General features: G+C 39.1%; 3 protein-coding genes across 5 annotated transcripts; all 3 read right to left on the bottom strand.

Moving 5' to 3' along the window:
* Positions 1-7,377: 7,377 nt before the first annotated feature.
* Positions 7,378-39,976, bottom strand: DCUN1D4 (defective in cullin neddylation 1 domain containing 4; the record flags this gene model as incomplete). Of its 3 annotated transcripts, none has more annotated exons than XM_079534627.1 (12): positions 7,378-7,433; positions 7,544-7,646; positions 8,089-8,193; positions 10,137-10,245; positions 11,122-11,213; positions 12,740-12,810; positions 15,048-15,139; positions 22,583-22,697; positions 24,038-24,067; positions 29,961-30,000; positions 30,820-30,890; positions 39,952-39,976. In XM_079534627.1, 12 exons carry the CDS (start codon positions 39,974-39,976, stop codon positions 7,378-7,380), a joined length of 909 nt encoding a protein of 302 aa, XP_079390753.1. The 3 variants fall into 3 exon arrangements, with proteins under 3 accessions (XP_079390753.1, XP_079390752.1, XP_079390754.1); XM_079534626.1 differs by lacking the exon at positions 39,952-39,976 and adding an exon at positions 39,525-39,657; XM_079534628.1 differs by lacking the exon at positions 24,038-24,067.
* Positions 39,977-46,172: 6,196 nt separating this feature from the next.
* CWH43 (cell wall biogenesis 43 C-terminal homolog) lies at positions 46,173-69,359 on the bottom strand (the record flags this gene model as incomplete). The annotated part of the gene is made up of 16 exons (XM_079534224.1): positions 46,173-46,263; positions 47,751-47,906; positions 48,964-49,025; positions 49,606-49,750; positions 51,250-51,399; positions 52,776-52,911; positions 53,940-54,045; positions 54,704-54,783; positions 56,007-56,132; positions 59,759-60,013; positions 61,561-61,649; positions 62,983-63,184; positions 64,401-64,555; positions 64,713-64,833; positions 68,389-68,580; positions 69,317-69,359. The coding sequence occupies 16 exons, from the start codon at positions 69,357-69,359 to the stop codon at positions 46,173-46,175; spliced, it is 2,109 nt and encodes a 702-aa protein (XP_079390350.1).
* A 20,856-nt stretch (positions 69,360-90,215) lies between these two features.
* LOC306946183 (OCIA domain-containing protein 1-like) lies at positions 90,216-102,831 on the bottom strand (the record flags this gene model as incomplete). The annotated part of the gene is made up of 8 exons (XM_079535156.1): positions 90,216-90,253; positions 92,702-92,851; positions 94,197-94,402; positions 96,544-96,673; positions 99,699-99,746; positions 100,181-100,234; positions 101,972-102,056; positions 102,781-102,831. 8 exons carry the CDS (start codon positions 102,829-102,831, stop codon positions 90,216-90,218), a joined length of 762 nt encoding a protein of 253 aa, XP_079391282.1.
* Between the last annotated feature and the right edge of the window lie 41,348 nt (positions 102,832-144,179).

Below are 144,179 nucleotides of genomic sequence, written 5' to 3' on the forward strand. Positions count from 1 at the left end.
CTGAGGAGCAGCAAGTGTTCTAAGACTCCTTTTGTGCAATAAAGCTTCAGAAGATTACTTGCTGTTCTCATCAGATCCACAAAAAAAATACATTTGCTCCTTCAAGGAATTTTTAACACGTGCCAAATTATTTCCTTCTACTGTCACAATATTGTTGTGAAACTGTCTGAAACTTACCTTCAGATTTCTGCATAATCTTGCACCCTTGCTTTGCTACTGTTGAAACACAAACACTCCACTTCTCATTCTTAATACTTCCTCACATCATTAGCAACTGCTCTTAGAGATAATGCAAAACCTTTTACATTTTCTGTGGCTTCCAGCCAATGCTCTTCATATTTTGTGTCCTGTTCTCCATTCACCCTATTTCTCCAGGCCCTCCTCCAGGTACCCAAAGCTACAAACCTCCTGTTTCCTGAATCCCTTTGGGATTCTATTATCATTCACTTTTCTTTACAATTCAGCTGTTTTTTTTTGTTTGTTTGTTTGTTTGTTTTAATCAACTACATCTCGTTTGCACAGAAAACATCATTCATTTAATCACTGAGCATTTTCTAGAATACCTATTATTTTTTCCTCCATAGAAGTCATACTTCCTGAAAGGTATAACTCAATTGCTCTAGAGACATTGAAACTTCTATAGCTTCATCACTAACTTCAGGTAAAAAAAAAAACCAAAAACAAAACAAAAAAACCACCACCCACAATCTGAACAGATACTGTATGAATTCTCAAACAAAGATTGAAGGTCTGACAGCATGTTGGTAATGGTCTGGGCACACCTTTCTTATATGTGCTAAGCTCAAGGGTCGAAAAGACACTGTATCCCTCAGTCAATAAGTGCAGGAAAAAAACTTAAGTCTTACAAGTTGGTGGAGAAACTCAGAGTGAAACAAAACTTGGATTTTCAACTACTTGTTTACAACACAGTGATAGTTAACAAGTTGTCTGCCACAGGCACAAAGCATTTCAGTCTTTCTAGAGAACATTAATTACTGGGCTAGAAAACAAACCTCAAATACAAAGACATTCACATTTAATCTACATATGATTAACATCAGAAACTATTTGGACAGCAATATAGAAATTTTCATAATACAGAAGACTGTGACTCACCTAATCATAAATAAAAGGAGAAGACAACATTCTTACGAGTGCTGAAGGCGATTCCAGCTTTGATCATCAACTTGAATTTACTGAAAAACAGCTTCCCAAATATAGTCTCCACATGAGAATATTACTTAAAGACATTTACATTAAAATATTGTCAAAAACCTTCAGAGTGATAGCTTTAGTGCACAAAATTTAAAACAAAATCTTGAGAAATGTGTCCAAAATGTATATTTTATTCATTTTGTCAGGCTTTAAGAGACTGTTTCCCATTCAAAATTAGATACGGAACTCTGAAAGAAATATAAAACAGTAAGATTAACTAATGGTTCCTTTTAAAACTAAAGCCAAGAATGTGTAACATACATTTAGGCTGCAATTTTCATGTCCTAATGCTAACAACTTTTCTACTGCTCTGCTTAGATATTATCACTTCTGCTTTAAAAAGACCAATTCAAGAGCCCATTGTAAGCCAAATAATCAACAAAGTCTTCTAAAAGATAAGAGAAAGACATGTATTGAACTCACGAACACACTTCCAGAAATAAATACCACTACATTCAAATACTAGTAGACTGGTCTTCTCTTCCAGTGTTACATTTGAATAATACCTGGAGTTTTCTTTAGCATATGCTCCACATCACAGGAAGGATGAGGTTGGAAGGGACTTGTGGAGGCCATCTGGTCCAGTATCTCTCTACTCAAGCAGAGCAGGGTGCCCAGGCCCATGTCCAGGAGGCTTTTTTAGATCCCCAAGAGGAGATTCCAGTCTCCCTGGACAATCTCTTCCAGTGGTCCTTCACTTTCACAGCGTAGAAGTGCATCCCAATGTTTAGAGAGAATGTCCTGCGCTCCAGTTTTTGCCCATGGCCTCTTGACTTAGTGCTGGGCACCACTCAGGGCAGTCCAGCTCCCTCTTCTTTGCACCCTCTCCTCACATACTTGTACACACTGATGGGATTCCACACACACTAAATCTTCTCCTTTCCAGACTGTACAATCCCAGCTCTCAAAACTTTCCCTCATATGAGCGGCACTTCTTTCCCTTCATCAACTTTATGGCCCTCCACTGGACTCTGTCCAGGAGATCCATATCTCTCTGGTACTGAGGAGCCCAAATCTGGACAGAGCATTCCAGGTAAGGCCTCACCAGTGTTGAATAAAAGGGAAGGATCACCACGCTCAACCTGATGAAGACACTCCCCCTCATGTAGTCCAAACATTAATCTTCTCTACCACAAAAACACATTGCTGACATGGTTCAACCTGGCATCCCGCAGGACCTTCAAATTCCTTTCTGCAAAGCTGCTTCTCAGTCCTTGTATGGCACTTGGGATTATTCCTTCAAGGTGCAGGACTTTGCATTTCCCTTCACTGAACTTAATATGTTTCATCCCAGCCCATTTCTCCAGCCTGTCCAGATCCCTTTCAGCGACAGCACAAACCTTTGTTGTATCAGCCACTTGCTCAGGGTACGCTGTGCCCATCATCCAGGTCGTTAATGAGAATGCTCAAAAGGACTGAAGGCCAGCCCGGATCTGGGGTACAGCACTAGTTACAGTCCTCTAAATGGGCTCTGTGCCTCTGATCACAATCCTCTTAATGCAGCCTTCAGCCAGTTTCCAACCCATCACATCAGCTTCTCTAACAGGATCTAAGGGGAAGACGGTGTCAAAAGCCTATGTCAAAACAAGCAGGTAACAAAAATGCTACTAAGATTCCATCCTGTAAAATGACAGGCAATTTCAGCAGCTTCCTCTTTAAAAAAAAAAAAAAAAAAAAAAAAAAAGTACAACAGCACTGCTTTACTCACCCCATTTGAAACATACCTGTTTTCAAATGTTTCAAGTATTAATTTGCTGTAAGGTTGTGAATAAGAATCACAAGACTGTGTATATTCTCCTTCAACAGAATTTTGGAGCCCAAGGAAGTTCTGTGCTAGATGATAAAGGTTTCCAGTGGAGGAGAAGCATACTCACATTAGAGAATTTCTGAAGCATGAACCACAGAAAAATCTTAACTCAGTTTCTGAAACCAACACAAATACTCTTTATTTGTGGGATTCCATTTTACATCAACACCAGCAAAAGACCTAAAAATGAACTCGTTAGGTGGCATAACAGCATTTCCACCAGTTTGTAAGTCACAGGAGTTTAGCACACCTTATGCGTGTAATACCCAAATAACTAAGACATAAAGCATTCACAGTTACAGGTTAACTGCTGTTCCAACAGCAGCTTCATTAGGAACTACTTCGTGCCAACACACATACATACACACACACGCACATATATAGAGAGGGGAAAAAAATAAAACATATTTTGGTCTCAGTTACAGACAATGACCTATTTAGTTGGTGAGTGGGTTCTATACACTTACATAGCAATTAGAATGGGTAAAATATAAGGCTTATAAAGAGGTATTTTAGCACTTATAATTAAAAGCAGGGCACATGGTAACCTTTAAAGCTGTCTATATGAATTTCAAGAGCATTTAACAACTTGTTAGACTTGTGACTAAGGGTCAACAGAAATCCAGGAGAACTCTCACATAACCCATTTACATAATTCCATTTCTTTCCCTCCAGAAAATGTAATTCAGGAATATTAACCAAGTAACAATGAGATAAAATCAATTTTGATTGTGCAAACATTATTTGTGTTAAAATAAAATGTGTTTAATTGTGATAAAATGGGAGATGCCTCCAGTTCTCTATATGTCAGAAAAGGCCACATAAAGGTGACTAAAATATTTATTTTAGCTTAAAGACAGTCTTAAACAAGCTTTAACTGAAAGCTCAAATATATAAAGCATTTCAAGAAATTCCATCCTCCTCTACTTGCCTTTCTTGAAAACAAAACCTAACAACAACAACAAAAAATCAATAAGAATTAAAATTAGTATTTTAAGTTACAATATTTTTGCTGTATGATTAGATGTTCCTCAAATTAAATCTATGTATATTTGTTACTAATACTCTCTACAGCTATTTGGACAGTAAAGAGCTCTAAAAAGTTTGTTACCTATCAGCTCCTGTCTAATACTTAGTCTCTGGTTTCCTTTAATTAACTGTCTCTTCATTTTACATCTTCCAAGTACCAGGCATGAACTGCACATCAATCATCAAGTTTCTGCTACAAATGCAGTTATACTACATCAAAAGGATAAACACACGACCCGTGAACACATCTGCCAGAAAGACCTCCCAGTATTCATGAAATTAGGATATTCTGTATACTACTAAAGTGTGCATGAGGGGGGGGGAAAGAGGGCGGAGGGGAAGTACATCAACAGTATGATAATATTATGAACTGAAAGGGAAATACCAAACTCGTACTAAAAGCAAGGTAAATTGAGTGGCTCAGTTAAGCTTAAACAAACCCAGTTAAGTTTCTACAATTATTTAAATATGAGAGAATTCCTTCAAAATGCAAAACCTTGCAGTGTTAGGGTTCTCTGTGGGTCAGAAAATACAGCAAAAACAGAAGGATGGATAACAGGGATAGTTATTAGGCCTTCTTTTTTTTTTTTTTTTTTTTTTCCAGACCATTTCTTTCCATTCCTGTACATTTTGGTAAAGTTGCCAACAAGCTGTAATTGCATTGGTGGTTTACCTTACTTATGGTCATTATAAATCAGTCACTGAACACAAATTCATCTTGGCTGTGAATGGAAGACAAAATGGGCAATATCTAATCTGTTCCCAAACACATTCTTCCTTTCCATTGCTCCCAATTACTTTTATCCAAAGAGGAAAATGGAAAGTTTACTCACACAGAGTGAGCACTTTGACGTTTCTTTTTCTCTCTTTTCTTTGCTTTCAAACTTTGTATCCTGCAAAACATTACGTAAACCTTGAAAAAGAGCACCCAGTTAAGCTGAACAGATTTCTGCTGACCCTGTTATGTGAAAATTACACCTGTAACAGTAATAGATTAAGTGTCTTTGGCTCTTGCTTCCATTACTGGAAACCAAATTTTTGTGACATACAAAACTTTTAATGCAAACCTTGTATTTTAGCAGTATTCATGCTGATGTGTGCTAAATTCTATTGTCAGTAACTAGCCTAACATTTAAGAAAATTACAATATTTCACTTAAGATTTTAGCAAAGACAATGTAGCCTGATGTTACAAGTTATATTGCTTTCAAAGTTATTCTTTAAGAACTAAATCAGCAGTTCCACTGATATTTACTTATAGTTATTCTATGATAATATACACATTTACATCAGAAGTCTTATTAAAATGTGTAAGAGGCTTATTGTAAACATTAAATACCACACTTCACTGAATTAATTTCTTGTGCAAAATTGGCATCAAACACGGAATTAAGATTATGTGTATTAATAAGGAGAAAGCAACGACTATGTATGTTTCACCAATACTAACTTTAAAGGGTGCTATGTATTTATTTAGTGTCATGGAAATCCAAAGGTGACTATTTCATGGGAAATGGTAGTACTCTCTTCTTAGCTTCATGAAATTCCAGGTTTTGTATATGTATACATAGTGTATACTTATGCATATACAAATACACACAAACACACACGAACAATTTTTGTCTTTGGCAGCTTAGTCTGACAAACAAAAACCACCAACTAAACACAGATTTGACCACAATTAAACCACCCATACCAACAAGTACAACATCCCAGACCAGGGCAGTAAACCAATATGCTTCTGCAGAACTAATCCTGAAAGTAGCCGAGTTAGTGACAGTTGTTCCTGACTTTGGTGATATCAGAATGGGACAGCTGGAAATTTCACATTCAACCTAAAAACACACCCTTCCCCTCACATACCCTGGATTGCGTTCTGAGAAATATCTAAACTGCCAATGCCTCATTAAATATTTCTACAGAAAAGTAATGCTGTTCTTCGTTTTGAAGCGTCCACTGGCCCTTTTATGTTACATGTTCCATGAATTAGTATGGAACATTTTATTAAATGCTTAGAAAATGAAGTTTAATAGCACCGGATCCTTCAAGAACTGATCTATAAAAGTTAACGCTGACATTTTTTTAATAAAGAAGAGTAAGGCAAAGACAAGGCAACAAAAATATAGCAATTAAGCATCATCCCACTCACTCGGTCATTTTTGCCAAAGTAATCACTAGAACTGTCCCACACAGATAAAGAAATCAGAGAAGTAGGAAGTGGTCCCTAATAGAAAGTAGTCATTTAATACTGGTGTTTAACGTGCCCATTGCCTGCAATGGACATCCTGCTAGGGAATTCCAATCCCCTGCATGAAAGAAAAAGCAACATTCTGACGATACGTTTAATTACTCAGAAACATAAAGTTAGAGACCATGTGAAAGACCAACGTTACAAATCAGAAAAGAGAAATCTCTATTACCTATTTGCTAGAGGTGAGCAGATTTTATTCCCCAGACCACTATTTTTAGCGAGAACTTTCACTATATTGCAACAAAATCCAAACACTCTTGGTACAACAAAAAGTAAAAGGAGTATGCCAAAGGCAATTTACAAAAGTCTAAAACCCATTTTTTAAAAGGTACTTTAATTTGTTCAATTGTACCTGTAACGACTACTGCAGTTTTAACATTAAAAAGTCAGTACTTTTTCTTCAAATGGAAATAAACTGTGGCATGTACAACTACTACAGTGATTTAATATTTATATATGATTTTTGTTGTTGTTTTTAAGACATCAATGCTTCATTCCTATTAAGCAATAGGTCAAGTTTGGCGAATTTCCGTTAAGAAAGTCACTGCATGTCTTCTCCCCTCAGAAATTGGCATCTCAAATAGTAACATTAAAATTGACAATAGTTCTTCATCGTAACTATGTCCAAGCAGTCTGTCCATTTTCTGAAATGCTACATTTGAGACCAAAAGAAAAGCAAAATAACTAAAGTTTTCAACAAACATGTAAGTGATGACTAGAAATATGCCACAAAATTATTTTAACAATACATTTCTGCAGAAATAATCCCTAGTTGAAGCTTTTTTTTATACACATATACAAAATTTCGACAGCAATATACACATAATCACAGTGAAGACGCTGGCAAGTCCACCAATTTGTAGTGTAAATACAAAATGCAAAGCAGCCTTCAAAGAGAACAATGCTACACAGCAAGCATAGCTAGCTTGTTAAATGGCAAACACCAAAAGTTCCCTGCAAAAGGAACGCAGTGCAAGAAAAGCAGCATGCACTTTGATACAAATAGCAGTTTATGGCTAATGGTTGACATAACTGTGGTAACAGTGACTCTTGAGTGGCTGTGCATAGTTGAACTCCTACGTCATTTGTTTTCCTTTATACCATTCCACAAACTCATCCAACAATACTGGCCCTGTGGAGAGATCAAATAACTGCATTTTACAAAATTTCATAAAAGAGCACCAAATGACTAAGCTCAGAGAAATAAATTATTTTAAAACACCAACATATGGTAGTACTTACAGGCTCCATCTTCATCATAATTACTGAGGTCAAGGTTGATTGTTCTGCTGAATTCAAGAACGTTACACCATTGGTCCTTATTGATAACTTTGTATTTTGATTGCTGCTTGAGGGAAGAAACAGAAGTTACTGAAACGCATCTTCAACTCCTTCAAATTCAGTTTTCATGCAGGAAATTTAAGCCTTGGAATGAATTATCATTATTTGCATCTCATCTAAAATTAAATAGGATTAAAAAAGCCACTAAACCATCAAATTAGTATTGAATAATGTATGTTTCACTTTAAGCCACCATTTAGTGGACAAATGCATCAAAAAAGAACAGAAGTCAAGAAGTAATCAAAGAGATTTTATACTCTGTCTTGCACCAAATAAAGATCAACAGAATAGGGATTTGAAAAACAAAAAGAAAGAAATTATAACCAGTCACAAATGCCATTTTGGGAGTGTTAGTATAATTTAATTCAGAAAAAAAATCTATTCATTCCATATCTAAGTCAAATAGCGCCAGACAAGACAGACAAAGCCTGCTTCAACATCCTTACCTCTAGAAACTGATGAAATACTGGAAAAAGAGACCATGTTTTTCCTAAAAGAAGGCCTAACATACATTTGGCAGTATTTATGTCTAGGCTGCGCTGGTCCTTTTCCTGCATGAAATGGAAAAAAGCCAAAAGGAAAAAAAAAAAACCAACAAAAAAAAAACACCATAAAAAACATTTATTTACAGCAATATCAAACACTTTTTTTTTTTTTTTTTTTTTTTTTTTTTTAAATTAAAACCCAACATTCCTCAGAGCTAATGGCTTGCTGTAGAGGATGCCTTCCATAGCAGTGACAGTTATTCGAGAAAGTCTTACTGATGAGGCATGTATTTCTGTTTGTGACCTCCTAACTTTCTAGAAAAACAACAGCCATACCCATGTTTGTATGCATGCATCTGCACGGCCATAGGAGTCTTAAAGCAGCATCACTGCACATATTTCCTGAGGTTTTCTTACAACATGAACACGACACGACCTGTCAGAAGGTAACTAAGCAGCTATCAGTTAACAATGACTATGTGAAAATGATCAGAGGAGGTCCCTTGTTCTGTTATTCTACTGATCACATTAAATTCAGATTAAATGAATTCTCAAACAAGCACAGGTAACGCGATACTGTAACATATAGCAAATGGAGACTTCTCTCAAAACTGTTCCAGCTTTATGCCAATTTAGCAGCAGTTACATTCAGGCTTGCAGGGCCAGGATTTAATTTCTTGTTGTCTGTTCTTGCTTGTGTGTTATTTTGTTTTTTAAAGAAAAAACATCACCATCTGTATCTAGCAGACTAGAAGGAAATCTACCTGTATCTACCTGACTAGTAGGAAAGTTTTAGTAACTTGAAAACATGACTTTGGTACATCTCAGAAGTTCTGTTGATATGATTTGCAAGTTGCAATCTTATCAACTTGCAAATCTACAGTTTTGTGGTTTTTTGTTTTTTTTCAAAAGAAGTCAGAACATCTGACTGTGTTAGAAACCTTTCTTGAGAACACTGTTTGTCAGATCCATTTGCACCTCTTGAAAACCATCCACTGACCTCTTCAGAAGTGATTTGATGGCCTGTCATTTATTTTTGATAGGTCACCAGCTGGCACAGATTTGCTATTAGTAAAACTTTTTTTTTTTTTTTTTAAATCAATTCAGTATATTTCACCAGTATCTTGAACTTCCTTGGCAATGTTAAGTACTTCTAACCTCTGTATTTTATTTTCAGCAGAATTACCAGAATAAGCCTTCACACAACGTACTTGGTTCTGGCTGGGACAGAATTAATTTTCTCCACAGCAACTTGTCTGGTGATGTGTTCTGTGTCTTCAACCAAAATAAAGTTGATAATGCAGCAATGTTTTAGCCATTGCTAAACTGTGTTTGCATAACATCAAGTCCTTTGCTGTTTCTCCCTCTGCCCACCCAGTGAATAGACAGAAGATGAGGAAGAGCTTGGGCAGGCAGATGCAACCAGGCAGATGACCCAAATCAACCAAAGAGATCCTCCATGCCTTACAGCATCATGCTCAGCAACAAAAGCAAGAGAGCAGATTTAGGGAAGTTATTCATCTGTCTAGGTCTACCTGTGGAAGACAGTGAACAACTGTCTTTGCAGCACTTGCTTTTTTCCTTTTTTTTCTATTTCCACTTCTCCTTCACTTAATGAACACTTACTGCAGCTCACACATTTTGCTTGCTTTTACTCTTCCCTCTGCTGATATCAGGACATTGTTTCACGTTGTTTCATAAATGTTAAGAACATAACTGATGATCTTCCAAGACTTTTTAAAACCAATAGTTATATTATAATCACCTCTCAACATATTTATTATTTTTACCACTTGCAGAAAAGGCTGAAATGCCTTGCTGTTTTGAATGTTTATGCATAGAAAACTCAAACAGTAAGAAAAAAAAAGTGATTATAACACAAACATTTGTTAGAGAGAATCTTGATTGATATCTTAAGAGAAACATATTTACTCTTAAGCATTACCTATCAAATAAAGTTTAGTTTTATACATTACATTATATATTCTCATACATTCTCCAGTACTTACCCGTGCAAAGTCAAATGCATATCTATAAATAAGTTTAAAATTGGTAGGCTCATTTAATAAAGATCTCAAGCAATCCAGAGAATTTCTCAATTTTTCTGTAGTATCACATCTGAAAGAAAAGCAAAGAATGAATTCATAGTCTACATTCTTACACAGATGCCTGATGTTCTTAGAAAAAGAATCTTAACATATATCCCCAACACTGCATAAAATACAAAGGCATAAGTTTGCCTGCTTAAGATGCCTTGATTTAACCCAAGGACAAAACACGTAGATAAACTAGCAAAGTCTTATGCTTGTACTGTCATAAAAAATTGTTAGAAGCTGTAGAAAATGCACTTCCCATGAGATTAAACCACAAATTCGTCTACAAAAGGAAACCAACCAACAAACCACAGAAGGGAAACAATACTTCCATAGCTTCAGCAAAGCTATAGAACTTCCTAAAGTTTTGGTGATCTGTAAAGATAAGCCAAAACATAGTTCTTTCCCCCCAGCTCTATGAAACGTAGTTATTCAACTACTTCTATGTTAATTATGCCATAAGATAAGACCGCAACTGGAGAACGCAACTCCTAGAAAGAACACAAAAATGCAGTCACAAAAAACGTTTGCAATGTTTAGCATTTATTTTAAACTGAATATGCTCTAACAACATACCAATATCTAACACTCATACAATGACAGCAAAGCTCAGAAATAAATAGGTCCTACGCAGTGACAAAGACAGATGTCCTTGCAAATGTCTCTCATTGTATTTCTGTTTTCCTGAGGCTGCAGACATTTTAAAAGTATGTCAAGCAAGCAGCAGCCAGGTTTCAAGTTATCTTTGAATGAGCCATATCACCAGAATCAGTGACAAAGTGACACTGCTTCTGCTCTAAAGTAGAGCACTCTGTTTTAAGTTATGATTAAAACATCAAAGTGCATTTTTTCTACAACAACCTGTATTTACTATTAGAAAGAGTTTTTTCAAAGCACTTACTGTAATGATGTCATTCCTTTTAACCATTCTTGTAATGTAAAGTAGCCCATGTTTTGTGCATCCAACTTCCATGCTAATACAAGCATTACTACCTATTTCAGAGGAAAAAATAGGAAAGCTGAAGAGAATCAACAAAACTATGTGCATATTTTTCAGTTGCTGTTTAGTAGGCTACAAGTACTTTACTCAAATAAACAAAACATTCAGAACTTTGCTATTGGGCAGCTATTTAAATCTGAATACAAAAAACCTGCACATGATTCAAACCATAAGATTCCAGCACGAAGATAGAAAGTCAGTTAGGTTAGTCACATTACTTCAAGGGAGCATGCACAGAATGTCACAGTAGTAAGCTAGTGTGCATTGCAACCATGAGGAAGATGAGCCAGCACAGGCTACAGAAAATGTTTCCCAAATTTATTAAATCTAAGCACTAACTTGAGACAAGTTACGTTTGTTAAATTCATCTAGGTGAGCATCCATTGCAATCCATAAGCTTTATGAAATTCAATTGTTCTAAACGTGATAATGATCCCATATGAATCCAGCTACCACAAGGTACTGTCAACTCCACCTAATTCTGCAAGTCTGAACTGAGGTATAATTCAAGTAGATGTTAAGCACACTGAATGAACTAACATTAGCACATATCAATCCACAGGCTGATTCATAATTGCTTCAATTCTGCCCCAAAGGAAACAGAATCCTTTTAATATCTCACATAGAACACAGAAGCAATGAAGAAGCAATAAATTTGGAAAAGTGATATTGGAAGATTACTGTCATATTCAGGATACTTAAGATATATGCATGGAAAAAGTGGCAGGCAACTATTCCTGCAGACTAGGAAAAAAAAGTGTAATCAAGCAATTTCAATTTGCAACTCTGGCTAATACTAGTGCAGCTCTATACTGTTAATGCAAAGTCAGGATATTTACTTATATAACTGAAATGTGTCTATCAATCTTGAGGGTTTACCACACTAATAAATTCCAAGGGTAGCAAATTTCATCTTATATTACCAGCAAAACATTCAACTTAAATCTCATTTTAACCAATGAGAGATGATTTACAAATCTTGCAAAAGATGGGACTTGCACAAATGTTTTTAAAAGTATATATTAGACACCAGAAAAAAAGCTGCAAAAGGTATAGCTATTTGTTTCCTAAAATTCCCTCTCTCCTTCATGTATATATAAACATAAAAATAAAATTTCACCTTACTTGGGTTTTGAAACAGCATAATGGGATTGCTAATACAGCTCACAATATTCAAACCACCTTTCTCCCATAGAAAACATTAGCTGGTAGTTGTGTCAAATCTCCAGTGCAGTCTCTTCCTAAACTTTTATTTCTTTCTTTTGGTAGGAGGAGTAAGGGAAAAAATGGGGGGGAAGGTGTGGCAAAGGCAAACTGAGCTTTTAGTCAACTTAACAATTCTAGTTTCAGAACAAAGGCAAGTTGGCTCCAAATGAGCACTTAAACATCTCTGGTTTATATTTCTTTTTCTCCCAAAAATTCTATTTGAATTTCTTTTATTCTTGATGGAAAACAGGAGAAGTAAAGTTCATCAACATCATAATACACTATGCATCTTCTGAATGGACTTCAAACTTACGTTTTCTGGTTCAACTCCAATGTCCTCACAAAATTTCTCCATACCTTCTGGCCCTACAATGTCATCAGTGCCTGCAAAGAAAATGCACTTTACATATCTCTGAGAATTATAATGGACTGATCTTTAGAGCATAAGAGAAATTTAATCACAGTGATCACAATCTGAACTTTCATAAACTCTAGGTAGGTTTATTTGGCATGCAGTAAGTATTTCCCCACTTACACTCAGACGTGGATACACATGTATCTTTATCTCACCTTTGGAAACAAAGACAGAAAAACTATAGAACAAATTTTCACACTTGCTAACATCTTTTATTCCACCCAGTTACCAAGACAATCTTACAGCAGTACATGAATAAGATCTTTAACAATACAGACTAGCAGAACAACCAGGTAATATCAGCATGGTTAAATGAGTGAACAATGATTACTGAAATGATTACTGAAACTCATTTCTTAGCTTGAATCTCTACTGTTATCATAGCATTGTATCACATAAGATTGCGGTATCTAGATATCTATGACACAAGAGACTGTCATTCCCAGAATCTTACTCTACTGTTTCATTCACACACTAACTCTATAAAACGTTATCTACCAAAAAGACTCTGAAATGTCATGTTCCTATTTATCTCTATGGCAGTAATACTACAGCTGCACATTACGTGAATTTTAGTTACTGCAGGGGGAAATGAAAATATGAATTACACATAGCTATACCTTTGCTGACTTAAAATGAAAAAAGGTTCAAAAACAGATGTCATTAAAATACTCTATTTTTTAGATGTTTGTAGCATCTACATTACATTGAAAAAAGTTGTAGGCATAATTGTACTGCTTTTTTTTTTTTTTTAATATACTATATATTTGGACTATTTTTTTTAGAATTATTTCATTCACATTAAGAAGGGCTTACTTTGGGAAGAAAAGCATTAGAGGTTGACACCCGTACTTCTATTCAATACAAACAGTACAAGAAAGAGGTATGAAAAGGAAAATAATTCTAAGTTTTACTATGAGGCCACCTACTATTCTAGAAATAACAAGGTTTTATTAAATATTTTCCCATCTTCCTATGACATCCTCCCATTCACACTTCTGACTGTAATCAAACTCCTTCAAAATAAAATTAATTCTGTAATAAAGACACACTAGAGAAAAAAAACAACAAATCCAGTGCTGTCTGCAGATGTAAAGGAGAAGACTTTAAGAAGAGAGCACAGAGAGATTATAACTAAAAAAAAAAAAACTTTCATTTTTTACAGTGTTATTCAGTACAATAAACAAGATCATACTCTCCACTTTTCTGTTATAGCTTGGTGTATGCAGGCAATGGAAAAATCAAAAGATCTTTCATAAACATCCTTCCTTTCATCCCTTCTCTTCACCAAAGTCGTGATAAAAATGAGTTATTCCTGTTGCTAGAGTAAAAAAAATAAATAAATCAAGATGATCAGAAAGGTGCAGAATCTAACAGGCAAGGTTTGGCTTGAAATTGTCTGAATCTCCTTTCACAGACTGCCACAGACATGTGAGATCTCAAACTACTTAACTTTGTTAGAAGAAGAAAAATGATTCATTACATCAAATTAAGTCATTCTTCATTACACATGAGGAAAGACAAAAAACAACAAACTGTGAGCAATGTTATCCAAAACAACAGCAGAAAACTGTAAGATGACCTTGTATCCTTTGTCAAACACCTATTTCATTTCCTTTTGGTCTTCTTTACAGTCATGAGATTTTTTTTTCCCCCATACTTGAAGTTCTCCCCGTCAGAAAAGCACGTGTAAAAACAATGAAAACAAATCATGACCGATGACTTCACTCACTGTTAATGGATGAGCTGTTGTGACAATTGATCATAATCAATAACCCTACAATACCTGAAGGAAGTTCTCATACATTAAAGCAATAATAAGTAATTCAGTTGACCCTCTTTGTACCTTCTAATGGAAAACTATTCAAAGACTGTTACAGGACACTTGTGTTTATTTGTCTCTATACTAGAAACCAGAACCACCAGGTTTAGCAGCAACAGTTAATATTACTACCTCTGCTACCTTTTTATTTAGTCTGGTTATTTTTACATTACAAACGTACCTTCCCTAGGAAGTTTTTGCACTATTCAGTGTTAACACGGCAGGTGGAGTGACTTATAGAGACAGAGAGGCAACATTTTGTACAGAAGTACAATTTTAAATATAGATTAGAATAGTTAAGTATGCTCATTCATCCAGCTCACTTAATGCAGTTAAGTTTATAGGTTAAATTTTATTGAGAGGAAACTTGCATTTCACACTTACCTGCATATTCATAGAACCATTCTAAGCATCTTTTACTCGAAAAGACTTCCTCTTCTGCTTTTATTCTAGTTGAATCATATTTTCTATACATTCTTTAAAAAAATAAATAAATAAATAAATAAAAAATTAGTACTGCAAAGTTTAAAAAGCAACAGTTTAGTCAACAATCATTGTAAGCATGAACCATCCTAACCACAAAAATAGCCTGGTCCAGATTCAACCCCGAATATCATATATGCAATATATGCAAGTCCAAATAAGACTTGTGCATACTACTAGCTACCATATTCAACTGACAGGCTGCAATTTGGTTGTGGGTCTAAACCCACAGTAACTCCATGTTATTGTTAACTGTAGTCCTACCTGTTATTTATTAACTATGGAGAACTGAACACTCTTTTTGCCTCTTCAAAAATTCTAGAAAAGGCGTAAAGAGCAAAACAGGCATAACCCATAGTAACATTACTCTACAGGCAGTAAGTTGGTAACAAGATAAAACAAAGCAAAAAAAAAAAAAAAAATCAAACAACAGAGAGAGGTCACAGGTCCTCACTGACAGTAATTCAAAGAACCCCATTCATCATAGGCTGTATCAACAGTTATCTGAAAATTTAAATCAGTAGTGCTTCCTTCCTCACAGAGATGACCGACAAGGTAATGTACCCCTCAGACAAACCTAAAGAATTTTAACTGCTTTCAAGAAATAACACTGAAACACCAGCCTCCTGAATTGAGTATCTGAATCATATAAAACATACACAATGTGTGACAGAAATTACTCGATCCTCTTTAAGCTTTTCCGGATCAGAAAACACCACTTTGTGGGAGACTGTTAAAGAGACAGACTCAGCAATGCAAGTAGTTGTTCAATGCTGCACAGTCTGATCCATTTCCATCACTCTACAATAGCTTAGGCTAAAAGATGGAAAAGAGCTGAGGAGCAAAGATGAGAGAAGCAAGCCATGAACAGTTCTGTAAGTGCTCCGAACATGCAGCCTTTCCTCTCAAAGTATCAAACCTTGCTGGGGCAGACAACCAAGCTGCTAACTGGTTTCATGATCATTCTGAAACAACTTCGTGAAATTAAATGGATTTGATTTCATCACCATTTTGTCTTTCCAGCCAGACATGTACAAGATCTCTCTACTTATACAATTGAAGTACAATCATTTTCTGCTAGCAGCATTTTCCACCTAGTTGTATGTTTCTATCCAGTAAAAGGTACATATCGCACTGACAGTAGCACAAAGAACTATTTTATGTTTATTGTCATCATTTTTTTTTTAAAGCAACTATTAGAAAAGTAATAATGGTCACAAGAAAATTATAACCTACTAATTAGAAGAAAAATATAAAGGAAGATTTTTAGAAATTTCAAGATTGAAAGAAAAATCTACATTGCACTAAAACATGCTGACCTTCAAGAAACAAAAACTCGGCAGACAAATGAGCCATGCATCTCAAAAACACATATTGATATACTCAAGACTCAGTTTACTCTTTATTTGATTTTGGAAACACTTCTTCCTAGTTGAATTACATAATATGCATAACCTTTATTGCAGTTGCAAAAGAACAGGATGACTTTGCTGCCCAATAAGGAATCAACCAAGCCAGAAGGTATTAGGTCAGATAAAGACAAAGCTGTAAGACATCGCCTACCTTGAACTCTCCCCACCTACTTTTCTTCTTTTTTTTTTTTTTTTTGGAAGCAGTCTGAAAAAAAAGCGTTCTCATAGTTGCAGAATTAACTATGATTAGGAATGACTCATCCAACATGTTTCAGGATATTCTGAATTCAGAGGAAGCAGAAAAAGAAAGCATAGAGGAAAAGAAAGGCATTCTGCTACACTGACAAAAGTTTAATTATTCAATATCCCCTTATTTTTGATGCAAATATGACAAAACTCTAACTGTAATACAAAATTGAAAATTGATAGTAGCAGGAGTTTAAACATGGAAAGCTAGTGTAGCTCCCTAAGATAGAATGATACTCACTGCAAGACTGGGGCTGATAAGAAAGTGCCTCCCCTGATTCCTCATTTAACTTATCTACACAGTGGCTATCAGTAAGTGAACAGTGGGTCTGGGAAGGACCCCTCAAGAAACATATACATTGACAGAGCTCTTGATCATCTGAGTATTACAGAAAAAGAATTCCTGCTTTTTCAATTGGCAGAATTAAATACTGTAGCCTGAACCAAGATACCAGTGATGACAGGCAGAGTAAGAGGAACAGAAAATCGAAACATAACAAAATACCTCTTTTTATCCATTCACTGTATCTACATTTAGCAAGTTTTCATACAACTGACGTGGATTTGCTGTGTTTAAAGCTAAAGTCACTGTTTAGGAACTGAAGGAAACAATGACAATAGTAAGTTCACATGTCCAACATGTGACCAGATAACTCCATACCTGGCCAGTGGAGTCTGACTTCTCAGAACCCAGAACTGATCAGATATCTCAAGCTATGATGCTAATAAACTACTTCATAAAATTCAAAAATTAGAAAGGATATCATCTTGGGCTGCTCTCATCTCTGCTGTAAACTACAACCATGCAACAAAGGTGGCTGGATGAATTCCACGTCATTCTCTCAGTCTAAGGGAAGTAACAACACAGCATATATTTTATAAGACATGGATCATTTGAGAAGGAAAATGACAGAAGCAAGCACACCAAAGCAAACCTGACATTAGTTAGCTCTCACATATAGAAATGAAGCTCATCCTCACACCACCTACTGTAAATAGCAAATGGGTTTCTCCTTCAAGTCTAGACAAATCAGCTATTTCTATTAGAGAATCCTAATCCCTAAAGTGCATTGGGAAGTGAGATGAGAGCAAGTCGCAAACAAGTAACTGGGTAAGTATCTGAGATCACAGCCCAGGACAGTTCTGTTCAATGTCACTGCAAGCTCAACCTGGTAGCACTGGGTAAGGGTGGTTCCAGAGACTGTGCTCTCTGAACTAACATCAATAAAGATTTACGTGCAAAGAGGAAAACCACAAACCACCAGAAAAGTCTGGCACTGATTTTGGATAACAGAATATTTATTCTGTCTTCAGAATTTCTCTGCACACACTATAAGACGATGTGTTTTGTGCTAAGGATGGTGCCCATTGCTACACAAATGAATACAAACTGCCAGAGCGCACAGGTTGGATGCCTGAGAACTCTTTGAGAACCGAACATCTACCAAACAGGTCTTCGGTTTACTCAAGTCCTCGATGGCTACAGTTTTCTCACAATGCCAAGCATCAGTACCTTAGAACAGATATACAGCAACTACACCAACTACATCACAGATTAGCAATTTGCTTATGCACTGATGGTCCATAAGAGAAACCTATACAATTTCAGGCACACATCAGAAGCAAAAGAACACACACATATTCACTCAGACTTCCAATTTTAGCAATTGCCTCATATGTAACGTAGTAAACCACGTTTAGAAAAAAAAAATGTTTTACTATTAACAAGGTGTGACAAAGACTGTCCAGAGCAACACTCAGGATAAATTCACTTGACAGATAATTCTTTCCTATCAATGTGCCATATTCCTCCCTAAATAAAAGGTTCACAGTTATCTCTTAAAACTTAAACTAACATTTTAAATTTAACAAAATTCACTTAAGGGATCGTATAAGTGCATATACCCTGACAGTCACACATCTAGTTTCTGCACAACTATTAAGTCCAGCTCAATGAAAAGGTACAGAAACAGAGAAAATGAGACCCATGCCTATTTGAAAAGCTCTACTTCAAGGAATAAAATCTAGACACCTATGATAATTGGCAACACAAGCTGCCTGCCTGCAGTAGAATAAAGAAGCCTATCAACACTACTGATTTTGAAAACTTCCAGGGTTATACCCTCCTGTCTTACTTTCCCACATTAGTAGTACAGCACTGACTGTGTTTTAAAAATTTAAGTTTTTTTCACTACAGAGTATAGAGCTTGCAACTCAAGTAATAAATCTGCTTTTCATATCATCATTTCCTTATGTGGTCCACACACAGCTTTCAGGGAAGCAGGTGTATTTCCCCAGTTTTCAACAGTCTAAGGTCCAAATATACATTACTGTCAGTTTTTTCCCTCAGCATGATTCTGGAGAAAAGAGTAGAAATATTTTTAAATGAGACTATCAGAAAGAAGACATTATGTTACATATCTGTTTTTTCCTATGGAGCAGACATTCTTTGCTTAGAGACTGCATAACAGATATGCAGATAGACAGCAGGGACTAAACTCTTACCTAGCAACCATCTTTACATGAAACATTTAACCCTCTGTAAGACCCTTAACATTATGATGAAAGAGCAGCATGCAGAACACATATTTTTAAATCCAAATTGAGAATACTCTGGAGTGTGAGAATTCGAAGTCCAATATGGTCAAGACTGCCAAACAGAGAAGGAAATAAAATGCCTTCAAGTCATTATGTTCTGATAGGTGTGCACTGAAAGGTCTACTTCCCAATACAATTCTCTAAAATGGGATAAATCTTACTGCAATCCAGAGATGAACACACTGAATTATTTTCACTGCTCATCTTCCAGCAAAAAAAACAATTCCTCCCACTAAAAAATCACATTCATGTTTCAAGGTGAAATTATGAATAATAACTAACAGAATTCAAGATCTTATTGTGTAAGGATGGGATGCTAAAGAAAGAAAGAATCTTTGTTTTCCATAGTTAGTCTACACATGAAATCAGTTCTCCAAATAACCACAATAACATCTGGATTTGTTTCTATAAATGCTTTACTTCAAAAGGCATCATCATCATTCCACTGGTTATTCCAAAATGAGGGCGTATCCCTAAAAAAGTGAAAATAGAAATGAAACCAAAAGTGAAAGCTATTATGAGTTCCCTGGTACCACATTTGTTTAGAGTTTATGAAGATAAGAGCCTTTCAAAATCTTTTTTCAGTACAGAGCCCTGCTGCAATAAGCTTTCTGCAAAGAATATGCATCTCGAAAGTATTCCTATTAGAACTCCTATAACTGAAGGAAATACAGAAACACAAAAAGTGAAGATTGAAAAGATCATCCAATTAAACTATTCATGTAAGGATTATATATGTATGCTTGTGTGTGTGTAGAAAAATCAGGGGAAGCTATCAACATTTGGTTTTTGCTTTGCTGACACCCTTAACAATGACAATCCATTGGTAATCTTCAGAGTACCATCCAACATTTTCACACTGAAAGCAAATGGGAGATGAGCAATTACTGAATTCATTAACATTCCTCTACAACATACAAAACTTAGATAATTCCAAAAACATTTCAAGCAACAAATGCTCTCTCTGATAGGAAATATCATTTCTCCTGTAGATAATACATTTTGTTTTTCATGAAAAGTAGACATTCAGGAAGACCCTGACTACCTTTTTTCACTTAACAGTACATATTCCATATAGGCTGATGTCCCCTGAAAGCTTATCCTGAGTTATCAGTACGAAGTTTCAAGCAAGTCTGCATCTAAAAAGAGAGCAATGGTAAAGAAGCAGACCTAGAAGCCCCTTAATCTATATACACTGGCATTAAACTACCTGCACAATTTTTATCATATAAAGCATCCATACATTGTCAGAAGCAATAGCTTTAGAGATAACTAGGCTCACAAGAGCACACTGCTGCAGAAATTCCTAATTTCATACTGGTTTCTGTCTAACACACTGAAATGTCCAAACTTGGGGGGGGAAAAAAAAAAACAAAACAAAACAGGAGCTCTATCCAAAAAGCAGAGAAGAAATGACTTGCTCAAAAAACATTAAGCCAGATTTGAAGAAATACTCAAAAGAAAATACAGTTCTAAAATAGAGCTGGACATTCAGGAAATTAATTCATATTGCCAGGTCTGGTGAAACACAAGCTATTTTCTTGAAGATCAAAGCAAGAGAAAGGAAATAAAGGGAAGCTGAGGAAGCCCGAAAACCTTAGAAGTTAAGAAGGAAAACAAAAATTGGAACCACATCAGAGAAGGATATTCCCCTCTGGCCCACAGCTGACAGAATCTGGTTTCACCTGCGCTTCTAAAAGCAGGCAGAGGTTTTCCCCTGAAGTAAACTTTAGATGGCAGTAGAATGAAGACTAGATCCATTAGGTACAAACTGAAAGGCAGACGGAAAAAGCATTCGAATTACGCTTTCAAAAAGCTCTTAGTGATTACATGAACTACTAACAGAGTAAGAAATCAGCTTTTCATCATTTTCTTATATGAATTACACAGATCAGTATCTTCTACTACAGACAATCTTCCTAGGGGTGTTAAATTGTTTTGTTTTGCTGTCAGGGTCTTGCCAAATGGAGGTTATTTAAATTTTGTAAACATCTCTACTTAGATTCTAGAAACATTTAATTCTATTCTTACTTCTAATATTTCTCAAAAACCAGCAAAAAATATTAAGAACACGTAGTGTTTTTCTGCTCTTGCTAGTTTTACATACTCAAAGCAATGAAAGGGAGTTTTAAATCTTTCTTCTGCATCAGCAGATCACTTAATAAATTCCAGGGCAGTTACAGTTGTGCAACCCTATTGAGCACAATGGAGTTATAGAGGCATAACTAGAGTCTTAATTTGGCTGCTAGCATTTTTATTACTCACGCTAGTGAATTAAAAGGAAAGCATGCAGCCTCATTTTAGGTTGACAGGGGAAACGCATCTTTTCACCTTTCTGAAGGTGCATGTTACAGAAGCTTGAGTTTTCTGAGTCACCTGTAACACATGAATGTAATAAAGCTCGCGTTCTATTGGCAGATGCAGCCAAATATTCTGGTAGTACACAACACTTTCCAACACCAAGATACTGTTTAAGTATGCTATAGCCCTCTCCCTAGCATGTGATGGCACCTAATGTGCAGGAGTGCACAGTTTCCCACAAGTTATGATCTTATTTCACATAAGTAATTGCACAAAAGGAGCACACCCAGAGGATGCTGAAGGACTGAGGCTGACTGAACATTCACAGAAAATCTAGCATTTCCACAACAGTCAGCTATGCAGCACCTGTGCCAAAAGAGCACAATGATCCTCCACAGTTATAACCCGCATGCACTTCCATTGCTCAGAGGGAACAGCACTGCCTCAATCAGTGCTCCACTATTAACCTTGCCCGAGCAATATTCAACTTTCTCTTGCATCATCAGCATAAAACCACCAGCACAAAAGGGAAAGATTAGCAGAATTTCAGGTAAGACTGTGGCTGCAAATAGCCTACAACTACATTCACTTTTTTTACATATGAAGACATTACTGTATCTCTTACAAGCCTTTGAACAAGCAAGTACATCTATTTTGACACTGGCAAACAAGAACGTAAGTTCCCTACAAGCCTGTTATATGGCTAGAAAAAGGTGAGAAGCAAACTGAAACTAGATGTTCACATGAATCACAGGCAATGGTTCCACATCAAGAAACCAATCAAATTTGAATATCATTTCGATTAGTATTTAAAAATATGATCAAATCAGCCATTCATCTTTAGATATTCCAGTCTTAGCCCATGGTAAGATGACATACCCATCATGTCTACTTTTCTTAGCAGATAAATCATCTCCTGCTGCAGGTCTCCTCTTTTTCCTTGGAGGCATCACTTTACTAAAGCAGTCTGATGAACTGCAAGACCGGAGACTTCCTACAGAGGGAATTAAAAACACCAGTACAAGAGATGAAACTATTGCAGACCAGTCAAACTGTGTCCACTAATAGGCATATTACAAAGGAAAGGGAAGGGAGGAAGTTAGTGGATTTATAAATTAGAAAAAGCCCCCTTTCCAGAGCAAAATCTGTTTTCCATGGTATTTCTCTGACCAGATTTCAGTTAAAGTCAGTAGTACTATGCCAAAATATAAAATTACACCAATGCCACTTCAGCCTAACAAAAGGCATGAACTAAGTCTATCCTGACATATCTAAGTTTTCAGTCTGACTTTTTTAGTAATTAATTCAGATCAGAACTTCTGAGAGTTGTCCATTACTTTTTGAAATACAGATGAAACCCAAAGATTAGAGCAGCACAGCTCTAGAAAACAGAACCTTTTTATTTTTAATCCACACTTTTTTTGTGATACTGATAGCAAGGAAAGGAGGGCGTTTTTTTCCATTTATCTTCGATTTGTTGTAGGAGGTGAAGAAAGGGGATTCTTTTCAGGAGCTTTTTGTTGTTGTTGAGGTGGTTGTTTGAGTGGCTGCTTTATTTATTTATTTATTTATTTTCCTGTTTGTTTTTTTAGAGTGGTTTTTTTGTTTGTTTGTTTGTTTGTTTTTGCAAAGAGATGCTTAACAACCATTAGGAAAAAAATGAGTATCATTTTGCTCAAGTAGTTCTTTAACAGTGAAGTTCTGCAAGTAGAGAATGGCCAATTTAAAAAACTGGTGCTAGCTGCACACTCCTACTTGTTCCTTTTGCCAGTTCTGGAAACTCTTCAGTGTGCTAATCCAGCTCACCAAACCTGTAATTAAACTGAAGGGAAAAAAGAAAAAAACAATCCCCACATAAACCGTTCTGTATATTAGTACAGCAAGTTGTTTAAATATCTTTGCTGCCTCATGAAAGCAATAGGCTAAAAAGTCAGGCAAAATTTTGCCTTGCTTTCACATACTGAAGACCACATGGACACCAGAAAAAGGTATGTGTAGGAGCAGCTCAAAGAGCTAACAAAGCTCTAAATGTTATGCAGAGAAATTTTAGAAGGAAAAGAAGGGAGAGGTGAGGTATAAAATTCTGGAAACAAAGCGATGCCAAAGAAACTTGCAAGAAAATATGAAGACCTACAGCATGCCTGAGCTACCTTCTCTTAGCTTCAACAGCATCCAAGTTTAGCTCTGCTTTACTAACACGTTCACAAAATCTTTTATTTTAAATCACAGCACAGAATTAAGCAATAAAACTTGTACTACCATTCGACACCAGGGGAACAGACTGAAATCAGAGGCCCAATTCCCAACAAATACTAATGGCAATCTTATGCTTACCTATTCTTCGTATCTTTGAAAGTCTCTCTCCTGTTATAGGAGAAACACATGTAAGGAACCTTACAGCCTCACAGGCTTTGCTACATGTACTTTATTTTAAGCATGCACTGAAACTATTAGACATATAAAAGTAAGGATTTTTCTGACAGTAGGCAATATGGTCACACCAATTATCAACATTAACAATCTGGTTTCAGCTAACAAAGTTTTAAATTTAGCATGCCTTCTTTGGTCTTACCTTTACACTCACTTCCGTTAAGAAAATTTATCTCTCTAGTTCAAGAAATACTCTTTCCAATTTATATCCTCTTCCTATACTTTTTCCCCCCTCCTTCTCTCTTTCGTCTGCTAAGCTCCCCTCCCTGGACATACCTGCACTATCTTTTAATAAGAGAGCTTTAAGAGTACTGTGCATTTACAATATAATTTAACTAGTTATTAAAAAGAAATCCAGCACTGTACTCAAACTTCTACCATAACAAAATATAACAGCTACATGTATACAGTAGAATGTACTTCTAAAAGCATTACCCTGAATATATAATAAAAGGATATTAACAATCATCATATTCTCAAAAATAAGTATAGTTGAAACAGATAAGCCAGAGATCACCAAAATTTCACAGTACACCCAAAGTATTTTACTACCCAGGTTAAAGAAACTAATGAACCTCATCTTACGACTGCATTAGTTCCATCTTATTATACCTGCAAATTAACAGTACCACAAAATTCTATTCCCACAAATTACTCTAAGTATGATGTTTTATGGATTTTTAAATCAAGTTTCTAAACAGTGTTCTGATATTTGAAAACCTACACAAACTAAGGACATTTAAGATGACAGCCAACAGATTCAGAACTACAAACAAACTCAGACACAAACTTAATAAATCAAAGTGTGTGCTAACAAATAGATTATTTTGGAAGGTACGTATGTACTTGAGTACCTGAACACAACCCGCAGTCACCTCATTCCTTTGAAAACTATTTTTTTTTTGTATGCCTATTTAGAAACCTATTTATGATGCCATAGACACTGGATTCTAGTAAAACGTAACCCAAACTACCATACCAAACCCCCTAGAATTTGTCCAGTTTACTCCTGCTAATGCTTGTTATTTTACTGGGAAAAGAAATATGCAAGGCTACTGTGAAGAGAGATGCATAGCAGAAGATGAAAACAAATAAAAGTTATAGAATGGGAAAATCATTTTATCAGCTCTGCAACCCCAGACAAACCAAAAAATTTAATCCAAGAATTCCTGTTTGAAGTCTTAAAATGGTAACAAAATTCATCGCACCCCAATTTCTCCAACAACTCATACAAAAAACTTACACCCTTTCTTGGTTTGAATGTATCTAGTTGCAGTTATCAAACTGACAGAAAAGGAAAGAGAAGAGAGCTCAGAAATTGGTAAATGGCTATTAAATGCATATGCTCAACCCACACACAAAGACACAATGTGGACAAACATACTCTACTTGTTTTCAGAGATTAAACGTCTTAATAACTTACTTTTGGACTAAACCTTCAATATGTTTTAACTGTTGAATGATCTATAAACTACTGAAAACCACACTGCAAAAACATTACTTGAAAAATATTTACTTTTGTCACTAGAATTGGTGTATATTGAATTTGAAGGGTAGTTACAACTTTCTCGCAGTTAAAAAAGCAGGATATTTCTGTTACTTTCATCTAAAGTTAAAACCTATCCAAATGTAGCTTCATTTAAATTCTTTCAATTTCTTATTTTACAGCATAGATCACTAAGTAGCATTAATATTAACCTTTTCTATACAGACCTTACTGATATCTGGGTTTTCCCAACTAATTTTGCTTCTCACAGGTCTGATCATCTGCAAATGCACATGCAGCTCTCTCTGACTTCATGCAAAGTTTGACAGGAACTTTACTTACCAAGTGCAGCTTCTCTGATGTGAATGTGATTATCTTCAAAGTTTCTTACTCCTGGGTCTCAACTCAAGATTGGCAGAACCCTCCTAGTCCTCACTGTTTTTTTTGACACTTGAAGCTAGCATTTGCAAGGTAGAGCCTCCAAATGGCTGCTGAATAGGCCACCACCAGCCAAAAGCCTGCCGAGTATAAATGTTGTTTGCCAAATGTTCTATTCAGTACTTCCAAATTTGCAGGAAACAGTTACCAGAGATGCATCAACTCAAGAGCTAAAATTCACCCCAAGAAATATGAAACAGTATGTAAGATAAGCACCACAAGGGAGAGACACTCCTAGAATAACAACAAAACCAGAATAAACAAAAAAGAAAGAACAGTGGTCAATTAAAAAGAATACTGCAAGCTGTGTCCCTATAGAAAAGATTTAAAGACGCATCATTTCTCCTACTCTTTAGGTAATGACTGTGAACACTTCTGCTCTTCTGACAGAAGATGGATGTTTCAAAAGAAAAATAATTACAAATTGTGAACGCTGAACTGGAAAAGATAAAGCAACTCACTCAATGAAGCAACAAGAGCACCACAAACTCTGTTAATAATCATCATTTTTCAGATATGAGATGAGAAAAAAAACTAAGGTACTCATCAAACCACCAAACCATTTACTGTCTTCTTGTAAAACTAGGAAAAGAAGGAAAAAAAAAAAATAATCACCTCCTCTATCTTGAATTCCACAGTACAGAACTGCTTTGGTCTTACAAGGGGTTTCTTTCCTAAAGCAACCAAAAAAAAAAGGGCAGAAGCAAAATAATTTTCCCTCCATCCTCTTCCAAACTTCAAGAAAAGCAATGAAGCCTTTTTTTTAATTTTCTTTTATTTTTCCTGAAGTCATTACCTCTTTGTGTTAGAACAGTCAGGAGAAAGCAGGATATACACTTATACAGACATTTTAGTATGCATAAGTAAACAAGTCACAATTTAATAATCAAAGTAGGACTTTAATGTGAGCTATTGCTCAATTTATAGGTGGTTCAAAAATGACTAATATTAAATTCAGGAGTGAAATTTCCAAGTTAATACATATAAAAAGGAGGGGGAAAAAAAGAGCAAAGAGTTTAATGAATCCAACTGTCTGTGATTCTTACCCTTAGAAACAGCTGATAAGTTAAAGCCCCATGACACATTTACAGTCTACCTTATTTTTCAGATATATATAAACACACTCAATGCTAACACATTTTATGAGACTATAATTGTAACGTGTGATATGTTTTGGAATAAAGTTCTGGATAGTTCCCAAATCACTGAAGAAAATCTGAAAAACCCATCCTCCAGCTCTTAGATACTTAAGATACTCAGATACTTAAAAAAAAAAAAAAAAACAGTAATACTTAGAAAAGATAGAATTTGTCTAAAATAATTTCAGTGTCCGGCATATTTACATAGCTCAGAAATACCTGCTTTGAAAGAATATAGTAAGCATTAAAAGTTTATTATAAATAAAGGGTAACCTAAAATGGAAATCTCCATTTTCCAAGCAGCTTCAGAAGTCTCAACTCAATTTGGATATAAGTCACAGTTTAAGGTGACTTAATACATGACTCCACTGTAACAACATTAACCAGGATACACGTCAGAAAAATAACAGTAATCTCTAAGGATAAGACGTGCTTCAGAAGACTCAAAGTGTGAAAAATATCTCAAAAAGAAACCAAAACAAAACAAATCTCTAGATGAGTCTGATAACACTCAAAGAAACCTTAGCAACAGATTTATTAACATGACTGTCAGATGAGTTCTAGACGTAGAATCTCAAATAAACCCACAAGATCTATGCAGTTCTGTAAGCTGTGTAATATAATGAATAGGTCTTGACATTTCTTACTACCAGAGAACAGAAATTATGTAAAATTAAGCACAATGATATCAAATGATTTGGAAAAGATGGGTTTGATTTTTCCAGACTTAAGACTTTCCTGTACGACGTTTCACAAGTGTCAAGTCCCCCAACAAGTGGGAACACGAGACATGACTGCACTATATTCACAATGGCCAAAACAGCCCCCTGAACGTCTACTTGTCCTCACATGAGGAAGGCCAAGTATACTTTTCAACTGAACTCAAGGCTGGAAGTCATGCAAACATTGGGACTTCACCTTTTCGTGCAAAGGGATATAAAACAGGGCAGAAGCATAAGAAACACTAGAATGAAATCTGAATATAAGAATTTGCCAGTAGCAACTTCTACTTTCAGCTCTCATTTCATACTTTTTCCTGGTTTGAAAGGCTCTTTTACAGCTATTATGAAAAAAAAATATATTATTTACTGGGATTTTGTGTCCAAACTCATTCAATGAGTATTGCTTAAGCTTTTAAAACAGCTTAATTCAAACAAACACAAAGTAGGCAATAACAACAAGTGTCAGAATAAAGCAGTACATTAAAATCAACAACATACTTAAATATGTTCCCAAGGGGATAATGGGAATGCTAAGGCTGATTTCTTAACTGACCTTTTATGATGGTAGTGCTAAGCAAGAGAGGAGAAATTCTGAACACCTTAAGCAGCTACTTACTTTTATTGATTAGTAACAGAACTTGACTGCCTCAAAACCAATAGTTGATGCTTCAGAACAGTTTTGCAATCAAAAGTGAGAAAAGACTATAGAACACGTTTTCACGTGCAAAATAAGGATGCATACAGGTTTTGTTCAAGAAACTAGGTCACAAAGGGAAAAATTCCAAGTCTCCATTGGGAGAAAGAAGAGGACTTCAGTTCTAACAAATGGATGGTAACAGGTCTGCCAAAACTACTTGCATCTGACAACCTCTTCTGCAGAGCTTTTATACAACGAGCTAACTTCAGGTAAGAAATCACCAAGCCCACTGACAGAAAACATTTGATAGAAGCCTTCTGACAGGGTATGACAGTGCAACTACAAAACAAAATCAGTATGGAGGAGGTGACAAAAGGCACAGGTTAAGTTCGGTCAGATCCCATCCCAGTGCATTTTTTCTCATTGCTCTAAGCCAAGAGGGTGGTAGACTTACAAGTTTGCTCCAGAAATCTCCAGGAGAAGCAGACAGCTCTCCTCACTTTCTTAAGCGCTCAGGGTAACATCAGCACACATAGCTAGCACCTCAGGAGAAAGAACAACTTTGAGACACGAGAGGACAGATGTGGGCAGTTTTGAAGAACTGCTCTGCTTAATATCAGAGCTCGAAGCCAACAAGTTATTTTCCTTCCTCCTTAAGTTTCATGCTTGAAACACAGAAAGAAATGAAAAAAAAAGGAATCAAGGAACATGTCAGCTTTAAGGAACAAGCAGAAAAGGAGGTAGCACACATTAAAAGATATCAAGCCACAAAAAGCACAAATGCAGATGAATCAAGAATTGGCAGCAAGCTAATACTACACATGTGAGATGATGGCCTCAAAAACAACGACATTTTGTAGAGTGGAAAACAGACTGGGAACTAAGAAATTGCCCTTAGATATTTACTGAAAAACTACACAAGAAATAAGAACAAGTTCCATCCTACAAAATCACTTGAAAGAAACAAAGAGTTGGGTTGTTTGGAGCACAGCATTTAAACTCGGTCACAGGCAACACAATAGCCATGAGAGGCCTTGCTTTTGCTCTGTTCTCACTAATGCAACTTCAAGAGTCAAAACACTCTAAGAACATGGATATTCTGCTAGTCTGATGGGTTGAGTCCAAGGAGTGAGAGGAATTTGTCATAAGGTCTTCTTAAAGAACTTACACAAAGAAACTGTAAAATAACATACTGCTGAAACCTGCCAGTTCTTCTCAACTGGGGAATTTAAAAGCACAAACATTTTGAAGAAATCTTTAAAAAAAGAAAAACACGATTCTGTAGCTGCTTCCTAAAATTCCATCAGCTTCCTAAAATCTCAGTTTCCATAATGCTAGAGACACTTATTTCACGAATCAAGATTAAATTGTTGTGGTCTATTTCTACTGCATCCTTATTAAATACCTGTCTGGCAATCGTCTTGGCCAACGTCCTCCGTCAGATTCTGCAAGAGAATAGGAATGAATACAGTTTAATAAGATCATAATCTCCATTGTTCAGTAACCTTTTAACCTCTATTCCATATTAATATTCATTTTCACTACTTAAGGAACATTTAGCTGAAACTGCAGAGGCTTTTTGTTTTGGGTTTGTATTTACCAAAACAACTATACTTGTAAATGTATCTAAAAAGTTCAAGGATAATCTACAAGTAATTTGAAAAATATTTTTAAACACTTTTTTAAACTCAAAAAAACAAACAACATCTGAAGAGTAGAAGTAACCATGCATTGAATGGGCAATTTTGCAGGGCTTTTTTAAAAAAACTCCATGAATAAATGCCATATTAGAAAATCTGAATTTAGCCTTTACCACAGCAGTGGCACTGCTTACGGCTAAACATACACATGTCCAAAAAAAAAAAAAAAACCCAGTTAAAACTCAGCTGGATAACTTGGAAACAAGTTATCTGTTTTTTTCCCCTTAGGAAATGTCTTATCCACCACATTTGCAATGTACAAACGGAAGACATAAGTGTAAGAAGGATTGCCATCACCTGATCATCCAGGAAAACTTGTTTGGGGAAAAAACTTCAAATCCAGTGTTGCACTGAACGTGGCTAAAACTCCACTCTGAACCCTGGTGTATAACCTTTCAGCAGTATTTACTGTTTACTGCAGTTCCCAGATTCAAAACCCATAGCCTCTCAGCCAGACAAGCAGCGATAGTTCTTAGAAGTGCAATCACTAAAGGATTTCAACCACAAAAACATTCTGACCTATAGCCCTAGCAATTCCACCAAGAGAAAATGGCAAGTCATTACCAGCCTATTGAGAGTGTGGTAAATCTTGTGAATATTTGCCAGTGTTGATAGGTGAGAATTCAGCTGAAAATCTAGAGGGGAGAAAAAAAAGTTTTAAACTTCTTGGTTTCCAGCTGTAACAATCAAGATCTTCATAAATTCTAGTACTTCAATCAAACCGTGACCTGACTATAAAACAAAAGCCAACCCTTTTTCAGCACTGACATTTTCAACACATAATGGAAAACATTAAGTCAAATCTCCAGAAGAAATCCTATATATGCATTCTTCTTAAGGCATGGATGATATCCAGCAAAACAGAACTATAGCTAAATATGCAACTATATTAAATGTGATAAATTTAAATCATTTACAACTTTCATCCTCAAGATGAAGAATCGTTAATAGTTTCCATGTTACTCAGTCTTCCTCTGCCACCTACTCCAAAAGCAATTTAATTACCACCTAACATTCTAAAATGACCACTGAAAACACTGTTTTTTAAAAGATGATGAAACAAGAACTTGTCTTTATACTCATTTCCTTGTACAACGAAATTACTGGAACACACACAGCTGAAACATGACTTCTGCATAACGAACCACAAATCACTATACAGCAGTTATGACCAAAGCCAATAGAACCCAAAATGTGGAACTCTGACACTTCATGAAAGTAGCCCTAACATAGATATTGACTTTGCTTCCTTGTCTCACAAATGAACACTTGAGTTTGCCTCAGCTGACACAAACAGACAAGCTGGTCCTTCTCTGTTCCATTAAGTCACCTCTTTTTGCTAGAAACAAGTCCAGAATAAAACTAGGTAAGAAGTAATTCACCAAAAAGATCCATTTTGATCCAGTCAGAGAGCATGCAAACCAGCACGAGTCTCAGAAGCTGGGCACAGAGCAGTTGAGAGAGGTATAAGACATCAAACCACTACAGAATACTTCCATTTAAACCAAAAGCAAACTGGCAGCCCCACTGGAACTTGGGCAGAAGAGAACACTGACAACACAGAGACACATCCTATTTGGCAAGCAAAACACTGCAAGCAGAATGTAACTCTGCATGCCTGGTGTCACTGCTGTGTGCTAATGGCTGCAGTGCTTCTGCCAGCAAATGTGGCTTTCTCCAGTTCCTCCTAAAAGATACAAGTAAGGAAAAAATGTAATTCCCACATTTCATTTCAAGAAAACGCTCCCAAAATACACTGAAGATGACCCAGGATCTAAGGATGAACAATCTGCATTAAACAGCAGATCCTTGGGAGAGTGGAAATGACAAATTGAAAGAGCACACTTGCTGCACACATCAGTACAGAATTCTCTCAACATGCTGAATTAAAAGAGGTATTTCAAGGAATCACAGGTTCTATTTATTGTCTTATCTGGAGAGCCTCATTTCACCAATAATTGCTTATTTCTTACCCTCATTCCCCATCACAGCAACACAATTTCTGTAAGTCAGATACATCAGAGATGGAATTTCAAACTTCAGATATATTTATCTATACCAAGACAGAAAGTCTGTCTCCTCTTACTGGAGAGGAGCTGGGGGTGCAGAGGGGAAGACAGGTTGTTATTCTGAGAAGAGCAAGATTAAAATAAGGAAAGGTGTTTTTGCTAACTGCCAGCCCAGACGGTGCTCCTCAGAACACAAACATTACAGTTTCCCCTGTTGCATAGCTTAAGACCTACAGAGAATGCAGGTCTTCAGAGAAACCAGTGATATCTGGAGCCATCAAGCGTCTAATACTAAGCAAATATTTCTTCTAAATTAATACTAGGCAGTAATTTTAAATATTATCTACAACAACAATAGGAAAAAAAGTATTCTAGAAACTAGGATTAAGTCTACTAGGCACTGCCTTGGAAATAAAGCATTCCTAGGCACTTCAAAACACAGCATTCGCACCAGGACGTTTCACACATCCATTGGAAACAGTTTACAACTTTAAGCTGTTACTTCAGAAAACCTTACACAATTATGATGGTCTTGGAAGAGCTGCAGCAATATATTTTAGAGCTCTTACACGACAAGCATCACACCTTGGCTGTGCACAGACTGGTATATCCACATGAATACTAAGGCTTCTAGAACAAAACAGGAATCCAAAGTTTTGTCTCTCCACAGGCGACGCTTCCAAAGTGGGGCTGTGATCCAAAAGCAAAAATAAGCTGCTTTGTCAACTATTGGTATAGAAGCAAACATGAGTGGCAGCCAAAATAATTGGGAAATTTAATTACAGCACAAGTTCCCTTTTGAACTTGGTCGCAGTGTTTGTTGTATCCACACTGCAAAGAACAGGCACAAAACTATTCCACAATACTGAGAAGCTATACTTCAAAAAAGCTGCTTTTCAATGAACAGAATCTGAAAAATACTCCCTCTCACACTCTTGTGATACCACTCGGAAAGCCAGCAGAAGGCACAGACACACATTAAGCATTGCTGAGCAGCTAGCTGCAGCCGGGCACCTCAAGGCACTTCATCAGCTGCCCAGCCAGCTGCACCTCCAGGAGCTCCGCACCCAGCAGCAGCTGGTACAGGTTCCATGTGAAGGAAGTCGGCCTAGGTGAAGCCATTTGTCATCTGAACACAAGAGTTTCAATGCAGATCAACCAGCCTGGAATGATGAAAATGTAACGGCCTTCAGTTGTGGCAGGGGAGGTGCAGGTTGGACAGTAGGAAAAATTTGTTCTCGGGAAGAGTGGTGAGGCATTGGATGGGCTGCCCAGGGAGCTGGTGGAGTCACTGTCCCTACAGGTACTCAGGAACTGCACTGATGAGGGATGTGGTTAGTGGGCATGGGGTGATGGATCAATGGTTGGACTAGATGATCATAGTGGTATTTTGCAACCTTAACTATTCCAACCTTCTATGATTCTATTCTGCTTTTATTACTGCAATAAAAGAAAAGGAAAAACAACCTGGGATCAAGTGGAGAAAAGCTGCTTGTTTCAGGAATCCTGAAGAAAAGACATGCTATGTTACAAACCCTACACTTGCTTTTGTTACAGATGCCAGCCTACCTTTAGCAATGGACTGAAGCAATGGAAATCCCAAATGCTATTAAATAGTTTGACATAATCCACAACACAACAGCTAAGGAAAAAAAAAATCTGGATAAAATAATTGCAAATCCATCCAGAAAGGAAAGAAATGCCAGAACCAGCCTCATAAAATGGAACTTCACCCTTATCCACAGTTCAGCGTTAAGAACAAGCGCTAATGTCTGGGTTATTTAACTAGTCCCAGTCACATACAAATTAATTTTAGAAAACAAAAAGATTTAAAATAACTTTTAAAATACTTTAATATTAAAATTTACAAAATTTAGACCTGACAGTTATGGAGAGGCAAAGAAGAGAGCAACTGGTTGGGCATTTTTTTTATAAAAGTAGCTCGACATCCTTCATTGAGACAAATTTAAGAAATGCAATGAGACACAACATAGTTTATTTCCCCTTCCCCCCACCCCATTCCCCTCCAAAAAACCCTCAATATATATTTTAAATATAAGCAAATGACAGAAGTGAATGGAAGCTGCATATTTTCTACCTGAAATGTCAAATTCAAATCCATGAAATCACATTTTCAGAAAAAAAAAAAAAAAATATATATATATATATATATATATATATATATATATATATATAGTTTTTATCACAGGAAACCACGTACTGCCAAACTATTCAAATGAGACCACAAATGAATACCTAAAGAGTATTCTAACTCTGTGCCCACCCACACATGGCACTTACCTGCCTGACACCTGTAGCTTATTTCCTCCTGTTAAAATTATCACTTCAAAGCTCTGACAAACCACAGCCATTGGGTGCACCATCACCTACCATCAACCTGCACCAGCACAAGATCGGGCCAGGAGTAGGCTCCCAGGCTTCCATTAAAAGCTTCTAGATAATGTCAGCAAATAGGAAATCTCTATTAGCAGTAGGTCTCAATCTACCGGTCTGTCTAAAAATATCATGCCAGACAGATGTGACACATGAATGCTACAGATGCAACTCTGCGTTAAGAACTTCAGAGTGGAAGGAGTCATTGCAATTTTTATGACTGTAAAGTTCTATAAATGCTGTCATTTGGTAAAAGCTTCTCGGAAAACAATTAGACAGAAACACATACCGGGCAGACTCATGCCCTGAAAATTAGAATGGAATGTTTCAGCTTTTTTCTTTTATTATTTAATACAGTTTCTGGCTTCAAACAGCAGAAATGGAGAAAACTTGTAGCAATAGGAGAAATATTAGTCCAAAGTATCACCTCCCTAACTGATTTCGAATAAACCTTACTTATCCAATAAAAGAATCATGTAATCATTATGAACTACATCATAACACAATGTTATGCTCCCTGATCTGCTTACATAAGTATCCTAATGGCACAACAATTTATACTGACCAATGAGTTTAGACGTTCAGATCTGATGCCTACAATTGGTGGAAGCCTTCAGTACTTACAGAAAGTAGAATTTCTATATTCGAGTGTATAAAACAAATGAAAATGTCTTCATTTACAGGAAAACAACACACCTAAAGACAGAGATCCCCAAGTGCAGTACAATAAGCACACGGAGCAGCCAGGAACTGACACTGCATTCCTGTCCAAGGATGAATGAAGTCACTTTCCGAGCCCACGGCCGACTCGAGGCCGCCTTAAACAAAGCGACTCACTGGCACTTGGGTACAACAGGTGTTGGCTCTACAACTTTTACAAGAGGGTTACAGTACAGTTTTTGTTCTAAGACCTTTGCAAGATTGTTACACTTTTGTTTCACCGCTCTTTACCAATCAAAAAGTGAGAGAGAAGACACAACCTTACAGATCCCTACAGCCTTGTCACAAAGTCCACCACAGAAAGAAACATGGCACTTTATTCTCTCTCAGACTCTTCCTTGAGTACCACAGAATCATAGAAAGGCCTGGGTTGAAAAGGACCAAATGACCATCTAGTTTCAACCCCCTGCTATGTGCAGAGTCACCAACCACCAGACCAGGCTGCCCAGAGCCACATCCAGCCTGGCCTTGAATGCCTCCAGGGATGGGGCATCCACGATTCAGAAAGAGAGCTCAAGTGAGTTCCTACCTGGAGTGCAAGGGCTCCCAATTAAATGGAAGAGAAGCAGGCTGAGCCCTCCTGGCTGTTGTGCCATGCTGCAGGGCACAACCCCTGCGGGCACGTGTGCACCACAGCTCTGAACTCAACACCCAGCACTGCTGATGCCAGCACAGCATGAATACATGTGTGAAAGCTTGCACGTGTCTTCCAAACCCTACACCCTAAAACATCCTGAAGCAAGACAGTGGTTCACGTTATTAAAATAAAGCCCTGACAACAAAATGTGCCTGAAATGACAGCACACTGAACTTAAAGGGTACCATCTTAACACAAACCTTCGCCACAACATTTGGTATTACATCAGCAGTCACTCACAGTACTTGTAGCAAAGCACTGTGAAACTACTGCATGCTCTGCAGATACGGAAAGGGAAAAGCACTAATCTTTCCTTCATAGGAACCAATCCTTCTTTCACCCAGGTATGTAATAAGCACCCTGACCTGGAGGCTTGTTTACAGAAAGAGCTACTGAGGTTTAAAGTTCACTGAGAATTTCGGAGCAATTTAAGCAGCAGACATGTTACATAGCCATTCCTTTCCTCTGAATGTCCATTAATCTTTAATTTAATTAGAACAAATCAGAGCTACTCTATCATATACACTTTAAAATAAACTCTGTGCACCGGCTCATGTTTTGTTTTGGTTTTTAGCCAAAGATCTAACACTGTGTGCATTTATGGTGTAATACATCTGTTTCTGTTGCTGCAAATACCACAGCCTGCGTGCCCACTAAATGTGCCCGATAAGCATTCCTAGAGGAGATTCTTGTCAGGATATCATAGAAATGGAATGGCCAGGCACAGATGGAAAAGAATGAATAAAGCTGGGGGCAATTACATCTTTTTTAAACCTATTTCTAAAGCTTACATTATAAAATCAAACAGTATTTTAGTGGGCTCGTGCTCCTGACGTCATGAGCAGGACAGAGGAAATGCAGCTATGAGGCATTTAATACACAGCTAGCCTGCACACGTTTGCTGCAGTGTACTCATCCACTCTCTTACTCCAGCATCAAGTTCATTCCAAAATAAGTCAATGAGTTAACTTTGTATCACTGGATGCTATGGCCACAGCACAGACTGCCAGCACTGCTCCAAACTTCATGCCAGATTAGGTATCATTTGCCATCCTACAAAGGGTATAAAGCTAATAAAAACTTTGTGTCTTGTGCTCCAGCTAATTCAGCAGAAATGCAACCCTGGTATGCACTGCTAGGATGTCCGGCACGACACGGATCAGTACATCAGGATGAAACTGCAGCAGCCTACAAACAGCTACACCAGGCACAAGCACTGCTGTCCCAGCTGCTTGCTTCTCTCTTCTCTGCCAAAAGCTACAGATTCTATGGCTCTGCCAGCAGCACAGGTCATGGGCATGTTCCTTAATCCACTGCAGGTGAAAACCTACCATGTCGGTTGAGCCTATTTAAGGAACTGGCAAGAGTTAGCCCAGATACATTTGACTGATGGATTAGAGAGTGCTCCTCTGTAGCCCTGCACCAGCAGAGCCACAGAAGCTGTAAGCTTCAGCTATGAGCTGCAGCAATGTCTGTGCCCTCAAACACCTGCTACAAATGGCACTGGAACATGGCTCTAACAGCAGTGTATATTTTAAAATCAAATAAAAATCACTGCATGAACTGGATGTTTTTTGTTGCTTTTTCTTTTTTTTTTTTTTAATCTCTTTATGAGCCATAATGAGAAATTCTGTTTAATCTCAGATTTACATTTTTAAGAAAAATGTCTAAAATGGACAATACATGAAAAGCATTTATACGAGATCTGCAAGTAGGCAGTTTTAAAATAAGGCTTCTGCTTTAAGTCTTTGTGAGCAGCATTACTTCTTGCAGAAGGACACACATCCCCACTATTAAGGTGGGGATACCTAATACCTAAATTGAGCGCAAAAGGTGAGCATTTTCCTAAAATTTTTAACCCTATTTCCCAGCTCTTTGCTTTCCATAAAGCACATTATAGAAATCAAGCGTGATTTCCTCTTCTGCTTGAAGAGGCAAATACATGAACTGGAATGTAATGATGGGGGGGAACTATTTTCCCGATTCCAAAGCAAGGGGGAAAAAGTAAAGAAGATAAATTAACAACTCGCCTCAAGTTAGCACAAGTTACCCAGACAAAAACAAACCAAGTACTGAAATAATACGAATAAAATCCCATCCTGATACAAAATAATAAAGAGAAACACTGATAGGAAAGCTGTTTTTTTGCCTTACTCAGCTTATTGCCTTTCATTGACTTACTGCCTTGCAAATAGAAACCATCTTTGATCACACTGATTGGAGCTGCAAGAAGCTTTTAAGAGAAGAGGAGAAACGGAAAGTTGTGCTTCTCATGTAATGTGGAAAAAAATCACTCATAGAAAAATTGAGCAAAAATGTATTAACGGAATAGAGAGAATCAAAAAGACAACTCAACAGAAACATTAATTCTTGTTTCAAGCATTTCCACAGTGGAAAAAAAGCAAAAGAAAAGGAAAACAATAAATAAAAGAAAAAGAAGTATGAATCTACAGGTAATGATACAAGTTAATTTAGGAAAATTCCTATTGAAAATACCACATATACACATATAGGCACTTCAAGGCTTTGCCATATAATGTGGTGGAAGATGGAAATTGGTGCAAGGGACCTTTTGAAGGAGAAGACAGCAACAGCTGAAGCATGAGCAGCAGTACTCTGTGTGCTCTACGCAGAGAAATTAACAACCACAAATCACTGCACCACCTCCAGCACCCTCCGTTAGGGAGTGCTGGAGTAGCTGCAGCTGCAGCCCACAAGTGCGTAATACAGACCTGCATCTTCTGGTTTTTAGACAGAGGATACTGCAAAGGGAGCAAACAAAAGGCACTTTCTAGAAAAAATATCCTCCTATTTCCAATATAAGGTGGCTGCTTCTGCTTCAGTGGGAGCATTCGATACCACGACATAATGATAAACATAAAGGTAGACTAAACCAGGACTGCTAAAGACATTACATAACGTCACCGTGAACGGGCTCTGCACCTCCCTGCCCAGTTTCCCTCTCCGAGGAGCACCGAGGGCTCGGGGAGCCCAGGCCCGCTGACGCGCTGCCCCTCATAACGCCTGGCGCCCATTGCCCTGCCCCGCAGCGCGGCCCCCTCTTACCGCGCAGGGCCGCAGCCCCCGCTCGGAAAGCCCTGCAGCGGAGAGCGCCCCGGGGCCGTGACTCCCAACACCCCCCTCCCTCCCATGAGGCTGCACAGCACCGGGAGCACCTCGGGGAGCGCGGCGAGGGGCGCCATCCCACACACAGACGAGACCCTCCCAATGCCCCGCGCCGCCCCCAGCGCCACGACCGGGCCCGGCCCGGGGTCTCCGCTCGGCCCCGGGGCGGCGAAGCAGCTCGCTGGGGGCGGGGCTCAGCGCGCCGCGGTGGACGCCGGGAGTTGTAGTCCAAAGGCCCCCCCGCCCCCAGCCCGCCCGCGCGGAGCAGCGACGGAAGAGCCTCCACCTCCCACAATGCGCCGCCCGTTCCCCCCTCGCAGCCCGTTTCTCCCGCACCGGCCCGAAGGAAACGCTCCGCCCACAGCCCCCCTCCGCGCACGCACCTCTCCCGCGGGGCAGCACCGCCGCTGCCCGCCTACCCTCGTTCCCTTCTCCCCTTCGCGCCGCCGCTCCGCTCGGGCGGCCCGCGGCCCCCAGCCCGCCGTTCTCCCAGCCGGGCCGGGGAAACTGCGTCATAGCCTCCGAGAGCCGCACGGCGCCGCTCCTGCCGCCCCCACTGCCGCACGCCCCTCCCCGCCCGGCCCCTCCCGCCCGCCCGGAGCCTGCCGAGGGCCGTCCCCCGGCCCGCCGTCCCCGGCCTGCCCGTCGTCGTCCCCGCGCCCGCCGGCCCGGCGCCCTCCCATGCGAATGAGGCGCCGCTCGGCCGCGCCGCCCCAACCAGTTGCGGAGGAGACGAGCGGGCGGCAGGCCGGTCAGGCAGGGCCGCTGCAGAGCGGGCGAGGGAGCGCGGCGCGGCCCGCCGCTACTCACTGACAGCGCCGGCATCCGAGTGCATTTTCGTGCGGCGCACACACGGCCCTGCCCGGCCCGGCTCCCGCTGCCCCTCTCCCAATCACAGAGCCCAGGCACGGCCGCCCCCGCCCCGCCCACCGGCGGTATCCATTGGCTCGGGCTGCTCGGGGTTCTGCTCCCCTATTGCTTCAGGCTCCCGCCATTCTCCTTCTGCCTGCCCCGTACCGCCTTCCTCCCCGGCTCTCGCCCTCCCATTGGGTTTGCGGCCGAGCCAACCCCGCCTCCCTTTATTACGATTGGACGTTACTGCTGGCAATCTTTTCTGGTCTTGAAAGCGCGTGCAACGAACTCTACTTTGTGTCAGCCGCGCCTCCGATTGGCTGAGGAACAGAAGGGCCGCGCCCACGGCCCCGTGCGATTGGCTCAATAGGGTGGAGGGCAGGGCCTCTGGTGCGAGGGGCAGAGCTTCCTCGGGCACCGCTGGCGACGCTCTGCAGAGCCGTCGGGACTGGGAAGGTGGAGGGTTGCTCTCGTGGGTCGCTTTGGTCGCTGGGGGAGGCGGCTTCGGCGAACCGCAACCGCTTTCTCGATCCTTTCCTGCCGGTCCGAGTCCAGGCTCTGCGCCTTTCCGCCATGCCTTAGCTGCGGCGATTGAAAAGCGAGCGCACGTGGTGTGCGGCCCAAGAACCGCCGCGAGTCAGGGAGGATCCGGCTGGGATCCCGCTCCTCGGCGGGTGCTCTGCGCCTCTGAATGCCGTGCGCTCACCTACCCGCCTCTCCCCGCAGGAATGCCAGGGAGCAGCTCCGGGCGCTGAGCGGGAAGGCAGCCGGAGGGCGCTGTCGTTCAGAGCGAGCACCGCGCTTACGTCCATCCAGGGACGGCCCGGCTGCACTGCGCTGCTCTATATTGCAGCACTGCTGAAAGGAGAGTGCTGCGGCACGGCCTCGGCAGGGTAGTATAGAAACTACCCGCCCAGAAATATGCGTATGCTTCTGAAAGGTTAAGTTAAAAGAAAGTGAAGGGCTAACCTTAAGGTCGTTGTCACTTAGAGGCAGTGCGTTAGCACACAGCCTTCAGTTAATTGCTCACACACTGGGTTGTTTTTTTTTTAAAACGACCCTTAACGACTTGGTGAGGCAGTGAGACGCTCATGTCTTACCTTTCACTGAGTAGAAAAGAGATCTTGAAAGATCGCATACTAAGACCTGGAAACGTTTGAAATTTCAAGCAGTTAAAAACAAGAATTATTTCTTTAGACCCTCCTGCCCCTCTCTTAGCAATATTTTACAATATAAATATATTTTACATATAAAAAGAAATGTGTATGGTAGCTTAAAGCAGCCCAAAGCCATAAGCTTTGTATGTCATCCCAAAGGCTTTTACCCAGTAGGAGCACCGAGTTGTAATTCAGCTGATCTGTTCCAATTCTGGTCGGAGGAACAATTCCTTTAGGAGTACCCGTTTGTCACACTGAAGTACACAGACCACCATTGGTTCAGAATAAAACAACATTCTCTCTCATACATGCACACCAATCTTCTCTCAACTCTCATGCAGCTGTAAACTGATAAATAGCTAAAGGCATCTCATACAGAAAGACAAAGTTTCATCTGGGGACATTTTGACCCTAGAAAGATTCAGGGTTTTTTTTCCCCTACTTACGTTAGTCTAAAATAAAAGGTAGTATTTGGCTTTACAAATCTTTCCTTAGACTACAGCTTCCATCACTACTGCTATTCACAGCTGTAAAACAAACAGCATTAAAGTTCAAAATATTTTTGAATACGTGAATGCCCAAGTATAACCTCTGATCCATAAAACTAGATCTGCAAAGAAATCCATAGGGAAAAACAAAAGAGACATTGTTTTCCACTTCTGCCTGCCAAACAATGGAATGTACGCTGCAGCCAGAACAGGCCAGTCCCACAAGAACCACAGCCCATTATACCACATACCTTCACTCTAAACTCAAGAAGGTACAAACCTCCCCTTTGTTACCATGCGGTGTAAAAGCCTCCAGGCAGGGAGATATTACATCAGCAAGCCCTTATTTATTTCCAAGTCCAACTCATTTCTTTACGTCTGAGTTTACAAAACAGAAATACTTTACATAAAGCACACCAATTATTTCATGATTCATCCAGCATTATCCCAAGGACACAGACTGTTTAAATGAGTTCCTCTTAATTCTAATTCTTAATCCTCCCAGAATCTTTTGTGTCAATACAACCATTTGGACAGTTAGATACCTTGCAACTGCTAGATCAAAGAGCAAGACTGCCCCTGTCCCACAAAAAAAGGTAGTCTGGTTGTTTTGGTTTGTTTTTACCACCAGATCTTCAGTCTCATACAGCTCCCCATCCATGCATGCAAATGTTCCTATCAACACCCAAAAGAGAAATACTTAACCAAGAACTGGAGAGAGACAGGAAATGCATCTACCAATTGACATCCTGCTAGGTCAAACTTAAAACTGCATTCACTTTCAAATGCCTTCACAAAGAGAAAGTGCACTTTTTTTTTCCCCTGAGAAAGACTGTTATTTACCTTTCTATATTTGTGCTGCTTTTTTTTTTTTTTTTCCTTTTACAGTTTTCAATGGTAATCACATGAAAAAACACCATGGACTGTGAAAAACACTGACTAATGTGCAGAGAGAAAAAAGCAACTCAGTTTTCTTCTTTTCCAAGGGTTATCAAACTCAAACCTGCTCAAGTCACTGTCTCCCAAATACCTGCATTCACTTTACTTAGAAATAAACTTGAAGACTCATGTCAGGCACCACAATCACAAATCACTACATGTTTTTGAAGTCAGAGAGGGGAAGAGAACTGCATTGAAAATACAAACATTAACATAGCTGAACTTGCTAAATGTTAACAAAGCAAATTAAGTATCAGCAAATCACGTTACAGGGCATTGTAAGAGATGAGAAATTGTCAACCAAGAAACCCAGCAATCACAGTTCTAAATCATTCACAGATATGAAAAGGTAACTAATACCCAACTTAATACAGTAATGCTTCTGAAAAAAAAATTCACTTTCAAAACTGCAACAAAGCATTTTAACTGTGTGTTATTCTTGTACATACCATACTCTCAACAGGACACTACTGATCAGGGATAAAAGAGGACCTCAGGTGGCAGAAAGCAGCAGCTGCAGATTATATAACTGCTTTCAAGACGCTCCTCAAGTAACTCAGCCCACATTAAGGTACTATGTCCCATGAAATCATACTATGTTCCTTACTACTTACTTTATAGATGTATGATTTTGACCCTAAGGGCCCTCCTGTTACACCACGCAAACAAATGTGATATTCATTTCTTCAGGGCAGTTAGCACCTCATATTTAAATCCTTAAATTAGATTTCTAGTTTCCTTCAACTTCAGTTTGAGATTCTTAAAATGATCTACTTAACTAGTAATTAGAATGTTTAAGCAGCCAAGATTCAGAGAACAGCTCTGAATTTCTGCCTGAACCCTGGAGGTACCTCAAATCAACCAGCACCTCTGTCTGTGACCACAAAGGTCCCTTCCTTTAAGAGGCCTGAATGTTTTCTGCATCTGTTTCAGTGAGCTGCACCTGCCCACTATAGCAGAACCAAACTCATTTGTTTTACTAACAGCAAGTCCAGCTGAAAACTGAAGGGTGCTCACAACTTTGTTTTAGGAAGCTTGTAGCTGCAACGCCCCTGAAAATAAGAAATATAAATTTCAGATCCTTCCTAGCCCAAGAGGTCTGAGCTGATCGCCCAGGTCTCAGGGTGCTCTGTCACAATCCCTGGACTACTGCTTCTGAAGCTGAGCTTGCTTAACACACATTAACACCCAAGTCAAGGGCCCAAAGTGGAAACGTACGTAAGAGGAGTATGGAGCCTCCACCCTGCTGAAGAATCCAGTACAGTTCCACTCAGAATTTTCTCTCTCACACATTAGAGACCTTCTTTCTTATTGTGAGATATATATAGACTGTATATATAGACTGTTAGGCTTCTGACAAAATGCTTCTTCCTGTATATCCCTAGAAACTTTAACCTACACAGAATGTCAGGGAGGATGGAATTAGAAGTACTACCAAACACACTGTTTGGAAATCATAGAATGGCCTGGGTTGAAAAGGACCACAATGTCAATCTAGTTTCAGCCCCCCCTGCTACGTGCAGGGTCACCAACCACCAGACCAGGCTGCCCAGAGCCACATCCAGCCTGGCCTTGAATGCCTCCAGGGATGGGGCATCCACAGCCTCCTTGGACAACCTGCTCCCAGAGCTTTTGCTGACAGGAAAAAAAAAAATAAAATCAAGTATTTAGAAAATAAAACATGATTTTATACGCTATCTCTGAAGATACAGTTGAAGACACCCACATACATTTTATTTCGTAACATACTACGTTATGAAAGCTGAGCTGAAAAAGAGTATGATTAGAAAACAGCAAGATCAGTCACATGCCCCTGCAGCAGGACCTGTTCTAGCACATTTCTTTCATAGTTTGAAGCATTGATTGCAACTAAGAAACGTGTTCCACATTTTTCTAAACTAATCAGATGAAGGGGATTAGAACAACACAAGGTTTCAAGGACAAATCGAGTATAGCTTTAGCTTCCCAATTCTAAATGCAGAGTACAAGCACTACAGCTCATGGTCACTGTTTCTCTTTGTCATTCTGAGATAATAATCCAGCTGTTGATATATAACTGATACACATCACATTTGCATACAGCATGATATTTAGACATTGTGAGGTACGAAAGTACCAGCATTACATTACATAAACTGCTCAAAGGAACAGAGTATTTAAACCTGAGGTTTTATGCATGAAGATCTCTAATAGAGAAAATGTTTCTAAATCCCAAGAAAAGCCATTCAAGTACGTACACAGACTTTGACTGTTACACACAGAGATGACATATAGTCTGATCTGCTATGACAAGTCATGCTTTGGAGTCTGACTTTATGAAAAATGCCCTGATTCTGTTTTTAATAGTTAAAAAAAAAAAAAAAAAAAAGGAGTTTCAAGCTTTTATGAGTACTATTTCCTTCATCTCACATGAATAAACTCTTCATATTACAAGGTATCTGTAGAGTCAGACTGTGGAAAATAACAAGTAATGTGGCAAGCTAATGTTATGTTTTGTACAGGCTGTGGAAAGGCAAACCTGCGTCTGGACATGAGTCAGAGCTAGCATCAGAGCACACTGCAGAGAAGTGAGCATACTCTGTACTACTGTGCAATGTTGGTGCCAGTGCCTGATGAAGGCTGTGAGAAGAGACAGGCTGCTGACATTTGCAGATGAAAACTACTGTAAGCACAGGGAAAAGCAGTTGCAACACACTTTTCTCCCTTTACAGAAACTGCATTATGTTAAGCGTGATTTAAAAAAAAAAAAAAAAAAAAAAAAAAAAAAAAAAAAATCAAGAAAAACTTCCATGCTGTGTTCACATAAATGTCATGGAACAATAGCTATTCAGAGGTACCTCGTGCACTTTGTAAAAACACTGCAGCATCTAATATCTTGTTAAAGTCTGTAAGAATAACAGTTTTCATCAATACTGTATCAGCCATCTGGAAATTGTCTTAAAACTGCTTTTTTTTTTTTTAAAGAATATAATGTGGAATGAAAGAAGATGGAAGTGAAAAACATGCACACATTCAAATGCAGTTTTTGCATGTCTCCTAATTAAAAATAGTATCATTTCTGTTTTGGGGAAAAAAAAAAAAAAAGGGCAGCCAAGTTTGTTATCGTAATAGCAACAGAGTGCAGCATGTATCAATAGATTTTCTTCACTCCCACATTATTTTGCTTTGTCACCAAAAAAGTGTGAAAGTTTGCTGCAACTCTTTGCTTATGACTGTTCCAAGGAGCTATCAAGAGAGGAAAGGGGTCATATCTTAACACTGAAGAAAAGGATAGATCCATTAAACACTGAAACAGTACAACATATGATATGTTTAATAAAATTGAGTAAATTATTGCCAAAACAAGTTCCCATTTTTGCTTTCATGCATACAAAACAGATACCTGGCTCAAGAGGATTCCAGTTTATCAAAATATATGCAATTTCCCTCTCACAGCAATGTTAAATCAAAGAGTCACCAACTATTACACAGACGTTCACAGTGCTATACAGCATGGGACTCCTCATCCTTAAGCAGTGTATTCTTTGTGGCTGCCAGTTCAGTAGCAAACAACAAAACTTTCTTGTTGGTCCCCATGATACATTATTTTCTTACTCTAATTTGTTTGTTTAAAATATTTAGGGGTGCTCATATGAAAGTGATGAATACTCTCATCATAATTATGTCCATCTTTATAAGATCCAAACCTGAGAAAAATATTCCATAAGGCAAAAACATTACAACAAAATTTAATTCATGCAATTAAATCATACACTTCTATAGTATAGTTAATATTTCTTCTTAATGTTCTAGACAGTTGATTTCAGAAACAGGCCTCTATCCAGCTTACACATAAATCACAACTTAAGTCAGCTACTTACTTAGAGGTCTGTGAGGACGGAGACATTTAATTATACTGATTGGATTAATGCCATGGGCACTCTATAAATGGAACACCAACTGACCATGGTGAGAGATACTTTTATCCAGTAAAATCCTATGCTCTTTCCCACTGACTTCAGTTGGGATATTATTTCACTCTCCACTGTATGCAAATACTGAGCTCTACTGTTAATACCGCAGATCTCTCAAAAATTATGTCAAAACCTTTTCACATTCTGTTTAAGCCTCAAGATTTTGATTATTGCCTACGAGGCAGACAGATTTGAAAAAAAATATATATATAATGCTAAATAAAAGAAATAGTTGCAATACACTTCAAAAGAAGCGCAATTAATGGGAAAAAGTTAAACCAATTCCTAAATGCTATCGGTTTTTTTACTTTTTTTTTCCTGCTTATAGGCAGACGTGAAGGAACTAGACAAAAAAAAGTCTCAACTGAAATCAATATGAAAAGTCTGAAATCGTAGTTCTAACCTTGCGCAAGTTTCATCTAGGCAAATCTCTGCTTAGACAGGAAGCCAGTGATTGAGATATAAACAAAAAAAGTACACCTGCTTTAACTGTCGGTGTATATAAAATACGCATCTCCACATGTATTCTGTACTGTGTAAATTAGAAATAAGTTAACTTAGTAAGCTTGGCATTGCTGGAAGCTGTTCCTCTGTGGCAAGACATTTCTCAAACCTCATGATTCTCCACTGATACTCAGTCTAAAATAAACACCCTTCTCCATATTTCTCTTGGTCATGCAATGCCAAAAGAAAGAAAAAAAAAAAAAACAGCGATCAAGAAATAATTTCTCATGTTAAAGTCCTGTCCTTTTTACCTCATGACACATGTAACAAACTGCATCAGATATCCTCCTTGACATTTGCTCAAGTTACATAATGTATTTTAAAATACTTATACAAAGAGCATTTAACACAGATACTGTATTTTGTGTTCTATGTAACTGTGTGTTAAGATCCTGATACTCAGAGAGCTGAGAAACATAAGAGATTTGCCATCTATAAAATGAATTACCACATCACTTGGCAAACATCCTTATCAAATAATCTCAGAGGTTAATCATCTGGGTGAAATAACCATTACCTTCAATTTATGGTGCAACACGGCAGGCTGATTTTCCCAAAGCACATGCCAAGTCAGTGAAAAAAAGTGGAATCAGAATTCAGAATTTATTGCCTCTTTACCTTCTGCTTGATTTGGTACTGACCACCTTAAGAACTAGCTTTTTCATAGACATCGGGTATATCATCTCCTTAATTTTTTTATAAGATATGATACTGACCTGGGATTGAAACGGATGTCCTCAGGAACTTGGCTGGGATCAATGATAACTCTGTCATTGTCAACATAGTTATCTAAGTCATCTGGGATTCTAAATTTCGCCATTTGGACTTCTGAGTCACTTAAACCAGCATGAGATATGCGGGCATAGCCCAACCTATCAGACACAAGAAGAGTTAGCTTGAAGAAATAACTCAAGGCAGCTTCATCGCACTCTTAATTTATGTTCCTTTTTTTTTTTTTTTTTTCCCCCTCCCAGGAGATATTATTTAACCTACCAATACAGTTTTTCATTTCTGACTGTCACCTTAAAAATCTTGAAGTGCACTGTGAATATGAGCATCATTATTTGATGTCACAAGCAGAAAAAATGAGACATGAACCTATGCTTGACAACAAAAATAAATTAAGTTTCTAGATCTGGGATTTAAGTTTAAAGTTACAGTTTTAGCATATGCATACTGCTATAAGCTCACCAATGTCACTGAAGAGATTCTGAAATTCAAGAAAGGAACTCAGGTATCAGTGGCATGAATAACTAGAAAAATGAGATTGCAAATGGTGGGGTATTTTTACTCAGTACAGTTACTTATGACAGGTATCTAGTTTAGTGAGTATGCTTTTCTTACCACTGCAGAATTTGCAGTTATTTTGGAATAAGCTGAATTTCATTCTGGTACAAACATCAGCAAAGGAAAGATTTACGAGCAATTTGGTATTACAAAATATGGAGTGCATACATCCCAGGCGGAGGAAAGTACTTCAGTATGGGCTTTACACTGTTAAAATTTCCACTAAATCCAGCATAAAGCTTGGCTGGATTAGATCAGCATTTTATTTGAACATACCCTACAATCATAGCTCATAATTCATATTTTCTGTGTCACATACAAATTAGGGCTTAGCCTTCATATTTTAGAATGAAGCTGCAAAGCCAGAGCTTCGATCCTGGAAAAAGTGCTCTTATATTAACAAAACAGATTAAATCTGATGGTTTTTGACATAGAAGGATGAAACTCCTAACACTGCCTTTGCTAATTATATTTAGAAATACACCAATTCTTCTCAAGTTTGATGTTTCACATTACTTCATTGCATACTTAACTGCTCATACACATCTGTTAAGGAATGTAAGAATCTCACACAATTAGCTACAGAAAAGTGTAAAATCTTTTGTCACAAGTTGAATTTAATATACCTCTTCTTTAACATACCTTATTATTCCACGATACATAATATAGCTACACCACCTGTCACGATCTGTACTGTCAATATCCTATGGGCAAGAGAAAAAAAATTCAAACAAGGCAAACCTTCCTTATGGCTAGGCTTCAAATCAGTAACAGAACCAATGCAACCAGTGTATAAACCTGCTGCAGAGAAATGTTTTGCCTAACACAACTGCAAGGTAGAAAGGGGAAAACAAACACAGTGTCTTTTTGACAAAGTGCAAAACTTAAATTTAAAACAAAACAATCATATAATTTAACATTAGAAGGGGCCTGTGGAGCTCACTCACTTTCAACCCCATGCACAAAGTACTTATAAGTGTGTTGCTCAGTGATTCCACAGCCACGTTTTTAATATCTACGGGGATCACTCTGGGACTCTCAGACTTCAAAACCCTCATTGCAATTTGTTCTTCTGCTAACTATTTGGCATTTCCCTCGTGGCAACTGATGTACTCTGATTGCCTCATCCACTCCATCTACTCTACGCATTTCATTAGGTAGCTAAAGACTCTGAAAATGTACATCTCTCTTTGTATGTCTAAGTTACCCATTTACAATCCTGAATTTAATGTTTCAAATACTTATTATCTCTAACTGTTAAAGGAAGCACTGTTTTTACATTACCTGGACATTTCCATTTTCTATTAATTCAGTATAATCTCTGGATCCAGGAGCTGAAGTGATATATCCTAGAAATACAACTTGCTTAGAGCTTGTCTTCAACAACTTTGAAACAGCTATAGCCTGAAGTTTTCTGTCCAAGTCCTCTCTGAAAGAAGTAGAAAATAATTTAATATACATTCATTTTAGCTCAGATTCTTTCTGCTATATGACAGTAAAACAGAAATGAGGCTGACGCCTTTTTATTTATTTCTCAGCAAAATGGGCACTATGTTGAATAAAAGCCACATGGTAGTGGTAGACGTAATCAGGGTTCTCTGCCCAATTATTACATGAGCAACAAATTTCTAAACCAGAAGTTTTGGTTTTAATACCTATCTCATTACTAGGCGATGTGAGCATAATTGCCTCTGGTTATCTGAGGCTTTGTCTCTGCCTGCACTTGAAATTTAATTGCGCTACCACAGGCTGTCTGGTGTATAATAGGGACTTGACATGCCAACAAAACCTTTTACTCTTATGATGGACAAATCACAGCAAAAAGTAGTCTTAAAGTCTGGGTCACATGGTTTATGAAATGTGATTTAAGACCTATGTCATCCCATCCGCATTTACAACATTTGCCAAGTATTCTCCACCTTTTTAACAGATTTACGCAATAGTTCCAACATGACCAAAAGTAATAATGTAAGTACAGCCTGGTAAAATACTGCCTTGGAAAGCAGCCCTTGTCCTTGTAATAATATCCAAGGCACTTCTCTTCCACTGATTCTTCAAATTAATCACTTTAAACACTTGGTAAATTGGGCTACAGACCATTGATTTTAGAATTTGTAATCCCAAAATAAGATAGGAATTGAAATGCTGCTGTGCTTTCTGAATAGTAGTAATTCTGACTGGAGCAAATGCATTAGGGACAAGGAGCAGACAGAGAGAAGGTGAAGACTATTTGAATAGCAGCCTGACCTAGATATATGAAAAGTTGCCAGCTCACTCAACAGCTCCTTCTAGAAATACACTTCTCAAGAAGTTGGGTTCTTTTAAAGAACACCATTATAGAAATAGTCTTTAAAAATCCCTAGTTGTCCAGTCTCTTAGTTTGTGCCATCCTAATCAGCATTATTAGATTGAAAAAAGCAGCTGTGCCTGCCATTAATTATGAAATTCACTAATCTCAAAACACAATCTAATTTGTACTTGTTTCCCATGCGTCTCCCCCTATTTTCCTCTTCATCTTTATCTCAGGTCTCTGTGGGGAAGAGCTATTTTCTTCTACTTTCACAGTTTCTCAGAGAGGCAATCATCTGTGTGAGACACAGAACGGAATTTCTTTCCGGGATCAGTTTCTGACATACATGCTTAGTAAAAGGGAAATCCATAAACACACTTGCAGCGCAGCTTCTACAATGGGGAAAGGGAAGAAGCTCAATACAGGACAACGGGAGCTCCTACTGCTTTCTGAGCAGCTTCTTTGTATCGTATAGTCTGTATCCAATTCATAAATTCATGTTTTCAAAAATTAAAACAAATATTAAGGAAATAACAGAAACAATCTTAGATATTGCCACAAATAGAAAATGCAACTGCATAGAGCATCACAAAAATATCCCTCATTAATATTCACCACATTCAAAAAAGAATACACACTCTTCGTTTCCAAAGTGTGCAACAACAAAATCAACCAGTCTCCCCGTGAAGTTGACAGTCATGGAGATGGCAGGTGCAATCTCTCCCTCTGGAGAAGGGAGAAGGTGATGGGTAGATTTTACAATTGGATATCTTGACAGTGCCATAATCCTATAGGAAAAGATGGAAAGAGTTAAGCTTTCTAGTTTCCTTGCATTGCTAATCTGAACAAAGCAGATAAATGTGACCAGAAGTCTAATGGTCCCTAAACTCAAGCATCAGATCAGAATTTATACCATTTCTCGTGGATATTTCTGAACTTCCATGTCTGTAAAACACGACTTAAGCACGAGTCTAAAAATGCTTACTAAATTCATTCACAATCCAAAATTGGTAACAAAGGTATATGAGTAGTTTATAAATAATGCAGAAAGAAGAAGAAAAAGATATACATAAGCCCAGACATCTTTATAGATGAGCTGTGAATGGAGCAGAAAGGAACGCTGCTTTGGTATCTCAGAGGAACACATATTCAAGCCCAGACTGTCAACAACCCAAGGACATACATCCATCTACAAAAGAATGGTGGTCTTCTGATAGGTGTATTTATAACATAGATGAATTCTTACTTTGAAGCCCTTCAAAATTCACATTCCCAGGCAAAACAAAATAGTTTTATACTACCAGTAATTTAAAAGCATTTTATTGAAAGCAGAAGCAGGTGGAAATACATCTTTAAAGCAGGAGATTCCTTATTCTTTCAGCCTCTGATTAGAATCAACCTTAAAGCCATTCTGCATTAGGTTTTTCAAAATAGGCAATGAAGAAAATTTCAGAGTTACCTGTCTGTCCCATTTTGCATCATTTAAAGGTACAGGCTTTGAGAGAAAAAAAGTTTCTGAATTCCCTGCACATACAAAGAAACTTACATAACCTTTGCAACAACACTAGAAGTTCCATCTGCTATACAGATCCGTAAACCTCATTGAAACAGAAACTAACAAAAAACGCACACATCATAAGACACTATTTTTCAGACTGCAGAGATGTTCAAAGACATCCAACTGGTAACTGTTCAAGCATTAACATAAAAATAGACACAAAAAGTTCTGATCAAATACACACGTGCTCATTTCCCAACTATGCAACCCAACCTGAATTTAATAAACTCTGTGTTTCTAATTACAGTTACATTTTCCAATTACTATCGCATTTTTAAGTCTGAAATCTAAAGTTGTAAATGAGGAAGGCCGATATGATTATTTGAAATGTCATACTGCCAAATCTGTACATAAAGGTGCAGGATGCCATTCTCTGCATCACCAATACTGAAGTAGCTTGCAGGTACAGGCATCAAGAATGGGTTGCTGTTAATAAAGAGACAACTTCATCTGCATTGCATTGTACTGCTAGTGAATCAGCACATGCTCTTGAAGTCAAGCTCCAGCAAGCAACTGTTGTCATAATTATTCCAATTATTCTTTGTCTGTGTTTTGGTGGAGTATTTCCACTGATTTACTTTCCCCATGCACGTAAAGATGACTCACCCCCAAGTGTGATCCCTCGTACTTGGACCAAAATCTGTGTAAAATCCTAGTCTTTCTCCTAGCCACATTGTTGGGTCATTGTTCCCAATGAATGGTTTAGAGGCATCACTTTCCAGAACAGTGATAAAATCTGCACCTAAAATGGGAAAGAAAGAACTAGTAACTGTGATTTGTAAGCATGATTTATATGATTACAGAACATAGTTATTTTACTTTTGATTACACATGGATGGACACAAGTTCTTCAGGAGTCAATCAGGGCCAGTCCTACACTGGTAACCAACTGATGCCCAAACTTTTGGTCACCACAGGCTACAAAGCCTCTAATGGAGACATACTCATGCCTGGATGCCATAGCTCCTCCTTGCCACATGGGCAGACACACATTAGACTATGCTGTACACCTGGCCTGCGCATACGTAATGTGATGCATTTCAAAAGCACAAGGCATTCACTGTGTACACAGACAAATAACACAGCACCAAGCCTACTGCTTGCAACTTAATTAATGCGTACTTGCTACACAGTACATCTGCACTTACCTCATCTACCAAATCCAATTCCTCTCCAAAGGGTCTTACGCAAGAGGAAGCAGGCTGCTGCTGTCCAAATAATTCATTAGCCTACAGCAATTTCCATCTGCCAACAAGCATAGTGATAGAAAGGTTCCCAGTCCCATTTCCCACAGAAACCTCCCCTTTCCAGGGCACCACAGGCCTACTATATTAGCATGTTGAGGAGTATTTTTGTCACATAACAAGTCCTCCTGCAGTTTTGGCGACAACAAACAGGAAGAGCTACCTGGTTCCTAAGGGAAGTAGCCGCTAGGAAAGGCCCGCCCAAAGGAAGGTTATTTATTATTTCATTTATGCAAAGGCTTTTTCTATAGATAAGTGACTTGTCAGCAATACAAGAGAAAAAATGATATTGATGATCACAAACATTATTTCCTCCAAACAAAAACCCCTTTAATATCTAAGGAAAAATAACCATCTCTGCAAATGGATTTTTAACTGAAGTGATTGTACTGGAACAGCTCACAAATTCCAGAAAAGACAGTAGATCTTATGTTAAAGCAAGAAAAGACTTAGCAGACATTCCTGCTTCTCTCTCTTTCTCCATATGAAGCCTCTCAAATATAAATGAAGTGGGGAAAAAAGTTACCTGTCTGATTAAGTAAAGTAGCAGATCCCTCCAAATTGGACCACCCTTCATTGTCATATGCAAACCTAAAAGGCCAGATCATAGCAGAGAAATCTCTTTTTGGAACCTCAAAAACAAGATAGAAAAACAGTCACATTCTACATACTATACCTTTGCATTCAACATCAGATACACAGTGCTGTAAGAGACACCCAGTGGAGATAATTTAACCACTATGTTTTCCTAATAAAGCTATCAGAATCACAAAGCCTTTAGGTATGTTTAGAAGAATCTGCAGTATTATCTGGAGGCAAAAAGTCACTGTAGTTCAAATGAATTTGCAACAATTATAGTAAATACATGAATATGAAAAAGACAAAGAATATTTTTAATCTTTCTAAGAGTAACTAGCTGTTTTCTGTACTACACGTCTCAACAAGTTCTAAAAAGAAAGCCAACTGTATATGCACACACATACTTTCTACTCAGTTCTCATATTTTCTGCATCTTTTCCTGCTTTTGCCATCAGTGTTCTCCCTAGGACAAAATTCACCGACCAGAGAAACATGTCAAGAGCAAGTTTCAGATGGCTATGTCAGGATCAAAGAAAAAAGAAAGCAAGTTTAAGTCATAATTGCAACCATTTGCATCAGAAGTTTAAGTTTAGAGGAGTAATCAAGTCACAGATTTATATATGTACTGATATAAAGACTTAAGTCTGAGTTATCAGCTACACATTTCACTGTATATTTGAAAATGACCACTTTCATACACACACTACTCACCCCTCGGCCCAACTTCTTCTCATAAGTCCTATAACGTAGACCCAATCCTAGCAAACCAACACCAACAAACAGCCACAATACTTGAAACAGAAACACAGAAAAGCTGTTTTTAAAGCAGGAAATAATGCTACTGCAGTTAAACAGAATTGGGTGTACTGTCATTCTAAGGTCTGCTACACGTACATTGGGGAATTGACGTATTTATATTGCCACATTTGCCAGAAATAACACAATTTCAAAGCTGTGCATTTACTATCTGTATGCATACAGATACACTCCCATTCTCCAAAAGAAAACAGGCTGAGCAGACACATATACCAACACTCCTTGTAATATTCACGTTAAAAAAAATATACTTACTGAAGAATACATTACAACATATAAGTAAACATCATGTTTACTTCCTCTCCATGCTCCAGATACACATTTGTAGCATGCAATCTTTATTTTGTATTAACATAATGCGTGGAAGAAAACTTAGTTTACTTCTCAAGTCTCCAGATGTGAAAAAGATGTGATCCCTGCCTGACTTCAGAGTAGTCCTTGTTTAAGTTCACAAACTGACAGGTGCTTGGACTAGTACTGCAACTTCACAGAAGGCAATTTCAGAGCTCACATAGCCCCCCACATATCCACAATGAACACTTACAAGTTGTCAGGGTTTGGCACATTGTAATTTGATTATCAAATCCCTCTGTGGTTATTTTATTTATACAGTGGCATTCACAATCTACAATGACTTTGGTAATCAATTGCAAGTCCTTCCTCATCATACTCAGACTTGTATAATCTCTCATCTGATCCTGTAAGCATCTTTGCATCTTATGAAGTTGCTTAATATTTGCTAACATTAGGAGTACATTCTTTCTTCTGACATCATCTTCCACAATAAAATTTGTGTAAACCTTCCATAAATTTTTTCCAGAAAGCGTGCATGACAATAATTACATGCAATTAAATACATAGAGGCCTCCTTCTCATGTACCAAAATGAAACCACAAACGATACCAAATCCTTGTTTACATTTTCTCTTGTCCCCATTTGGTCATCATTTAATATATTTTAAGAGGTAGCATAGCCTCTCTCACCACCATGATCATAGAGAATCAGCTTCTAGGTTAGTATATACCTTAATCAAAACTGGAGCTAGGGCAATACTGGCAATACCAACTACAGGCCTGGCTCTAGAACTAGCACCAAAAAACACCTCTGAAACATCTGAGCAAAACACTGCACTACATTATGCTTTGTCCTCAGATAGCATCTTAGAGTCATAGAAGAGATGAAGTAAAATTATACTTACATAGTTTAATGTATTTTGTACTCATCTTAAAAAATGGCTTTTGGTTGCTTTTCACTTCAAACATGGAGTTCAGATCTTTCTTGGATCCTGTTAGAAAGTCTAGCCCAATGCATAACATAATAAACCCTGTAAAAATAGTTTATTAGCTTTTTTTGTAGAGCTCTAACTTATTAAAGATTGCTCATAAATGCATCATTAGTAAACTTCCAGCTACTGTGCAACATTCAAACGTACAAATCCAACAGCAAAGACAATTCAGTCAGAGCACAAACAGATAAATTCCATAGCAAATGCAGTGATGCAGGCAACATGAGATTAATTAAAGGAGACTATCCTACTTATCATTGTGAGAGTAGTCACCTTAACTCTGCCTGGAAGGTCTTGTAGGCATACTGCAAAGCAGTAATAGTTTTAATTTACATTGATGACACAGACATTGCTCCCTTTAAAATCAGTTTGTGACATTAAGCATGACACTGATAAGTATTTCAAAATAATTATTTCCAAACAGTAGTACTGCAGTGAGAATTCAAAGCCAAAAGATTATTTGAACACTGAATACACTTTCCACTGAAAAATAATGACAAAAAGATTGTGAAGCTCAAAACTATAATATTTGTTGGGTATTTTTCCAAATAAGTTGCAGCTAAGCTTTAATACATGCGAATCAGAGGGGTGAACAAACAAATGGGACCTGAGAGACAGACAGCATGCTGCAAACCTATTAAGCCTGCTGATAGTTAACTAAGAACAGACTTAAAGCTAACAAAAATACCTAGCCAAAGCCCCTTTCATATCATGAACTCTGTCTTCACTACAGTGAGCTCCAAAACACAGACCATTTTGGGGTTTTTCAGGAGGAGAGCAAGGGGGGCTGCTGACACTGATGCAGCTCAGAACTGTTCTTGTTCTTCCCTTGCAACCCACCAAGATCACAACATCACCAGATAACATTTTGGTCCCCAGCATTAGACTGCACTGGGTGCAAACTACAAGCTTCAGAGCCTGTCTCATTATTCACTATGGAAACACAGATATTTTAACTCAGCTGGTACTGGTGGGCACCACTGTGGAACATTCTATCAGTCAATGAAATACTTGTTCAAAGCCACATTTCCCCTTCCTCTGTTCATGAATCAGCAGGGATAAACAACATAAAACAATGAACAAACAGGGATGAACAAAATCAAAGGATTTTAATCCTTTGATCTGGGGCAAAGCAATTTCAACAGACCTCTCCACTTCTGTGTATCCTAACACCTACTTCCATAGCTCCCCAAGCACACTCAAGCCAAGATTGACCTTTGTAGCACTGCAGTACCATTGTAGGGTCAAAAAGGCTTGTACAGGGTGGATTCTGTATGCTAAATACTTCCAGGCTCCCACTGACAGCTACAACTCTCACATCAGCTCAGTGCTATCAAAGCTTACCAGAATTAACCTGAACAAGAACAATTAAGTTACATTACATATTACAGATTCTTAACATAGGAGCTTGATGAAAAATTACACTGTTGATTTTAGATGTCTGTTAAACTGCAAATGAAGTGCTTCGTCACCAAGATACAATTAACATGTTTCTATATAGGAACTCCAAGAGCAATTACTCAACAATAGTCCATAAACAGTGTAAGCAGACTGCAGTAGGATGAGAAGTAACTGCTGCAATATGTTTTCCTTTGGATAGGTAGAGCAGATTAAAATAACAAGCTCTTATCTCATCCCTTGGGAGCTTTAGTGTCCCATTATCTGCAAAGAAAATGTGGGAGCGTAATGAACAGGGTAAGAGTTCTGCTGGTGGAAGCACGTCTTCAATATCTTTGTGTCGTGGTTAATTAACTGCAGAATTCATGTTTTATTTCACAGTTATAGCTAAAGATAAAATAACTGTTACTCATAATTTTCTTATAGGTCCTACATGCTACATTAGGTGTAAAAGTTGGCAAACAAAGATGGGTGTAGTGTAATGCAGAAGTGGGTACACACAAAATCCTTCTCAAAGGGAGCATACTTCAAAGCCATTAAAATTGATGGGCAACCAGATATTTGACCCCCTAGCATTATGTTACATCACAGTGAAGTAGCACAGAAGTTTTGAATATAATAATCTTACTTTCATTGTCACTTCCCCCAGTGCTGTTCCCTACCCAAAACACGGCAAGAGAAAGGCAGGATATTGGACAGGAGGAGAAAGCAAGAAATAGCACTTGCACCTGAAAGAAACCAGAATAAAAAAAAAAGTAGTTTGCCAGAAAGCCAGGCTGTAAAGGAAGCACAGCAATAAATACATAGCCTCATAATATAACTTGTACGCCTTTGATAAGCAATAGCATCAGAAGGCCAAGAATTGCATTTTCACATTGAATAAGCTCATGTAGTGTTATCACCCGACACAGGTTAAGTTCACAACTTTGTTTTTGCCAGAGAGAAAGTTATGATCAGCTCTGTGTTTCTATTCAGTGATCCTGCTAGGTGAATCAATCACAAGAGTATTTCAAAGGAAGTGATAGAGAGGGATTTTATATAATAGCTTTCCTTTTCTCAAAGCATTATCCAAAAAAGCATTTAATACTTCCCCACCATGTGCTTTCTTCCAATAACTCCAAAAAATAAATCTAAATGTACTGAGGTAACAATTTCTGGAGGTCCACTGGATTGCTTACAGAACAAAGCCAACTACAGTAAATGTAATGGAACCCTCCTCAAAATATAACAAAGCAAAATCCTGAGTGATTGCTGAAATATGTAAAGCTCTATATACAAACTAAGAAACTAGACTGGAGGAAAGCGGCTGAAAGGCATTTCTGAAATTTGAAGCCACTGAAGCAACAAGTCAAGCATGGCATTCATTAATCCTTTTGAAGGACAACATAGGATAATGTGTCACATTTTCATATGCACCACACAATTAGCCCAAGTTAATGTTTAGCACTCCTTAAGTGTTATTAGTGAAATATACTATTGAAACACATTAATACCTACTAAGAAAATTATTTCAGAGACAAAACTAGAAAGGGCTGGTTTCATTTCCACCTCCTTACCTATCAAGGGATCATTTTGCTAAACCCTTTATATTTGCTCACCTCAATTCTTCCTCATTGGCAAATATCTGACAATTTCTTTTCTTCTCCCATCCCTCTTCTGTACGCATATTTCTGACACTGCAGGCTTATCAACATTCCTCCAAACATACTGGTATGTCCGCAAAACGTAAGGTACAATTATGTGGAAATGAAGCTCAGGTCTCAAGTGCAGACTAGCTAGATGAGCAGGATGCTGCACTTTGGTCCTCGGAGCAGAACTAAACCATGTGTTGAATTACGTTACAGTCCCGGAAAGACTTAATAGCCTTCCTATACCAAGTTCCCAGCAAGCACATTATTACCTGAGACACCAAAACACTATCAAAGATAGCTGGCACACAGATGCACTCATACTCTGGATAGCAGTGCAACCATATTTTTGGGATGCCTGATTAACAGCTTTCTTTCTCATGTACTTATTTATCAGGCTTATTTATCCACCTTTTCATTTTCTCTCAACTACATTCCATTTTCTGCCCACATTTTAAACTATGTCTGACAGTAAAGGTACAAGTAGATTTTTTCCATATTCCACTAACTTTCTCACTGGAACTCTTATCACAGAGCATTTGGAAAAAAAAAACCAAACCCTATACATTATGTATATTTTGACAATATGATTGAGGCTGAAACAAGCATATTAATATTTGTTCACAGTCATACATGTACCTAAAAGAAGATGGGAGCTTTCTCTAGCGTAAACTCCTCCAGGTACAAATTTATAAGCTGTACACCACACACAGAAGAATAATTCAAGAACATAGGTGAACATGGCTGTACTCATGGCTTTTCCAGGATGCAGACAGCCAACAAAGCGCCCAGCCAGTTGAGGCCACACACACATAGTAAAGACAGCAAGAATGTTGCCTGCCACAGCAGCACTCCAGGTGTGTAAGTAAAGGAGACCAGCTGAAGATGCTATGCCTGTGAAGAGACAGAAAAAAACAAGTCAGTCACAGTCAGCTGTTATCTGCCCTCTTCTTTAGAACATTCTCACCAGGAAGAAAGAAAAAAAGTCCTGGGAAATGTAACTGTGCTTTGCAGTCATGGTACCACTAGAAGGATGGTTACTGTCTAGTTTTCTCAACATCTCATTCTCTTACAGGTTGCTTATTGACTTGAAGGAGTGCAGCAAAAAGACTGCAGAGAGACAATCTAAAGAGCCAAATCCAAACTGCTTTTCTTACGCAAAGCTCTTCCAGCACAACAGTTATTATGCAGTTTATGCATAATAACAGATTATATAGTTTAAGATGCTTATAGCTCTGCTTGTTATATAATGCTTATCAACTTTGATGTGCTTACATAAAAAAAAAATCAAATCTCATACACTACAGTCTGAACACACATTTCTTAAAACTGACACCTGCACCAAGAGGTTAATTATTAGGGCAAATGACAGTTTGAGCATTGCCAACTCTTGTGCTTTTACTGAGACTGTCCTGGTATTTGTTATTTTCTTTTAGCTTCTGAAGAGTAGTTCTAGGAGTAACTCAGTTCACATAAAATTTCCTGTCTTCACAATTGTGAAGAGTAACTTGAAAGCATTGGCTCTTCAATGCTTCAAAAGAGAAGGTAAGAAAAAAGCAAAACAGTGTGCATGTCCTTTGATTTCCATATTTTGAGGTCCCAATTATTAAACATTTGTGGAAAGTGCTGCTTTCCTGATAAAAATGATCCACAAGCAACTAGCTAAGACCAAAAAGCAGCAGTTTTGGTTGTTTGTTTTTTTTGTTTTTTGTTTTTCGTTGGGTTTTTTTGTTTGTTTGTTTTTTAAACAGCATTTATGCCAGTCAATTTCTCTTAGATGTGTCTACAGCCTAAACCAAGCTGCACCTATCCATGCTGAGAAAGTATGGAAAAAACACCTCCTATGAGAAAATCACAGAACAATATTTGTCTCCTCTATGGCTTGCTCCATGGCTTTTATGGCACATCTATATAATTTCTCTCTGAAAATGGATGTGCAGATCCAGCACTCAGACCCCTTTTCCCAGCAGGCTCACTGTACACAGACTGATTCACAAACACATTGCCTCAGCAGAACTGCTTTTGCTTTCTTATTATTTTATTGCCAAGAAATCTTGGCAACTAAGGAAGCAAACCATAACCTTGCCTCTAGGTGAACTTCTCATCACATTACAAGTTACTGTGCCTCCTGCAGAATCCAAGGGCTTGTCACCTCAGCCTCATAACCCTAGCTGTAGCCTTGCACAATACAGATGATGAGAACCGAAATGCTGCTCACGGGAACAGAACTTCAACAAGGGATTCTTAAGAGAACAATGCTGCTCTGCAATTACTTGGAGATTTGGCCTGTAACCCTTAGTCAACTGGTTAGATATGCACATGCTGCAGCCAGTGATAAAGTAGCTCTGATTAACAATTCACTTTTCTCATAGGGGATGTAGAATCCAAAGGCATAACTAAAGGTAATAAAAACAAAAATTCTGCTCCAGACTTGCTCCTACCTATAAGAAACCAGGCAAAACTGGCAACAGAGGACCAACTCCAAAATGAAAGCATCAGTCCATGAGCCAGACCCAACAGAACTGTACCACTAATAAGAAAAAAGAAAAAAGGAAAAAGAAACCGTACATTACTTTAACTTTATTTTATAAACATCTGGCATTCAGAAATAAACTTTTAGACATAGAAGTAAGGGTTGTTGGTAGTATTTTATAATCCTTTAATTTTAAAGAGTGTTTGACTTCAGTGTAAAATATCTTTGTTTCACCCCCTGCTACACTCTCTCCTTTACCTGGTGTAAAAAACAACCAACATCCAGCTGCAAAAAACAGCTGTTCAACACAGTGTATAAAATGAGCTGCATTCAGCAGCACAAGCCTGTCACTGAAGCCATCCTAAAAAGAAGTATTCTGGTCACTTCAGAGAGGCTCCCCAGGGCAGTGGGCACAGCACCAAGCCTGAAGGAGTTCAAGCAGCATTTGAACAACTTTCAGACATAGGGTCTGAATTTTAGGTGGTCCCCATTTGGAGCCAGGCTCAGTGATCCTGGAAGGTTCCTTCCCACTCAGGATATTGCATGATTCAATGAAATTAAATAGGGACTGAGTAGCATCTAAAATTGCTAACAATCTTGAGTAACTCTAAGTGCTAATTCTAAATTATTAACTAACTCACCTACAGCTACACATAAGTGGCTATCAGTAACTAATCCACTCTCTTTCTAGATTTTGGAACTTAGGTGAGCAACTGACAGCATAAGACTAAATTCTTAACACCTAAAATTTCTACAGAAGCATATCCTGTAATATTGCACATAGATGCTTAATAATAAAAGAGGGAAAAAAAGCAAGCAGTTTCCAAAGTATACAATTTCTTATTACCTTCTTGATGAAATCAACTGCTAGATTCATTTACTGTCTTTTATAGATGCACCTCATTCACAAGCACTTCAACTTCAGTCCTAATGAGTAATTTTATGTATTATGTAATTATATATATATATATATATATATATGAGTAATGAGTAAGTAATTTTGCAGTCTGGCTGATGAGGTGTTATTATTATGGACATAAAAATCATTTTTTAACAGAAAAAAAAATAGGATTTATTTGTGCAGATGCAATGCTTGGAAATATGAGAAAACAAGTCAGTATCACTTGACCCCTATTCTTAAGCTCTCTGTGAGAAGTATCTTGTACCCAGTTTATTCTACACAAACATTTATACCATCAGCCTCTTTCTAGTAACCAAGCTCCATCCAATAACATACTAAGTAATGTAACATGTCTGTTCCTTTCCTTTTGGGAGAAATAAGTGAAGTTGAACAAATGTTTCAATTTTCACGGTGACACTGGTTTTCGATTATTGTTTTCAATTATTTGAACAAAACAGAATAAGAAACCAACCAACCACAGGCACTCACCCATACGGATTAGGATCTGGACCTGTATGTGGATGTCCACTTACTGCCCATCTAGAAATTAGCGAGACCTCCCCAAATATCCAAACGGTGAGGAACATGAGGCTGCCAAAAGCAACTCCTGACAAAAGCCAATTAGGCTGTGAGACTGTCTCCTTAACTGTGTTACCGGTAGTGTTTGCTCTTCGCTTCCTCTCGCCTTCAACTAGAATAAGAATAGGAATATAACGGAGCAACGTGTCAAACAGGAACAAAAAGGGTTATTAAGAAACAGCCAAGATCACAAAGCTACCAGAACAAGTTAAACAGCCACAAAAGCTAACTTGTTTGATTGCTCGTGAAAACTGATAAGACAAAAATCTCTAGTAAGATTCCTAGGTCTACCAGGAAAAGCCATTGGTCTTAAACGTACAAAAATGGCAACCTGCCCATATGATTATTCTTCATCTTATTGGAATGTAAAACATTGAAGAGTCTTTGAAAATCAGCAGAAAAGTTATTGGAATTTGTTCAGAGGATTCTGTTCTCTGAAACTCTAAACTCTGATAAGAACACAACCTGACACTTCCAAAGAAGCCAGAAAAACTCTCTTCCTTCTCCTTTTTCCTCACTTATTTGAGGAGAAAGGAGTGCCTTTAATTGCATTGACACACTGCTTTGTCACATAGGAGAAAAGTAGACTCCATTCCTCATTTCCTACAGTAGATTCCCTTTTAAATTATTATGAAAGTCAAGGCTTAGCTTAAGCCAGAAAGCACAACACAAACACACAGTGCCAACTTATACCCACGTACACATAGACAAGGTTTTATCTTTCAATTAATTCATTCATGTTATACTGAGAAGGAAGGAACTTCTCAGAATTTAACATGAGCTGCCCTAGCTAACCAAGCCAGCCTCATTGTCTTTGGTGATACTCCCTTCACACTTTTAAAGCATGATTACCATTTGCCAGCACCAACTGCCATGCACTCCACCCAGATGCTGCAACAACTTGTATGAATTCTGACTAACACAATTTGCCCGTTATTCCAACTCTTTTTGTCTGCTTTGCCACATCAGCTGTCCCTTAGCTTTATCTCATTTCCCTTCTCTGTCAAAAAAAATTGTACTGACAGAAAGAACTGAAAGAGCAGATTGAATTAGGAAAATAACAGTAACACCACAGATGTTTTCTGCTGCGGGAAGGATAACCCATTCTGGTTTTAGTGAGCTATGTTATTTCTTTATTTTACTGCTGCATTATTGATACTGCAATTAGTTAGCATGTCTAACTTATTACAGCTTGCAGGGTTTGAAACACAGATTCTGTCTTGTTTTGAGAAAATGAAAGTACCCCATGGTTTGTAAAGTCTGTAATACTTAGACAGGTATACCTTACGACACCTTCATAACTGCTTTCTTTGTTATAATGTGTTTACCTGAATAAATTCGCTCCACTGCTGCTACAAAACCAATTGTCAGCATGACAGTATTGGCAGCTTGTGAGCTCCACACTGGGTTCAGTGATGTATACCAGATTCGAAGAATGAGGAGCATCATCTTGCCTAGAATGAAGCCCCATATCCTGATGAACCTGCAAGAATCATTTTAGATCACTAACACATTTGAAAAGGGGAAAAAAAAACAAAACAAAACAAATCTTGTTTTCTCCCTCAGAAAACCAAACCATAAATATATATTTTAAGATAGACAGACATCTTTCATAATTCCATCAGTATAAAAAAAAATACCTTTGCAAACTGTTTCCTGACCACCATGTTACTGTTTGAACCAGCAATGAGGAAGAAACACCAGCAGCCAAGATGAACAGTCTAATGGAAGCATTTGGAGCCTGGTATGATGCTAAGCTCCCTACAAACAAACACACACGCAGAGGTTGCTTTAGTGGGCAACAGGGAACTGGTAACGAGGACTTCCTGTGCGTTAGCTCAATCTTATCTGTAATTCCAATGGCTATGCCATTCATCTGCAAACACAACGCTATGCATTTCTGAATAAGCTAAAAAGGTTTGGACAGGGAATATATGATATTGCCACAGTTAGCATCTTCAGGAAAAAAAAGGAATAAAACATGATGACGTTACCCAAGATTGCAGCAATTGCCTTAGTTTAAACACTTATGGTTATTGATTTCATAAATAAAATATAAATAAAGTATCTAAGCATACAGACATTTCACAACTGTGCACTTGGTTGAATCAAAATCATAAAAGTTGAGGTCCATCTTTTTTTTTTTTTTTAAAAAAAAAAAAAGCAGTCACAATGCATTGCACAAGGATTAGAAGGCAATTGGTGCAAACAAGACCTGCTTTGGCCCAGCATCTTCCTCCAGAGCCACCAACAACAGCCTGTTCCATCTTGTTACTGAAAACTGTAACTCCCCCACTTACCAGAAGAGACGCTGCAGTGTCTTCCATTTCTCAAGGCACAGAAATCTCATTTTTACAAGCAGTTTCAAATAGCAGGTTTTCTGTTCAAGTGGGGTCAGGCACATGCTTTCATGTAACTTCAGTCTGCATGGCAAATTTGTGACCCAGAACTAGTGACAAACAGGGAGAAGAAACACTGCTTGCTGGCAGCCCTTTGCTAAGTCAGTATGAGTTAAAGTTGAAGAGATATTAAGCACGGAAGGGTAGAAATGGAATTGCTGATCCTGGCACTGCACATTTGCCCATTTTGCTTACAGCAAAAGACACAAAGATAGCAAAATGAAATCATGGAGTGTAGTGAATGTTTGTGCACGGACTTTAGCACAGGTTGCACATACAACACACACAGATTTCTCGCTTTCATCATTTGTGCTAGCCAGGTTAGAGCTAGTGTGGGTTTGCCTGTTTACATTAGACACACCTTTGGCTGCTGAGCAAATACACCCAAAATGTAAATATCTAACCAAACATGTAAATCTACTGTATGTGTTGTCTGAAGACAAAGCCTCACAAGTGCACTGCCAGAAGGGTTGTTTGCTGGTTTTTTTTTGTTGTTGTTGTTGGTTTTTTTTTTTTTTTTTTTTTTTTTTTTTTTTTTTTTTAAAGAGAACACAAAGTAGCATGAAAGGATATGGAAATCAAAACAAAAAGCTTCAGAGAAAAATAAAGCTTCCTGGCAGGATAAAAAAAAAGGCAAGTGACAATAATGAAGGAGAAGGGAAGGTTTTTTTTATTATTATTATTATTATTATTATTATTATTATTATTATTTAAAACAAATTTTAAGAAGTTCTAAATATTCTGAGTTCAGCTAAGCATGAATAGCTTCCCAAATTTATTTATTAATTAAACACTGTGAAATTAAAGGCTGGCTATTTCCAGTGGAATAGGAATGCATGCACAGGGTCTTTCTGAGATGATAAAAAAAGATTCAAAGAGAAAGAAGCAAGAAGTGCCTAGCCACGAAGATAGAAAGAAAGCAAAAAACCAGGGGAGGGACAAGAGAGAAAGAGGCACATTACGGTAGGACTGAAATCATTTAAAATACAAGTGATGAAAACCAAGTAAAAGAATTGATGAAGATATTCCTAAACCCCAGAGCTGCCTGTGCAAGCGTATTTGGTAACTTAAAGGTGCTTGAGAACCTTGGGAGGCAAGAGTGAGAATCACCACTTGATGCTAAACTCTTTGCTAGGACCAAAGAAGGTGAGCAATGTCCTTTCACATCTTTCCCAAACGTGGATGTTTGCTGAAGAGCACTGAAAGGTGAATACAGTACATCAGAACTGGCAGAGAACATAGTGTACAGTAGCCAAGGGGGTACAAAATTAGGAGTGTTTGGAAGGTGAAAATAGCAGCAGACACAATCACTGATAACCTAGGCAGGAATGAAGGGGAGGCCTCACCTGTGTACAGCAGTGCTCAGGATACCCTGTCTGAGGATGCTTACAGCCTCAGCCTCCTCAAGCTCTGGAGCCCTCCGGTGAGCATCTTCATTAACACATCCTTTCCCCACCTTATTACTGAAGGTGCTGGCTTTTCATTCAGTTAACACTTCCATGATTGTGGTGAGTAAACAGGTATAAACCAAGAGACTTCACAAAGCGCAACAAGCCCACCACTGCTTTTTTTATTTAGCAGAAAAAGAACTACACAAACTTCAGCAGTTTCCACCTCTTCTGGCAAAGTGAGCTAGTAAATGCAACAAGATGATCCAAATGACTAATCTTCAATAAACACAGCAAGTTGTGTATTACTGTGATATCGGAACGAACACAGAGTGCAGTCTGAAATGCTTGCTCATTTCTACCCTCTAAAAGCAAATGTCGTAGAAAGCAATGCACTGAGGAGTGCTGCAGAAAGGTGAAGTGCAACACTCCACTCACTGAAAAGCTTATTAAAAAGTATTAGAAATGATGGTACAGAAAGAGCAGAAAAATAGAAGAACTCCACTTCCTTTGAAGTCATGACACCAATAAGCTGGGTTCAGTTCTAAAGGTAAAAAACAAGGATTTAAAAAAAAAAAAAAAAAAAAAAAAAAGCACTGCAAACAGAGTAAATAAGATCTTCCTCTTCTGTTCTCTACCAAGAAAAATAGGAAAGTGATTCCCTGGTTATCATCCTAAACTGATAAATAAGGAGCTAGGAACTGCAAGCAAGAGACAGGAAGCCACCTATCAGCAGCACTCTCCCCCTATGCAGGATGGATACTCTCATCTCTGACCTCATACAGGTGCTGCAAACTCATCAGTAACAGCCCTGCCTCCCGGCAAACTTCTACAAAATCAACAAGAAGACAGACTTGCACTGGTTTGCTGAAGAATGCAAGGGAATCCAGCATGTCCCGGCTTAGGGCAGAACATGTGGGATGGGTAGTGAGAAATTCTATTCTGAATTTATGGTCAAACCCTTTTCTTGTGCAACAGAACGTGTGAGTCACTTCTCACCCAGGGTGAGCCTATAACCCAGCAATACAATGCATGCATACAGATACACATAATGAAGAAAAAAGTCATATTTCAGAATTTCAAAAGTAGATCTACTAAGAAGAACGCTTAATTTGTGGCAGATCAGGTTAATACTACCCCCAAATTTATCTGTTGTTAGACACAAAGAAATGCTATAGAAAAAAAAAAAAAGCACTTGCTTTACTGATTTCTGTGCAATACTGAAAACCTTTTTGCTATTGGGCATTTGCACTAATTTAAAAGCTTCTAAAAATAGAGGGTGAAATGAGATTGCATTTAATTATGCAGTACTAACCTAAAAACTACCACAATGGATGCAAAGAATATTCCTTTGAACATACTCAAGAGAAAAATAATGCACGAGTTTAAGAGGAAGTACTTCTTATTCCTACATCATTCCACAATCATTGGAGTCTTGAGGAAATTCACAGTGTTTATTCTTATGCTTTGATAAGAACAGGGGAGGGGGGGGTGGAGGAAATCTGTAACTCACAGCAGTGCATGCTTACCAACCACAGTCAATCTCAGAAGAGCAAGGATGTACTTATTGTTAGCCAGCCTCCAACAAGGACCAAGTATCAGGAATACTGGAGACAAGAAGGCAACTGCAAAAACTTCTAAACCAGTAAGTGCCAGTGTCTGCAGAGGGAAGTAATAAATCATCGGTGGCAGGGCATGGTACAGAGACCAAGAAATGTAGCCTAAAAGAGAAGAAAAACAAATACATATCACACACAGTATGGTTTTATAGCATACTATGTATAGTACCATTTTATACCTCTATGTACAGAATAATAAATAATTTTGAAAGTAATTCAGGTAACAGCAGGCTGTAGTTACCTTCAAAGAAAGCACTTCTTTACAGAAGTATTTGCCATTTCAAGTTAAAAGAACACATCTTCCCACGAAACAGGATAAGAAAACAGCTCTTCTCCCGTGCGACGACAGCAGCCGCTGCTTCGGCCCCGAGCGAGGATCGCTCAGCCCAGGGAAGGGTCAGCTCGCAGAAGGAACAAACACCCCAGTGAGTAACCCGCTACGACCCGGGGCTCCTCAGTGCCGGGCCGGAGACGACGAGCGCTGTGACACACCTCGCTCCGGGCACAGGTTGGGCACTGACCCCCAGCCTGAGGGCTCGTTGGCTCCGCACGCAGAGGCTCGCGGCACGGCGCTGCGACTTTCTGTACCCTTTGTAAGAGGCGCGCCGAGCCCGAGCCCGCTGCCGGCCACAGGCGCGGAGCTCTGCTGACCGCTCAGCGCTGCCGTTCCGGGCGGCTTCCGCAACGGACCTCGGGGCGAGGGCTCGACGGCCCCGGTGCCGCGATCGCCGCGCCTTCTCTCTTGGGGCACGCGACTGGAGCCGGCTGCTCCCGAGACGGCGCTGTCCCCCCATCTCCGAGGAGCCGTTAGCCGCCCCCCGGCCCGGCCGCCACCTACCGAGGAGGCTCTCCGAGAGAACGGCCCTCCACAGAGGATCCATCGGCCCGCCGCTCTGCCGCAGGCTTCGCCCCTTTCGGCCGAGAGCCGGCAGGACGCCCCGCCTCGCCCGGCACGCGGCCGCCGCCGAACGGGCGCCACAGCGCCACCTGGCGGAGCGGCCGGCCGCGTCCTGCCCTGCGGGGCTGCGGGTCGCACCGCCGTCCTGTGGCAGCTACGCAGGGATCATCGCCGCGGTTGCGGGAGCCGCTGCCTCGGCAGAAGTTGCCGCTCGCCGAGAACGGCTTCCCTTTCCCTCTAACGCACTGTAGGGCACGGACCGCTAAGGCAGGACGGCACTGTGCCATCTTAATTTAGCCGTCCATGCTTTACAGCAGGCTAAGGGCTTCTAATAAGCAGTACCGCCTGCAGCAATCGCTAAAAAAAATATTTCTTCTGCTGGGATTTCTCGGTTAAGGTTTAAGCCCCGGTGCTTGTTGATTTTTAGAGGAAGCCCTGTTTATAGGAACCCAGCCATGGTCATTGCTGCCAGCTTCAGGCAGAAGAATTGTATAACAAATGCTGAATTTTTTTAGTATATGTATATGCATAAAATTTAAATTTGTAGCTGTGAATTTTTTGCATTATCTGAAGTTCTATTAATCGTACATTACCCTAGGAAACTGCCAGCTGTATCTTCTCACTTCTACTCACTGCCCCAGCCTACGTTAATTTTATAATAAGCATTTGCTTTGCCTTTCCCATGAAAATCCCAGTTTGCTCCTGTGGACTTTAACAGAGTCAACACCAGTATTCTGACAGGAAAAAGAAAAAAAAAAAAAAAGAAAAAAAAGAAAATGAACCCCTCTGGGGGAAGAAGACTGAGATTCAAAGTTGGAAGGGACCCTTAAAAGCCATCTAACCCAACTCCCCTACAACAGGCAGGGACACCTACAGCTCCATCAGATGCTCAGAGCCCCATCCAGCCTGACCTGAAGTGCCTCCAGAGTTAGAGCATCCAACACCTCTGTGGGCAGCCTGTGTCAGTGATCTGCATAGTCTTAACAACCCCCTAACTTTCTCTGCTTCAAGATCCATATCACTAAATGCATCCTTTATTTTCCTCATCTGAGTAAACTTCACTTATAGTTGGTGTAGGACTATGCAAGTGGCAACAACGTTTCATCTTGCTGTGGCATGATGCAAATGGAACATGTAAGATGAGCTCCTTGGCCAGAGTAAACCAGAACAGCTGCCTCTGTAGCTGCACAGCAAGAGGCTGGTGCTCACAGGCCAGGTCCAGACAATAAATACCTGGAATGATTTTGCAATACTTTCAGTAATTATTGTATTTTACTTTGTGGTTTAGAGGTGGAGTTCCAATAAAATTAGGCATGCCTGGAATCACAAACCTGACATGCTTGTGTGACTTCCATTCACGTGCCAAATATGTAGCTGATAAATGAAGCAATAGGAATCCAATAATGGCAAACCAGCAAAACCAAGATAGCAAACTACAGTGAGAGCTTTTTCCTCACAGAAAGAGCATCTTCTTTCTATATTAGTGTTCAATATACTCTGAACTTAAGGCAGACATAAAATCCTGAGTTAAGCAGAACTCACAGCTGGATATCTGCGTCAGTACCGACAGGGGCAGACCTCCCTGTAGCTAATGGCTGTAAAGTCAGTGCCTTATTCGGGTTCAAACTGTAACGTGAGCATATTTTGAATCCCAAAATAAATTCTTCAGGGTTCTGAAGAACTGTTAGCTACTTGAGAGAAAATGTCCTTGCATACTGCCCAGGAGAGCTGTAGAGCTGTGTCTGGCTAAGCATGACAAAGGTGCAGAAGAAAGAAGAGTAGTGAAGAACAGCATAGAAATACTGGTGCAAGATAGGATTAAGTACACTCTTCTGGAGAAGCACAGGGGTGGGTGAGCTTACTGTTAAGCACCTGCCACAGCTACAGTGGGGGCACAGACTCACAGGTCAGCTGGAGCCCATAAGGGCATATTTGTTCTCATAAACATTAAAGAGATTTGGGTTGTCATTTTCCTCAAGGTTACAGTAAGCTGGCTACAACAAAACACCATTCGTTACCTGAGCTGAACCATAACCTCACCTCTTGTAAGTTACTCCCAAAAGCAGTAAGCACCTCCCAAAAGCTGTGGGACATACACTAACCTTGTCCCAGAGGCACTCCACTGATGTACTCAGTAAAGCATGCCTTGATTTACTTCAGTGTGTGTTAGAAACATCAGTATAACCAAGTCTGACTGCAGTACACAAGCACCTAGAACTGTCGAAGTCTGCTCATGTTGGAGGGCTTTACAGTAGAAAGCATGCATATAGCTGTTCAGCTTTAGAGAAGACAAAACTGTGGTCATCCTGCTGCTTTCTTCACACTGAGAAGTGAAATCCTAAATCTCAAATACCTGCTATTATCTGCCACTCTTCCCTATTAAACAACAGATCAAGCCAAGAGTAAAATAGAAATTAGTCTATTCAAGAGTCAGATAATAAGCCAGGACATAAAAATCCCTAAAACACTTTTTTTTTTTTTGTGCATAGTGAGGACAGAGTTTAATGCTTTACTCAGAAATATGTTGACTGTTTCCTGCTGCGACTTTTGATGTCTTTTCATTCACCCTTAACTTCTATTCCAATCAGCATGAGAACAGTGCCCTGTGGTGTAATTCTGATGTGGTTTTCCATGCTCTGAATGTTTTTATTACTGATATTTATTATTTTAAACCACACTTTCTTACATTACTTCAGGTTTTCTTCCCCCTCACGGATCTCTTTAAAAAGCATTTAACATTATTGACATTCTAACAGACAAACGGATCATGATTTATGACACTTCATATTAGTTCTTATTTCACGTGCTCTGTGGATACACAGAGTGTTTCTGTTTAAGACCCTGTTAGGAAGGCTTAGACATTGGCGAATGTGGTCAGCCTCAGGGTGTTGGCAACCCTGTAGCATCTTCTAAAAGGTTTTCCAGACAAACAGCCAGAGGCCCTACGCACCTTCTCCTGGACTGTAAAGTCTCAGCTCCTCAGCCTCCTTGTAATCTGAGGACAACAGATCTCATTGGTTGTGACTGAGGCGCTTTGTTTTCTTTTTCCTAAGGCACTAGCATTTATTGCTTTCTGTCTACTGTCTTCTCTACATTATCACAGCTCTAAAGTGCTTTCATGCAAATCTTAGGGACAAAGTATTTGAGTAACTTAATTACGATAGCCAACATTTCCTGTGAAGTTAAAATTATAAAGAAATCTAACCTGGTTGGAATGCTATGACATAATGGGGATTACAGTGATAGCAGTGGGGTAGCAAAGTCTTCGGCTGTAGCAAATGAGTACAAACCCAAATGCAGCACCACAAATGAAGAAACAAAGACATAAAGCTACTCACCTTTACAAGGCCTCAGGTAGGCAGGGATCTCCAACAAGATACCCTTGCTTCCACTGACAGTCCTTAAATGAGGTCTGGGAAGGGATGGATCCTGGCTGCATCACTTCTGGTCATAGTTTAATTGCTTGCACCTGAGCTCCACTGGGTCAGCCCTGCCTTCCCACCGGGTGTTCAATCACTGCTTCAAGCCATGACTTTGCATTTCTACTGCACTGATTTTTAATAGGCACTGCTGCACAGGAAGGTGCTGTGCTATCCCCAGGAGCACGTGTGCACTATGAGGAAATTATTGTTCCACTGCTCTTTCATTTTGTGACCAGTTTAAGCCAAACCAACTAGGAAATTATTGGGTTTTAGGGATTCGTGCCACATAGGATTTGCTTGTACATTTCATTTTTCATAATAGCATTTAGTGAGCACCTATAAATCTTTCTTTCATGTGTGATTTCAGGGATACCTCTTAGCTCATAAGAGACGTAGGAGCTGTTTTAGGACATGACCTTTGCAAAACCTGCACACAGAGAGGACATTTAGCAGCTGCAGAGCCAGTGGCTGGCTTGGCTGGTAAGATGAGATAATGCTCTGGGGAAAGGGGCTTCCAGCAGCTAAGGCTTTCAGAAGATGAAAGGCTTCTTGAACTGAGGAAAATGAACTGTGCGATAACTGTCACACTGATTATGAAATACAGATGCTGAGATCATACAACAGGAGGAATTACGATGCTGATCTCACCAGCTATTCAGTTCATGGCAAGTGCTGAAGTGCCGTTAGGGCATGCTACCCAAAACGACAGTCTCCGTGTTGGAAAAAGAAAAAAATAACAGCAAAAACAAACAAACAAACAGAAAACAAGAAACCACCCCAAACTGCTTTCATTAAAGACAAAATGCTGCAGTACCCCGCACGGCCCTGCAGCTATGGCCAGGAGGTGGCGGTGGAGCCCGGCAGAACGCATGCAAGATCCTCTGGCGGGAGTCTGCTGTGTGCTCTGCGCTCATACAGCAATTCAGTTTGAGAGTATTTTGCTGATACGGATCCTGTCCCTTCGCCATGTTCTTGCCAGTAGAGCTTTCAGCTTTCATCCCAAGTGGGAAAGCTACCAGGAAGCTGCTTCGTGGGCCATCGCCATTCCTTGAGAGTGGCTGAGAACAAAGTAGAGCCAAGTACTGAAAATAGTTACCAGTTCTGCAGGTTAGTGTGAATGCAGTGCTTAATTGACTTTTTACCAAGGTGAGAGAAGGTCGTGTTGCCTCTGCTCCATCGCTTAAGAAAGCATTGCAGTCTGAATGTCCAGTGTGTGCGAAGCAGACACTGCATGAGCTTAACAGCTGTGTATCTGACCCCAAGATAAGTGCAGGAAATGGTTTATGCTGTAATATTCTGAATGCCAAAAATCACTCAGGTTATTAAATCGTTGCAAAATGTTTCCTGTTTAACTCTGTCCTTCCCAGTTGCTTTAGCCTTGCTCAGTGCCGCAGTGCTGAGAAGGTACTTTCTGAAAAGCAGCAGTGCTTTGTATGTTGATAAAGAAAGTGCCAGACTGCAGCAAAATGCAAGAACCAAGACTGTTAATTATCTACAATGTGAAATGGGTGGCTGCAAGCAATAAAAGCATCTAATTGTTATGCTTACAAAATTACAGACCAGTCAGGCATAAAACAAGTCAGAGTTCTGTAGCAGACAAATATTTTCTTTTTCCCAAGGCACCTCTTTATTTTATGAAGCTTAAGTACTGACTTTCAGGAACAGATATGATGGTAGCTGGTGTGCCCTTACAGAAAAACACAAGCATTGCAGCTAGTTTTAACTCACAGTTGCTGCAGAGTACCCGGAGACCAAATTTCGGATGACAGCTGTCCCATACATTTTAGATGCCCAATAATGATATTGTAGGTATTGACAGAGATCTCTTAGAGAGATGATCTATTGATAATCACATTTTGATACTATGGGTGGTAGAATGGAAGGACAGAACAGTGGTAGAATGCAAGAATATTAATGCTTTTTTCAGCAAGCCAAACCCGATGGCAAGCTAATTATTACAAAGGTGAAGCCCATGCAGATGAAGTCTTTTGATGTCATAGGTATGTTTAAACTGATCAGAGACAAAGTCAGGCAAGTCAGGGCTGAATATTTGCAGTTTTCTTCTCAGAAAGCTGCAGTGGCTCGTGAGAATTAAAAGGCTGACAGAAATAAAGCAATGCACTTCAGGGGTAAGGAGCAACTGTGCTGGGTTTGGAAAGTATAGATCAACAGGATGTGCAGTTTCAGCCTGGGTAGTTCTTTCCGGTTTTGCATTGGGTATTAAAGTATTAAATCACACTGCTAATGACAAAACGAGGAGTTCTGTTTGTTTGGATGCTGTATTATTTGTTTACTGTAGTTGATTTACTTATTTCCTCCTGTGAGGTTAAACTCAAAAACCCAACTCAGGTTTATACTTTCAGTCAATGCTCTGTTGTCCCATTTCACAAGCTCACAGTGCTGGAGAAATTGCAAGGGTCTATGGAGAATGTAAAAAGGAAAGTTTCTGGTGCAGAGATGAGTGATCCAAACTTTTTCTTAACACACCAAGAGTGATTTCCTGATGTCATTGTGAAAATTGGCTGCAAAATGCCATGCCATTTATTGCAATGCATCATTTCTTGTCAAAATGTTACTGAGTTGACTGTCACCCTAGTTTGAGCTGAGTAGTATGTAAGATTATTGGATTGGATTGGATTATCTTATAGCATAATCATTACAGGTAAAGGTGGTAGAATTAAACTCTTGCTTAATGTGAACTTGAATAATAACAGAGTTGGCAGTATTCATGAAGCCAATTATTAAAACAACATTAGGAGTTCTTTATCACATTCCCGTGCAATTGAATGAAAGGGAGGCGTGGCTGTATAGCTTGACATTGTGTAATTCTTTAGATTTTAGAACATCTTAAAGGTTAGATACTCAAGGGTTCAGTGCCTTTTTAGTCCAGTGTCAGGTTGTCTCTAAATTATGTATTTTCTGAAAGGAGAAAATTGAATATAATGCATTTGTTCCAGGTGCCACAGCATCTGTCTGGCAGAGCATGAACACATCCTCACCTCAAAGAGATAGTAATCTGAACAAGCAGGTGTAGCAGGTAATTTAAACAGCACACTAAATTAGTTTTTAAAAGATGAGTAATATATTCAGCATTATAATCATATAAAACAAGTGTTTAACATATGAAAGTTAACAAGCGAGTAACAAATTCTGCCTAATACTGTACATTTGTTCTTTTTGTTCTTACAGCTCTTCCTTTGTCTCTTGGGATCATGCTTGTCACCCAGGGGCTAGTCCTTAAAGGTAAATGGAAAGAATACACAGTGGGCATAAGTTACAGAGTTCAGACTCTGGAGTTAATACTGAACTGCAAATTTCCCTGTAGCCTGCTGTTTTCCAAGATCAGCATTCTTCTCGTTCATCACCATCATTGTTATAATGATTGATCATTGTGTATTAATTGCTGCATTCGTTCATTTGAAAGAACATGAGCTGTAGAGAGAATTCATGAATTCAAAGACTGGCCACTAGACTCTGTTGCCATGCTCATGTGTGCTTAGGTTGGGTATTCCCTGGGGCTGCTGGTGGGGCAGAGCACTGCACAGCCTGAGCAGGGTGCCAGCATCTGGTATGCTAACTCCCTTTGTCTATTCTAAAAAGGCAGGCACTGTTCTTACAGTGACCACACACTGATATGAATACAGCTTTGGTGCAGAGAGACAAGGAATCCTGCCAAAGTGAGGAGACAGAGAGCTCTTTATAGAGGTGGCTTGCAATCTGCAGGCTAACATAAAAGAAAATTGTATTCTGTTTATGTGGTGAGTGAGCCTGCTTCTACACATTGCCCCTTGAGGTTCCCCCTGGGGATCACGGCTAATAAGAAGCTTGAAGATAGCATTTTGGGTAATGGGTGAAGGGCACCCACTCTAAAGTTTGCCATGGTGGGTGCATCCCATAGGAGAATATGATCTGGTCCTCCAGCCCATGTCAGTAGCCGGTTACAGGAAACCACGGGGCCTAAAGCACAAAGGAGAAAGTGAATAAACATTCTGACTTTTTCCTTTTATTATAGACATTTTTGTTAGCAAACCCAACATTTGGAGCATTACCTAAGATGCCAAGTTGGATCTAATTCTAAAATAAAGGAAAGATTAAATGAAGAGATCTGCAGACCTCCAAAATCTCTTTTCAAAGTTTCTGTTTTTGGAATCTGTGAGATATTACCAAAGTTATTTAGGAAATAAGAATTCTCTTGTGTTTAAAAATAAATATATGAAATGCAGTTAGTTTCATGTAAACATTTTCAATGGTAGCTTATATTTACATACCTATCCTCTGATATTGGTCTAACCTTTGATTTAGAAGTAATGTCAGCCCAGTTATCATCCATGCTCAGCAGATCATTAAGTTTTGGATATCCGTGGACCATCATAGTCTGCTATGAAAAGGAAGATAGGATTTTCTGTATGTTCATTTGATGCACTGTGTTTAATTTGTAACCACATGATAAAGTGTACAATACTGTAATTGGGCTTTTAAGTGGCAAGGAAGGAAATTGACTCCCTCTTCAGCAGACGTTTGGTGAAAAACTGGCCATGTTGAAGTAATTTTTTGTTCTAATTCTGTTCTGGTTTCACAGAAAAACTGAAAATTTAGTGCTACATTGGCAATCGCCAGAAATACCACATCATGCATACAAGGGTAAGGGAAATTAGTGCTGACATTGTGATTGAATTTCATCACAGACTCTCTGTATAATCTGTTTCTCTGAATCTGAAGTCTTGGAACTCAGTTGGCCACTATCAGCGTTTCCTGTATGCATTTTTCAGGGACCAGTTGCTGTGGTTCGTCATTGTCAAACACTTTTCTAAAAATCCTCTCTACAAAAATTGATCTCATCTGTCTTTTCATATATTTCCCACAGACTTCAATGTGAGCTTTTATGCTTATGAAAATGCCTTACTGATAATGGAAAGCTTCTCTGTTTTTGTATCTCTCTCCCACCATTTTTCCTCACATGCTGCTACACAAGGTGGTTATTTGACACTCTTTTATATTATAACCTTTGCTCCTAACTCTGCTTTATCATACTGATAGGTACAGTGGCAAAGAATGCTTAGAAATTCCTATTATATTTTGGTAATTGCAGGAAATGGTAGGTAGGACTAATAAGTAATGGAATCACATTGATCAAGACATTTAGATATCATCTTTTGCAGTTTATGTGCAATTAAGTAGTCACAATAATTGGAGAATATAGGGAAGAGATTACTTCCTCAAAGCGTCAGTATGCTGTGTGGTTGCATTGGGAGAAATCGAGCAAAATTCTCAAATGCTTTGTTTGCTTTCAATATTGTAGGCATCATACTTGCAAAGAATGAGAAGCAAAATAGAAATGAAAGGAAGAAGGTTCAGTTCCTTCAGTATCTTAGTCTCACACAGACAGCTTTCATATTTGAAATGATTTCATTTTATTTTCCATGCCAAATGCTATTTCCATGCTATTTTTCATAGACCCTCATTTCTGAGGAATTTCTCATTTTGCTGTATCAGCCTTAAGAACACCTCACACCCACCCAATTGGAATTAACTTGTATTGACTACAAGCATGAAAACACGTAATTGTGTTCTATTTCTAACTTCTTTACTTAATAATCGAGTAATTACAGATAACGCTGATATTTCAAGATGCATTCAATCGTTAAGATTCTAAAAGCAGACAGAGCTGGAAGTGGGTAGTACATCTCATATCATGGTTCGGCCAGAGCCTCAGCAAGGATGCTACATGAGCGATGCTATCCTGGGAAGACATGGGGGTGAGAAATGAAAGAACCACGTGGTGGGGGACATGAGCCATGCAATGTTTTCACCCCAAACAGGGGAAAGATCCTTGTGAGGAAAAGAGGGATTACAGGCTGAAAAACAGGGGAGTGGTTAAATGAACTCCCACTCTTTGTCTATGAAAAAGAGGCCAGCAGCTGGGCTCTCTAAAAACGTTTTCACACGTTCTGCTTGTGGTAATCTGTCCTACATTTCTCACAGGCAGGAGAATGTGTGAAAGTGTTTGCAAATAGCTTGGCTGCCTGGAAGAGGGGAGGGCAGAGGCCTCCTTGAAATCCTGCCTTTGAGTTCCTTAAGGCTCCAGCTGCAGCTCAGGGCAGAAGTCTGATGTGGAAATAATTGGATTGAGTCTCTCTAGCCATTATGACATAGGAATTTCGAGAAGAATGTCGATAATGGTCCCTTTCTTGCTCTAAAGCTTATTGCTACAGTCTGTAAGGAACATCCTAGCAGAACCCACTTAACTACTCAAAAGCAGAGATTTAAATGAACATTACAACAGTAAGGATTGTTTTGAAAGAAGACATTAGAACAAATTCCCAGTTTTAATCAACTTTGCTGTTTGAACATTTTACATCAAGAGTGGCAAGTGCTCAGCAACTGGTAGAAAATGCTTTTTGGCTCAGGGTTACTCAATAGGGATGGCTTTCAAAATCAGCAGTGCTTCTCTTGTGCCAGCTGGAGAGATCCTGAGCAACGTGGTCAGCCTGATCAGTTTGCTGCTCCAGCTGGAAATGAAGCCCCCAAGGAAAGGGGAAAAAAAAAAAAAAGCAAAAAAATCTTTCTGAGATGTATCTTGCTAGTAACAACATGAAGGGAAAGTGCCAGACACAGCTAACTGTGATTGAATGACACCTTGAATCCACCAGCAGTCATGGGCTTCATTAAAGCCTCAGCCAACTGTGCTGATGAAATGCCTTTGAAGATTTTCTCTCAAATTAACATTTGCTTACATAGGCCAGTATTCCCACCTGTTTCAAATAGACCCCAAAACATATTTAATTGAGGATGGTCAATTACAAGTAATTACCTGAGTAGTGCAATACAGGCTTTGATGGCTGCAATGGGATTTGCCTTCACTGTTTGTCAGAGCCCGCGCTTGCTGAACATTAAAGCCAAATACAAGAGATCTTTACTTTTTCAGCCTTTTCCTTCTTTCAGATATCCTGCGTGCTGTGGGAATATTTTCTCCTGTATATTTACCAACTAACTTTTAAAATAATTTTGTCTCAAATACAGAGAAATCTTGCAGCTATGTGAAGGGAATAATGAAGGATATCACTGGTGTCTGTATTTGACTTACTCTTATAGTGGGTCCTGGAACTTCTGCTGTGTGACCTGCTCCCTCTTCCAGCCCAGACCTCAGCTGCTGCCCTTTTAACCAGGTACTCAGGTGGTGTCTGTTTTTCAAGAAGATTAGAAAATTCAATCAGAAATGTACTTATCTTGCAATTGTTCTCAGACAAAATTTCAACCAATTTTTGATTGCTGGAAGAAAAAATACCTCATATTTAGCCAATAAAGTATTTTGAATTTGCCAGGAGTCAGTTTTGATGCACAAATTTTACAGCAGTCCATGTTGAAAGAAAACTACAGTCAGATTTAAGTGATGTGTCCCTTTGTCCAGTTCAAAGATGTAGTGAAGATGACAAGTTTTATTGATCAGCTTCTTTCAAGTCTTTATTGCATAGATAAGAAGTAGTTCAGTGTAAATCTGTTTGTCTGAAGTAGTTCTGTAATGTTAATATAGTTAACATTAGTGAATAACATAGTGAATAACAGTTTCTTGTCATGCAATTTTTAGTATTTTGTCTGTTTTCTGCATATTATTGGTTTCTCTCTACCTTTGGTGCAATTTAGATCTTAGTGCAGAGAAATAAAGTTTGTCTTTGATACTTAGATGCTGGTAGTAGTTTGTGTAGCTAGGAAAGTGACATAGGCTGGAAAGTTTGCAGTTAAGCAGCCATTCAGACCCTGAGCTGACTGTTTACTGAGTGGTCTGAAAGTAAGCAAGCTATGGGAATTCATTATGGTATGATCACACAACAATTACTGTGCCAAACCAACTTTTGATAGGCATCATATTTAAAAAAGCATCAACAAAACACTTTACCAAGGGTATCAAGGGGATGCCACATTCTTTGTAGACCAAAAAATAAAATATTTTGGAACTGTTCATGGTTCACACACAATCCAAGACAGGTTTTCTCCTCAACACCTACAAGAGCATGCATTCTGTAAATAAACAGCACAACATACAAACTTTCATGAAGTATCTCAGAAAATCAAGAGCAGACTTTTCACCAAACAGTGATATATTTACTTGGAAACCAAAAGTGCAGCTACTGAGAAGTTTGGGCTTCACGGTCAGTTAGCGAAGCCTGTCTTCTGTGGTTTGGGGCTTTTTTCTTTTTATGTTATGCCTACAGCTCAAAGTGCCTCTAGTTTGTACCCATTTTGATCCATCTGCTTTGGCCATTTCTATCTGGACAAAAAGAGACTCTGCAGTCAGGATATATAGGATGTAAAAGTAGAAAGTAACTACTAAAAGGTTATAACGAACAGAAGACATTCCAGATTTACCAGCCTTCTAGATGATGTTGGCTATCAAGATAACAGTAACAGGCAGCACCAACTCACACGTGGGTTACCTGAGGCCCTTGTGGCAGATAACATTTCATGGCAGACTCTCAGGGGTTGCTCCTGTGGTCACTGGTGTCTCCTGGGGGTTACTGCATGGGTGAAAATAGCTGAGCAGTAACAGCTGCTTTAAGTGTAACATTGTTTAGGCTTCCTATTACTCTGTTGTAATAAGTCTACTGTTACACAGAGCATGGATGTCTTTTTCTCTAAATTTACTTCCATACTCTATTGCCTATTGAGGCAGTAATATTCTGAGGAGCTAATAGTGTTAGCCTAGGTTAATGACATTGTGCTACAGTTGTGAGAAAAGGCCTTTTACAAATCTAAGCTGCATTAGCACCAAACTTGTGCTTTTCAAATTAAAACAAGCACAGATTTTGGGAACATTGTTCTTAAAGGTGTTCAAAAGTTTTTGGTTTTTTTTGTACCTTAAAGAATACAGCCAAATAATTCTCTAAGCTTGCTAAGTTCCACATAACACTCCTTGGTTTGAGAATTAACAAGGCTATAATCTTTGGTAGGGTTATTATTTGTGTTAAAATAGAGCTTCTCCAGCATTGCAGAATGAACAAATCTAGTCAAGTCTGAAGCTGAGTAACAAGGCTCCATTTTAACAGCATTGCAATATTTCTGAAGTATAACTTCAAAAGTTCATAACAACATAAATTCTAAGTGGCTCTCCAAGAAGCAAGAAATAGAAGACAACAGGGAAGATTCACAACACATTTATGTACCATGATAGTTAGTTTGATGAAATGGGAGCCAACTAGCTTTCACTGTGCTTTGAATTCCAGGTCTGTTGGTGTTTTTCTGGTGGGTGAGTGTGCATCCTAGGGATGCAATCAGATACTGAATATTTAAATTGAGTTGTTTAGAAGACTTAGCTGAACTTTTTCAGAGTGCAAGAGTGTCTTGTAAGCTGATAGTAAAAATCTGTATAATAAGCAGATGTCTGGAATGTTAGTAGTTACAGTGCATGATGCAGAAACACTTAAATGCGCACTGGTTATCCTATGCTAAAGAAAAGAATGACAGGAAGGGCTGGACAAAACCTACTGTGCTTTTATGGTCAGGCCCTCCACATTTTTCTACTTGAGCAGATAAGTTCCTGATAAGTAGAGTACTGTCAGAAGTTACCAGTACAGCTATTTTGTAGCAATTATGCACAACCTCATTAGCTATCCTATGTTAACTGCTATTACTGGTAGTTTCCATGCAAATTGGTTAAAGAATTTATTTTAACAAAGAGAAAGATGAGTACACTGAACTTAAGGGTTACCTATTAAAAACAAAAACAACAGAGAAAGATTTAAGGTAATCAGTTACTTCCACAAAATGTATTTGTCTAGAGGAAGCCTCCAGGAAAAAAATAGTTGATCAAGTATCGTTTATATAGTGCTAGAACTTTTTATAGTGTTCTCTTGTAGCGTATGTTCTGTATTGGCAGGAAGATGTTTCAGAAAGTTTACAATATCTGATGAACATTGATTCCCATTAACAATTGGTACCTGGAAAGCAGAACTTACTTCATCTGGAGATTAAGGAGTGTAGCTGTGTGTTCAGAGATATCACAGCTTCATGAAGTCTGCAGCTTGGGGAGAAAAAAAAGCATTACTTATCTGATTAGTAACATCAAGAAAGAAAATACAGCCTTCAGCTGCAATGCATGCAAAGGGAATAGCCTTATGTAAGCCTCAATCTACTGCATGAAACTATGAATAGAAAAGGATTGAGAGTAGAAGAGAACAATATATTTTCTCCTTTGGGGAAATTTCTATTGGTTGTTTTAAATAATTTCACTAACTTTATATACAGTTTTAAAAAGTTAAGTTGTATTTTGTAAATGAACTATAGATTGAAAAGAAAGCATATTCCTATTAAAACATGGATTTATTTTAACTTTGGGTGAGCTAACTGGACTGCAATTCTTTTTTTTAAAACTGAAAATAGAAAGATGAAAGTTGACCAGTCAAGTATTTATAAGTCTATGACAAAAATAATATTTTGAACTTATCCTATTACTTTTTGAGAGGATGTAGCATTATAATGCCACAGAAAGCACAGCAGTAATAGTAGGGTAGCAAAGTCCGAGGCTACAGCAAGTGAGGACAAGTCCAAATACAATAGTCACAGAAACAAAAGGGGGAATTTTTATTCATTTATTTATTTTACCCTTGGAAGGCCTCAGGTAGGCAGGGATCTCCAACAAGGTACCCTTGCCTCCACTTCCAGCCCTTAAATGAGGTCTGGGAAGGGGTGGATCCTGGCTGCTTCTCTTCTGGTACCTCAGGCATATTGCATGCATCTGAGTTCCCCTGGGTTGGCCTTGCTTTCCCACCAGGTGCTCAATCACTGCTTCAAGCCATGACTTGCATTTCCACTATAGTGGAGAAAGAGATAAGGAGCATGCTGAGCCCCCAGAGCTAACAGATGGGCAGGGCTGTGGTTGGAAATGTAAGTAGAGTACATACCTGGGACAAGAGACTGTGGGGCAAGGACAAAGGGGATGGTTGAAGGCACAGCTAGATCAGGTGCTGTTCTGGTGCCTCTAAGAACAGTGTTGATTTGGGAACACAAGCTTCTTCGACTTGACTTTCATGACTGAACTGCTGTTGATTGTTTGTCCCCTTAGCTGATTTGCTTATATGGCGTTGCTGCCAGGGACTTTGCCTGGGAGAGTGAAAAAAAGGATTCAACTTCTGATGCAAGCATTGCAGCAGGTCCTTGGAGCTAGTAAGCTGCTTTTACTCACATGCTTGGCTTATATAAAGCATCTTGTTTTCCTAACTGTACTTCATTTGAGGAACTGTCTCCAGAACTGGTGAATCTGTAGAGACTAAAATAATTTCAAATATACCCATGATATTATGAATAATAGCTCTTTGTGTTACCTCCTTATTGTGAAAAATCATTATAGCTTTCACAGAAGGATGTCAATGTCTTATATGGCTATCAGATTCTGAAAGAATGGATGTGGGTGAACAAAAGGATCTACTCCTGTACAATCAATGAATATTAAAATGTTACAATTATGAAATAAACAAGAGAGTTTGACAAAGCAGATGATGATAACAAAAGGAGAATAAATAGAAGGCTTACCCCTATCCTGGGCTCACTCACAAAACTCCAACAGAGCAGATCTCTATAAGAGATCCTTCCCTACTGGTAGCCAGCTCTTAAATAGGTCTAGGAGCAGCACAGGTGAATTGTTGAATTGCCTTCACCTGTGCTCCTCTGCCTGACTCTGGCTCGCCTCAGGTGATCAATCAGAGGTTCAGGCCGTGACTCAGCAGTTCCCATACAACTCCATACTGTGCTACTACTTTATATAGTTTGTCATATTTACTTTTCACTGATAATATTTTATTTAGTATAGGCTTTTTGTTTGTTTGTTTGTTTTGAGAAGGCTTTTAAGAAAATGAGGTTCTCAAGAAATAGTGAGGCAGCTCTTAAGGGCAGTTTAAAATCTAGAAGGCTTGAGAGGGCTTTGGGCCAACATGCTAACATAATCTGGCAAAGGAAAACACAAGCATGTTTGTGTATGCAGAACAACTAGAAAAAGTCCTTGCTACTGTGAGGCTGAGCAATGATCTTCCTTGTCATCAGTAGCACAATACACGGGGTACAATTCTAACTGCATCACATGGTTGGTTTAAAATCACCCTGACTTTCTCAGCACTGAGCTTTGGGAGTCGTTTTGCCTAGTTTTCTGCAAACAGCAGATCAGTGCTCTATGACATCCAAAAGACAAGTAGAACATCAAGAATGCCTAGGAAAAAAAAGAGAGCTATAATACAGAGCACTTTTATGGCATCCCCTTTTTGTGAGTACTGAGAAGGAGGAAAAAAAATAATCAGAGGTACAAAATACTTTCTTCTCAAAAGACTGAGGAGGTAACTCTCCAGGATGAAATCAACTCGAGGAATGTCATGAAAGATGAAAAAAGAATAAGAAATTGCTGTTTTTTTTTCATAAAATGATGACCTGAGATGTTGTTAATATCCCATCATTGGTGTTTAAGTATCAGATACCAAAGCCATCCTTTTCTGTATCACTTACGCTATTGTAAAATGGTAGTGGTCCTTAGTTAAGAGTAGCAATCATACTTAAAATACACAATTAAACCAAACAAAATTATGTGGCATTAGATTTACATAGAACTTAATTTCAGCTTAAGAATTTAAAAAATGCACCAGAAATGTGCTCCTAGTGAGGATTAGAAACAATAGAAATGAATTTATACTATTCCATGTAAGGAATGAATTGGCATTTTTTGCCTTTGGGAGCAATTTGTGCCAAGACCATATCTCACAAAGGAATCCTACATCATCACTGAGCTACTGGAAGAACATCAAAAAGGCTTCCCACTAGGGATTTTTAATCCTGTCTAATGTAGTCAGAGTTCTGGCAGAGGAAATTTATCAGTCTTCATTTCCCCTTTATCTTAATGTCTTCTTTGTTACTTCAAGAACAATTTAAAGTTTTACATGATTGAATATCCTTTGTATCAGACGATTACTGAATGTTTTTATTGTGAGCCCTGCTTGTTTTTTTCATGCAGTATCAGATTATGAAAGTGATTCTTGTTTTTCAGTTTGGCAAAACTTTGATTCTGTTATAGAGAAGACACTGCGACTGAAATGATAAATTGCCATTCTGCCACAGATCTTAACATCTCAGGAAATTTGGAATCAGCCAATTAAATAACAGTAGCATAGTAAAAATGAGTAAAGGAGGCAAGTATTACAACACACATAAGAAGCATAGCATCTTTGGCCTTGAAGAGAACAAACAGAATTAAAAGCTCTAAAAGATGGCTATTATTACTGTTTGATTCTGTAAGAATTTACAGTTTTTATTTATCTGAAGTAATTACACAGAAATTAGGTCTCCAAGGAACTGACATCTACTCTCCCACAGCTTTCTCAATAGCTGTTTTCCCTGTCACATTTTATAATCTGAACATTTATGCGTTCCTAATCTTGCTATACTGCTTCACTTACTTAAATAAAAATACTAGTTGTTTTATTATCTTCATTATTTGGAAAGAAATCATTCCCTTGATGCTTTTAGGAACTGGAAGGTTGTTCATAGCTGAGACATCCTGGTAGTCTCCTGGCTCAAGGTTCTAATGCAGCTACTCAGAACTGCCCCAGAACTGCTCCGTGGTGCTGGTGATTTACATCTACTTCTTACATTAACAAAGAAAATATTTAAACTGTGGACTCCAGTTATATCAATGTGCTTTGGCTTCCTTTGGCTTAGCTGAACTAGTGCAAACCCATATGAGCAGCTCTGAGGCAAGAGCCTGAAATAATAATGAGATGCAAATTGCCTCATTCGTTTCCTTGAGCCTGAAATCCAAACATGATTTGTTGATTTCTGTAAACCATTTAACAAGCAATCAGACTACAAGAAGGGTTATTTATAGTGCTGTTGTGTCATTTAACAGATAACAGAGATAACTGTGCTGGTTGCACACCGGAAAAATTGCACTGCAAGCAAAGCCTGCTATGGAAGGGCTGAGCTGGCTGCACATCAGAGCCGTGAGCAGGGCCCAACGAGCTACTTGCTGACAGCAGCCAGCCCAGCAGGGGCAAGCCAAACAGGTCCTTGGCTTCCAACAAATAGTGGACAAGTCAGGAATCCCTCTTGAATCCCAAGCAGGCAAGAGATTTGTGTGTTCAGTTTGGAATTGAGCGTACTATTTCCCCAAGCTTCCACACATCTGCTTTGGCTTTCAAGAAGCAAACCACGTTCTTTTGCATTTATGTGTTAATCTTCAATGTAGTTGCATTCCGAACAACTTTAATAGGAACAAACTCCTAAAAACTCTTTGTTCTTTCTTCAGCTGATGATGGCATCCCTTGACTTGAGCAGGGACAAAACACGCAGGACCAGGGTTTTGGTAGAGCATTACAGTCTGCAAAAGAGCTGAGGAACATTTACCCAATCCTCTCTGTGCTCAGGCACATCAGTAACAACTGGATTTTGGATAATGCTGGTAGCTCCTTTATTTTGGCTGTGCATCTGCTGCTTTTTAAGAGTTTTAGGAGACTGTGAGAGCAGTTACTTCAAAGCTTTTTTAGAAGCGTTCCTCGTGAAGCATTGAGACTGATTTGCTGATGTTTGCTGTAGAGTACAACAGTTGATTTTTTATGCAGTTTAAATTCAAGCACTAAAAAAAAAAACGTGAATAGAGTTAATACACATTGATTAATGAACAACAACCCATACGAACAGGTCAGACTGCAAATGCAGCCAAGTGAAATTCTTACTGTGATTTTTGAAGAGTAGTGGGGAATCTATATTTGAGTAAAACAGGAAGCCTGGTTAATGAATTAAGAAAGAATATGCTTTGCATTAGCTGGAAACGTGTTCAAACATAAAGAGGATCTGTCCTGCATTCTTCCTACTGTTCTTATTCTTTATTAGACAGACTGCATACATGTATTCACACTGTGGGTGCAGTATAAATACAGGTAACCGGGTAACTGATACGACATGATGGAGTGGAAGAGAATACTGAAACTTTGTGATACTTAATGGAAGAAATGCAGAAGAAAGGAAGGGATAAGGCTCAATTTCTACAGCTGTTCAGTGATTCAGGGGTACGATGCACACCAAAAAGCAAACTGAAAGTGAGCCTGCAATGACAAAATGGAAGTTTTCAATAGGCAATCAAGTTACCATCTATAATTGTGAAAACTCTTGTATTTAACGCTTACTAAGCCAAATACTCAAGTGAAAACAAAGAACTTGAAATTGCTTTTATCGTAATCCCAGTTTGTTCTTCCTAACCATGTGCAGCAGAATGAGAACCTGATGTTCAATTTAGATACATACAATGTTACATTAAGCACAGACACTTGGTCTTTATATCAACATTAATTACAAGTGCCTTTTATTTTTTTCACTAAGGAAAAAAGTCAAATACAATTAATGTAAAATGCCAAATTTGCCCACCTGAAATATTAATTTAAGGCAAGACTAAGTCCCAGTTTTAGAGCAAGGGCTTCTGATCATTGGATTAACTACTAGTAGTCAGTCACGAGCACATAAGAGTACTCTCCAAACATTACAGTTTGTGAGATCTAGAGGGAGTCTCACTTTCCAGTGGAATGGCTGCACTGCTGAAGTATCTGCATTAACTCATACAGTCAGTGCCTGAGAGGATCATTCCCTTACATAAACAAACATTTAGTCGTGTAAGGCATTAAGATTCCTGAGTCACACACCAGAAGTTACTATCTCATTTTATCTTGTACTTAAGAAAATGCAGTATTGCTCCAAAGTAAAAAAAAAAAACTCACAAATGTTTATTATTTTTGTTGCTGACTTCTTGTTCAAGAGCTGTGTCTTCTAGTGTTGCAGCATTTCCCCCCCCCCCCCTCAATTCCATAAGTCTGCTCATAGGTTTTCTCACTTGCAGGCTTTTCATTTGTCCAAAATTTTCATCCTTTCAAGTGAAAATGCATTTCTTATAACTTGCTCTTGTTTTAACACGTCAATCTTCTGTCCCTGTTACTTTTTAACTCACAACTCAGAAATTTTGTATTTCCAAGATAAATCTAATCAGCTTTGGAACAGTGTGCTAAATAAGTAAGAGAAAAAAACCCAGCAATGTAATTCTGGCAAGCTTTCTTGATTTTCAGTTTTAATCACGGCACTAGAAATATTCTCTGAGTTACATTTCTGATACATCTTGAAACTTACCTGATTAGTGCACTTTAAAAAAAAAAAATTAAAAATAACAATGAACTTATCTGAAAGCAATCTTCATGTTTTGATGATTATAAATAGAATTTCTCTCTGAAAGTATTTTCTCATCTTTTCCTCATTTTTCCCCCCCTCATTCCAGCTGATGGCTCTTCCCTACTCAAAACAATCTTCTCATGTCGCTCTGCTGTGAGTCCACTAAATCAATGAAATCTTCAATAGTTTTCTTTTTAGTAGGCTATTTTTCATCTCTAATAAAGATGTCAGGAATGCTTTACACTATTAACTTCACCACGGCTTTTGCTCACCTATTGCCAAAGAGCCCAAAGAAACACAATGCTGTCAGATTGAACAGCATAGCTGAAAATGAGAGAACTCAAATGGACAGAAGGTAACATATTAGTATTTTGACTGAGACACAGCAGATGATGCATACACTAGAGAATACTTTTCAGTAGTTTTGTCAATGCAGCTCTGTTCTGACAGCTAACTGCTCCATTGCTCAGGATCAACAGTTTCACGTGGGGTTTTTTTTTTTCTTTTAATGACATTCACAAATGGAGAAGTAAGATGTAATGCACAAGAATTAACTCTAACAATCAAGATATCATTTACATTTTTACCAGTCTGTCTGGTCTAGCCTTCCACTTAAATGTGCAACATGTGCAAGTCAGAACAACAGTCCAAATATAATGCTGCCACCCTGAAACACTTTTGAAAAAGGCAAAGTCCAATTCAGTATGCTTACTCATGTATCTGGCTAGGTTCCTCAGCCTTTTTTCTCCAAATAATTCAGTATTATTCCAAACATTATTAAGTATGATAAAATGTTTCCAACACATCATTTTCAAACACAAGAATGTGAGAGGTTATTTCTACAGGTACCTTTTAATGCAAATCTTGAAAATTTCAGAAGATTTTGACATTTTTCCCATCCCAATACAAGCAATTGCTTTTATTTACATACATTTTACCCTTTCTTATACACTTATATTAGTTATTGCTAGTTACCTTCTTCATTCTTAAATAATAGCACAAATGGTTTACAATCATGACACCTCACAGCAGCCTGGCTCCCCATTTTATGCAAAATAAAAAATGACGTTAAGCCTAAATATATTCTTTTACATCTTCCGGCAAGTTGAGATTTTCTCCTAATTTATTAATAACTTTGATTGGCAGAACACACTAAACGTGCCAGCATCCATGACTAATACAGATGAAACTGAACTGAGCTGACAGAAGAGAATTTTCCTCAGTTCTTCATCCAGTTCTTACTCGTCCCAGGTGTCTCCATATTTATTTACTTTAACTAAAGAAGAGAAAGAAACAGTAACCATGTTATTAGTTTGAAGTGCAAAAATTACAGTGTCAGAAGGCACGGTGCACTGTCATTGAAAGTGTTGAGCGGGGGAGAGTGTCAGTCACAGCACAACAGGTATGTAATTAAAGATACTTTTGAATAAATGGGGAGAAGAGCTCATTCGTTATTCTTTAAGAATTTACCCTCAGTCCAGAGGCCCACTGTGCTCATTCCTGCCCTGCAGAACTTGTAACTACTTGGAAACAAATGGAACACGTGGATGAAACAAAGACAATTGGAGGAAACAGGCAAGAAATGTTTCGAGAAGTATGTGGCTACATAATGTAGTTACGTGCACAATTGGATGGATTCAGGATAGTTCAAAACACAAACAAAGTGAAATCAGCACTCCCTACTAGGAAACCACTCAGCCATTATTATTTGGCAGCTTCCTTTAGTATATAAGCGAGTCAGGGAGGAAAAAAACAGGCTACTGGTCTTGAAGAATTTACTCAGATACATTGTGCATAACTGAAAAATGGACAGTAAGTGAAAAGATGCTCTCCTGAAAGTGAACTGGAAAGTGTCTGTAACTGTCTGCCATTGCTGACAGTGTAGAGATGGAACTATATGATACAGGAAGAACGCTGATGCTAGTTAGGCACTCTTTACAAACTGACTTGCAGTTTAGTTACTAAGCCCAGCTAACACCTATCTACAGTAGAAGCAGTGGAACAGAACAGCGTACTGTCCTTGTTTCAATGAGAAGACAGCAAACTTAGCATAATACACTGACAAATCTGTTTTAAGCAGATTGATATTGCAGGTGAGGCACATGAGAAGCTGCCTACAACTAATTTGATTTCCAGTTCCTTTCACCACAGCTCATTTGTTGACTGGAATGGTCCAGTCCAATTCACCGTGCAGCTACACGAATTCATACTGCTATAACAAAGGGAAAAGAAAAAGCACCAGCAGATGGAAGCTAGAGACTGCTTACAACTGGCTTAAGCATGGTTAGTTTCCTCTTCTGTCCTTTCCACAGAAGACAGAAACCTCTGTCTCCTATTGGCAGTCTGGGTCTGGATACAGATACAGGAGATGAACAAAGGGGTAAGGAATCAGGATGCACAAAGATGTACATAACAAGTAACGTGTCCCATATGGTACAAGCAGCTCTAACAGCTCACAACATCAGAATTCCTTAACTACAGATTTAAATGCGCCTCCACTTACAGAACATTTCTCAACTTTTGTACTCCCTTCTTACTTTTTTTTCCTAACAATGGAAATAAGGTACTCATAAAAGTTTATTTACAAATCTCAAGCATTGCTCGGTGTAGTTCAGTGGGGTCACGTAATAAAGAAAAAAAAAAAGGCTGTTATTCTCTTAATGATGTAATTCAGTCTTTGCCCAATAATTTTAATTTTAAGTTTTAATTCAAGACTAGAAGACTTTCTAAGGGCAAACAATCTGGAAAAAGTATTTCACAAGTATATAACAGACTGACACTTCTAAATATCATTGTTCCAAGGTTTACTATTACTGCTTCAGATCTTTTTGCATTTACACACCTTTTATATATTTATTACAACCTAATATGCCCAATAGGTGACCTTATCTATTTTTACAAATCGTTTTGCATTATCATTGAGAAGACATTTGGTTTTGCTGCATACAAAACCAAATGATTATAGCTTAATAGTCCTGCAGTCTGGTAAAACACTTACACTGGTGATATCTTTTTCCACAGCTGTCACACTAAATAATACAATTCTAGAGCAGGTAAGTATGAACTGCTACTGATGTCTCCTTTTAAAAACAACTGTTCAAGTCAGAAAGTCGATTGGAGTCTTATTCTTCAGAGCACTGCATTCTTATTTTGTTGTGTACACTTTTGTTTCTCATTGTGGAAACAAATCTCGATACTGTTGCTAAATACTGCTTCCTTCCTTTGCATTTTAATGTAGAATAATGAATCTCTACAAACAATACTGCTATAGAAATGCACTAATTCCACAAGAAACAATTCATAAATACCCCCCACTCCAAAACCATCAACTGTACTCTATTCTTTGAGAACAATGCTATCTGAAACACACACACCCCCCTTCCATAGCTAAAACTCTTCAGTAAAGCTCAAAGTTCAGAGAATTCTCTGTTGAAACACATTGCTCAGTGTATTAAAAAAATAAAATAAATACATTAAAACAAAAAAAAAGATGAGATTTTCGGAGTCTGGCACCAAGCTAGAGAAAAAGAATTATTATTTGCTATTGGAAGATGGGTATTTCTGATAAGACCCTATTGCATATCACATACCTGGAGACACTGCAACTGTAAGCTTTTCAAAGGGCAGGCAGAATTGAGCTTTGGGTTCTTTGGGTTTGTAACTATCTTTAAAATTATTGCTACTGTTTGAATTTACCACGTATTGGTGTAAATCAGCACACTACCTTCCTTAACTGGTCTTTCCTGGGGAAATTTGCTTGCAGTTTCTGCCTTCAGTGGTGACATTACTTCATATGTCTCTCTGTGTTTATTCCTTAATTCTTCATATGTGACACTTTTTTTTTTACGACTTTCTTCTGGAATTGGAGGAGCTTCTACAAACACAACAAACACAAAAACACCAGAAATGGCACCACACAACAAAACTTGCCCACAGCCTCTTCCAGAATGCCAGTTAATTACAGCTCAATCACAAATGAAAATGAGCGTGACAGCTGCAATTCTAAATGCAACTGAGAATCTACGTGGTCCTTTTATCCATTCCTTTTATCCTTTTCATTTTGCCTATCTGGTTTATATCTATTTTAACTTAGTTTTGTAATTTTACCTAACAAAAAGCCTAACAAGCACATGGTACCTGATGGATAAGAGTTCTGGTCACTTTCTATAAGATTAATGCTCAACATACATTTGATACATTTGTAGAGAAGAGAAATCTGGATGAATCTAAAGTGTTTTTAGTAAGCCTTTTAAATTCAAAGGATGAGAACCACAACCATCATACGTCACTTGATTACACTTCAATTTATGTTTGTAATGCAGAATCATGGTTCTATAAATTCAGGCTTTACAAATCATTGCTATTTGTGATGAAGTATTATTATAATTCCCTTGACACATCAACATACAAAACTTTTATATAACTAAAAGTGAGTTGCACAAAAAGTTTGTTTTTGTTTTGTGTGTGAAACAAAACATTTTCCATCAAGAAATTAAGAATCAAAACTAATTCAAAATATGCAACTCTGCATTGCGTAGCAACAGACTCCTTTGTGTATCACAGAGGCCAGACTTCAGAACAGTGTTTCCCTTGCAATAGTAAAGCACACAGTTCATACTGGACTGATGGGAAAAGCTGCACAGAACACTATTTTAAAACCCTTTTACTTCTCCATGAGAAAATCAGCTGTCACGTGAGAGAACACAATCTGCATTCAGTTCTCAGAGAACTTAAACATTTATCACATTAAAAATAAAAAACAAAAACACAGCTTTAAGTCATGGAACCAGCAATATACAGTTAAAGCACCATCATTAGTGAAAATTAAATAATTCTGAAAGGCAAGCAGATAAATGGTAGAGACTATGGCTTATGTAGCACAATGAAAAGGCTGGCACATTCATCTTAATTTAAATAAAAAAGAGCTTCAAGTCAGAACATGTACTTTGAGGTCGAGTTTCCTAAGAGACTAACCCTTGCAAATTCATTTACTTGCAATTAAAGCTACAAAATAGAAAAGCACCTGCATTTGGCTTACAGTTAGAAAATAATACATGTATTTGCCTTCTGTCTCAAAACAATTCTAGGAACTTCAAGGTGTTTCACTAAAAAACACTATTATGCCATGTATGACTTCATGGGATGAAATCAATTTTACTGAGAGAGCTAAGAGAAAGGCAAGAGTACTGCAAATTGCTAAATATTCAGACAGATCCCACCTTGAACATTATAATCGGTAATTCCTGTAGGTGAAGATTCATTCAGGGAAGCACTGAATGGAACGGGCTCATAACTAGAGAGGGCTCGATCTGTGGAACTGTAATCGTCTGAATAGCCAGAAGACAGTGGGAATCCAGCTTTTGGAGAAGACTCAGTAAATGACTGAGAAGGCATATCTGAAAATTCAGATTTTCGACTGGAATGGCTGAAAAATAATACAAAAAAAACATTAAATACTGAAAGCTAAAGTTAAAATGAAAATATATGAGTAACATTATGTGCAGCTCAAGAACGTTGAGCTTACCCTGTTTAACGATTTAGTTTTCAATAAAATTAACTGAACTGCCTTAAAAAATGGTATTCTCTTAAAACACTGCAAAAATCTCTATATATCCTTCCCCAACAGTCTTTGATTCTTCCCAAAAGCCTAACTCACAGCCCCAAATCAGAAGACAAAAGAGAAAGTGTTTTGTACTTTAAAACACAGAAATGACAATCCTTTTCCTCAGGGACTCTTCAGACAGAAAAAACACAACAGACACAAATAGTACAGGGTGTGTCCTTGTAACAAGCTATAATGTGCAAACAACAGTTATTTCTAAAGATCTTTTAGGAAGAATTTGCAGTTAAAAAGCATTTATTATTACAAATGGTATAACTGATCAATAATACAGAACAAAAGAAAAGGAGAAATGAGATCTGTCTCGGGGAAACAAAACTATAATAGTTTACTGAGCTGCTGAATTAATTTTTCAGAAGAAACATTAATGAATTTCCTCTTGAAAGAAAAAGATCACACAAAAATACTCCTGAAATTGATGTCTGATGCTACCTACTCAGAATGGCCTGATAAATCACTTCACAGTAATGTGTCAGGTCTATCAATAATGCTGTCCTCTTGGTGCCACTACGGTCTTTCTTTGTTCATTTTTTACTTTAAATTTTTGCACAGCTGTACATTTAACTTCATACAAAGAATTGCAGTTAATATTTGTTTTGTTCTCACATGGCATATTGCATAAACATACACAGCTGAGCCATCTTTTTCTCCATTATATTTTTAAAGTATTTGCAAACTCAACATTAAAGAGCTGAGATCCTTTAGCTCCCTACTCCTCTTTAACTGCAAAAAGAATTACACGTTAATTAGCACACGTAAAATGGCCACAAACAAGAGGGCAGCGATTTCTGTCACTGGCTTTAAAAGCTAGGATACATGGATAACAATGTGATTTGAATGAATTTAAACTCATCGTTCACCAAGGGAAAGAAAAAAAGTACAATGTAGCAAATAAAATAGATTTCTCAGCTACTGAAGAAAGGACAACTAAAAGATCAAGAGGTGTAATGATGCAGCAGATGATTGATCATCTGGAGTGAGCAGAGCTAACGCTCGTGATAAAGTCTTATTAAAAACTGTGGAATGGTGGGGGAGAGGGTCCAGCTGAGTTGATGTATTAAGTGGTCATTGCTAAAACTCATCAGAAATAAAAAAAAAAAAATCAGAATAAAGGTAAACCTTGCAGACAAAACTGATAAATATTAATTGATAAAGTAATCAAGAATTTAATCAAATCCTACATAAACATCTGACAAATCTTTGCACAGAGAAGCAGCAGGGCTACCACTCCCTGTCCAAAGACTGTTCTCTCAATTTTAATTCAAGGGCTTAAGTGAGACATTCAAAAAGCAATTTGTAATTAAAAAACAGTTGAGGTAGAAAACATTCTGGAACAAAACAGGAAATAGTTTTAAGAACTTGATGAGTTTCTCATATGCACAGCATAACTCTGTTACAGATGTAAAGGATTTAAACAAACAGCCACAAGTTTGACCACCACGCTTCTTCCTGCACTGATATTGTTTACTGAGCTCTTTCCTTCGATAAACACTGAAATCATTTCCACCCTCTTCCTACTTAAATCAAACTAAACTATGAGATAAGTTTCCAGAAGGCAACACTATTTTATTTCAGTTAACTTAGTTTGCTTCTCAATTGAGGAGGGTGACTTCTGATGTCACACTACCACAAGTAAATTCTACAGGAAACCAACATATCTTAATTTACAGGGAATACGTTTTCATAAGTAAAATATTTATTTTTCTATTTTTCAAAGTAATTTACTTTATGTGTAGAGTTCAAAATGTGTGTTTTTATAGCTGGTCAATTAATTGATAGAGATAATACAGCTTCCAGAAAGCGGTAGAAAGGGGCAGAAGGGGAAAGAGGGAAGTTACAGATCTGAAGATCTTTGAAAGCTGCCAACGCAGCCTTGATCTCTTTGGTCTTTAAAATATTTTATCCCAGCAAAAAGTGTTACATTGAAAAGAGAATTAAATTCTTACGAATGTGAGCTGTGTCTCTGAGCCTGTCGCAGAACATCTCCGATCGGGGAGTCCTTCAGCCTCTTAAACTTCTCGCTACAGATTGGCAAGTAGGATATCTTTCCAGCCAGGTATCCACACATTCCAGCAACTTTATTAAAAGAAGAAAAAAAAGATGTTTTTATACACTGAATAATAATATTCAACGTAGTTTTAAAATAAATAATTCGAAATGAATTCTACAGCATTTTGAATAAGAGAATAAAAACAGTTGGCAATCTGAAACAAACAAAAATGCAGCAATCATCTCTTTACTACTTCTGCATTTGAAGGGTACTAAAAACAAATGCAAGAGCTAAACGAAGACACGTGGCAATGATTTAAACAGGACATGAGCATCAAGTGATTTAAGATAACAATTAATGACTGAAAGGTGACAAGGAATTCTAATCAGCTTTTCCCAAGCTCCAAAAACAACAATTGACTGTCAAAGATGATAAAATGGTCAGGAGTAAACAAAGGTAAAATACTGTAAGAATTTAATCCATTGAAACAGATAGATCTTGAAAAGCATGGAGAGAAATCTATGATATTTTGTACTAGGCTCTAGTATTAAACTAGTTTTACAACTGAATTGGTGGAACTGTTGCAATCTTAAGGCAAACGCTTTCGAGTGTATGAGACATTTCATCTGTTAGGCAGGATAAAAGTCTGAACAATCACAGTAGTTTTTTTCAGGAATGAAAGCTGTTGATTTCCATCAGTTGGTCCTTCATGTTTTTGAGTGGGCACAAAGAAGCAGAGCTCAGAGGCCATCAAAAGAATCTTTGTTATTTGTAGAAGAGGACTAGATCCCTTCAGATGCAAGGAGCATTTACTAACTATGAAGGCTAAAGACTAAATCATCCTTAAGACAGGTAAGAGTGAATTACCAGTAACGTTAATTCCTCAAGACCCTCACACTGTAGATTACATTACCTGGGAACCAACATAGCAGGGGATTTTACCCTGCCATACTGAAACTGTGATCCCTGTTATAAAGCCCGTATTTTCCAAAAAGGTTAAAAAATGTTTTCCAAGGGAAAGAAAAGCCACAAGCAAAAGCATAGGTTACAAATATTTACTGACAAGAAGTGTAGGGGTTTAACTGCTTGGAAGGAAAAGGAAATGCAAGATACATAACATGTATCTTTTCTGTGCAGACAGAAAAATCAAAAGCCCTTAAAATGCTGGAAGAAAAAAAGAACTCCTAAACTGTTTTCTTGTTGTTTTACATCAACTATAAGCTAGCACCAGTACTCGGAATTGCACGTGTTCTTCTTTCAGAGCTCATGGGGGAAAAAGAAAACAAAAATAATTACAGCGGTGCTGCTTCCTTCAAGCAGATTTCACTGCAAGAGGAACATAGAGTAAAACTATGAGACACCATGTGGAGCTGGTAATAATTTCCAGGAAGAACATGTAGACAGCAGCCACATCTGACTTAGACAATGAGGATGGAATGAGAACTGCTTAACTCAGGCCTTTTAAACCACAACTACATCCTCCCAAAATTCCAGTACTGGAACTGTATCTGCTAACCCACACACAGCTACCTGCTGAAACGCAACCAACACACTTTTTTTGGAAGCTCTTCTCATTGAAAATAAAAGCCTACATGTCCATCAGTGTATGCTGAAGATAAGCTAGAAGTACTACAGCTTACAGCCACAGTTTCAAGAACAGCTGGTCTGGCCCACTTCAAAACTTAGTTCTGCTAAATAAATGGAGCACGGTCTTCAGCAACACCTGCATAGGAGGTGTCAGGGAAATAGTAATTCCATTATTCATTAGAAACGTTTGTACTGTTCAGTGCTCAAAAAAGGCAAGTAGAACTCCCTATAAACAAATGGCAGCCCTGCTTTCTCACATTCATTTATCTGCCTAAACAGCACTTCCTTCACCACAAACCATGGCTTTTGCCCTCTTCCCACTGAAGTAAACTGTGATAATAACTGGCTGTAACTGGCTGCATCTGGGCAGATTGGCAAGATGGTGAGTTCCTGTTTTACTGTCATGTATTATATTCAAATGGGTAATTTATTATTATTATTATTTTTATTACAGTTAATCCAAATTCATTCATGAGAAACTGCTGTCTTCCCATAATTGTATAACAGAACATCCAGGGAAAAAAAAAAAAAGCACTAAAATAGCATGAATGGGACAAGTGAGGCACATGAATAATGACCTTCAAATTAGGAAGGGAGGGGTGGGTGTACCCTGGCAAAGTCCTTCAAGCCAACTTCAGTGCAGCAGCACTTTTCCGATTTTAGGAGATATTATTTGGACCTACAAACTTTTATACAACGTTGAAGAGCTTTACTTGCCAAAGCAAAAACACTGAACAGATACTGCAAGTACTAAATATTGTCAAACATCATCAAAAATGGCGTTCTGATAGAAGCATCACAAATTGCTAGCAATGCAGGTCAGGTGCAAGCAAAAAAGAATGTTACTGCTTGTGTTTGTTTCTTCCCTCCTGCAAAGTTTACACAGCCATGGAAATAAAAGCTAGGTCAAAAGAGCATTTTTACTTCGTTCTTCTGAGTTGTAATACTCCGAATAGATGCTTAAGAGCAACAGGTTATGTCCCTACACACACTTCTCCTTAAGCATTAATTTATTTCTGACGTATTTCCAATTCATCTTTAAACTCCATCACAGAAAAATATTGATCCCTAACAGACTGTAATGAAAAGGAAAATAAGGAAACTTACACAATGTCTGCTTACAGTGCTTTTATCTTATATTTTCGTATTACACTTGACAAGAATAGCTCCAATCTCACAACTTCATAGAAAGCCTAAAAGAAAACTTGTCTCAAATCTGTTGCACAAATTTGAATACGACAAATTGCTCTGCCTCTTGATACAGTAGAGTTGTTTTTCAATATTATATGCTGTTTTCAAGAAACATCACAAAGAAGTTATTTAGAATCAACTGCAGGAGGTGAACTTCACTCATTGGATATATCGGATCACGTAGGCATGATCTTCAAGCAGAGTTTTACTGATCTAAGCACAGAGCGAAGTCACAGTCAGTCAGCCAGCTGGCCTCATGGGAGTAACAGCTGAGGAACAGACTCCAGAACCAAGTCACAAATGCCAGCTAATCTGTACACAGCTTTTACTTACATGCAACTTTAGTAAAGGAGCCAAATCTTGAGCTATCTCTTAGAACGCCTGAAAAATCGAAGTAATAAATAACAAGTTATTAAGTTGAAAAAAACATTAACTGTTCTATGAACACAAAATGAAAATTCTACTGCATAATACCAAGGGTGGTAGATAACGTTTTTACACTTAACATTCAGAAGAATGCAAGAAAACCTAACACTGGAATTCTCCATACAATTCTAACAATCTGAGAATTAGCCCTTTAATGTCTCACAGAGTACCACTACAGTCAGTTTCATAGTCACAGAGATATTGTATTTGTTGAGCAATATAGACTGAGGAAGAATTTGGCTTTAATTTAAAGTTCTCCTTCTTTAGCTTGCACGCCATATTGCTTAAGATTCTGAACTTTCATGGTTAACATTATTATAGCATCCTTATTAAGCAGAAATGTTTTATCTCAGTAAGTAAAAACAAAACCAGGCATATTTACAGCTTACCTTTTTTGATTAAGAAACTAGTAGCTAGCATGCTTGCAGCAGCCAAAGGAAAAGCTGTGAAGAAGAGAAGTTACTTCGACACAATTTTCAATGTAATTAACAAAATGTACAACAAAATGAGAAACACTAGGTCTTACTAAAATCACTTATATGAGAATATATATGCACAATTAATAAACTATAACAACTGTGAAACGTTCTCAATTCCAGCTTTTGAGATCTGCTACAAGTTATGCAATACAGGTTAACGTGTCATCTTGCCCTCGGCCTTCACGCTTCCTAAAATGTAAGAGCCAGTTGCAGCTGGGGTAAAGGGGCAAGGTGCTGACATCTGGCTACAGCTGCTCCAGCATCAAAACACAACACTTCAAACCTGAAAGCGTACACAGGCTTTTAGAAGAGATGTTTTAATATGAGAACGTTTAAATAGTTCCAGCTCTCCAAGAGACACAAAATAATTGGATTAAAATGAGATAATTGGAAGAGTCAATCCAATCAAAGAGTCAAGCAGCAATCAAATAACAGAGCAGGTTATTTTTGTAGTTTATGGACCAAGCTACTCAGCTTTGGGGTAGGGTCAAATGCAGAGAAGCCAATGAACACAGAACTGCATTACTACCTGTCACAATCTGCTTGACTGTTTATTTGCAACAGTTTTTATCATACTGAATGACTTCAGATAGCAGGAAGCACTTTGAGATAGCAAGAAGCAAAAGCTTTCAAGCAATTATAATATTTGGAAGATAACACTGCTTTGAAATTATTTGTAGAATGAAGAACACACAAGTTATAATAACACTGAAATAATGAATGTTGACAAAGCAAAAGGTAATGGCAGCAGGGACTCATAATGAAATTAAATTTTAAGCAAGTCTGCAAATACAGATGTTACAAAAAGACTACACGAATTACATTAACTTGGCCTAGGGAGATCTTTTTTATTGTAAACAGCACTAAGTTCTTAGTGTTTTGAAGCCCATTAAGTTCCTATTAGAGTTCATTAAGTTCCTATATTAAAATAAACAGAATTTTAATTTTTACAACAATGCTAAAATACACATTGCAAACTGCTGCTTTTTCCTTCATAAATTCAGACAGATGTAAACTTGATTAGGAACCCAGTAAGTGCATTAGGGTAAAAATGACCAGATGTCACATGTAAGAACAAGTATGGGCTCCATGGTTTACAAGCAAGGTTAAAGCAACATTTCAAAGAGAACATAACCCTCCAATCCACTGAATATTAAAACCCTATGGTTTTAGAGATGCTAGGGCAGATCTTCTAAAAGTTCAAGTTCTCTGATATACAGAATGCCAGCTTAGATTTGAAGTTTAAAAAAAAGAAAGTTACATTAAAAATCTAGCAGAACTTGTTGCAGGGGAATTCAGTTTAACCTTCAGAGCTCAGAAATGATTTATAGGCCTGGCATAAATATTCTGGACATCAAAGACAGGTTACACATTATAGTGGAAACAAATGCTACAATGTGGGTGTACACATGACAAAATGGCAACAAAAAATTAAAACAGCGATTGGTAAACAAAAATTTTGAGTCAAACATAAAATCACCATGAATAACTATGCAGGTGTAGAAATTAAATGGAAGATTAACAAATCAGAGACCATCCTCGATGTTCACTGTGATGTGCAAAAACTACAGTGCTTGAGGAATGAGAGAAATCTTAGAAAAAACACTGGGAAGCTGGAATGTCAACAGCAGGTAATTCGTGAGAGCAATGTAACGCATCCTAGTCAAAATGGGGGAAAAGGTCCTATCAAACCTGACTCACCTCGGTACCGGGCGCTCTCTTCAGCGCACTCCTTGAGGAGCCTCCGTTCCTCTTCTGTAGGCACATAGTGCTTAGGGACTGTGTTCTTTTGTTGGGGAAAGCAATGAAAGAGAGAGCAAAAAGATTTAGGGGGATTCTTCAACTAAAAACTTATGACTTTCAGACCTCATAGTGCCCATACTTTGACGTAGCTATGATGAAGAAGCTAGCACCTTCCTGACTATAAACGTCACGAGAAAAAAACAAAAACAGAGAAAAAAAAATACTTCCACAAAACAGATTAAAAGAGAGAAGATTCAGTGTGTGCTCAAACCCAGACCATTCCCTTTTCCTGGGAAAGGCAGCCTTGGACTCTGCAACCTGCCTCCCGATTTAAGGAATTTGGACAGCTCACTGAACATCTTACGTTTTGTCAGGGCTGCAACAGCACGACACGGGTGCGTTCGTACTAGCACCCAGCACGGCCGGGCCGCAGCTGCGAGATGCCCGATAGAGGCATGCCCTACAGCCAGGGTCTGGGGTAGAGACACCCGCCGTCCCTGCGCGTTCCGCCGAGGCCCGAATCTGCGGCGAGGTGCCAAGGTCGATGACGAGCAGGCCTCAAGGGCACGGCGGGCGGGAGAGCACGGCACGGCTGACCCAGGGGCCGGCCGGAGCCGCACAGGGCCTGCCCGCAGCCTGACCGCCGTGCACGCGTGTAAGCGAGGGGCCGCGGCCTCGTGCCTCGCACTTAGCGGGAACTCCAGTCCCGCAGGACCCCACAGCTCTCGGGGCCTCCGGGACCGGCCCCGCCAGACGCGCGCCCGTACCTCAGGCGGGTCACCCAGCTCCCTGCCGCCGGGACCCTGCCCGGCCTCCATGGCGGGGCGGGGGCAAAGCGAACCCGGACGGGCGGCACTGGAAGAACGGAGACCGGAAGTTCCCTGACGCCCCTCCGCCAGGCGCAGCGGCCGACCCGGAAGTGAATGCGGGACACCGCGCAGGCGCCGCAGGGTCGAGCCCAGTGCAGGGCCTGGAAGCTGCCGGCCTGGGGCGGGTGGCAGGCTGTAGGCTTTGGGAGCTCTTCGGGTCAAGGCTTCCTGCCTCCGGCCCGCGGTTCCGCTGCGGAAACAGGAAAGGAGGACGGGAGAACCTCGTGTCGGTGTGGCAGTGCGCTGCCTGTGCCTGCTTCGCAGTTTTCTCGTTATTATTTTTTTCCCTCGATGTGACGGCTGGGTGCGGGCGGTGCGGCCGCCTCGCATGAGCAGGCGGGACGCAAAGCATTAATTTCAATAGAGAACATTTCCTTCCTGTGCCTTATCTTGTTTCCTGCCTTCTTAAAGAGTGCCACCCTCTAATAAATGTGAGCAGGCACAGCTCCAGCAGTGGCGAATCCTGTAGAGGTAATCGGTACGTGGCTGTTCTCCTTTTCTCAGTGTTGGTGTTCACGTTATTAGTGCCAGGGTCCTCGCTTGGCTGCATGCAGGGTTCCCCGTTATTTAAACGAAGCCCGAGGAGGAGCCTGGCAGGCAGCTGCCTGAGCTTGGTGGTGTTGATGGTGCTGGAGCATGTTTAGAAACAAGAGTCTGCAGGCCTCTTGTTCAAATGGTAGTGATAGTGAGTGAGTGCTGATTATGAGAAATCAGGAAAAGCTGGGGGAGGAGGGGGGAGAAAGATGTTTCTGATAATGTGGTTTGTGCTGAAAAGCTATCTTGTAAACTATCAGTACTGCTGCTCGAATTCTCAGTGCAGTGTTATGCCTCTACTTGCCTGGAATGCACCACTCCCTGCCAGCCATCCCTGCAGCCAGCCCTTGTCTCTGAACCCTGGAATTCAAGTGAAGAGGCTTAAATTGCTGCTGCCTGATGACTGTACAGAAAAAGCCTGTGCCTGAAGATAGGAAATCCAAGGTTTAGTGGCTGAAGGTGTTAGAAATCAGCAGGGAATGTGTATGCAAAGTATCTGAAATTAGTACGGAATGTGGCAATGCTTTGTGAGCATGTAAGGACCCAGAATAAATGGGCTGAGGAGTGTGAGAAGTGATAGAAGTGACTGCCTGCAGGGTTCTGAGTGCCATAGCAAAAAAAAGCTTTAGAGGAGATGGGTTTCTGAATTTGGGTTCTTGAAATAACCTGAGAAGATGGAGCCAAGGAGCAATGTTTTTAGTTTTCATGCTAGAATAAGTAAATTACCAGTTTGCGTGAGGTTTTTCTGCCTGATGACGCAGATTAGTTCCAACCTTTATCTCTGCTTATCACCTGAGCCTGACATAATTAAACACTCATTGACACTGACACCTGAATGTCAGGTATGAATACTGTTCATCCCAAAGCAAAATAACTTCATCTCATGAATTCGCAATATTTTTATTTATTTAATACATTTCTAAAGGCAATTTATTTAATGCTTCTTCCCATTCTAGGTAAAGATAACAATTTATTGTTAAAGCTTGCATTTTTTTTGTAAGGGAGGATGTGCTTATGGACTGTTCCTTCTCTTACCATACAGCTTCATATAGGGAGGAAATGCCTCTCTGTCTCCTTTATTAAAGAAAATAATTACACTTTTTTTCTTTTTTTGTCTCATAAAATTAATACTTTTTCATTCAATTTCCCCACTTCACTACTCCCAAATTCCTTTATTTTGTCTTTGAGTTTTCTGTCTCTCTTCTCATTTTAGATGTAATAGAACTCACTTATCCATGACTATAAGCTTTTTATCTTTTAGGACTTAATGTTGTCCCAGAGTGATGATATCAGCGATACCAAGAATGAACTTTAGACTAATAAGATTATTTTTAAATGAACTGATTTCTTATGTACTGAGAAGATGGCAGGTGTGAAAATCAGTTCCTTTCTAACTGTGGTACTTTGTAAAACAGAGTTACGGGGCTTAAGCACAGGCATATCACTCTCTGGAGATGCTGCTGTTGCTCAGCTGTGGACAAAAGAGTGGAGCACAACAGCTGGGACTGCTGATTCTTAGTCGCAGGTTTGCGCTGAGAACAGCTGCTCCTAAAGAGGAACGAAGGTTTTTCTGTCCAGAGTACTGCTGAGGCCGCTGTGGCTGGTGACAAACGAGTCAGTTTCTTGGTGCTTCACACGCTTCGTTGTGGCACATCAGTGAGAACCGACAGCGGGCGTCTGTAGAGCTGTTACGTACAGCCTCAATTAGCTTACCCGCGTTGATAATAAGCGGTACTGCAGCGTGCTCCGTAAATCACTCCACAAGCCGATCCTTAGGGTTACATAGCAAAGCAGGCAAGTAATCAGCTGGGAAAGGGGAGAACCTCGCTGCTGAACACGAAGGCAGGCGGCTTTCCGAGTGCCGCGGCGGCCGCGGACCCTTTAGCAGCCAGGCCGAGGGCGGCAGCGGGCGCTCGTCGCGGGGCGGGACTGGCCGCCGCCTCAGCCAATCGCCACCGCATGAGGCTGCCGTGCGCGGCATTTTGATTGGCCGAAAGGCACGCCGGGGGGCGGGGCCTCAAGGGCGGGCTCGGCCACACGGAGCCAACGGGGAGGGGGCAGAGGGGCGGTGCCGCGTGAGTGCTGCGCTCGCGCCCCAGTGAGCGGCGGTTCCTGGTGGGGCGCCGCGCGCCAATGGGCGGCGGGGGGGCGGGAGGCCGAGCCGGGCCGTCGAGTTACCGGAGGGGAGCGGCGGCGGCGGGATAAAGCAGGCGGCGTGCCCAGTGGCGCTCGCTTCCCGACGGCGGCGCTTTGCGGGGCGGCGCGGCGCACTCGAGGCGGCGGTACTCGGGCTCGCGGCAGGAGCGGTGAGGTGGCGACGGGACCGTGGGGAAGGGGGGGGAGGGAGGGACCGCTCCGACGGAAACGGGGCGCGAGGGCGGGCCGTGCGCCCGGGCCGGGTCGCTTTGTTTACGGCGGGGAGGGGGCGCTGGACGGAGGCGGGCGGCCCTCGGCGGAGCCGCCGCGGTGTAACGGCGCCCCGCCGCCTCTCTCCGTCCTTCCTTTCTGACCGCGCCGCGCTTTTCCCGCTCGCCTTCCGCTGCCCGGGTGGCGTGGCGGCGGCCCCGGGGCCGGTAGGCGCTCGGCTGGGCTTCTCCGGCCGAGGTTCTGTGCTTCGCGGTGACCGTGCGGCGGCGCCGGGGGCATCGGCCCCGAGCCGGGCTTTGTTCCCGGCCCCGCCCCGGCAGGCGGCAGCGGTGCCGGGCCGTGGGCAGCGCGGGCGGAGCTCGCTCCGTATCCCGGTAGCGCGGCGCGGCGGCAGGCCCGAGCCTGGTTCGGACCTCCGGTTCGTTTTCGCTCTCGCGTTGTGCTGCCTGTGTGGATGTAGGTGCGGCGGGGGCTCGGCCGCATTCCCTGCCCCCGCCTGCTTTCATGTCTGTACTTCCTCTACTTTGGTTCTGTGATAGCTCTGTTCGGCGGTAAGTAGCAGCTCGGTTTGTGTTTTAGCCAGAAATCCGTGGTTCAGTAGTGAGTGCCAGGTAAGTTCCAGGTCGGATGGGAGGCAGAAAACGAAACAAAACAAAAATTGCATTCTGGGGGTCTCTGAAGCTGAGAAGTTGTCAGAGCCGTTTGTTGGCTCTGCTTTGAGCAGCAGTCCAGAGGTGAAGGAGAACCTGGGCTTCTGTCTCCTCAGAACCAGAGACCTGAGTGTGTGTGGGAGCACGCACAAAAGATGTGGGCTCTTCTGTACTCATGTGCTGGCATCCCCCTATGCTCTGGCTTCACGCATTGCAAAGGGTGTATTAGGTGATAAGGTACTGAAATGAGGCTAGAAATAGTGAATTGTCGGTTGGTAGGTTGCTGACCTGGCCAAAAAGATCCATGTACGTTTGCAAGAACAATGTAGTGTGGAGCATGTGGAGTGCTGTGCTTTTTGAGGTGGTTCACTGAGTGAAGTTACTTGTAGCTATTTAAGAAGTTCCTGCAGTGTGCCTTTTCTAGGTTCCCCACTGTTGCTGTGGCACTGAGAATGCACTCCAGCGCTTCAGAAGCACCATGGAAGCATGAGCAAGCAGTGGGAAACCACACATTGCTTTGTCTTGTGATATATCACAGGAAGAAAGCAAACCCCAGGTAAAAATGGCATTGCAGGCTTAGTAAGTCGAGTGCTTAGAGGTGAGAACAATGTTCTGTGTCAGAAGCTTGTTTTGTTTGTAGGGGCTCCTGGAGGCTGTTGGCTGGTAGTATGTGATGGCAGTGCCCACTCAGAAGGCAGGGTGGTGGTACATTGCTTTGGGATGCTGTTGCAGAAAAATGCCACTGAGCTTTGTTTAAAAAAAAAAAAAAAAAAAAAAAAGTTTGGCTCTTCAGGATGAATTTAAGGTTGAGGTACTGAACTAATTTCACTTCTTTGTTTGACTGAGCTAGAGGAGCACAGTCACAGCTGATGATCATGTCATAGCGTTACATCCTTCAGGAAGGAGATGGAGGGCTGCAGTAGTGCAGGGTAACAATGAAAATGTCTCAGTTGTTCACAGTGCAGTATTAACGCCTTGCCAGTGTTGTTCTGCTAACCCTGAATGACTCAATAGTTGTTCTCAAATGTTTTTTTTTTTTTCCCACTGTAAATGTCTTTCTAATTTTTGGGGTTAAAATTAATTGATGTGCAGAAAGTTTTTGCTAATACAATTGAGAACACCCTGTCTGTATTTACTTTTTCTAAGAACTTAAGAAGATTATAATTAAACCCAGCTCCCATTGGCTGTGTATTAAAGAAACCAACTTGGAAAACAAGGTGTTCCACGTTAGAAATCGCCTGTTTTGTATCTACTTTTTTACTTCAGGGACTTTTATCTTGGTCACTTTGGCTGGTGGCAGCTGGTTCATTATGGCACAAAGGGCTAAATGTTTTTTTTTTTAATCTGAGCACTGTAAGAGGCATGCAGGCAGACTGTACACTTCAGTGAACTCATGTAATCCAGATCATGAGTATAGAATGTGCTCCCTCTGGTGTAGAGAGCCGTGGGCTTGTGGCAGGTTTTGTATACATTTGAGCCGTAGCTCAAGGGCAACCACAGGTGTCATGTTCCAACAGCCGTGTGAGATGGAGGTAGCTCAGTGTTAGAGATGAGTTGCACAAGTTACTGTGAGAACAGTGAGGATAGCGGTTTGGGGTTGTGACCGCGTGACGAACGTCAGGCCTGCTGTCCTACAAGTGGGAAGTGCAGGGCAGCTCACCCACTGTGGGAGAGCAGCTGCCTCCTGCAGTCTGGCTGTGGCTTACCGCTGTGCAGTGCTTCTGCATGCTCACACCCAAACAACATCGAACCTTTATGACTTCTGGGTCTGTAATAAACCTCTCAGGAGCGATCACAGGCTGGAGAAGAGCGTGGCAACGTGGGAGGGTTTCGCAGTTCAGTTCCAGCCTCACTCCAAATCCCGGTCAGTTCCAGTAATAGATGTTAGCCAGAGTGATTCAACTAGGCTTGCTTTGCCTTTTTTTGTCAATTAAAATAGCAGTTCTTTTTGCTAGTCTTTTTCCTAGTATTTAGATCGCTTACCCTCAAGTGCTTGGTGATTAAATTTCTACGTGTCATGTGTAACGCTGCATGGCTTTGTCTCTTCCAAGACTGTGTTGTCCTTCCTTCCCCTCCCCCAAATCTAGTACAATCCCTAATTCCCTGTGACATGAGCACCTCCCAGGAAGAAAGGCAAGTTGTACCGTGGGGGGGGGAGGGAGGAGAGGAGTCAGTGCTGTCACTGGCAAACATGAAGAAGAAATGAGCTCTTGAGCTAATTGAACAAGGGTATCAGCTCTTGACGTGGCTTCATTTTTGAGGGAATTTTCTGTTTTATTCCATTTTTGTGCACAAAATGAAATAGCAAGAACTAGGAAGAGGAACAGATTAAAAAAAAAAAAAAAACAAACAAAAAAAAAAAACCGAACAACAACCCAACACTTGAAAAGTTAAAATTCAGTTTCTCTTAAATGTCTAAATATTTGATAGAAGGGCCTAGTGCCCCAGTGCTGCTTTTGTAAACCTTGGTTTCTTGTTTACATATACAATATGCCACTGTCAGTGTAAATTGTGGTTGTTTTTTTTTTTTTTGTTTTGTTTTGTTTTAGGAGCAGGTGATAAAAAAAGAAAGTCAATCTGTGGAATTCACAAAGCCCCCCAGGTGGTACCTATCCTGCACTCCAGCACTTGGTAGGAGTGTAAACAAAACAGGCTTTCTGGTAGCTGGGCCTGGTTCTGCCTGAAGCAGCAGCTGGATTTTTGTGGCAGCTTGTGGCAGAAGGCTTGGGTTGCTTGCTGTGCACTCTTTGGTGCTACTGGTCACTTTGGAGTTAGTTTGGTCACCTGTTTCCTTTCTCCCTGTTCTCCAGAGAATGGGAAGACTCTTCTGGCTCAGACCTTTCTCTTCTTTATTTATCTATCTAACTGAAGTTGGCATGAGAGGATAAATAATGAGTTTTGTGTGCCTTCACCTTGCTATTGGATGGAACACTGCTTCAGAATGAGATTCCTGTGGTGCTTTGGAGTATTTTTAGTTTTCAAGTTGTTTGTTAATAGCAGTCAATCAGTTGCTATTGCCAACATTATTGTTCAGCTTAATAGTGTTTCCTTTTCTAATATCTAGTCCACATACTCCCTGGAAATAGGCTTTTTTTTTTCCCCTGGTGTATTAAAATTATATTATTACCATCAGGCTCTCTTGTTTGGATGAGATGCCTTCTGTTCACCTGCTGGCTGTGCCATTCCATTGTTGCCTTACTTTGTGTGGAATTTGTCTTTTTAGCGTGTTTGTATTGACCTGACTTGTATGAAGTATTCCAGAGAAGGTTTCTGTTGTACTTGATTTAGGTCTTTTAATGCCTTCATGAAAGTATCTTGCCAGTAGATCTTCAGGTTGTGTTTTTTTCTTCACTTCTTTCAAGACTTCTCAGATTTGTCTTCATAAACTACAGTTTACAGCAAAAAAAGTAGTACTACCCAAATGAAGTTTCATTGAGTTAAACGGTAAGAGAATCCGTAGGGGTGACAATAGCAGTATTTATCCACACTGGGTTTAAGTGTCCTTGGTCCTACCAAAGTCCAGGCCATAGTGGGAGTGGTGTTGGTTGTGGTCATGAGGAAAGCATTCAGGGAGCTCAAAGGTGCCACTAACCATGTGCAAATACCTGGGGGAGAGAAACTGAGAGAAAACATCCAGTACCACTTTTAGAGGCAAGAATATGCTAAATGGTCATAGTGAGAAAAAGGATGAGCCCTGTTCTGCAATATTCAATCAGCCTTAGATAGCCTTCATAGAAGACAAACTGCTATTGTTTTTTTCTTCATTATTTGTTATTGCAGTAGTCTCAAAATACAACAATTGTGTGGTTTCCGCCAGCCCTAAGCAGCTAAGTTTGTTTGTTTGGAGTAACTGAATATAATGTTGGAAATATTTATAAAATAAGGGCTGGAAGAGAGTGGTGAAAACTACATGTACAGATAGTTGTATCTGACCTGAGAGGTAGGGCTCTGGTGATGCAGGGTGGGAGACTTTTAAAAGAGAATAGATACTCATTTAAGAAACAATAACAAATGGCAAGGGAATATTTATAATCTGAGCTTTGGGAATGTTATGATAAATGATAAAACCAGGTCTCTGGAATTCATGTTTTCAGTGAAAATTGTAGAGTGACTTGATTGCTCAGTTAGTGTTGGTGCTCAGTTCCTTAATGTGAGGATGCATCTGCTGCAAACACTGTGCCCTGGAGGGCACTTGTGGTCAACAGCAGAGCTGGAAAGAGAGACTGACTTTCTTTGGGAAAGCTTCAGCCTGTCTTGAATGAAAATAGAGCAGGAGCACAAGTGTTGATACGGACTAAGTCAGGCAGAACTGTTTGGATTGTGTCTGGGGCAGCTAAACATCTTTGAGATTGACAGAATTTGCAGGATAGACAGCAGATCGAGCTCATCAGTCTGCCGGTAATGATGATCACATTAAAAAAGATGTCTTTGAACAAAAATAGTATGATTTCTTCCTCTGCAGACATAATCTAAAAACAGATGTCATCCGAAAACTGAAAAATGTGCTGCATTGTGCAGATTGACTGCTGTGGCTTACTCCATTCCCGGTGCAGGGAGCTGAGCTGTAGCTGATCCCACAGAGGCCAGTTTGCTGCAGCAGCTCGGGGAGTTGGTGGGTACCCCAGGCCTTAGAGAGAAAGAAGGTGGGAGAGAGTGCTGCTGTTCTTGGGGGAAGTGGCTGCTGACACCTTCACTCTGCTACTGCTAACCTATTCCTTTGTATGCACACACAGATCCTGCTGTCCTTTGCTCTCTTGCTTCTCTTGGTGTGTCCGAATACCTCATGCTGGTGATCCTTCATTCTGTATCCTCACCTCTGCCTCCTTGATAAGATAGATGAGATAGATGTAAATGAGAAGGGTTGGAAAGCAAGTTTGGGAATATGTAGAGGGAAGCACAAAATGAACAGAATAGGCTTTTAGGAAAGAATCTTCTTTACCTACCACTGTACATACTTGTTAACGCTTTAATATAATGCTTTTGGAGGGATGAGACCCAACTATAAAATATTTGAGAACATTTTCTTTCTGTGTGTCACAATTAACTGCTGATACTATAGTTTGTTGCTAAAAATCCATTACCAAGCCATTAGGTAGGCACTGATTATCCTTGTCTTTCTGGTGGTGGTGGAGGTAAATGGTGTGCACCTGATCTGAACCAACTTGAAGCCCAAACTTTTATTGCCTGGGAGGGTATTTACAGACAGTGCTATATAGCACACTACATGTTGTGCTGTACTGCAAGTTGTTCTTTTGATTTGCATTTTTAAACTGAGTAAATGTTTCTGTTTTCAAGGCTTTCTCAGGCCCTGTAATTTTATAGTACTTTCTACTGCATGCTCACTCAAAACCAAAATGATTGTAGTTCAGAGTTGCAAGATCTTCACCTGCCTCAGGTAGTGGTGCAGGCACTTTATGTTTAGGAGTTGAAATGTGTTAGTGCCAGAAGTCCCTGACAGCTATGTAGCATTCAGCAGATGACTGCAAACCAGTGTGCATTTGTTATGAGAAGGGTAGGATGCTTTGGAGAAGGTATCAGTGGGGCTTTTATAATGCTTTGAGCCTAGAAACAAAAAGAATATTTCAACTACTTTTCTGTTTCTTATTTTTGGTGAATGTGGAGTCTGGAGAATGCAGAATGACCTCATTTGGGATCCTGTCAAAATGAAATAGCAAGTTCACATTTCAGCCTGTGTGAGTACAGAATTCAGAGTAAATTCTTTTTAAGAAAAAAGAGTAGATAGGAACAGTCTATGTGGAAGTACAGCAGAGTCCTTGTTCCTCTCATTAATAAGCACTAATGTCTTACTACAGGATGTACATCAGATTCCAAGAGTCCAGAGGATACTGAAATCATTGGGGTCTATCAATTTAAGGATATTTTTCTGCAACTGCTTACTATAGGAAATCTGACTGTTATACTCCAGCATGTGCTGATCGGCCTGTTTGCAGAATGGCTGCTATTTGATATATAGGACCGCAGTTCAGCTTCTGTTGGAAGTAGCTTTAATTAGGAGCGGGGAATGGCTCCTACTTAAAATAGGGCTTTTTCACTTTAAATCCATATACCTTGCCAAATATGCATACTGTTTGTATTGATAACTGAAGAAGAGTTCTACTGCTGTGTATTCTTTGTCCTTGCACAAGCGCAGTAATGGAACTGGTAGGTGATTTAACACTTTTTGGCAGTTTTTTAAAAATAGAATATATTTTTAGCATCAACGGTCTGCTAAGGGAGGAAAAGTAGCACATAAGCTGTTGATTTTTCATTCAGTGATTCCTAGTGCTTCAACTGTAGTGAATTCCGATTTCTGAAAGCTTATTGAATTGAAAAGGATTGTTTTTTTTTTTTGTTTGAATTACTTTCAAAAGTAGCATTTTGGAGGGGAAAAAAAAAAAAAAAAACCAACAAAAAAAACCCCAAAAAACCAACCAGCTTGAAGGTGTGATATAAGCTCCTGCTTTTTAGATTTAATTCATATTTTTAGGCTGAGTTTAGTGCAGTCTATGCTTGTGGTTTATTTTGGTGGGGAGGAAGGACAAAAGGCTTTTACAGCTATTTGTTTGCTGTGTTATGCATTGGTTGCTGTTGTGGTGATGGAGCAGGGGTCAGAGTTTTAGGTAGGCTCCTGTGCTTATGCTGCATACTGAGTGGGAGTTCTTGCTTTTCCTATTGCCAGTACTTTGTTACTGCAGGTAGGGTGATTGATGGCACTTGGATCATTGCCTGTAAGACCTTCAGTAGAATCAGCTGCAGTGCATGGATCTAGACCTGCTCTTCTGCTTTACTGTTGCAGGCAGCAATGCACCTGAGGGAGATTGCTGCTGCCATGGGGAGGATCTGCCTTTTTTCTTTCCCAGTGTGTAGGAAACAGAAAGGAACAGCAGATGATAAATCTCGAGGTGACATAAAAGTAGGCAAGCTGGAGACAAGCTTGTTACTTTAAAATACTGGTGTGCAAAGGGCTTATGTACTGTGCTGAGACAGACAGCATTTGAGTTACTGGCATGGTGGAAGCAGCATCTGTTGGAGCTGGTATTGTTGTGTATGAGTTGAGTGTACGACCTTGGACGTCGGGTAACTAACATAGGGTAACTACCAAGTGACATAGGGTAACTAACTTCATAGTCAGTACATTGAACACTTGGACACTTATCCTGTAGTTTCTTAGCGGGCAGGCAAACACCTCTTCAGACAGTCTTACCTTGTAAATGGCATAATGGAAAGCGATTAATGTCACTTGTTTTGGAGTCTAGTCTTGTGCTAGTAAGTGCAAGTTTTATTAAGAGGCTAAGCTGAGAGACTTGAAAGCTCTTATGCTAAAATACGCTCTGGCTGAAAACCCAGGTTTAATTTTAGCAGATTTCTAGTACTTTGAAATGAATTTCCAGAAGATAAAAAGTTATCACAATTTGAAGAGCAAACAGGTTTTTGGCAGTCTCCCAATGGAGATGATTCATATTCATGTACTTTTTTTCTGCTAACTGAAGAAAGGATAGTGCAGAAATACATTTTTGAGCTGTTATGGTCAAGTTATTATACATTTGGCACAAAATTTTCCTCTGAAGTTTATCTCACAAATGCCTTTCAGCTACAAATTGTGATTATATTGGAGTCTTTTCAATTGAAATTTGTCAGTTTGTGAACGGAGAGCTATTCATAATTCTAATGAAGATTAATTGTTGAACCACTATGATAAATGTAGTTTTCAGGTACAGAAGGTTGGCTTCATTCTGAAGTGTCTGTATGACAGAGATTCCGCTTTATTCTCTTTTACCATGATCTTCTCAATCCAGGACCTTCTACATAATGAGTGTTACTCCTCATTTGCATATTCCTTACGTGGGAGCTGAAACTGCCTCAATTTCCTGCCTTTCAACCATGCTTCTTCCTCTAGCAATATCCATGCTCATGCTTATGACATCCATGTGCCCACATGTTTAACTGGCCAGCAGTCACTCAGCTATGCTGCCTGTGGGCTGGGAGATGAGCTGTTTCTGTAAAGAGCTTGTTGGTGTCAGAAAAGTGTGTGGCCTGAACTTAAACACGTGTGGTCAGTAACTGTAAGCTGAGATACCACTGTATTGTTGGCAGCACGTAGTAATGCTCAATTTGTCATGGGATCACTTTTTTAGTCTGTCATTGAATCTTGTGATATATTTGCTAAATTATTAACTTACCTCAAGCCTTTAAAATGAGCACAAGAACCAGGTTGTTACAAAAAATCTTCTTAGTTGCTAGTTGCTAGGACAACTAATGTCAAGCTTCAGTTTAAAAAAAAAAAAAAAAAAAAAGGCAGATGAGGATGATAGTGATTTAGGAAACAACTTTCCCCCTTTTTGTTCTTTTATAGCCCAGTTTCACGGGGGTGATGAGCTTACAAATGGTTGCTGACAAATTCAGAAACTGTTATTTTTGGGGATGCCCTCAGTTTTTTTTTATGCTTATGGGGCAGCCATGTATTTGTTAGAGAAACAAACAGACCAAACCAGCTGCAGTGTAAATGTACCTGATGAAGTTGGTGGGATGGAGGAACTGGACAGCCCTTGAAAGTCTTCTGGTGTGCTGTTAGCATCTCTTGGAGCTGTAATGGGAAAGTTGCTTAGTTGACTGTAACAGGCAAGGCTTATCTCTTTGTGTATTGATACACTGTGTGATACAGTGTATGTGGGCTGTGTAATGAATCTGATGCTTCTCTATTGCATGGGCTGTTAGTGCATCCCCTGTGACTTTGGGGACTTGTGCTGCCTGCTCCTCTGGCACTGGCCCTAGGGACAGTGTGTTGTGTTAGTGCTTGTGATGCCCAGGGCAGCTGAGTGTACAAATCAGCCACATGTTGAAGTAACCATGGACCATTGTGTTTGCCCAGAAACTGGGTTTCTAGCAACTTGTCAGCATTGCTTACATGATGCCTTTAGAAAGTAGTATAATTAATCTTTTACTTTATTCCAACTTTACAAAAACATGCCTAGTGTATGGAAAAAGAGTCTGTAACATGGAAAACACTACTTGCAGCAGTTACTTAAAACATAACATTTCTTGAGTCTTATGTCATTACATCTTTTGGCCCACTAACTATAAGAAGTCATAACTTTTAACACCCTAATTTAGTGTGTTATATACATAGCTTCTTAAATGCAGGTGTTGGCACGCTGATTTCCTGCAGCTTTATTTTAAATCCCCATCCCCCCTTCTGTGCAGTCATTGAAAGTAGTCTTCTCCATTACCTCCCTAGGTTTAATCAGTAGCCTTGTATATAGGAGAATTCATTACTGCTCGAAAGGTGAGGTTGGTTGTTTTTTGTTTTCCAATTCAGCATGTTAAGAAGAGTTCTGAATTTTAGGTATGAAAATTTAATTATCCTTAGATATGTATTTTAAAAATAATTTTTATTATAGCTAATCTCCTACAGTTTGAGCTTTCATAGAGTCCTAGAATGGCCTGGATTAAAAAGGACCACAATGATCATCGAGTTTCAACCCACTGCTATGTGCAGGATTGCCAACCACCAGACCAGGCTGCCCAGAGCCACGTTCAGCCTGGCCTTGAATGCCTTCAGGGATGGGACATCCACAACCTCCTTGGGCAACCTGTAACACTGTGTCAGCACCCTCTGTGTGAAAAATTTCCTCCTAATATCTAACCTAAACCTCCTGTCTGAGTTTAAAACCATTCCCCCTTATCCTATCACTATCCACCTTTGTAAACAGCCATGCCACCTCCTGTTTATACTCTCCCTTCAAGTCATAAGGAAGGCCTTTATGTAGCTTTGTGTTGCTCTGTTATTTTAGCTTTTTGTAAATAAGTTTTTAATAGGTGAACCTCAAAGCTGGAACCTTCTTGTCTATGGCACCTTGCTTTCCCAGTCTGATAAAAGCATAGTTAAATCGTAACTTGACGTTGTGAGCTGCAGTTGGAATGAAGCCCTGTGATCTTCCCTCCAGCCAGATGCTGTAGTTACTGTAATCTTTCCGCACTCCCTTGGAGACTTTCAACCTTTTGCTGCCTTTACTGGTACTTGCTTCCTTTGTTGACTTAATCGGATTAAGTTGCTTCTGTAGGAAACCTTAGGTTGTAGGTAGATACAATCATAGTTGTATTTGAAGTTTTGGACAGCACTGCAATGTGAAGTTTATTGTTACTTGGTATGTACAACTGAAAAACTTGAGACAATTTAAGTGAGTTTTCACAGGCCTGCCACTCTCTGAGCCTCTTTTGGATACTTTGCCAATTAAACTGAAATTGCAGCATCCTGTTCTTATGTTCTGTCGAGTTACTTCTCAGTTTAATTTCATTTCCTCCAGTAAACGGCTGGGCTGTTGGGCAGTCTGCTGGGGAGAGCCTGGGGGGATAGAGCACAGAGTAGTGAAGAATGGGTCGGATTGCAAATCAAGGACTGGTTTTGTGCTTTTGCTCCACACAGTGAGAAGGAGTGAATTATGTATCTGTGAATGTAAGGTTTGAGAAAGTGAGCTACCATGTCGGTGTAAGCCGTGGTGAATCTCTGCTCTGAAATGCTTTCAGTTTTATCAAGAGTAATGTCGTGTTTCAGTTGTCTTTGGGAGCTGTGAGCATTTGGTGCGCATGAGGAGGAGTTTAAGGACTGCCAACTGTTTGTTTCAAACTGGAGGGGGCATGTGAGGTTTTGCATCGGTGGATTGAAACTTTTTTTTCTAATTAGAGGGGAAAAAAAAAAATAAAGGGAGGAAAAAGTGAGCAGTAATTAATGAAGACAGATTGACAGGCCCATATGTTTCTGCTGCACAGAAAACAACACTTTATTGCCCTAATAGTCTAATGAGGAAAAAGTGATGTTGATTTTATGGACTGCACTGTCAAACATGCAGACAACACATGTTGTCACTCATTGAAGAGCAGGAGTTTAGCAGGTGAAACTCAGATTTGTATCTGTCTATAAACACATTCCTTTATGACTGCTTACCTCCTTATAAAACATGACAGCTTTTTCAAGGAATGGTGTGTTCCCAGGTTAGAAGAAGTAAGCATCAATTAACTTGCACACAATTTGCACAAGTTGATCTGTTTTTCCTGCTTTTCTCTAAGTCTCACTTCTTAAGTTGTAAAAGCAAGTTGAACTTCAGTATGGGGCTTTTTAGCTTTAGATCACATTTATGTGAGTCTCTTCAGAAACGGTGATAAAGAATTAGAAGGAACAGTCTCTCAGTGGGTGATGATTAAGTAGTTAATGCTTCCCTAAAAGAGTCTGGTATGTTCTTGTTGTGCCTGAGCGCTGCTGAAGTCACGTTGGGTGTACAGCCTCTGAATGTACCTGCAGTTCTTCACGCTATGACTTGAAATATTTTTTTCGTACAAACGAGATGATCAGGAGTTGTAGATTGCTGCTGCACGTTTAGACTTGAGTTGTTCAAAGTGCTTGGTCTGCCCCCAGGGTGAAATGCTTTTGCTGTAGTTCGCTGGTGAAGGAGAACAAAAGCGAGCTCGGAGGCTTAGGCAAGTTGTGACAAGTATGCGAGTTGCATGCGAGCCTCTGCTGTAGAGGAATCTCCAGAAGTTCTCAAGGCTTTGTTAGAAGGACTCAGCTGAAGTGCAGCCTGTTTCTTTTTTTCCTGACCGCATTCCTAAAGTAGAAGGGAAAGAAAAACAGGAAAGAATCAAAAGGACCAATATGAAAGGAATGGTTTGGAATGATCTTCAGTGGGGAAAGAGTGTGTGTGTGTGTATAGATACATGTTATTAATAAAGCTTGTTCCTAGTTTAAATGTCCCTGAAATGTGTGCATAAAGAGTAGTTGTACATTTTATTTCAGTGTCAGTCCTCTGCCCTCTCCCTCCCTCCTTCCCTCAAAAAAAAAAAAAAAACCCAAACTACTCATGAATTAAAGATCTTTAACCTCTGAGCAGAACAGCAATTTTTAAACACATCATCCAGATCTTAGTGTTGGTGTTTTTTTTTTCCCCCAAGTGAAAAGGTTCAGAATAAAGCTTTTGGAAAATGTTGATATCTTTATTAAAATTGGTGTCTAACATTTTTTTTTTTCTTTTTTTTTCAGTGTTTTATACTTAATTTGTCTGTACTGTGTTTGGAGATCACTTTCTGGTATTTGGCTACTCACCAACTGACCCGTAGCTGTTTACACCTTTATCTACTCCTCTCATCTCTAAGCACAAGCTGGACTTGAGGGAAAATGTCTTGATGGATACATCCTGAGTGTGACACGTGAGCAGCTCATGTTGGTGGTTAGCAATGGCTTCTAAGTGGTAAGTTCTTCTTCAGAATTCTGCCGTAAAGTATATTTTCACATGTCCATCTTTTTTTTTTTTTTTTTTTTGTCTTTTTGCCTTGGCCTTTGTAGTCTCTATTTTACTGTAAATACATAGTAAATACATGTCCAACTTTGCACTAGCACTTCAGATGTCAGTTACCTGAATGGAAATTAATTACTAATTTAAATAAGAATATTTAACCACGTAAAATAAGGAAATTTGCTCTGTTACTGTATTGCATTATGGACAGATGTGAGCCTCTGCCAAAGAGGATAAGAACAGAGCAAGCAGCATTCAGCCTTTCATTCATCAACTTCCCAAGTCAGGCATACTTCCCATACTTTCCCTAAGCTCATGTACACTTATTAGTTTTTATCAAGTAATTTGTGTGTTTGGTAATTCTGTCAAGTAGTCTTTCATGTATTTGTACACAGTGAAAATCTGACTTTGTCAGGTCTCCTAGGATGTGTGGGCAGGTGCCCGAGCTCTGTCCTCTTGTGGAAAAAGCCAGGTAGTGCAGCTAATTAGCAAAGGCCCTCGCAATCCCTTGTATGGATTTTCTTTTTCCTTACTGGCCTTTGTTTAAGTATTTTATCTCAATTAAGTAGGTCTGTATTGATATCAACCACGGGGTTATTGTTGCAGATAAAGTACTTCTGAGCTGAAGTGGGTGCAGATAGGTTTAACTAATCTGACATAAATTGTCCTTAGAAAATAATGTGAGATTTTGCTTCCCTCTAGTCTAGCAATAAATCAGGTATGCTTTTTAGCCTCTTTGAGAACAGAGGGTATGTGGGCAAAATACTGAAAACTGCAGTTGTTGCTACTGTATTTATTTAATGATCTTGTGCGTTCAGTACCTTAAATATTCTTCAGTGTTTTTAACATGGCTCTTAATTTCCTTTGGTATATTGTCCTTTATGTTGTTCATGCAAGAAGGAAAAAATAAAGTATATTTTCAGTGAATGGGATGGGATTTCCAGTCGCATGGGATCATCTCTGGTGTATTAAATTGCTGTTTGCCTCAGTTGCTGGTTTTTCATTCCTTGTTGTACAACTTTCTGACCTGCCTCACTTCCTTTTGTTAGAACTTTATACTGTATCTTCTTTTTTCTGATATGTGCATCCCTTCCAACAATAAGAAATTTGTCATTACGGAAGTCTTCTTTGAACATCCTAGGATTCCTGGTGGTCAGGGGAGACAAGTGCACTTTTTAGCTTTAGAACAGGCTCCAGGTCAGCTTTTTATTTCTTAATGAAATACAAAAAAACGAGGCAGAAGGCTGGAGGACATTAGTATTGTTTTCGCTGTAACCGGTTCTTCTATGAAAGCTTATGCTTCTAGCATCTCCAGTTGTACCTCACTTTAAAAGATTTTAATGATTAGGTGATGTGTTTCTAGATGTTAATTTAAAAAATGTGCTCCAGTGTTATTTGAACATTGGTTCTTCTCTGCTTCCCCATTACTGGGTGTGTTTCTGCTGAAGAGCTTTGCAGAAAATGCTTGCTTACAGTGACAAATGAGTTGCAGAATTTGGAGCTCTTATGCCTTACGTTGTTCAAATAATGTGGAACATCTGAGATATCTGTAAGAAAGCAGTTGAGAATGCTGGTAGGGACACAGAAGAGCTGCTTAGTTTGTTGAGTGTGAAAGCTGTGTGTCAGATTAGTGGGGGAAAAAGATTAATGGTTGAAACTGTTATAGGATTTTCCTTCTCTGGGATTCTTAGAAGTTCAGAAGGTCAACTATGTGTTATATATATATATTTTTTTTCCTGTTCAGTGACATCCAAAATCTGTCAAGTTCCTTTTTCAGTGTTCTGTAAAGCTCTTTCTTGTTGAACCTATTTTCTCTCATGAAGAACAACTTTATCATGAATGATAATTTTGGAGTTCAGTTAATTTTGTTATCACAATATATTTATTCTGATATAATCTACTTGTATACTGAACCTCACAGCATAGGATGCTATCAGTGGTGTTCCTGAAATTAAATACATTTGGTGTTCAGAAGGACTTGAGCTGTTTCTTTTAACAGCCCGCTTAGAAGACTGCATCATTATAAGGTAGTGGAAAAAGAAACTTGTCAGCCAGCTGACTCTGCACTTCTATAGCTCTGAAATTTATTTATAGCATTTTGCATGCATAGACATCTGAATCTTTCTTTTAACACATTTTGGTCAGACAACTGTAACAGGAATGGTGCTCTTCTCCATGAGCAGCCAACTACTGTTTCCTTGAAAAGAAAAATATTGGAGTGTTCTCTAACTTGAAAGAAACAGGATGTAGAGCAACTTGTACAGTTACTGTGTAATAAGAACTCTGTTACAATTCAAGTGTATGATAATATGTGTCTACGGAGAAGTCTTTAGGGAACTGGAAAATCCCTATCCCTTGGCTAGTAGCTAATGAAAACAAGTACTTCAAAGTCAGGGAGGTGGTGATTAATAGGCAGTTTGTGAGGTTTGGCTTTGCCATCACAGGTGATGCAGCTGTGTACTTCTGATCTCTGCTGTGCAGTTATAGGCCTTTCCTGTGGAAACAGTTCCTCTTGGATGTGCTTTTGTGCAGCAGGGTTTAAAACATCCTACCATTCTTTGCTCAGAGGCACTTGGCACCCGTGGCCTTCAGCAAGGCCTTTCCCTCCATAACTTCATCCTTGCAAGTACCTATTAAAAAAAAAAATAAAAGGTCCTGCTCCTTTGATTTGAAACACACTTTACGAATGCAGGTTAAAATGTGTAGCAGAATGGATGGATCAAAAGCTTTGAAGGATATGCTTAATTTTAACCGCATTTAACTATCTATTTTGCATTAATTAATGAAAGATTCTGCTATTGTGGATGAGACAAAATGGCAGTACCAACACCTCTGTGTTTCCATTTGCAGACAGCTGGCTGACTTGAAACAATCTGACTGTATAAGCAGACCTGCTTGTGTTAATGTGTTGACAAATCTTTTTTTTTTTGTTTGATGTAGCAGATGAATTTGGAAATAAGGACTGTTTTTGAGAATTAAGGAATGAAAAGCAGTAAAGTTTGTTTAGCACAATCTTTCTCATAGAAGAAGAAATCCTAACCGTTATTGTTTTTTGAGAAAGAATCCTCTTGCTTTTGACCATGACAACTGGTCTTTTTTTTTTTTTTTTTTTTTTTTTTTCCCCCCTTCTTAGAAAGCTACAGGTATGGAATAAAAGGCTTTCTTTAGCTTTTCTATTCCAGTCAGCTGACTGGAGCCTGGATTTCTTTTGAAAAAGGAATTCTAGCTTTCCTGAGTGATCATGCTCAGCTGTGTGCATTTGCTTCTTCCTGCTCTTTGAAGGTAGCTCTTCTTCCCCCTTGTTGCTTCTTACAGAAACAGGCTTAATCTTTCCTTCAGGTATAATAGAGCAAATTTGAAAAAACTTTTTTCCTAGTTTTTCACAATCACTTGCTAGTTTCTCAATACATTTACTCTCATTTCTAATACCAGAATAATTATCTGAATCTGGTGCACATCAGTTAAATGTGCACAAACACTCTTTGTTAAAATCCTTATTTCTCGAGATCTCTTTTCATGATGTGTTTATCTTTTCTATGGATTCGTCTTGATTTGTGGTCCTTGTCAACAGCTAATACTTGCAGTTACTCTGAGCTTTTCTGTTACCACTAGATCAGTGAGCAGTTGAGTCTGTGTGAAGAAGCAATCCTTCATCTTCATTGCTGCCCTTTAAGTAATGACTGTGTTCATCCAGCTTCTGAAGCTGCAGTTAGTGTGCCACGTGTTGCTTGGCATAATTGTTTCATTTACCTTTTGCAATTGTGGAAACTTTACTGTGATAGTAAATCTAAGGTATATTTTTCTTTTTATTATCTCAAGCAAACCTGCTTGGGTGTATGTAAATATGTAAGGGTTCCACATATACTTAAAAATGGAAGCTTCTCTTGGAAGGAATTCAACAATTGGTCATTTTAGGTTCCCTCATCTTCCCATGCATTTGTTTTCCTGGTGACTTTGATATGCTGAGAATTACTTGCATTTAGCAAGTGTTCTCTTATTTGCTGGTAACCCAGAATTGCTGTTTAACTTATTCCCCACTCTGCTTAATAGAAACATCTTTGAACCTTAATTTAGTACCGAGTTTGTAATCAGATCTCTTTCTTTCATCTCAAAAGTTTTCAGGTTTCTCAAACGAGCAGAGTAAATGAGACCTCAGCTAGCATCTTACACTGAAAATTAGTATTTCTTCTCCTGTGCTCAAACCCTGAAACTAAAAACTTTTCCAAATAAACCTATCTTGGATTACTAGAAATTAGGAAAGTGTAAATTCCTTTTTTCTTTCTTTCTTTTTTTTTTCTTTTTTTTCTTTTTTGCCTGGTAGGAATGGGTGCGGTCTCTTAATCTCTTAAAGTACTTCATTTTTACTGTATCTGAATATACATGGGATTCAAAATTAACTCTGTTTTCTGTAAAATTATATTTAAATATAGTTTACAAATGAAGCTATAATGTTGGAGTTTTCGTAGGCCCACACAGAGCTCCACTGGGAGCACCCTTTGCTGCATCTGCTGATCTGAGTCTGTGTGGTTTTTAACACCTTTAGGCAGTTGCATTCTGCCCACTTGTCTAAATACAACTGAACTTTAAAACAGAATTCTTTCAATGGAAAAAAATCTATAGATGTTTCTATCTTTGGCAAAGAGGTCTACGTTTTTAATTAGAATTCAAGTGCTGTTGGCTTTACACTGGAGGAATTGTTTTAAGGTTTAAGGAGGAAAAATTGCTACTGCTCTAAAACCTACATTTATAACATTTCCACTAGAAGAAAGTCTTCTGAAGATTTAGAGGGAGATAAAAAAGGGAAATTTCAAGTTATTTTCCCTACCTACTGGCATGCAATCATTAGATACCTTTTGGATAATATTCCATTAAGAAAATAAGACATAAATCTTAGGTACATATATAGTTAGCTAAGAGTAACCTGCTGAAGTCCCACGTGTGATTGCTTTTTCTGAATCATTCCTGAAGTATTTTTTCCAATTTCATCTTATCTGCTTAGATTGATCTGATACATCCTTTTCTCTTATTGCAATTCCTTATTGCTTTTACTGATCCTTGATTGATATTTACTTCTTAACCAAGGAACTGTGTCTTCCTTTTGCATCTAAAACAGTTGAATCACTGATTGTATTTTACGCAGGAGTTTCATTTGGGGAAATACCAGTATTTTGTCTTCTCAGATGGATGAACTTCTGAAGTATGGCTCGTGTTTCTCGGATGGAGAAATTACTTATTTCTTAAATAGCTAAAAAAAAAAAATCAACAACAATATTTGTCTGCTGTCAATGGCTGTCCTTTGTGTCGTTAATCTTAGTACAATATTATTTCGTGTGAGAAGTAATACAACCACTAGTTGATTTCTTTCAGAGAGAGAACATGCAAGTTGGAAAAAAAATAATGAAAGATGAATGTCAGTGTAACCAGTTCTTGAAAAGAGCGTGTGGAATTAATGCAAGTTGCTGTTTACACCTCTGAAAACGAACTTAATTACCTTTCTAAAGTAAAGTAAGAGTTACACTCTCGTATATTGTTCGTAAGAGCTGCAGTGGGCAGGAACACCATCAGGTGTGTGTATGTATATATTTTTTCTTTATATTAAAATGCTGATCACTCCTTGTGAAAGTGGGGCAGTTGGAGGCTGTGTGCTAGAAACAGCTTAGTGATTCATAAATAACTTGAAGCCTCCATCCTGTTTGTGTAATAGAGTGCTTTCAGTGTTCAAATCCTTTCTTCAGAGAAGCTAAGTGACTTCTGTCTTTGTATTTCCTATGTATTTTTCTCCTATCATGATTAGTCAGCATAGAATAAATGAGAATGTAATTTGCCCCAAAATATATGAATGTCAATCTTGCATCTAGCATCCAGAGTACAGATCTAGTATTTGCTGCAAACGCTGTCAACACACTGCTGAAATCTCTGCATATGCAGAACATTGCTTTATCAGCACAGGGATCCAGATCTTTGCAGGTAAGGCTTGACTGATGGTGTTATTACACCTCAATACCATTTATACAGCGTTTCTTAACAGATGGTATACTGTAATCTCTAATTACAGTCATCAGCATAAAACATCCAGCTCTCTAAACTTGAAACTGGGGATGAACTTGGAAAGTATTAGCGGCTTCATAATTGGAGAGTCTGGTGGCAATTCTGGCTGTCAAATGTAAAACTGATATGAAATCTTAAATAATTATTTTGTTTCTTAGATATGTAATACAACTAAATATGACATTACATATACCAAATACTTAATAGAAGTAAACTTCACTGAGGATATTCCCCATGGCTTAAATTACATAGATTTCCTGTTGGAAGTCCCTGTTATGCTACAATGCAAGTAAATGTTGGGTTAGTTATGAAAGTATTTAGAGATAATGGCGTGAACTTTCAGTTCTGTTCTTTGCAGAAGTTGCATTGCTTTAGCCAGGTTATTCCTTTAGGATAACATGCACAAATCTTTTAAGGGCTTTTTTAATATGAAAATTTTACACTGAAGAGTTCAGAGTACATTAGTGAGAATTATCAGAGATCTAGAAAAGATAAGCTAAAAGACTTGAATGAAACTTCCACAAGAAGACAGAGACAGACATAAGGTCAGTTTCCAAATACGTGGAAGACTATTGAAATGAAGAGAAGCATCATTGGATATCAGTTTCCATGCTGAATAGGGTGATAACATATGAATTTGAACTGTAGTCGTGTGTACTATAAGATGATAAAGTAATGTTTCACAGAAAGTTCACAGAATTGTAGGGGTTGGAAGGGACCTCCAGAGATCATCGAGTCCAGCACCCCTGCCAAAGCAGGTTCCCTACACAAGGTCGCACAGGTAGGCGTCCAGGCAGGTCTTGAACATCTCCAGAGAAGGAGACTCCACCACCTCCCTGGGCAGCCTGTTCCAGTGAAGTAAGAATGTTCCCATGTAAGTAAGCAGGAAAAATTGTGGACTCATCAGAGCTGCTGGGGGATGCGAAACCTGTGTGTTTGAGTCTCCAGGAGTATAGGGGCTGAGTATGAGCAATAAGTTGAGGAGCCTCTTGAGATCCCATCAGTGTTGTCTTTTCTTATTTGTATTCTGTAATTAGATGTTCTTTGCTGCTGATATGTTCTGTTTTAGCATAAGTGAAAGCAGTATAGCTCATAAGGCACGTGATTGTAATGGTTGAATGTCAATTATTTTATAAAGGCATGAAGTACTTGTGTCTTGAATATCAATGTGGTTTCTAGCTTTCTGTTAATTACAAAATACACCCAAACACTCATGAGCTTTCCAACTCCCCCTTCTGATTAGCATTGTGTTCTAAATGGCGCTGGTGTATGTGTGTGCCTCTGGGGAGACTATTTTCGTGGGTGCTTGTGCTTACACACAGTCTCCTACTTACAGTAACAGTATTCATGGATCTCTTTTTGTCAGTAGAAAAAGAAAAGAGGAATTGGGAGTTTAAAAAAAAAAAAAAATCCTTTGGGCTGCTGCGAAGTAATTAGTGCCTTCATTTCTACTAAGCTGCTTAAAATTCAGTGCGATAATATCACAACATGTCTTGTCACACTTCAGTGCTGTTTTGACTGTTTTTAAAGCCATATTGTAACTAACTTTGTTATCTGCAAGTGTGACCAGCAGCTTATTTTTGGGATGTAGTGTCTTAAAAGTTTTTTGCATGATTTATTTTAGAATAGAGATCACATGCAGCATATCATGAAAAGTAATAAAAATAACTTCTAGTACGAGTAGAAGCAAATTCTGCTCTGCTCTATTCTATATATAGACTTCTTGCTTAGAAAAATGATTTCATTGTTAAAGCTAATTGTCTCAAACGTATGTTTTTGTTTTTTTTTTTTTTTTTACTTCTTTAGACAGTTGCAGCAAGTGTACGGTGTGATGCTATCAAAGCTGACAGGATAACTGTATTTATATGACGTGAACTAGGATATGTTTAAAAAATCTTATTACAAATATTTGAATTTTATGTGAGAAACAATTCTACGTGTGAGGGAAAACCACGGAAGTGCAGCTTTGGTTTACTGTTAATTGCTCAAATACAGCATAACAGTGACTTTTTTGTTCCCTGTGATATGGATGTGTTTCTTCTTGAAGGTGAAAACATTTGTGTGTATACACTCATGCACCTGTTATATGTATTATATGGAGAAGGATCTGTGCTTTCATTAGACTGCAGAGCAAACAATTATTTGATGAGTTACTGAGGATGACCTTTAATTACTTTTTGTCGTTTGAACAAGATTTTCTAGAACTGTCCCTGGTGAAGCTGTCTAAGTACTCAACTTGGGCATACGTGATCGTTCTTTAAACTTTTCTGCCTAATTGAGGTTAAAAATGATCCTTTTCCTTTGTTCTTCCAGTCAGCACTCACTTAAAAACTACTGGCTGAAGTGTTGCACGGTTTTACCCGTTTGATATCAAGGTGCAAACTCTGAATGTGGCAGCAGTTCTCAAAAAGTTGCCCTTAACAAATGGATTGCAGGTGCAGGAGCCGCTGTATATTTTTTATAATCTTTTAAGAACCTTTGGGTAATGGTTTCCTGCTTTTTCTCTGGAGATGCTGCTTCGTAGCAGTGCTGCCATTGTTCTGGATTGCTGGTAGTTGTACCACAGAGCCTTTGTTTTTAAATACTGCGTCTTTTTAAATGACCTTTGCATAAATATGGTTTGTCACCGTTCATTTTAATTGTTTCATGTGGGAAAAGATCTGGCCACTTATATTGCCATGGAATAGCTTAAATGACGTGTTTTGTTGCTGACTGAAGTGGTCTTCCTACTCGTGTGAATGAGTATGAGTCATTGCAAGTGCTGCTCTGGGATTTGCTTTGAAAATGCCAGTTTGTATTTGAATAAAAGTTGAAATTGATAGGTTTGGAAGATTTTGTGTGAGAGGACAGAAGTCCTAAGAAGCAAGAGGTCAGTGACAGGAAGACCTGATTGTTATCCTGACTAATGTCTGTAGAAGCTGCAGAATAGATAATTACCTCAAACTTCCCAGGAACTCCTAACACGTTCAGGAAAGCATTGTATCCTTGCTTGCTGATAAGAGCAATTTCTGTCTAATGCACAGACATTAAAAATGTTGGGGCTTTTTTATTGAACAGGATAATCTTGCATTCAGTCACTGAACATAACAGTTATTTTAATTATTTTGTGTTCCGCTTCTGACTGATTTACTTAGCCAAGTATTTTGTTGCTACTTTTGGGTGTTAATGATAAATCAGAACCAAGCTCATAAAAACAAGTCTCCAAAAATCCCCAACTTTCCAAAGAAAAAACCCTGTAATTCATTGAAAAAGCCCATTCCCATGTAGAGCAAAGTGCAGCTTAGGTCAAGGAAAAGAACTTGAAGCTTTTCAAAAAGCTGGCAGATGGATCTTACGTTTTTTTAGAAACCTGAAAGCCAGAAATTCTTTCAGAAAAGCATGGGGTCAACTGAAACAATTTTCATGTCTACATGAATAAAAATCAAACTTACAAATGGTTGAGAAGTTATTTGACTTAGGTTTAAAATAAAAGAAGGCTAGTAAGTCGTAGTTCAAAAGCAAAAAGGTTTTTCCTTTTAAAAGAAAAAAGCCTACATCATAGAGAGAAAGAAATAGGATTTGTCTTCCCCTTACCTACAGACTTCTATGTGAGATTGCAGCAATGTCCTGTGAATTGGCTGACATCCATGAAGTAGGCATCTGGTGCCTCTCATGAATGTAATACCGGTATGTTAACTTACAGGCTGGAGTGCAGGTTTGATTTCAAGCTGAGCTGTTACGTTTTGTGCTCAGTTATGACTTCAATCTTCACTGGAGAAGAACAGATTGTTTTCATTGCCATAAGACAAATACTTACACATCAAGCTTCTATTCTGAGATTCAAGGGTGAAAAACTTCCTACATGTGGGTGCTATAGTGGCTGCTCTATTTCTGTAGCAGATTGACTCCCACTTGAAGCAGTGATGCTCAGTTTGAATTGGCAAGTTGAAGGAAATAGTGTGTATCACATGAGCTTCACTGCTAATGGTATGCCCAGCACAGGATCAAGGGTGCATAGCTAAAACCCTTTGGGTAGGTAAGAAATATGAATATTATTGGAGACCTGTAGGCTGAATTAGAGACCTCTGAGGTGGGATATCGTGTTAACTAAGGGCAACTCGCGTCCTGCGGCAGCCGGACCCTGCCAGCACACCGGGCTTGGCCGCGCTCAGCTGGAAGCGTCCTGTGCGATCAGGCCGGCCGCCGCCGCCGCCAGGGGGCGCTGCCGAGGAGCCGGAGTCCAGCTTAACGTGTTGCCCCCCTGCGTGCTGAGGGTTGGCAGCTGGAGCGTTCTGGCTAACTGAAGTGTCTGAATTTCTCTTTTGTTGCCAGATACTGGAAGCTGCAAATGAGGTTTGTGGCAAGACTTAGAGTCAAACAAAAACAAACAAACAAACAAAAAAACCAACAAAACCAACAAAAAAACAACCCTATAAAAATAATACTATTGAGTTATTGCTTGAGTTTGTAATGACTCAGTCTTTTGTAAGCAACGTTTATCTTTGTGATATCTGATTACTTGTTCTAAAAACATAAAACGCTTCTAAAATGCATTCCTTGCAACTTTTTTGTGTTAGTGGAAAAACATGCATGAAATCATTTAAGAACAATTCTTTGCTTCATCTCCGAGATCTTTTGCTGCAGGAAATGATGTTCTAGCAATGTATCTCTTGTGACGAGGTTTGGCCACCCAGAATTCTGTACTCATTTACAAAGGAAATTTAGACTGAGTTGAATATTTGGGGTTTTTAATGCAGATTAGAATGCAAAGATAGCTCACATTTTCAGTCTACACTGTGTTTGAGAATGTGTCTCAGGTGACAATTCCAGTGAAATTGTACTGTGTTTTTTAAGTGGCTCCCAGTCCCTTGGGAGCATCTAACGGATTAAACTGTGTGACCTCCAGCAGATTATGGTGTGTGTACACTTGATAGATTTTAAAGCAATTTTGTTTCTTTTTAAGCAGAGTTGCAGTGGTGGATGTGGCATTAAGTAGTTTCTTTTGAAGTGTATTGTGGTGCTTTGCGCCTAAGTTGGGTAATTGTGTTGAACAGTGTTCAGTAACATCGTGGACAGGGAGCTGCTGTCACAGAGGCTGCCCCTGACTGCAGAATGAGTGCACGTCAACTTGCTCTGTTTGAGTGATGACTGTAATCTACAGTGACAAAGTGAGGTGTGGATCTACACTCTACGTCTAGTAAATAATAGTTTCAACCATACACATTCCCAAATGTAAAAAGCATTAAAGAACGTTTTTCTATGCTAATGTCTCTCTTTCCTTCCCCTTCTCCCATGAGCTTTCTGCTCTAAACGCAAGACATCTTTCATAATGGCTTCTCTAGGCTAAATATAGAATGGTGTTTAAACTTTCTTCCAAATGAAAACAAAAAACTCAGTTAAACCATATGGATAAGTAGCTCGAGGGACAGCAAAAGTTTGGTCAGAATGGGACAGCTTATTTCTGTACTTGTTTTATGGAAGGCGGTTTGAGTAGTTTAGGTGGTAAATATAGCATCAGAACCACTGGAAAGTGGAACTCAGTGTTTAATAAACGTTAATAACTTAGTGATTAGTACTTAATGCCATGTGAGAATGCAAATGGCTTAAATTGTGGTGCTGCTAGACACTTTGTAAAGCTGGTGAAGAGGCTTTGAGAATGATAAGTGTTATCTTTCAAATGCAGATGAATGCTCTCTGTGCACTTCATGAAAATTAAGAGCTATTGAACTCTGTGAAATACGACTTTCAAATACATGTGCATTTTTTTTTTTTAGTGCTCAAAAGTGTTGGATGCTAAAATGGTGCTTTATCCTAGTGAAGAGTTTAATGTATGTCAGTTGATAGTCTGGCTTGTTGTTGTTTGGTTTTCTTATCAGTCTGTACAGTTAGACTTCTTTAAAATCTGCCTGGGAGCAGCTGGCAGCTGACGTGCTGGGGCTGGCACCACCCAGGTCCAACATATGACATCACTGGGAGAAAGAAGTCGTGTGCGCAGTCAGTCTACCTCTGCCTTCAAGGAAGTTCATGTGAGAGCTGCAGTCAGTGAAGTGCAGCTTAAGTAAGTTCTGAGCGTACAGAAGGCAGGTAAAAATGGAATTCCTGAAAAAAATCGTTCCTGCAGTCGCTTCTGGAGATGTTGTGTTGGATGTTGGAGGTTCTGTCCGTGAAAGCTCCCCAAGGCTGCTGAAGATGAGACGTGTCAGTCTGCTCTCCTTAGGACAGACAATAGATGAAGACGAGGAGATACATGTTTCACATCCTCACTTCTGTATGTATCCGTGCCATCCAACTGATAACTAAGCTTTCTGCAGGTCACAGTTACTTTGGTGAATAGATGGATTTTGTAATAATGTTTCTTTATCAGAGTCACTGTGATGACGGTGTTGCTTAGGTTTAGAACTCCTTTAAAAATGACACGCTGTCATGTTGGTGACCTGCTTTGAAGTAATTTTATAGGATTTTTCATGTGCTTGTTGGTAATACTCCCCTGTGATTTTGTGGACGGGGGAATTGTGTTTCACCATTAAAGTTGTGAAATTGTAACGTAGCTCTGAGTAGACATTAGGAGGTGTCTAGACGGGTGTGCTGGACAGATATACATCTGCTGTGCAGGATTCAAGTTCTGTGCCAGCTTTTCTCTCCCTGTTTCTGAAATCCCATTTATTCTGAGGTGTTTCTTTTAAGAGGTTTTTTGTTTTTTGTTTTTTTGTTTTTTTTTTTTTTTTTTACATTTCAAAAATGTTTATGCTTTCCTTTTTTTTAGTGTTTTGAAGATTTCAGACTTGGAATAAATATGTTTATAGAATTTTTGATTAAGGATCATGGGCTGTTTTGCCCGTATTAAGTAGTAGTTATTGTATTGTAATTAGTAGACTTGTAGTATTTAGGCCTTTACAGGCAGGAAAATGACAGTGAGTTTTAACTCAAAGAATAAGTTAATGTTTCTTTTTCAGACAGTTCAGCTGAGTTGCAGTGGAAGATCTAGTTTTACTGTATTTTTAGCCAAAGGTCAAATGCAAGTAGATTATAGATGCTTTATGGTCTTGGATTCTGATGGCTGTTTTTATCCTTTGTTATATGGTGGCTATTTTTATGAATTAGTATGGCTTGAAATGTTTACGTGTCTAACTGCAAACATGGGAGGTGGTGGCACTCATCCTGTTGAGTGCTGAACTTAGTCTAAACTATGGAATTAATTTCCTTACACTTTTCTTAGCTTTTCTGGTTGTAATATAAATGTTATATATGTTTAAATGTGTCAGACACTTAACATCAGCAGTTGAAGAAAGCTGGGACAGTTTTAATTTACAAGCAGAAACAATTTGTGTAGTGTATTGGAATGAATAATACATATGTGGACTGTTGAAGGCTTTGTGCGGAACAAGGTCTGTTAAAATGGCTGTAGCCTATATGATTGACAACTCTGATTAGAAACTCGTGTTCTTTTAGTCATGTTTGAGCCTATGTTTGGCTTTAAATGCTATACAGCAATAAGATTTAAAGTTGTGTATCACTGTGAAGTGCGCATCTTAAATATCTCCATAGTCATATCTTGCCAATTTTGCTTTTATGCTACAGTATGGTATTCTTTGATACTTAAAAGTATGCGTTATATTTTATTTCAAATGTTATAACTTCAGTTATAATTTAAGAGCACTCAGAGTTGTCTTTGTGCCAACCTAAAATGAAATGCTGTAGCTGAAGCTTGTAGTCAAAACAGACGCTTCCATCTAACCTTGTTCAACAGTTTTCTTGATAGCTGAGTGAATGAGTATAATAAACAACAAACCAATCCTACAGTTGAAGGTGACTTTTCCTTTCCTGCTCATTAAGTATTTGTCAAAAGGTCATTCAAGGGAGGAATTTCTACCTATCAGTAGTTTCTGACCACTGTCATCTAATAGCGTGATGTCAACATGTGCAAAATGCAGACTTAGTCTGTCCTGGGATCATGCTTTTACCATAGCAGATAGTAGCTGAATCCTCTTTAAATTATCTGCTTATTTCTATTTTTGTATCTTGGTAATGGAATGAACTGCTCTTCTAGAATAGAGCAAAAGAACTGCAGTGTTTACCAGCTGGGTGTGCAGCAGGCGGCAGGTGACAACGGAACAGGTAACAAAGCAGGAGAATGATTAAAAAGAAATGAATTGTAGTAAATGGTTGCTTAGTGTCAGCAGAGTTGGTGGTTTTGCACCATAGAATTTAGTATATTGATATTGTTTGGAAGCTTGATTAAAGCTAAATTTTGTTGTTCAGTCGGTACAGTTGAATTTGAGTTTGTTTTGGTGATGGTGGTGTTTTATGCTTTTTTTCCCCCTCCCATACCTTTTGTTTTTTTTACTTAGGAATGTTTTTGTATGAATAGGAATCTAGCTGAAATTTAGAGTCTGGTAACTACTTCTAGGAGGTTGTTAAAAGCAACAACAGAAGAGCAACAACAATAACAACAACAACAACAAAAAAACAAACAAACAAACAAAAAAAAACAAAAAAAAAACCAAACAAACAAGACTTGCCAGCGTGTATCTGACTTAAGGATTTTGTATGGAATTCAAGAGATGAATTCTTTCTTTCTAGATTAAGGCATATTAGTACTGCAGTCCAAAACATGAACTGAATTGGCTTGTACTTCGGCTTATAGCAAAAAGCAAGGGCTTATAAATTTATCTGTGCTCTGTGAATATGTATCTTTTAAAATGATACATAGCATCTGTCAGAATACTTTCAAGAGCTTTTTCAAAATCTTTCATAGCTGTCTTTTGAAATTTGTTGGTTTTGTGGAACTGGAAAAAAATTTTACTTGAAGTATTTGCATATGATTGTATGTGTAACAACATGTAAACGGTAGTGGTAAAAGTACAGGCAGTTCTTCTAAATTTGCAGTAGCATTTAAGAGTTCTCCATTTAAAAACTTTGTTGCAATAGTCTCTCTACAGAAAGGTGCAATTAGTATCAAGCAAAGAGGGGATCTGGAGAATCTAGAGAAAGTATTCTCATATAGATGATTACAAAAAATACGTGCAGACATGTATCTGTCAACGTTTTCATATTCTCCCTGTTGCAGTGTTAAGGAAGGTGACTGCTCTGGCTGCTCTGTGAGGTGGGCTTGTAACAGCTGTACCTGCAGCATGTGATGTGCTCACTTCAGGGCTGGGTTGTAAGGCAGGGCAGCTGAGGTTGTGGAACAGATGTTATGACAAGCTGCTCAAGTCAAATCTGCAGTAACCACCCCAAAACTTTTGAATTTGTTGGAGCAATGAGAACACTTGCTCACCGTGTCCACATCATTTCTGTGTATGGAAAATGTCTCCTGCAAGCATCAATCCTGTTTCCCTTCAAATGCCTCTGCTAAAGAGGCAGAAATAAGCTGTTGGTGGTAAAGAAATAAGCAGCGGAGAGTATCTTCTTCAGGGGACTAACAGCAGCAGCTGGGTAGATGTAGACTGCCCCTGAGCAGCATCCCTGTGTTGGCTCTCTGGTGATCCCCTGAGCAGTCCCAGACAGCAGAGGATGTCTAGGAAGCATCTATCTGGAATAAAAGTTGGGTTTGGGATCCATGTTCTGAATTTCTGTTGGTGCTAGATTGGTTAGTAGACAACTGAGCACCACTGCTGTTTTGTCCTTCTTCCCTTCATTCTCTGTTTGTGTCTTGCTTACAGTGAGACTGTTCAGTAATACTGCTTGGGATCCAGAATGCTATTTACATAAAAATCTCTAAACCTCTCTCCTGTTCTCTTATCATTGTAGATAGCATTGTTTTGCTTGAGTAATGCCCCAGGAAATTCTTCTACGTATATTTTCCATGAGAAGTAATATGGAACATTTCTTAAGGGCCTCTGGAGCCTTGTCTTGAAGCCTTTTGCAGGGTTTTTTTTTTTTGCAACGAGGGATTTTTATTTATTTTTAATGTATCCTGTTGTTTAATGTATGCTTTTGAGGTGAATCAACTGATCAGAGGCCTCTTTGGTCAGTAGTGGGGACAGCACTGCATGGCTGGCCATTGCAGGTGGCAGCCACCTTCTGGATGCCACCTGTTTTTAATAGATCAATCTGTGGAAAATGAACTTTTAAATATTTTAAATAAGTAGGATCACAAGCATCTCTCCAGAGCTTTATTTTAGGTGTGGTGATGATCCCTTTCTCATATTAGTACTTAAAAGCAGATACAAACGACTCTGTAATTCCTGCCACTGAGTGAATGTTTAAGTAGGGCGTTTGCTTAGGACTGAATCAATAATGGACTGTAATAAAGTTTAGAACTATACAGCATGCCTTTTAAAACAGACCTGAATCTTTTGTTGCATACTTGGCTGTACACCTAATACACTTTTAGCACAGTTGACTCTGTTTCATCTGAATAATGAGCATGAATGAATTCACAGTGGATAAATAATGGATAATACTCCTCATTTCCTCGAGTGTGTTTTTGTTTTTCTTTGCTTACCAAACTCTTTACATCATTCCAAAGAACAACACAGTAGTTTTGACTTGCTTCTTCCTTCAAGATCAGTGTCAGAATGACTCAGAAGTATATCTGAAAGGCTGTTTCTTCATACCTAAAGGTCCTTATATAGATTTAATGAGGATGTAATGTTTTCCTCTGACGTATAGTGAACAGTGTTTACACGTTTTTTTATATGCTATCATAGATTACCTCTGCATTGTTTTCAATGCAAAGGTAATACCAGTAATACATTGCATTGATCTTATAATACGTTGTTTTCTGGCCTTGAGGCTCTTAAAAGGTTTTCTGAAGCTTAAGTGTGTTACTGTAGTTCTATTTGACAGCTGAACCAATGTAATGGCTCACTGCTTTAAAAAGGAGATTGTACTCTTCCATCTGTATAGTTGTACTATATATTCATCTATGGTGTTCCTGGTGCACACCTAGGTGTGCCTAGGTCTAGGTGGGGGATGGTTCAACTTGCTAAACCAACAGGCAGCCATCCTTCCCTCCCAATACCAACTGATAGGCACCATACCAGAGTACTATGAGAATGAACCAACAGCAGGTTTAGGAAATGAAGATCAACAATCCTGATGTTCAAGCTGTTTTCTTTCCTGCTCTTTCTCTTTCTGTTCTGCAAAAAATATTTAAATTGAAAAAGTAATGAGAAGCCCCTTCAATTGAGTTAAAACAAAACCAAAGCTATGTTATGCTGCAAATATTCTTAAAAATGTTTTCTTTAGACTAGTTCTTCAGGATAATGCAGTTAAAAGGGGAGTTGTTTCAATATAGCAAAGACATCTTTCCCTAATTAGTCTGAAATTACTTTTCACCAAGATGGTTGAAAGCTACAACAGATACAGATAGCACAATAATACTGCTTGATAGAGCAAATTCTCAGCTGCAAAGCAGATTTTTTTTCAAATAGTCCCCACCGTTAGCTGTGCATTTTCACCAAGAATGAACAAGAGCCTGCATGTCATGCTTGTAACAAATGGCACCTAGTGGAAGTGAACCACCACTTCAAACAGTGCCTGTGAGCACAATGGTCTTTATAAACATTCAGCAAGTGTTGGTGAACGTCAATGGATGCAATTTTTTCTGCATGAAGTAATTCAGCTTTTGCTTCATATGCATTTCAGTGTCAGCTGCTGTTTTGTTTGATTGCCCCTCTGCTGCCATTGGTCTCCTGGCAACAGAATGCAATAGGAAATTAATGGGAAGGTTCAGCCCCTTTTGCCGTATCACCTACATCTGCCTCTGGTATCATGGGTCAACCTAATAAAGTAATAGGCGTTACTTTTGGAGTAGCTGTTCTGTGTGTCTTCCCAACCCCAGGGTAGAATCTGTAAAGGACAGACAGCGTACGTAATAAAAATTGTATTTTACAGAGGCATTAAATATAAAACAATTTTCCTTTAAAATACATTAAAATTTCACTGTATTTAAAAATCCAGAACGATGCTCCTATAACTCTCCAAGGTCAATGGAGTATTTACCAGCAGGATAAAATCGGCACTTACCTATAGAGATTACATAGCAGTGATATCAGCAGTGTAGTAGTGTAGACTTAAATTCAGCCCCTATGAGTAGCCCTCCTGTAGGCCTGCTCCCACAGCACTGCATCTTTCTTGTGCTGGTACCTCCAGACTTGGATGTAGTTCTCCAGATGGGGCCTACAAGGGCAAAGCAAAGGGGGACAATTGCATGACTTCCCTCAATAATACATGGTCCTTCTGGTGGCCCTGGGCCATTTCAGTTGGCTTTACTTCTGCTAGCCTGCTGTCTTGATTTGTAGCCTTCCACATTGCTGGTTTGTTCTTTTTTTAAGCTTTTAAATAATAGAATGCTCTTTGTTCCGTAATTGCAAAGTTTATATGTTTTTCCTCTGAAAAGTGTTATGTGGGTCCAAACTAACAGAAAATAATTTAAAGTATTTCATCTGATAAATGGCTGATTTCAAAGGCTTTCCTCTTTCAGTAAATGATGTTCTTCGTGCCTGTGGAAGCACTGGGTTCAGTTGCCCTTGAAGCAAGTCACGAGTACATTTTCCAGTTAGGAGTATATTTTTCTCAATTTTTAAGTGTTAGTGAGGAATACCTCTGATTTGGGAAGTAGTGCTCATGGTCTCATCTGTTTATTCCAAATGCATCTTGTTGCTCCTTGCCAAGTTACAACAGGTCCCTGTAAACAGAAACCCCTCACAGGTCTATTTTTCTGGGCTGGCTTACTCTAAGTCTAAAGTTTTTGCTGGGTATGTTCGTAAAGGAAGGATACTTTTAGGAGAAATCCTGGTGCACTACTGATTTGAGGAGGAAAGCTAACGGGGAGTGGTTTTCAGAAAGCCCAATCCTTTCAGCGATGATACTCTGTGAAGATATCAAGTTCCTGAGTGCAGCCAGCTCCTGTAAGATGTTGCAGCTGTGCAGGACTTGGCTTACCCTCGCTTCATAAGCTCTGGGATGCCCCTTACAGAATTATTCTGTGTAATTAATTTTAATTCTGTAGCCCCTTAATGCTAGCTGCTTACTGACAAGAGCAGTCTGGCAAATTGAGCTTGCAGAAATTTCATCATCATTGTGTTTTGTTGTTGCTGCTTATTTATTTATTTTTAACCAAAAGGATGCTGTTGCACAGTTATGTTAGACACTGACTCCAAACCTCATGTCTCTTTGCATCTTTAAGGTGCAGTGGGGTGAACCTTTTTTTTGGTTATTTCTTTAGGAATATGACTGGATGAAGAAGAATGCTTTTGATTTTAAAGTATTTTTTAACTTGAAAGCAGGAAAAAGGTAAGCAGGAAGAACAGAAAAATGAGCAGCTGGTAATATGTTCTAAAAACACTGCATTCTCCAGCATGTTGTTTTCTGCTGGTGAGAGATAATTTAAAGATGCTCTTATTTTATGGAAATCTGAGCCGGAGAATAAATTGTTGTTCTGTGGAAGAGGTATTGCAGAAGTGAATATTTTAATTTGCCCAGAAGTTGATGTAATTATGCCACATACATTCATGGGTAGGCTGTGTTTTTAGAAAGCTAACACGTTAATGTCAATTACAAGGTGGTGTTTGGCTAAATCTGCATTGAGAAATAATGCGATTGACAGAGCAGCCAGTTCCATGAATAAAAAACGTCTTCAGGATATTTTCCACTTGTCTTGAATACGTTTTGGCGACTCAATGCCAGTTGTGCACTTTCTGTGCGCTAGCAGAGATGGCAGTGGGGTGCTGGTGCTGTCCTTTCCCATTTGCTGTGTCACGCCAGCCACAGGTGAGCACACGGGGAGCAGTGTGCAGGGCTCCTGATAAGGCGATAAGCTTCTGAGCTGCCGCGGGGCCTCACCCAGCGTCGGGCACAGGTGCCAGATGCATCTTGCTTATAGAGGCTATATTGTACTGCTCCGGCTGGGGCCCTGCAGAGGACTTTGTGCCGTGGACTGTTTGCAGAACTTCCAGACAACAGTGGCTTTGTTGTAAACTTCTAGTGTTTGTTAGGTGAGATTAGGATCCAACTGTTGCGTTCAGCTGTGCTTTCGGGTTTGTTGTTGTTTCCCATTTTCTCCCTTTCTGATTTTTTGTTTCTTTTCTCACTTTTCCATAAAGCAGGAAGGTGAAAGGTATAGAAATAGTATCTTGTACAAATTCTGTTAATTTTAACTCTCAAATCAGTTTAACTCTCAGATCTGTTAGTTACCTTTTTCTCAGTCCTAAGAGTTTCTGATTTGTACTGCTGCTTCACATTGCTGCAAGAGCATCAGGTGTTTCAGTGATATGGGAAAGCTGTAATAGTTAGCCTTAAAAATGCTTAAATGCTTGAATCCTGCCTTAAAAAATGCACTGTAATTATGCACTGTAATTCAGCAGTGTGCCTTTGGAGTGAGGAAATGTGCTATTTTGGTTTAATTAAGAAGAATGCTGTATTAGTGACTTTATTTATATTTTTATGTAATATTGGCGAGCAGAGCTCCTTATGCTCCTGCCTGGTAATTAAAACATTAATAATGGCATTTTCATGGATTTAAAACATGAAGAGAAAACTGGTTGCCTGTGCTTTGGCCTTGCTGTCTCTCTGCTGTTTCCAAGCAGAGCTCCCAAAGCCCTTACCTTGTGTGTGTGGGCACTGCCTCAGCCCTGCCAGCTGTGCAGCCTCTTGGGCCGACGTGCCCTGTGTGGCACTGCCTGGAGCTGGTGCGCTCATGCAGGTGAGCAGCCTTAGCAGGGACACCCAGAGCAGCTCTTCAGGGCCTGCCAACACTCATCTCTGTGGCAAAGGTGGAACAACTTGCTGTATCCTGCAGCCTGCGTTAGAGAACACTGTTGCTCTTGTGAGCCCTAGGAAATTGGGACTTTACTCTGATTACTAATACACTTAACCAACAAACAAAAAAGCAAACCACAAAAACTTCTGGATGAGTCCCGAGTTTATTTATATGTTTTTCATTGTTTGTTTGTTTGTTTGCTTTTCCCCTCAATGCTTTCTGTATTTCCATAATGCAAATAAGATGTTTGCTGTAGAAGTGGCACAGACTTTTAGCAGCTTGGGAGGAGCAACAAAAATAGAAACATAACTGATTCCTAGCAGTTGTCCTCAGGCCTTGTAGGGTAACAGAGTTAAGCCTTTCCCTGCTCTATCCATTTAAATGCCCAGCAACTAAGCAGGGATTTTCAGCGTAGTCTCAAAACTGTTCCCAGTTTTCATTTAAAAGGGTTGGTGAAAACTTGAATGCTAGTTCTCCAAAAGCAGTGCATTGGTATACTCCTGCTGAAGCACAGTAAGAAGACTGGCATGTTATAGAACCTTCAGCACATTTTCAGGCAGCTATTTCTGGTGATTTGATACAGAACCATACCAGTCAGTCTGTACCTTTAAAGTTTATTTTGTGGTTGTGAAAAGTGAAAATTGAGCATCTGGGAGGCAGTAGAACCTCTGGGGTTCTGTACGTTTTTAACAGCAAAGATGACCATGAAAATCAAGAAACTTGGATTTGTTAAATATATGAAATATGGTAACAGCTATGGCTTTGTGTATTGCTTCACCTGTTGTGTTTTCTCTTTGAGAGAGATTAGTTAACATCTCAGAACTGCCTGCTGGGTTTTTCTGAAGCGCTGCAACTTTTCATTACTGATTTGCTTCCTTGTTCAGTGATCTGGAAAGCCTGATTTCTCAAGAAGGGCCAGAGTGAAATCTGTTTAGTGAAAGCCTTTGCAAAGTTGGTAAACTCTTTGTTAAACTGCTTGAAAAGCAGTCTGATTTTTCAGGATTTTTTTTTTTTTTTTTTTTTTTTTTTTTTTTTTTTTTTTAAGTTTGGAGACAGGGAAGGTTGACGATAGGATTACTGTAATAAACATAGGTGTTTTACAGTAACGAACATGGACTTCTGCTTACTGGAAAAGTTAAATATTAACAGTATCCTCTTTGATCTCATTCAACAGCTGTGTTTGGTCAGAAATCTGTGCATCTTCAGTGTCCTTCCTGACCTGGTTGGAAAACTTGTAACTGACTTTAAATAGGAAATACTATTTGTAGTTTAGTCTTAATGCATTTTCTGTCAGTCTGTATCATCCTGAAGTTGAATGTAGTAGGACTGGAAACCTCAAAGAAACTTGGAAGCAACACTGTCTTCTCATTTTTTTTTTTTTTAATGCAACTTAAAAGAATGGCTTTAGCTGTATTTTTGAAATGAAATATTTATGCTGGGATGATTAATGCAGGTGACTTTGTGGAAGGGAAAGCAGAGAAATCACATTCTGTTATCTCTGCCATCCTCGTTGATAACAGTATAGGGATGAGGCTGAAGCAATGCTGTAAACCATATAATATTATTGTATACATATATATATTACCTATATACTAAGAGAACATGTGATTTTTGTCTTGCATCCTGATCTTTACCACAAGTCAGAGCTTTGACAGCTGCAGAGATAACAACTATTAGATGCTGTGCTTATTTTTTGTATGTTTATGTTATTCAAAATGTTTGCTAGCAATTTTACCAGGTAGCTCCAAGAAAATGGCATAATGCTGCTCTATTAAAGGAAAGCTGTATACTCCTTTGCATACATGTTTTTAGTAAATGAATTGGTCCTAGTATATTGATATCTCCAGAGATGTTTTTATTAAAATTTTGAACTCAATGAATAAAAGAAGTTTGAAACTTTTGTTATCTAACAGTAGCATAAGTGTCTGGTCTTTCATACTGCTTGGATCCTATACTGCTTGCAACACCCTGAACAGTTCTTCCATGTTTTAGTACTGGTTGTAAAACACACATACTCTTTTCTTGTTTTGAATAGTACATCTGTAAGGTATACCCTCTTGAAACAGGAATTCAGTTCAGCACTTTGAGTGTGCTGTGCATGAACAGTAGAGTAGTACCACAAATGGATGCTCTAATACTTCATAGACCTTGTGGGCTTACTGCATGGGAACTTCATAATGTATGCATGGGGTTGTTTACAGCCTGAAGTCAGCAGACTTGTTGCTGAAGTGGCTCAGCTTCTTAGCAGTTTGCTTCTAGCCATCCTCTTTGCTGAAACGTTTTTGTATCTGAACAAGAGCAAGGTGTGAACTGATGCTGGCATTAGTTATTCCAGTGGAGTGCAGCTTGTGTTGCTGATAGAGTACTTCTGCTTAGCACTTCTGCAGTCATATTCTTCTCCTTTAAAGAACTTACTGGCGTCAATGTGCTCATTCACTGGTATGCCTCACCTTGAGTCTTGAGAAAATATCAGAGACATTTGCTGATTTTATAGTAGTCTGCTCTTCTTAGTAATGAAATTTATGACTGGTGCAGTATCAAATGGTTAGCAAACTTCAGAACCAGTGTATAAACTATGCATTTATTGCAATCATGTGAATTGCTACTTTGTATGGAACTCCTATTTCCAGCCAAGCAATATCCTTATTTTGTTGCGGATTTCTTTTTGATTTGTTTTTCTTACATAAAACAGCTCCAGTTCAAAGCTCTTGCCTCCTAGTTAAATAAAAGTTGCTCTCTTTTTCCATCTTCTCTCTAGGTAATAAAGTAGTGGGCCAAGTATCTTATGGAAGACTTCCCATGTATGTATGGCAAAGTGATACATATTTCTAGACACTTCCACAGTAGACATACTTGTTGCTCTCAGTTTTAGACACATTGTAATTTCCTGGCCAGAAGTCTGTTTAATTTTCCTCTTTAAAAAAAAAAAAAAAAAAATCATAAAAGGAATTGATGCTGTAAATAACATTTTCTTGCACAGTTTTGAGATGCTGTAAATAACGTTTTCTTGCACAGTTTTGAAATGCATAATGATGATATCTCGTAACTCTACACAATGAGTTTTATTGGGTTCTGTTCAGTGAATTAGCCTTGTCTGTTCTTGGCAAGGTTCAGGGGCTTTTAATACATGTTTTTCTTTGCTTCTACTGTTCTTCGTTTGGTTAAAAGTAAAATAAATGTTACATCTTAAATTTTGTGATTGATCTTGAAATCTTATTCTAGTTTATAGTGGGTATATTAACTCACTGGCTAAACAGAAACCATAAAGTCCAAAGTTGCAGTAGTTGTCATCTATACACCTTTGATAATAAAGAACATAGAAGTTGAGGTTGTGAAGAAGAGAAAATGTTAGAAGGCTTGTAAAAGTGATAACGCGATCGTGCTTATCGCAGTGGGTGCTTGTGATATTGCTGATACTGACAGATGTGTTTCCCCTCTTGTCAAATGTATATGGATATGTCATATGTATATAGCCTTAAGACATATTTATTTTCAATATTTTTGTTTCTAATATTGAGTATTCCCAGCATTCAGTCTGTCTATTGAAGTATCTGGGAAGGCTTATGCTTCTTTGTACGTTCAAGTACAAAAGTACTCTTAGCATCTTAGAAGTTCTTAATGGGCTAATGGTGAGCTAGCTGTATTTAAAAGTAATTGTTATTTTCCTTGAGGAGAACACCTACCAGAAGTAATCAGGTGCCATGGGGGAAGGCCATATAACTTGCTTGAGCACACACACTGTTATTGCAGACAATTGCACAGTTTAAAATATATTTTCTGACTTCCATTCACTCTTAAAACACCACTATGCAGAACCACTGGCAGCTCTTCTTAACAGGGCTCTGGGAGGTGGAACACTGGGATTAGTGATTGTTTTTTATTAAGTTTCTGGTGCTAATAATTTACAGAATAAAAGCTTAGTGGTGGTGGTGCAAGCACAAAGAACCCAGAGTGTATTTTAAAAAGTCATTATTTTTGAGGTGCCGGGAGAGTTGGCTCATGATTTTGGAATGTGTGCTGTTAACAAGGCCCTCTTTGAAGAACTCTCTGTAGCCCAGTGTTAAAGGCAGTCAGAGACTAACCATAATTAATACAGCCTTTCAAATTAGTGGTGAAGTTCATCAGCCAGTTCCAAAATTTGACCTTTATATCTCACTAATAATGAAATACAAACTCTTTTTTTCTTATTTAGTAAGAGAAGAATGAAATGCTTGAAGTATAACTCTGAATGCACTCATAAGAGAGGTGATGAAAAATGAGTATGAGGTAATGGGAGGCACAAGGCTGGATAGTATTACCTGAATTGAGTGGTGAAAGAAAGGTTGACGCAGCGTCCTAAAGTGGTGCTCGCTCTACGTGCAATAAGAAGCAGGCCGCATGGACTGAGCAATTTATATGGCAGATAAAAATGCTTTTAAGTATGGGTTGTGCACCATTCCTACAGACAGCCTTTGAAGGGGGCCGTGTGTGTGACTCCATCCTCCCGGCTGCTTTACTTCTCATACAGCGTTGGGGCTGCAGGGTTTTTTGATGGCTTTAAAGCAGATTTAGTGGAGCGTATGCTGCGCTCCTGTGTGATGCATTTTAGCTGGACTGCGGTGTGTGAGTCAACTTCTCGGCCAGCGGCCCTCCCGCACCTGCTGCGGGCAGCCGGTGCTGCAGCGATCTGTGCGCGGTGCCGCCGTTCTGCTGGGCTCATCCTGCGCTGTACGGAGCAGTGCTTGGCGC

This window comes from Tetrao urogallus (assembly GCF_951394365.1).
Source record: "Tetrao urogallus genome assembly, chromosome: 4".
Taxonomy (NCBI): domain Eukaryota; kingdom Metazoa; phylum Chordata; class Aves; order Galliformes; family Phasianidae; genus Tetrao; species Tetrao urogallus.